Here is a 118,528-nt window from a genome sequence, read left to right as displayed (position 1 = left end):
ATGAAATACACTCCAAATAAATAGTGGGTCATACAGGACGTGCTTCGAAACCTAAGATATATTTCATTGACCCTTGGTCTAAAAGTATAAGTTATGTAATACGTGCGTCACAGACAGTGAGGTAGACTGTTTTGATTCAACGTTTAGCAAAGCGGACTCTGATGGAATGAGGGCGGATCTTATTTCATAACACTAAGTCCGGAGATGCCTTTAGGAAAGTGAAAGTATGGCTAGAAATAGAATAGACAATAGTGCTAGCAGTTTTAGAAACCTTAGTCATTTATGCTAGGTACTCAATAATATTATATTCATAGAAATTAATGTAGAAACAAATGTAGGTATCTAAAGTCTGAAACCATTTAATATTAGTTCAATAAACGACGGAGGCTTTTGCGGGACTGAAATGTTTTGATAGTTTCAGCTCTATGGAAATAGGTTTCATTTCTTGTTTCGTAATTTTGCTACAATACTAGAACAGTTGCATCAAATCGACCTCTTTTTTGGCATAAAGATTGGTGTTCATAAAAACACAGCCAAATCGAACGTTCAAATGGGTTTATCTACCTATTTAATCTTATTAAGAAACGGTCACATATATTATACTCTTTATGACTGTCAATTTTATATTTTATAGTTTGTAAGTCATTCATTGAAATCCATGAAATTGCATTTTCACATAACTACAAATGTAAAACCACTTTCGCCGCGGCGAGCATGCCTTAGCCACAATATGATCTCTTGATATTGTGTGCAGATTAGTTGTGTTTATGGGAGGGGACAGTGCTTTGTTACCTTTTGGTATACATACATTCGTACATGATACAACATGGGTAATGACGGTACCTGTGTCGAAATTTATTCATATTAGATAATGAGAATTTTGAATTGAACAACTTTGTTATTGTTCAAACGATCAAATCGACGCAGAATCGATTTTTCTGTTAATTTTATTTAATTATCGTTTTGTTTGAAAATCATCGAATTCCCTCGTTTCAAATAATTAACTTTAAATGCACTATTTTCATACTCATTTAAAGTATGTAAGTATAACATATGTAAAAGCATGATATAAAACTTTTAGATGTATTGACGGCCAATAAGTACTTATTTTAAGTGAAATTAATTTCAGTGTTCAAAATTCCTAAACATTATCAATATTAGTTAATTTCATTTCCGAATAACATGGGACTATTAACAACCGGACGAAGACACTACTAGAAAGCGTAAAATTACTTATACACGCAGCTGTCTATGAAAGAAGTGGATTACATCTTATTTATTCTTATCACAATTTTGTAATAATTGATTTTTATAGTGGTAAATATAAAGCCAAACGGTAAAACAACACAACGAAAAAATTATATAGAGGTTGCGATACGGCAATTCCAAAAAATGCCGGTCAAGGTAAAATCGCTAGTTCCTTGTTTCGTAACATATTGCTGTTACAGTAGGAATCTCCTGCGTGAATCATGAAATAAAATTTATAAACATTATGCAGGCTTAAAGCGGACGTATTACACAATATCTCTTAAGTGCATGTATGTGTATTAAGTATTGTGAGCTGCAAAAGGTCCTGTCGACGTAACAGCTGCGGCTGACTCATTGTTGAAAGTGAAAGTAGCACATGCTCGACCCTATTCGTTTGAACCTTACCATCTATTCAATTAAGTAATTTTTGCAAGTCCTTTGTCGGTATGATATTATGGGAAAACAGAAATGAAAATAGATATATTATATCCTACTTAGGAATTTGCCTACTCGTATAGGTATGATATATGAAACTTAACTTATGTCAATTCTTAAAAGAAATTTAAAAAATGCCGTTAGTAAATTTTCCGAGAATCTATATTGAGATTAAAGGTGCATTGAATTAAACACGAGCAGAGTTAAATTTGCATTTAGATAGCACAGCATTTCTCTACGAATGTAACACAATATTCAGCTTCTGGATTAATTACCTTATAGAATGCGAATTCTATATTTATCAGCGGCACTAAGATGTGTCTATGATAAGAAAATGCCGTAGGTACTCCTGCGCATTTCCCGTAGCGGAACTAGCTTACTTTCACTCTTGGAATAGGTTTTACGACAATTATTTACGCCTTAATGTGCCTTTTATAGAATGAGATGTATCCGGCTGATAGTCGGTGGATTAAGTGAAATTAACTAATAATACATCTTAATTGATCATTAAATAAATAGAAAAACAGATTATATTAAAAACTTTATTATTATTATGAAATATTTGTACCCAAAATTTGTTTTAAAAGTTCACATTAACCTTGCTTCACTGCTTGACTGTAACTGTAAGGTCGGATGGGGCTTGCTTTTCCTTGGCTATCGTAGAAGTTAACGAGTTGCTTGACAGTTCCTGGACCAGGAGTTGTTATAGGTTTGGCAGCAGGGCTGGGATTAACGGGCTTAGGTTTAATTTGGTTGGGAGGGGGACTAGGAGCGGGTGTAGTCGGTATAGGAGCTTGTTGAATACTAGGGGTCATTGGCTTTGCTGTTGTTGGGCTTGGGGCTGCGGGTTGTGGCGCTGGTACTACCGGTGAAGGGCTTTTCTGAGGAGACGGGGCACGGTTAATGTTAGGAGGTGGCGCACCTCCGGCTTCCATATTAATGAAGGCAATGTTCGCATTCTTGTCTATTGGCGCATACGTTTTACGACCTGAAAGATAAATAATGGGAATATTAACAGAAGTTAAGTCTCAGATTGTTAGTTAGGTTAAGTTATATTAGGTATATTTATTCGTAAATTACTCGATATTTCGATTCATTCTTTCTAACGCTTAATCATTATTTCCTTATCTCTGTGTAAATAAAGTTACATAATCAATTCGTTAAACATACGTAAGAATTGGTAATATTTTGAGAAGAAATCTTTTAAACAGTGAAATAATCAAAAGAGTACACTAATTTAAATATGGACGAATATAAAACAAAAGTTGACATGGGATGGGATTTTCTAAACATTCAACTAATTTGCTGACTTAGATTAAATCTACGTATTTAAGAAAGTTGAAATTCAACAGAATACTCACAGTGAACGTAACAAAAGGCTAGAAACAAAACAAACGCGCACAGCTTCATGTTTTCACACCGTGGCTCACACGTACGTCTTGGCTGTGTATAATATTATATGGACTAATATTTATGGAGTCACGATCAATGCTTTAGTCAAACGTGTGATGCGTATATGTCGGGGCCGCGTCAGCCTTCTCGAATCACTGGTCAGATGTAAGCAGCGGCCGCACGATTGACCTTTCACAGCCGCGACCTTATGATATCGTTATTCTTAGTAAACATTCAGATTAAGACTGTAGGTAGTTTTATATTAATTGTGCACTGTTGTTTTAATAACAAGTCAATTTTATCTAAACTTCTTCATTCTTGTCAATTCATACTGTTCATTTCAAGTCCTATTGCACTCGTATTTAGGTCTAATTTGCATAGAAAATTATTACTATCATTGGATATTAATAATTAGGTTTTTAATACTTTTTCCGCACCTCTACCCATTTCCTACGTAATCAAATTATTTATTAGACATACAAAATTTAATACATATATGTAGATACTTATTTACTCAATGCTTATTCATTACATACCTACTTATATACATATCGTAAAAGAAATAGAAAAATAATCCATCACAAGATGAAACTTCAGCATTCATGTGAGATACTATACTAACGCATATAATTGCCATTTTTAGAATGGTTGTTTTTCCACAATAATTATCGCTTACCAACGACGTATACAAAACATTCCAAGCAAATTGATCATAATGACATGCGTTTAGTTTATAAATCTTGGTTAGTATAAGTTAAAACGAGATAAGCAGATAATCTTCTACATCCTCATATGCAAATAAATGGTAATAAAGCGATGTGTATCAAATAACGACTACTGACATTATGCAGGAGTTTACGCGAGATGTGGCGCAGAGTGTGAAATGATAGTCTCCTTAATTATTGATTAAAAGAAAGAAATATATAAAACATTTATTGCCACATAATAACAAAAATAGAATAATTTACATGGCACTCAGCCATGCAGTTGGGCACCTGAAAATCATATTTTATGCTCACAGTAAAAATGACATGTTAATTGTTAAGGTATGACAGATAGAGGTTTTAATCTTAGGTACATTCAGCTTTAAAATTTCAATCAATCAATTACAACAAATTAACATCCGCTCTACCTACATATTATAGAAATACTACGTGTAGGTAACTAAGTACCTACATACATAAAAATTAAACTGTACGAATTTAGTAGCTATCTAAAACAATTGTTTATAACTAATCATTGGGCATTGTCAAGTACGGTTATTTTGTACAGTTCTTTAACAGCATCGGCAATCGGAGATGGTCGAGATGATGCATAATACATAAAGCAAAATACGATTTTCCCCCATCACGCAAGAGTTGCATTGCAGGTGCGCGCTCGCCTGCGACCGTCCGCGGCTCATGATGTCTCTCCGTAACTGACTTTCTTTTACACTCACATGGCTGATTTTCGAAAAATTCACTCTTATTATTTAATTACCTACTTTCTACATAATATTTAATTCGGATGCGACTAAGATTTGTAGGTTTATATGGCATTTTAATTATATATCAGTGGCTTTATATTTTCTACTATATATGTAAACTTATGTGTATGAGGGAACGTTATTGTGAAAACGGTTTGATTGAAAAATTCAAAACATCTTTTACGTAACTAGTATGTATTATTAATTATATTCACAACTTCCAATTATTAGGAAGCAACATACTTATAATAATTCAAGGCGAAGGTCGATTTTGTTTACCGGACTACAAACTAGCAATTCACATTACCAATTCCCCGCAGCTAGCGCGCTAAAACTGGAAATCCGCAGGTTGAATCTCAATAACATGTCATATCTCCATCGTCCATATACACAGTTGGAGGTGACGTCAGCCAAAGGTCGTGCAGTATCGCCTCCTAGCCGCGGCCACGGAGATCACTAGTACGCCACAATCCGGCTATACTCAACGTTGCGTATCAGTCCAAAATGAAGTTGACTATTATATTGTTCCTTTGTTTCGCTGCCTCTCAGGCGGATGATATAGCCTCGGCTGCGGGGCAGATATTCAACAGCATCCTGCCGAACTTAATCGGCAACTCGGTAACTGGACAACAGGGCAACACTGCCACAAACACGCTTCAACAAATCGGCACGGTAGTCGGAGGCGTAGTGGACTATGCTAAGAAAAAGAGTTATGAGGAAATGCTCAAGCAAGTGCAAGACTCGACAACAGACGAAGACCTGCTTCGCATCAGCGAGGAGATGTTCAATTCAGATATCAATAACGCATTCAATTATATTCAAGTCAATTTGCAAGGCAAAACCAGTCCTCTGTCCAAGACTGATGAGGCACAAACCAAGTAAGCATTATAAAAAATAGTTTCTTCTACCAATGTTTTAATGAACTTATATGCATGCAAAACTAATGTGACAATAATTATTGTTGATAATAATGATTTATTGTTATTTTATCCAATAAATAGGTTACCTACATATTATATGTTGAGTGACCTTGCCCAAATTAATTACCTACTACTTAATCGATTACTTCGTTTCTGAAAATTATGTGGGAAATGAATAGCTGTTTTTAGATACCTATATAGAACAACATACACAAGTTTGCTATTAAATTCTAAAAGGTGTAAATGGTATACCTACTTTTCGCCACTATTACCAGATTCATGTGCGATTTGCGTTCATTAATTTATGAAAATGTTTTTTTTTTGTTCGAAATTAAGCAATTAAAAATCAATTGTTTCTCAGTCTCTTGAGCGTGCCCGAGAATGTTTGGAATGGGCCGACGATAAGACCGTTCGCCGCTTTGTTTGATAATTATCACAAGAACGTGATTAGGCCAGAGTTCGTAACACCAAATGTAAGTAAATTATCATTTCAAAATAACTTAACGAAGACAATATCATATGCAATATTATCATTATAGTATGTTTGAATTTATTATTTACCTAATTGCGATTTCAATTTAGGTAACTAATGCAATTTGAAATTACCTACGTTAATTATTATTTTTTCTAAAGTTTAATTAATTGGTATATACCTAGACCAAATTGTTCATGTTTTTGTTTACAAAAAATGTATGTACAAAAAAACTGAAGTAAAACTGGAATTTAATTTATTACAGGAAGAGACGGAACAGGTCACTTACATCAACACTATTCTTGCGACTGGTCCAATTAGGACTTTGATGAATTTCCTCGTTAGCAAAGGTAGGTGCAACCTACCTAGTTACCTCTACTAAGCTGTAGTTTGCAAAAAAATCCGCGCTTGCATATTCAATTTTAATTCTAGTACTTTTGACCTCGGTATGAGGCGGTTTTCCTCATAATTTGAAACATTTTTCATTGATGCTTCGCTCCTATGGTCGTATTGTGATATTATACAGCATAGGTAGAGCTTTCAATAAGCAGTTCCCAAATGAAGCACATTCATCCATAAAATCAAATAATTTGGAAAATCCAAAAGTGCACGCCTCATAATTTTTTTTAATAAATACATATTTATTAATTATTATTTTTGTTTATTTAATAACAATTAAACCACATCGAATCAGACCCTGAAAAATGAAAGGGTTCTATTCCTGAGCATACTCAAGCGTAAGAGAAAAAAAAAGACTCGATTAGTAAAGTATTTCGGTCGCTATCGTGTTAACAAGAAAAAGGATCCGCACATACAGACACACGGACGTCCAAGACAGAACTTTTTTAAACTGTTTTTTAACTAGTTTAAATAACAAAAATGACATCAAAAATATCATGAACGTTAAAAATAGTGTTTTTTCTTAATATGTGTGTGTATGTAATAACTTACAAGTGCAATGTATGATACATAAAGACATTTTAAGTTTGAAAAATCAGATGTTTTGCGCGAAGTGACAGTAGTACCCACCTCAACGCTTCGCTTATGAGGCGTGCAATAGCTCTACATTCTAAGTATAGATTACAAATATACTTTCAGGTCTGAATCAAATGAACGAATACAATGAGCAGGTTGATATATTAAAGAAAATTTGGTTCACAAAGTACGCTCGTCACTGGACCGGCCTTTGCAAATGCAGCTGCGCTTTTGAAAACATCTTCATGGCTGAACTGAAGTCAAACGATGTTCTGGGTAAGTTCCTACATAAAACTATGAGATAGATATACATGAACTAAAGACCACGATTACAATAATGACCACAGTTATTAAGTTAGTAGTTAAGTACCAACTATAGTAACAGGAAAAAAATATCTACATTACCTAAGTAGTTACCTACTCGTAGAATAAATATGTTCATTTTTTTTGTCAGAATATTATTCTTGTTCCTAATAAATTATATACCTAGTACCTACCTATATCTATAGAAACCAATAGGTCCATACATATTTTATTTCAGTTTTATTATCGCTTGTGCACAATAGGTAACTACTCTATCATATTTTCTTAAAAAATAATTAATGTTTCAGGTCTCCACAGCTGGTTGTTCTTTGCTAAAAGAGAAATGGATCATAAAGCTAACTACTTGGGCTACATAGATAAACTCGACTTATCTGGAGTAAGTTTTATAATCCTAACGAAGTTCCTGCTTATCTTTATCCTCATACCTGTTTAATATTCAAAATGTTACTCTTAACTATGTCAAGCCATTAATTATATTGATACAATATACCTACATATTAATAAGTAAATACAACTTAGTAGAAATAATTCTTAATATCTGCTGCGCTACTCATTTTTTAATCTGAGTACCTATTGGTAACTACAGGTTCCTCTTTCAAGCTGAAAATATAAATCTATCCCGCGAGATTCCTATATTCAGTATGAAACAGCCTATGACGTTTCCCCATAAACTGTTTATAGATATTAACTCTGAAAGTACTATCATACGTATCATTGAGCATCTGAAGCTTTTTGTAAATCTTAAAAAGCCTTTGTCGTTGTAAACAAAACATTGATCAATTTTTCGTGGGTATTTTTTATGTAGGTAGGTAGGTAATTGGCATTCGTGTCAAGTCCTTAAATTATATTTATAAACATAAAACAGAAACATGACTCAAGTTTGATGACAACGATGAATCGTAATAATGTAATGATCTCATTGCAATGAGTTAAATAGGATCTCTACCTGACATGTACCTTTCAGAGTTATTTAGGTATAAAACGCAGACGTTATGGTACACACAAAACATAACTTTATCATGTAACTAGCTTACCGCCCGCGGCTTCGCCCGCGTTTGCAAAGGAAAACCCGCATAGTTCCCGTTCCCGTGGGATTTCCGGGATAAAAACTATCCTATGTGTTAATCCAAGTAACCCTCTATATGTGTGCTAAATTTCATTGTAATCGGTTCAGTAGTTTTTACGTGAAAGAGTAACAAACATCCATACATCCATACAAACTTTCGCCTTTATAATATACTAGCGACCCGCCCCGGCTTCGCACGGGTGCAATGCTGATACTAAATACACTACAGAAAAACTGTGAACGTTGTATATAAAATAGATTCGCACGGGTATAAAATAGATAGCCGGGCGGCCGGCCGGTACCGCCGCAAACGCTACGTCCCGCAATTTTTAAATCTGTAATATCTTCGAAAATATTCACTTAAATCATACGGTGTAAAGGGCCATATAGATCTATATTAAATGAACAATGTATTCAAGGTATTTAATTGGTTAAGGATTAATGCTGTATTGGTTAAAATCGCATCGAAAATCAGCCATTATTTGTCGTAAAAAGTAGATGACAAAAAAAAGTTATTGTGGGTTATCCATAAGAGATAGACATATACCATCGCGAACTTTTCTGTAGACCTTTTCAATGTGTATAATACTTAGTACATTATTTTGATAAAACTCGTAGGGTTCAGCCTGCTTTGCAATGTAAGCGGAAAAATTTTTTACGACGTCACATTAGAAACCTCAAAAATAACAGTACTTCTCCACTATTCAATGGATGTTATGATACATATAAACCTTCCTCATGAATCACTCTATCTATTAAAAAAAACCGCATCAAAATCCGTTGCGTAGTTTCAAAGATTTAGGCGCGGGACATATACAAGCGGCGCGGCGCGCATCGGGCGCACCGCGGGCGCGCCAGCCGGCGCGCCTCGGGCGCGCTGCCGGCGCGCCTCGGGCGCGCTGCCGGCGCGCATCGGGCGCGCTGTTGGCGTCCGAAAATGATATTTATATAGAGTGGTTAAATGCATTTTCTTCATGCATAATTTAGTAAAATTATGTTTTTTGTGCTAAAAGAGATTTGAAAGTAACGTTAATTTGAAAGTAACGATTTTGTTTTGATAATTCCTTGTAATTAAATAGCGAGGATAACCCCACGATTGAAAATATATCTTTGTTGGAAATGTTGGAATTTACTTGGAAAATTTTATAGTACTTTTAAAGTAATTTTAAAGTAGTACTGGTGTAATGATGGAAGAAAAGAAGGTTAAAATAACACAAAATTTATATTGTACTAGCGGTCCGCCCCGGCTTCGCCCGTGGTACATATTTCGCAATAAAAGGTAGCCTATGTTCTTTCTCAGGGTCTAAAGATTATCTGTGCCAAATTTCATCAAAATCGGTCCAGTACCTAGTTTATGCGTGAAAACCATACATACATACATACATACATACATACATACATACATACATACATACAAACCTTTCCTCTTTGTAATATTAGTATAGATAAAATATGGTTTTCAAACACAGGTTTACATTTAAACCATATAAATCTTATCATTAAAATCTCAGTTCAAAAGTATTTACAGTACTGATCATTCCACAATATTATTACAATTACAAATAAATAAAAAACACAATCAAAATCAGGATTATCTTTATTTCTGACATTGTAAATACATGGGAACTTTCATTATGCTCTTCTTCATTTTCACTTTCCCTACTGCCATCACCTGTGTAAATCATTTCATCGATTAATTCAATTCACCTTTAAAAACAAAACGAAGAAGGGTATGTAATAGCAGCTCTATATAATTCCACACAGAGAGAACACATTTTTGACTGACAGGCTACCGTCTCCTACCACCCGATTTGTTTTTGATTGTGTATGACCGTGAATTGACCTCTATTTGGATGCGATGGGGGAAGCGCGCCTGCGGTACGCCTGCGGTACGCCCGCGGCGCAACCGTGGCGTGCCGCCTCGTCGCCTTTCCAAAATTCTTTCATACAAAATGTATAAGAAGGACGTGGTGCAAAACAGATTCAAGAGGTGCGCTTATGGCACGCCCGCGCCCGCGCCGCTTGTGTTTGACCCGCGCCTTAAGCGTACAAAGGGACATAGGGACATAGGGACAGGGAAAGCGACTTTGTTTTATACTATGTAGTGATGTATAATGGGTTATATTATGTTTTGTTACAATATTAATCACATAACTAGTTCGTTCGAGGGCATTTTTATTACAATTGGCCAAACATTAACTATGTTGTTAATATTATTTTATTATATTCTTGTCACCAATTATATAGCAATTACGACGATTCGTCGAACATAAACACAATAAATGAAAGTAGAGTTTTTGTGTGCAAATATTTTGTTGATTAAAACCCGCAGTATTATTACAATTATGTGAAAGTTTGTGAGAATAAAAAACGCGAAAGTGAAAATTTTCATAGATAAATAATTAGTGTAAATATAAATGTATGTAGGTAAATGGTCGACGTAAATTTAATTAAGTATGAGATCTTTTTAAGTAAAAAATATCGTAGGAAAAAATAACATAACATTTCTGGTTGTGTTTACCAGTAAATGTATCTTGTGACCCGATGTAGGTAGTCAAAAATTACTAGGTATCCAGAAAGTAACTACAACTTAAAATAAAATGGCGGCCATTATTATTACTTAACTACTTGATAATAATCATCATCACTGTAACTCATTTTTTATTTTGCTTAATCACTTTACTTATTATTTAACTTTTCTTCTCTTATAGAAAGGCCTGATTCTCAAGCAACATTCAATTCTGAGTGAAACCAAGGATGCTCCAGAAATCACAATGTTCGTCGGCACATCACCAGAGCTAGAAACCGCCTTGTATACTCTGTGCTTTATGGCGCGCCCTGACAGGCCGTGCAAGTTGCGCTACAACAACGTACCATTTACCATTCAAACCAAAACCTTGAAATCTGATAATGTAATCCTCATTGACACTGCATACCCTATGTACTAATTTAAGTTTTTTAACATCTTAAAATAATAGATTATTTATCGATATAAAAATCAATTTTGAAACTTAAAATGGTTACCGTACAATGTTATAAAATGTACAATAAGATATATTTTTAATAAAATACTTAATAATACTCGGACTTTGTATCATTTACTTCTTATACCTGTTTCCTTAGTTTGCACAGCTAGTATTAGCAGAATGGTCAATTTACAATTACTATTCTCAAACAATATAGCCTCAATTCTAGCTATTTCTCATAGTTCATTGATCTCAAATAAAAGAAAATGCAGCTATAAATTCATTATGCTTTTTAGATTAAGTTATTTACCACCTAGTCCACATCATCTATCATAAGCGATATAAATAGCAGAAATTGGAGCTTGATCTACTACAACTTACGTATGCATATTCAACAGGGAAGTCTACAATCTCCATTAACTGCAGTTTAATTACTTTCTGTGAAAATCAAGCAATGTGGGTCTGTGGTAGAAAATCAGTGAAAAAACAACATGTTTATACGCAATGTTTTATTGTCTAATTAGATGGCACAATCATGTTATCTAAGGTCACAAACTACGATCTATTGCAGCGACTTGAGATTAACTAAAAACAGAGTAAAAAGCAACGCAGATTTAAATGTTTTACAAGCACAACTGGAGATAAAAAAATAAACAATAGTATAAACATTGACGTAGTTAAATAATTCAAAATTTTTAGGAAGTTCTTCTTAAGACTAAGAAAACGATGTAAATATGTATACCTACTGTAATGTACATGATTCTTCGTGACAATAGTTAACAAATATATTTGGAGTATAACCAATTGAGACTAAAAAACAATCCTAATCTATCAAAAACAATAAAAAATAAACAGCCTATAATATATTCTAAAACATAACTGGCAAGATCATTATTTAACACATTGTATATGAGCTATAAGATTTTAGACACTGGCATTAAAAATCTACACTTATATCGAATATCTTCGAAATAAATGCTTTGAACAAAATACAATAGACAATTATTTTATTCTAAGATAGGTACATATAATTTTAAATGAAATCATAATAATAATTTTAATCAAATATGAAAAAAAAAGGCGGGTTGCACTCCGGGAGTGCCGGCAGAAGTGAAAACTTGATTATTAACGTTGAGCATGTTTGATATCCATCCGTCTTAACGCTTTTTCGATCAGGTCACTGACGCGAGTTTAAGATTTTATACCCAACGCCGCTAAAGAAGTTTTCACTTTAATGTTTGTTAGTTTATGTTTTTTAAATGAGTGATTCTTATGTGATATGTTTGTTTAGATTTCATTATTTTTGATCGCTTAATTCTATTTGTTTTTGATATACAATAACTGACTAGAATTTCGGCAGATTAGTAATAAATTAATTAAAGATAAAACAAACAATGCCAAATCTCTATTTACATGTTTCCGATCTTGATATTTTTATACATAAAACGACTTAATAACGAGTTTAGGAAATGCATTGAATAGGAAGATAAGCGACAACATAGGAAAGTTCAATTAAATATAACACTTAAATAATATAAATTTAAGCTATTATCAAAATCTATGAGCAGATAATATGGCAGGGACTATACATGAATATAATTTAATATAGACAATCTTTTCGTTTTTTTTTTCTATATTTATTTAACAATCTCATAAACAAATTAACGTTTCATTAGGTGTACTTTAGGAGGCGGGCGGGTTTCAAGACAAAAAAAAATTAATAAAAAAAAATTGTATCTAAATAAAAATGATCAAAAACCGTATCCTTAGGTCTAATATCAAATCACATTGAAATATTTACCAAATTGATTACATTAGGTATATTAACATGATCTTTTATATAACAGTGGCTCTTTTATCACGATTTCGATATACTTATAATAAAATTTAACACTTTCAAAAAGCATTTAAAAATCAATAACATAAGTAGACATAAACAAAAACAATAGAGTATATTTAGATTCGTTGTTACACTTACTGGGGTTACACCCGTGGTAGCTGGTTAACTTAATTATTAATACAATATTCCCAGAAATACTGTGCGTGTCCATAATGCAAATCATACTGTTCGTTAATCTTATTTGTATCTTATTCTATACGAAATAAGAGCCATATTCGTGTGGCATGACGCCACGTCGCGGGTAGAACGTGTGTGTTAGGGAGTAGTTGAGTAGATTCCTTATATTCGAGGTGTAAATATCGGCAAAACGGAACAAACGCCTTGAGAAATATGTCGGGTTATGGTATGTACGGAATACACTGCCGAATTGCGGATTGAACACTGATTTTGTGGCGTTTCTGAAATTAAGTAGTAGAAAAATTGAATAATGTAATTTGAGTAATAGACACAAATCTTACTTTAAAATAAATTTTCTATGCAAAATGATAATCTAGTACATAATATAATATTATCTACAAATTACTGTGCTTTTTAATGTATAAACAAAGATTTCGAAAATTTTTGAACTCTTACACAAGTCGCTAGAGAAATTTTTATTTTAATACGTAGGAACACTAACGACATCTATACTTCGAATCAATGTAATGTAAACTTTGATGTGTACTGAAAAAACAAACTTATTAAATTTCCTTTTAAACATTTGAGAAACTCAATTTCACACTTTAAATCCTTATGAAACTTCCGTTTTTGTAAACAGATAGACAGTTATTTATGAAAGTCAATAAAATTATTTATAAATTACCTGAGAAAATCTCTCTCAGCCATCCATTTTTCGATAACTTCAACTGCTTCTGGATCTTTGTAATCTTGATGGTCTTCAATTAGCTGTGTTAACATTTGCAACCAATTGGCATTTTGCTTGAACGTTTCCGTGTTTAATGTGTTAATCTCGTGCTGGAATAAGAAATATTTACTCAGTAATTATGTCTGCCTTTATATAAAATGAAAAATAATAAATGGTATGCTTTTATTTTTCTACCTATCTATTTTATTATCACTGCCAATCAAATTACCTACTTCCAACTGAAACGTCATCATTTGAAACAATAACAACTAACGCACTCACGAATTATCCAGAGCAAAACTCTGCTTACGCGTGTATGCGAAGTGTAGGCGAAGTTTTCTAAAGAGCGATACACTAAACTTTGAACTTTGCTGCCACGAAATAAGGTGTTTTTTTCCGATGACTGTTTTATACAAAGCCACTCTGATACTTTTGACGGCTATTAATATACGATTGTGAGTGTAGTTTTTTATAGTAAATCAATCAAATTATTTTAAAAAATATGTACCGTTAATTCATTTATAATAGCTCCCGTCCTCCAACCATGTTCCAAAGTGACATCAGCCAAGTCGCTATAAGGATGGTCACCAAAATACAACACCTGGTGGCCACTCCATCCTGTCAGGTCTTGTAGCTGCTTTACTGTGCCCTGAAAAAAGACAAATATTTAGCAAATAGTTTGAATGCAAAAATGCATAATCGCACTTCTCGCCACAAATTAAAGTTCCACCCCCACCAACTGGATGCATGGCGGTCACAGTGCGCTTTTCTCGACACTTTCTACCGAGAACGACCATCTTGTGGAACGATTTACCATCCTCAGTGTTCCCAAACTGATTCGACGCAGAGACCTTTAAGAAAAGGGCATATTTATACCTCAAAGGCATCACATTCGCGGTGGCCCTAATGCCGGCTGTACACACTCGCCGAGACACACCGAGACAGGCCGAGAACGAGTATGTACATGGTGGCATTCGTCTTGTCTCGCTCTCTCGTGTCTCGCCTCGATTGTCTCGGTTACTGGTCGGTTTTTTGCGCCCGAGTCAAAGGGTCTCGTTGAGTCTCGCGAGGAAAACGAGAGCGAGCATGTACACACTTGTTCAGTTAGTTGCTCGCTGACGTTATTTATGAACGCACGTGTTTCACTATGTGGTCTAATGAACGAGAATTACAGTTTTTGGAGTGTTATCAAACAGAACCTTTTTTATGGAACTTATTTTTTATGGATTTATTTTAAATTGGCCAGAAGGTTCTGCCACCAACTCAGCCAATGGATTTTCCATTGTACTTCTGAAACAAAGAAGCGTTTCTATTGATTCCTTAAAAATACAATAAAATACATTAACTATTCAGGAAGTTTTTATATTTATTTCCCTGTTTCTACTGCGGTGCATGGTAATCATCCACCATCTTCTTTTTCTCCATGGTTTGAGAATTTTTTTTTATAGTAAATGTTTAAAAAATTATAATAGCTCACGGCACAAAGACAAATAGCAGCAGCTTTTTCTACGTCCATTCTCGTGTAAGTCTTCAGTTCAAATGTTAGAACGAGTGTGTACAGGCATGCTCTCGACGAGAGTCTTTTCGGCCGAGGCTCTCGACGAGAGGCTCTCGACGAGTGTGTACAGCCGCGGTAACATCGCGAATGCTTATGGGCGGCGGGCATCACTTTTCATCAGGTGACCCGCCAGCTCGTGTGCCTGCTTAGCGATAAAAAAATGTAGCCCACTCATAATATTGTAAATCAAATGGTTTGGTTGGTTGTTTATTACTTTTTAACATACTGAACCGATTTGACAAAAATTTGGCAAATAGATAGATAAAATACCTAGGTACTTTATTTAACCGCGCTTGTCTTGCAATTTTCTGATCGATTTCTATTATTTATTTTAATTTCCCTTTCTATAAAAGAATCTGTTTTGACAATAATTGATGAATTTATAAAAAAAGGTCGGTGGCGACATTTGAAAGTTTTACGCGTAAATATATTTTGACGATTCATTTTAATTTTTATTGATATAAAACTTGTCAGCTACATTTTATATAGTAAACCATAACAAATGAGAGTGCTTATTAAAGTAATTTTGCAAATTGAAAATGTATACAATAATATTATTTATCGTAAGAAATATTAAATACGTCCCTGAAGAAACAAATACTTATTACACAATATTATAAAACCACACCATGTTGGTTATCTTCCGATTCAGGTTTCTATATCGAATTACAATATGAAAATTACAAAGACGTAGGCAGTTATATAGTTCATGTTATATATTGCACGCCTCATAAGCGAAGCGTTGAGGTGGGTACTACTGTCACTTCGCGCAAAACATCTGATTTTTCAAACTTAAAATGTCTTTATGTATCATACATTGCACTTGTAAGATAATACATACACACACATATTAAGAAAAAACACTATTTTTAACGTTCATGATATTTTTGATGTCATTTTTGTTATTTAAACTAGTTAAAAAACAGTTTAAAAAAGTTCTGTCTTGGACGTCCGTGTGTCTGTATGTGCGGATCCTTTTTCTTGTTAACACGATAGCGACCGAAACACTTTACTAATCGAGTCTTTTTTTTTCTCTTACGCTTGAGTATGCTCAGGAATAGAACCCTTTCATTTTTCAGGGTCTGATTCGATGTGGTTTAATTGTTATTAAATAAACAAAAATAATAATTAATAAATATTTATTAAAAAAAAATTATGAGGCGTGCACTTTTGGATTTTCCAAATTATTTTATATTATGCTTTTGTTGTAACTGGCGAGTGGTGAGGTTTTTATATGTATTTTAGAAAATAATAAATAAATGCTAAATAAATAGCATTGTAATTCCGTCGTAAATTATAAAATTACAGTCAAATTATGGAAATATTCAATGTCCTGACGCTTGTAGTATATTAATTAGAATTTTGCGAGTTGACCTTATTCATAAGGTAGAACTGCTTAACAAGTATCTATCCCCCCGTACCAAGGTATCTTATAGCAGTTTTATTTCCAGTGTGGAACAATGACGACGCTATATAGGTCGTCTAGCGCCATCACTTTCCCATACTGGAAATAACACTGCAAAAAAACATAGTAACCTCCTCCTTACTCAGACCTTCGTTAAACTGTACCTATTTGACAATTTGTAATAATAATATAATAAAAGGAATAAGATCAGTTTAATACAAAAAGTGTACGATCACATTGTTTACTTTATGAAGCCATCTGAAAGCCTTGACCTTTTATTAAATTATGCATTACCTTTATTTACATTTTGCTAAAACTTGTGAATTGTTTTGTAAAATATCCTCTACATAAAATAAGATTTTAATATCAAAATGCATCAAAAAATAAAATACCTATGTATATTGTTTATGTGGCTTCTTATTATCTTGGCAATATCTATAGAATCAATCAATCTATAGAATATTTTTATTCAATAAAAGGAAATATGATTGTTATCATTACCTCATAATAAATGATTCCTTTTTCTAACGATGTAACCTTTTCCCAAATATGTGTGTTAGCGTTTTTATCGAAAACTCGTATCGGTCGTGAGACTTCGGTGAAGAATTTCGGCTTATTAGCATTAACTATCACTACATCGAAATATTCTCTCCAATCGTGACCCACGAGCATCTCCATTCCTGCATTTCTGAAAATATAAACAAAAATTGAAAAATTATTCATTGATTAACTTTTATCCATTTACATAATATCATTTATACATGAACACATATTTGTTACAATTGAAAAATAATGATTAAAGATAGGTATCATTATTTGAATGGAATTAAACGTTAAAAAAAATACATTGTAGATACAATGCATTTGTTTTTTTAATTAAAGATTTAATGATACCACAAAGCACAAACAAGGCAATCGACTATCATAATATCCATACTAATATTATAAATGCGAAAGTAACTCTGTCTGTCTGTCTGTTACTCAATCACGCCTAAACTACTGAACAAATTTGCATGAAATTTGGTATGGAGATATTTTGATACCCGAGAAAGGACCTAGGCTACCTTTTATTGCGAAATATGTACCACGGGCGAAGCCGGGGCGGACCCTAGTCATAATATAAAACATGCTTACGAATTTATTAACTACTATCGGTCCGCCCCGGCTTCGCCCGTGGTACATATTTCGCAATAAAAGGTATATGTTCCTAGGTATAGGCCTATGTTCTTTCTCAGGGTTTAAAGATTATCTGTGCCAAATTTCATCAATATCGGTCCAGTAGTTTATGCGTGAAAACCATACATACATACAAACCTTTCCTCTTTATAATATTAGTATAGAATTCTTTGTACACTGTGTCTAGCAAATAGTCTTATAATTGACAGAATATAAGACTATTTGTTTGGGCACTATATGACACAATAATAATTAAAATTAAAACATACACAAAGTGAAAAGGGCTGTTTGTAACAAGGAAAAGTTTCTTTCCACACTCTTGTAGAATTTGAAAATATTTCTTTAAGTCCGAGTTTGGCCTGATGTATTCTTCCACATTTTGGGCTACAATTTTGTGCATAATCGGGTGACAACTTTGTACTGAGTTCTGAAAAGTGAATATACAAAATTTAATTTATAAACACAAATAATAATCTTTATATTTTATGATATTTTCGTAATAGAATACGATTGTTTTAATTATTTTATAGCGATATGTGCAGATTTCGAGCTTAATCCAAGGGGCGAAACTGCTTTAGAAAAATTTACTATAAAACATAGATTATGAAAATATTTAAATATCAATATAATTAAAATCAAATAAATATTAAAATACTTATATGATTTTTTACCTTTACATCCAAAAAGAGAATTTCAGGATGGTAATCAATGTGGTTCTTATTGAAGTACTCAGCTACATTACAGAGTAATCCCATTTCAGGTACAGAGAATAAATCGGCTAAATGTACCATTTTCGCCCTATTCGCCTAAAAAATAATATTTATTAAAAAATGTTGTAATCATATTTTTTGTATGTCACATACAAAAAGGTTTGTAACAAATAACTGAAAAAACGCTGAACAATAAAAAAAAAATTTCGTTAACAAGAATTTGTAACATGGGCAGTACTTTGTTTATATGAATTTATATAGGTAAGTACATAGCTACGTTTTCTACAGCAAATATACCTAAGTACTAACACCTAGACAAAAAAGCTTGTTTATCAAACTAATTTCAGCGGGTATTGCACGCCTCATAAGCGAAGCGTTGAGGTGGGTACTACTGTCACTTCGCGCAAAACATCTGATTTTTCAAACTTAAAATGTCTTTATGTATCATACATTGCACTTGTAAGATAATACATACACACACATATTAAGAAAAAACACTCTTTTTAACGTTCATGATATTTTTGATGTCATTTTTGTTATTTAAACTAGTTAAAAAACAGTTTAAAAAAGTTCTGTCTTGGACGTCCGTGTGTCTGTATGTGCGGATCCTTTTTCTTGTTAACACGATAGCGACCGAAATACTTTACTAATCGAGTCTTTTTTTTTCTCTTACGCTTGAGTATGCTCAGGAATAGAACCCTTTCATTTTTCAGGGTCTGATTCGATGTGGTTTAATTGTTATTAAATAAACAAAAATAATAATTAATAAATATTTATTAAAAAAAAATTATGAGGCGTGCACTTTTGGATTTTCCAAATTATTTACTACTATAGGTCTACCAGAATCTGATGGCATATTTATATTTAATAAATAAAGGATTTTCATGTGGCAACTTTATTTGACAACCATCAAATTGGTTGTCAAATTATTTATCTTCTTTGTAATTGATGAATAATTATAAGGATTTTGTCTAAAAAATCTTCGAAAATGTCGAAAAAGCCGCTGCGATCACAAGCAAGAGGTGTTGTTTATAATGTGTATAGAAAAACAGGGTCAAACACATCACAATTTTCAATTTTGAATATTTTATTGGTAAATTGGACTTACCCGTTTTGATACGTTAAATTAAAAATATTATATGTAGGTAACTATAATATTGTTTGTTGTTTACAATATAATTTTATGAAAACTTATTACAAGAGTTTCCAATACGGCTATTCGTCAAGTCCAAGATGTCCAAGTCAATTTTATAATGTGTGTATCTGATAATACTTACGAAAATAAACATAGTTTTATTTTATTTTTATTTTATTTTATAAAAAAATTATAAGCAATATAGATTTGATCTGCATTATCATTACATCCATACTTTCAAACGGCATAACGATAATGAATATAGAAATATAGGTATGTGTAAATAATAATATGTATTACATAAATAAAAGTAATATGTATATTATATGTACATGTATGTACCTACATAATATTAAGTGGATATCTCATTATAAAGTAGAGTATTGTCCACTTATGTAATGTGACTAATGATATTGATAACAAAATAAAAAATAAGCAGTATCAAGATCGTTCAGTCCATTTTCCCTAGGGTTGCACACTCAAAATTTTGATTTCCCTAATTGCCATCAGATTCTGGTTTACCTATACTGTCATTGAATCTTATAATCTTAATATATATATAAATCTCGTGTCACAATGTTTGTCCTCAATAGACTCCTAAACCACTTAACCGATTATAATAAAATTCGCACACCATGTGCAGTTCGATCCAACTTGAGAGATAGGATAGTTTAAACATGAAGGTACCACGGGCGAAGCCGGGGCGGACCACTAGTCTTAATATATATAAATCTCGTGTCACAATGTTTGTCCTCAATGGACTCCTAAACCGCTTAACCGATTATAATAAAATTCGCACACCATGTGCAGTTCGATCCAACTTGAGAGATAAGATAGTTTAAATATGTAGGTACCACGGGCGAAGCCGGGGCGGACCGCTAGTACACTTATATATGCTTATCATCGTAAAATCATTACCATAAACTATGCAGATTATAAAACCATATTGAAATGTAGGTACCTAACATTTCAAGTCGTAAATATTTACTCAATACACAGATGGTATTATTTACCATCCTCATATATCATGATGTATGACATATCATGGACTATGATATAATTTGCAGAAGGGGAACACACAAATGAATGATTGCTTACAAGTGCACTCATTACAAACATCAATACATATACATATAGTAGAACATATATGTACAATCTTCAGTTAAAGTAACGAAATGATGAATTGGATTCAAGACTATTATTACATTTTTATATATGTATGCTCAAATAATATCAAATTACAGAGTTTATTTTGAGCGCCTTAGAAATTATCTCAATAAAAACATGCAGATAAGATAAGACTAATGGTATTACATGAAGTAAAATTGTGTAAACACTTTTTTTTAATCTCAATAATCAAATAATTAAGTATCTTTCATTTATTTCCATTATTTCAGACTAGCAATCTCTATATCTTTATTTGAGAAATGAATTAAGAATAGATTTAAAATGGTATGAAACCTTGAAAAAAATTGAGGTTTTTGGCATGAAAATAGAATAAAACATTATTTATTTCAAACAATGAGCAGATATTAATTTGCCGAATATAGCAACAGAATTTAATATATTTATAAACTAGCTGTGCTCCGCGGTTTTACCCGCAGTGCTCTGCTCCTGTCTTTCCAGGATCATCTCATTAGCGAGATGATATAATATAGCCTGCCTTCCTCGATAAAGGGGCTATCTAACACCAAAAGAATTTTTCAAATCGGACCAGTAGTTCTCGAAATAAGCGCGTTCAAACAAACAAACTCTTCAGCTTTATAATATTATAGTATAGATTTATTACCTTATGTGCTCTGGTATCTCCTTCAACATAAGCTATCGGTATGATTCTATTTCTATAAACTTGTAGGACTTCATCAGTTGAAACAGGTGTCAAACCTCTGTATACGGCGCCAAATTGAATTTGCAAAAATGAGTCTAGCTTCAAAAGCAATCCTTTTTCAATATCATAGTGCAATCCACGAACTGCAAAATTTGGCTTGTACTCTAATTTCGATATTCCTGCTGGGTACTGTCAAATAGTAAAATTATTTATTAAGATAATTAATTCCATTTATTTATATTAATTTAGAACAAAAGTTGGAATTTGATGTCTATGACAATAAAATTTAGATTCTAACAACTAATCTGCACTCAGAACTCACCTTTAGTTCCTTAGGAAGATAATGAAAAATACAATTTAGTTAGTTAGCACTCAATTATCATACAGATATAAGTGCATACACAGAATTAATTGAAAAGAATTATTGCCAGATTTAAATTTTCCAATCTTTGATAAACTTGTACCAGGTTAATATAGGATGGTTGATGTTTATTATGGACATACAATTTGTATACTTACTTTATATTTTTCCAGCAACATATCTCTTCCAAGATTGTAGAGCAAATGTTCCAGGGATGGTTTGTAATGTGCCAAGGTATAATCATAATCAAACCCATACACTTGTACCTCAGAGAGATCTAGCTCATTACATGCAAACACACCCTGTGGATTTACATCTTGAGGCAGCTTCTTGGCTATAAAACAAAATATATTTGAATACTATTGTTACAGTTCTCTATCTCAATTACTTATAAGTAAAATCTAAACAGATTTCTTAAAAATGTTATAAAACAATTTTATTTAAAAATATGTTAATTCATTTATGATCAGTAATAACACTGTCACATAGAATAAGATTACAACTTAGAAGTGATAATATCTAGTAGTTGGTTATTTTTATATGCTAACTAGCTGACTCGACAGATGTTGTCTTGTCTATGTGCAAATTGTCGAACCCGTGAAGTTTAAATTGCTATACAGTTTTCACATTTTCTTAAACTTTGGCGCAATTTCTCGAGTTTTTCTTTTATAAGATCCTTCTCCAGTCAATAACGAACACATCAAAATGAGAATTATCGAAATCGGTCCCGCCGAACACACATGATGCCGTGACCAAGGAAAATAGGATTTTATTTTTATAGAGATAAACAATTTGTCAATGGCTTAACTATTAAACTGCCCTCCTTTATTTTTACAATCTGGGTGAGATACTAATCAAAACCATTTAAGGTTGGAAAGACATTAGTTAGTTAGGCTGCCAGGTAGTTATAATATTAAAAGAGTAAAATAGACTTGAATAATTACCAATTAGCTTGTTTTACAATAGTCAACACCATAAAGTTGTAAATATAAATATTTCAAAGGTAAATTGATTGCATCCTGCAGCACTTTTAATGAAAAATAAATTTATATAAGTCAGAATAAAATATATTATAGTACTTACATTTACACTTCAATTTCGTACGACAATACGCCTCATTCAAAAGTTCTCTGGTTGAGAAGTTTTTGGCCGACACAAAAACATAACTGGCACCATCTTTATGTGATAAACTGCGTTTTAATTTAAGAAATCTACCAACACGTGTAAAATACATATTTATTAGGAGTAAAAATAACACAAAATTCTCAAAAAAAATTAAGTTGATATTTGTGCGCATAACATTATACTTATTAAGAAGTGCCCGTAAATATTTTTTTATGAATTCAAGACACTCAGTTGCATTTTAAAATTTAAACGTTAATGGTTGCATAATGAAAAAAATTCGTTATGATCTCTATTTTAACACTAATTTCACGTGCATACCACTTTGAATCTGTTATTTACTGGGTGGTGACCATAGAGTAACTTATATAGGATGGGTATAGAGTCTTCAGCTTTGTCTGGGGTAGAGCTCCATCTAGTGACTAACGATGGTACAACATTTTCCTATATGCATAGGTATTACTCGTATGTATACGTATATTTATACCTCCTTAGGTTAGGAACAGTATGGTTTGTTTCAGTTGAGTAGAAATAAATAAAACGACATTTAATAACTTAATGTAGTCATTTATTTAAATAAAATATAAATTAGGTACATGTCAAAATTACAATCTAAATTATAATAAAATTACAACTTTAATTAATAAATAGCTACAAAACAGAATTAAAAAATAGGTACCTATATTATGTTTTAACAAACATCAACAAATAATTAAGGGGAATTCTAACTACTGACTGTGGCGACAAATTCACATTTTTTGATGTTTCTAACGGCTTCAATTCTTATCCTTATCAATTCGAAATAGTTTCCCGGCAATCGGACATTTTTTTCTACGAATCCCATAACAATTTGCCTAAAATAAATTGCTGTGATATGTCCTTGAAAATGTGTTGGAAATACCAATGCATTAAGATTAGAATTGAATCCGTTAATGCCGAAAAACCTCTATAAATTTGAATTTGGCGCCGCATTGTTCAGCAATCACCTTATTTATGTAAATACCTAATTAGTTTCAATTACAATACAAATGAATAATATGAAATAATTGGCTAAGTGTGAGTCTGAAAGCCAATAGACTACAGGCCCATGTTGAAAAAATTATGGGTCATTTGACCCACCACCTGACCTATCTAGAATGATATAAGAGCATAAAATAATAAGATTCAGCACTATGACGTCACTCGTAAGCTGTCCACCTGAGTGCAGATGAGAATTCGAAAGTTCAGGTAGAGATTTTCTCCCCTTGTCTCCATGATTTTTGTACGGCGTTGCGGAATAATGGCTTAAAAGCAGTATAGAAATAGTATGACACAGATGCCGTACAAAAATGGTGGTCCACAAAGTCGGAATTTATTTTTATTTTTCGACAGTTCCCGGGGTAAATTTGGTCATTTGATTTTGTACGGCATCTGTGTCATACTATTTTTAAGTATACTACTTTTAATCAATTATTCCGCAACGCCGTACAAAAATCATGGAGACAAGGGGAGAAAATCTCTACCTGAACCTTCGAATTCTCATCTGCACTCAGGTGGACAGCTTACAAGTGACATCATAGTGCTGAATCTTATTATTTTATGCTCTTATATCGTTCTAGATAGGTCACCTGGTGGGTCAAATGACCCATAATTTTTTCAACACGGGCCTGTAGTCTACAAGAAACATAAGAGAATGTATAAAACCGAGCCGAACTTTATTTATTTATTTTCACATCTCCTTACTTTCCTTCTTTTACTAATGTAAAGTAAGGCTTGTTTTTGTACATTATCTAATGTATCTAGGTCTTTGCTGGCACCATTTAATAATTTATTTGTTGATTTACACCAATTGTGTGCGAAAAAATTACAAGTTAATTTAAAAATAAATTCCTTCAATTCTGTTTTGTGACTATCACATTGAATAAAATTCGTATCTATATTCACATACAAAATAGTTATCATATACATTTTTAAATTATCAATACTACTTTTATACCTTAGTATATGGTGCAGAGTATCTTGTATATCAGAGAAATACCTTGTCAATTCTTCGCTAGGGTAATGTAACAAATGTTTATTACTGTAATATTCTCTATGTTTAAGATATTTATTAGTGCCAGGATCCTTTGTGTATAAACATCCATTGCAAGTTTCACAATTTTTGAAAATGTGTTTTGATTTCCGTAAAAGATAGCCTGTTACATACTCGAGCTGAGCAATTATTCTCGGATTTTTCTTTTTAGTTTCGAAACAGCATATTATGTCTTCATTTATTACATCACTATAATCAACTTCGGAAACAGGACTCGTTCTAGAATGAGTTTTGAAAAATAATTCGTCAAAAGACTCAAACATCGTGCAAAAATCCTCTTCACAATTAGATCCACGAGAATAATTGCTGCTCATGTTGGTAACTAGCAAAGATGCAAAAGCAGCTTCGAAAGCAGCACATGAGGGCGAGTTGTTTCTGAACCCATGACTGCGAATACTTCCAAAAAAGTTTTCTAAAGGATCCTGGTTCAGATGTCTGCACCAAAAGGATTTAATTTTGTAGTCATAGAACAATTTGTCACGTAGAAGCTCCATATTTTCAATTGTTTTAACCCAATTGTTTATAGATGGTACAGTGCCAGAACTACCTTTCATCGTAACAAATTTCATTGATTTTAAAACTCTTTTAGCTTCTAACCAAATATCACTGTGTCTTGACTTCGGCGTGACGTTACGAAGCAAATCCTTTCCGGACCGATTTGTTGAATTTTTTTGACTTCCATTTAGCGAGTCGAATAAATCGTCCATGAATATAATGAAATCGGCAGTGTTTTTTGTTTCTTCGGGTAATAAGCCATTTTCTGAAATTTGTTTTGTTAATATTAGATAAGAGTATATGCAGATTATCAAAAATAGGGATCTACCAACAATTACATACTACTACAATAGTATCAAAAGCAATTGCAGCAGTGCTCGTTTAGAACCAAAATGTTAAAAATATTTAACTTTAAAAGGAAAAATGGTGTAGTCTGCTGCAATGTTTTTTATTTTTTATTTAACATACTTTACTAATAATTGAAGCCACTATTTATATTTACTTACCAGCTAAATAACCCATCGTTTTCCCAACAGTCTGGCTAAAAAGCTGCGAAGCATATTTAACTTTCATTTTAAGTATTTTATTTTTATCGCAATGATATTCTGTTAAGTTTTTTATTATTTTTAGCCCTTTATATGTGGGGTTATTTTCATATAACTGGGTGATGTGCTCCCATTTTACAATTTTTTCTTCACCCCCTATGGTAACTTTTAAATTTTTCGTTAATAAATTATTCCTTATTCCTTTCAAAAGATGTGGAACATCATAAAGCGGGATGATTTGTTTCCCATCAACCTCAAAAGTTGATGTTCTCAAGCTTACATTTTTTCTTAAATAATTTCTTCTTGTTTCTTCAATAAGATAATTTATGGCACTCATATTTGATGTGCCTTGATCACACACTGTGGCCAAAACAGTGAAGCCAATACTGTGCAGTTTTTTAATATTTTTTTTAATTTGTTTTGCCAAAATCACTTTCGGTGTACTGCCTGAGCAAAATGAATATGAGATAGGTTGCTTGTAGTTTTTCAGTACTCCTCGTATCATAAAAACTAAAACATGGTCAGCTATCTTTTGAGTGGCTTTCCCATTGTAGTTTACATACCCTGATATTTTATCTTTCTTTTGATTATATTCAAAATGTGGGGAAAGCGCCATCTCATCAAAGATTAACGTACATAGCTTGTCGTCCGTCTTCATTCTTTTTACTCTTTTTGATAGTTGTACAAAGATATTTTCATTTATGCCTGGTTTTAAATTTGCTCTTGACACCATTCTTGAAAGTGTTACTGGAGAAGGTAAAACAAATATTTTGCTAAGCCATCGATATGCTTTCGGTCCAACTTTATACATACTGAGTGCCATAATTTTCTCCTCTTTGGTGAATCTACGTCCCATTTTTGGTTTATTTATTTCACGAAATTGCATCACAGTGAAGATAGCAGCCAAGGTTTTGAATTTTTTTAATGTTGTTTGAAATGCAGAATTTGTGGAGAGTTTCTTGGCTTTCTTCAATCTTTGTTTGAAAGAGTCATTTTCGTTTTTCAATTTAAGTATCTCATTTTTCAGAGCTTTTTCATTTGTCGCCGTTTTCTTATTAAAGTCTGAAAGTAAAATATACATATATATAGTTAGAGCATCAGTTAGTAAAGCATAATGGGATATTTATTTATTTATTTATTTTACAAGGATAGCCAACAATTGTTAACACTAATTATAGACATACAAAGAAAATGCAATTTAACAAATCAAGTGCAACAAATTAATTATAGGCTAACACCACATGCCTTCAAAAACGGTTATGATTTAAGAACAAACAAAAAAAAAACTGATAGCTACACAAAATAACGTTTAACAATTATCAATAAAATATCTATTTAAAAAAAATAATGTCAGTCATATTAAAATAAAATCGGAATACAAAATTACAATTTTAAAATATTAAATTAAAATACATAAAAACCAACTTATAAATTCATTTTTTTTTTATATAAATAATATCTAGTTACATAAAAATGCAAATATTGCAAAATGCATGAAATGACTATCTCATATGAAGTGATCATTATACAAAATAATTTTAGAGAAAGTGATCATTATATGAAACAGTTTTAGATGAAGTGATCATTACACAAAACAATTTAAGGCAAAGTGATCATTGTATGAAACAATTTTAGATCAAGTGATCATTATATGAAACAATTTTAGACAAACCAATATGGACTTATTTAATTAATATTTAATTATTTATTGCAGGAAAATGTCTTATTCCCACAGGAAGATCCATAAGATCGCAATTGAAACTCTGGGGCAAAAAACTAGTGATTATTATAAAAAAGTATGCCCAGCTTTATAGCTGTGTGAGCACATCTCATTCCCACAAGACAACCCAATATAACTGCTATAACAACAGACAATAAACATAAAACACTTACTTCTTGCAGAACTTGTAGAAGGTCGCTTGGACTCTACTTTTTGCTGCATTGGTTTGACCTCAATATTTGTGGGAGGAAGAGTACTAATGTTAGCATCAGCTGCTGCTCCGCCACTGGATGTAGTTTGACATATTACAACATTAGCTTCAGTGGCTCTTCCACTGCTGGAAGCAGTTGGATTTGTTAAATCCGCAAGTGGCCGTCTTTTTAACACTGTAAAATAAAATTCAAAAGCATATAATACATAGTTGTTAGTATGCATAATTATGTTAAACCCATTCTTGGTTAAAATGCATATTCATCATCATCATCATCATTTCAGCCAGAAGATGTCTACTGCTGAACATAGGCCTCCCTCAAGGATTTTCACTATGACCAGTCCTGTGCCGCTTGCGATTACTAACGACCTAGCAACCTTCACCAGTTTATATGTCCACCTTGTGGGAGGCCGTCCAACACTACGTCCTCCGGCCCATAGCACTTTGTTTAAACTAGAATTTCCTAGTTAAAACTAGAATGCACTATATCATATTCATAAGTATATTTCATTAGACAAAACTAGTTCTTGCTGTGAACCTTAAGGTGACTACAGATGGCCGCTATAACGTTAAAATGCATAGTATAGCACAGTAGCATTGCAAAAATTTACATTGTGTATATTGCATAAGATACATTTTTTGTAACCTTCAAGGGCACACTTCCATATGGGCCTATGCTATAATGTAGAGTTTTACATCCCAGGTATAGCAGCAGTCTGTGGCTACCTTATTTAAATCAAAACTTAATACTAGTTTTGATTCGCCCAACATCAACAACCCATTACGTCCCCACTGCTGGGGCATGGGTCTCTTTCCGCAAGGTTCAGGCCATACTCCAGACACAGGGCCTAGTCCGGATTATGACCAACACAAATGAATTTTAGTTCTGCAAAATCGTGCAAATTGTGAAACAGAAAAAATAAATCAAGCGTACCTGATAAATGGAGCGTTGGTACAGCATTAGGACTTAGCATTTTGCTCCTAGTATGGAAGTCAGACTCAAAATGCAAGTGGCAAACGCGGCGGCGTTTGAAAATGATTGCATTTTCCAGGCTCAAAATATCACCCCCAATATTGTAAATCCATGTTCGAAAACGGTCAGGTTCTTTATCAGGATTAGGAAATTTATGAAGAATTTCCTGTCGTGAATCTGAAATAAGATTATGAGTTATGACAATCAAACCTCAAATCCAGCAAAGTTATAGGTACATCACGTCAATCGACGGGTAATTTAATTCTCAGCAACTCAAAACACAGTTCAGACCAAAATAACACGCTAGAAATCAAGATTTCGAGCCTTTACTCCCGGAGTCTCTCTGGGGCTTTACGAAAGGTGAGAGTTTGGAGGTCTCAAAAGCAAGGATTTTATAAACCTAGTCTTTCCCACAAGTACTTACCACAATGCGGTACACAGCACATCTTTTCCGAAGTCATTGTAGATAATCTTAGTCCATTCAACGTAGCCGGGGTCAATAGTAAACAAACACGATCGTCGGAGTCCAAGAACGGAGCGGGGTTATTCAAATAAAGCGTAGTCAACAGAATCCATAAAAAACAGCCAGGTCGTGAGTAAAATATATCGCATAGAGAAATTTCCATCAAACAAAACGAAAAACACCACAATATTAAATTGCAATGATTAACATTGAGTATTGACAGATTGTCAGGTCAGACATATTGAATTGCGTTCCTTTACCAGGAAAGTAATAAATTTTATGATATGATTTATTCATTTGTATAATAGTTGACACAAAAAAATATATACTGAGGATAGGACCAGCAAAATAAAATAAATTAATTTATCAAAAATATAATAAAGTATAGATAACAGTAAGACGGTGGGATTACTGTAATTCGTGAAATGGAGCGCGTCCCACTCCTATAGAATAGAGCCATCTATTGACTTACGATGAAACAAAACGGCCTCGACGATTTTTCATACAAACATAAAATGTATTGAGTGAAAAGACCCTGGTGGTGACTGGGTGTCATTGTCATATCATCACAGGGGGTGATCACTTCCCTGTAGGTGAGAACTCACGCACACAGAGACAATTTATGATAGTTGATCTAGTTTAAGTGTGGCCGCTATTTGTAAAATTGAGTGCATGGTAGATTTAAAAAATCACAAAAAATATTGTGACTGTTAAAATTTTCACTAATATGACTCAAATTTACAATAATAAAAACACACACACACACATTTATTTGTATAAAAACAATAAGTTACGTTTTTCCTTTTGTACAATAAAATATTTAGTAGAAATTTAAGATTATAAGTAGAATTTCCTAGTTCTTACTGGCAACATCGTTATTTTATCCGATGTGACATTTGTTTTGAATAAAAACAGTTGTGAGAAAGTTTTATCGGGTTTATAACTTTTAAGTTTTGCTAGGTTTCTCTCAATTTCTTCATCTTGCAATCCTCAAACAGCAGCAATACGTCGAGTCGAGCATCTGCGTCTCCTCCGTATTTGTTCTTTGGGTGATTCAAGGCTCATGTACCACCATACGGTATTGTGTTGTGAATTTGTGAGTGACTAGTTTTGTGCCAGTTTTACTGAGACACTTAGTGAGAAATAGACTCCTATAGTTTTTAAGTACCTAATCTGTGTGTTATTTACTTCGTTCACCATGTCTCATGTCTACCGGAGGTTAGTAAAAGTTCTTATTATTTTGTGAGTAAATATCATTAGGTCTGTCAATGAAGGCTCATGCGATGTAATTTTTCAGATGCTCCAAGTGTGGTGCTAATCAAGTATAAAACCCTGAGTTGAGGATGCACAGGTTCCCGACTCTTGGAAAAAATAAAGAAAACGTTTACCAGTAAGTTCATAAAACTACATAATGTTTTAATTTGGATAAAGATTATTTAAAATAATGCTTTATTAATTGACATTAGCAATTTTTTTTCAGATTGATGTCATGGGCAATGTTTTGTTACCCAGACAAAGACTGGTTTGACTTTCAAGCTCTAGCCGATTTGCAAAAATCATGTAAGGTTATTTGCAGTAAGCATTTTGCAGATTCTGCTTACACAACACCAGCAAAAATACGTCTTCATAAATCTGCCACTCCATCCATAGATGAAAATGAAGAAAATCTTCATTCACCAAGAGCTGGACCGTCTCATAGTAATATCTGTAATGATCTAAGGGTAAGAATTCCTTATTTGAAAACTTTGTTTACCATGTTTGATATAAATGATTACTCTCATTACTAATAAATGATTACAGAGAGCAGAACAATTAAAGTGGTAACTAAAATATTTGCATTTTGCTTCCACAGACCCAGTCCCATACGGTTATGTCAGTCACTGAGGAACCAACTGCTGAGATTAAAACTAAGTCAGTAACTTCAGGGTCTTTTGCGGTAAGTGGTATAATATGGAATAAACATAATATAAGTTCAAACATTATACAAACATTTTTTTTTATCATTATGAATAAAATTTTTGCGACTTAAAAGTTCAATTCTTAACCAAAAATATTGTTTTTTTGCTTCTGCAGGCCCGATCCCAAACAGTTACAGAGGAATTAAGTGCGGATACAAAAACTGAATCAGTACCCTCAGTATCATTTTTGGTAAGTAAAATAACCATTACTGAGTAACCTACCTTGCCTAATAATTATAAATAAATAAATAACCATATTGAATGTTTCAGAAAAAAGAATCTTCGCAGAACAAAGAGAAGCTGTCAGCTTCTGAGAATAAAGTTTACAACAAATGTAAATACTTGTTGAAGCAAGTTAACAAACTCAAAACTGCTTTAAAACAGAAGAAAGGGAGTGATGTTCTGCAAGTTCTGCATCATAATGAAAATGTCCAAAGACTCACTCAGACCACTTAAAAGAAAATTGTATAAAACTCATTAGAGAGGAAATAAATTTCAATTTTTTAAATGCATGCCCAGAACATAAGTTAGCCAATAAAAATATGATCGAGCAATCAGTGGCTATAATATTAATTCGACGATTTTGTTTATTAGAGAACAGAAAATTCTCCATTGAATCTGCCAAGAAAAAGCTGGCAAAAAAAATAAAAATATTGAAAAATTCTTAATCATTGTTTTATTTTATTGAAGCAGTCTGGCAAAGGTTCATTCATTTTGTTTCGAGCAAGATGGTGCAGTTTGGCCTAATTAATAACATTTTATTCTTCAAAACTTCGTAATTTAATGCACTTGATGTTGCTCGAAATAAAATTAATAAATGAATAAAACTTGAAAATATTGGAACCCTATGGCCCGTATAGCAGATTTTTAAATTTCCCGCCGAATGGTAGAATTTCTAAATTCCCGCCAAAAATTTACATTGCGACAGTAGCGCAGTCTGTCCCTACTTCGCAGGAACTAAAATTGACAGATAACGTAGGGGTACATTTTTTTGTTCGCAGTGGCGCTTCTTCTCTTTTTTAGAGTATAAGTATTCTTTGTACTCTGAATAACGATCATATGGAACTGCCATATGCATGTACTTTTCCTGCATACCTAAGTAAACAAATCGGGGAACAAACATGGCGGGCTAGGGACGTTCACTTGTTCGTCTAGTCGATAATATTGTATCGATTGATGATAGAGTTAAGAATGGGTAATTCAGGTAATAAGAATTTTGTCTTTTTGAATGATAAGTATGCAGTAGGTGCTTACCTAGTAAGAGGTACTTCTTTCAACAAAATAAAAAAAGATAACTACTTCTATCGGGCAATCGTTACTCGGTAATTCGTGATTCGGATTAACCATTTTGCAATTGTACCTACCTACTAGGGATAGCTGTAGTGTGTAATCAATACATTTTGATATTTTCGTTCTGCAGTTTTATATGAAACAGCTGATTTTTTTCGCGATTGACAGGGTTTTCTTTATATACCTATGTATCCACACTAATCCTATCCTATCATACTTCCTACTAATATTATAAATGCGAAAGTTTGTGAAGATGGATGTGTAAGTTTGTTACTCTTTCACGCAAATACTACTGAACCGATCACAATGAAATTTAGCACACATATTGAGGGTAACTTGAATTAACACATAAGATAGGTTTTATAATATTATAAATGCGAAAGTGTGTATGTATGTATATTCCGTTTTCACGCTAAAACGGATAAGCCAATTTTGATGAAATTTAACATCGGGTTTTATTTGACTATGGAGCCATCCATAGGGTACTTTATTTATTTATTTATAAGCTTTATTGCACACAAACAGAAAATACAAATTTTACTTAATAGGACATATTTAGTCAAAAGGCGGCTTTATTGCTCCAAGCAATTTCTTCCAAGCAACCCATTCGATCATAAGAGCATTCTTTACCCGCGACTTCGTTCGCATGTACGAAAATAAAAAAGAGCAGAGCCGCTGGCTAAAATACATGTGAGTGACTCAAGCAGATGTTCAAGCCTCAAGGGCAAGTATAGTTAAATAACAAACACAATTTTTTCATAAAATAATTTATTTAAGTTATAGTGGTTACTATATAATATGTTTAGGTACATGCGACAGTAGTCTCAGATGCGGCAAATGAGCTTGGCCATATACAGTGTGGAAATTTGTTGACGGACCACTTCATTTAAACATTTAATTTTCTTTTTCTGTTTCTCCACTTTTTCTTCTATTTTTTTTTAATTCTTCGAGTGCTGAAGCCTAAAACATTAAATAAATTTTAATTATTGATAACAGTTCTCATAATTATACACATGAATCTCAGCATGTATGACTAAGACTATGAAAAAGTTACGTATTGAAGTTCCCTTTTTTTAAACAAGAATTATTTCATATAGGTTTTCTATTCAAGAACTGCTCTTACCAATTCAAGATCCTTGGCATCTTGTGGATGTGGATAACAGCATGATGGTTGATCAGTAGTATTTCATATGTCAATTAAAGCAAATTGAGATGGATGGTCTGCCTGAAAGAGATAAAAATGTTACATTAGATATGGTCCCAAGTAATAATAAATAGATTGCTACAGAAACATGGACTCAATGTTTGGTAAATTGTAAAACTTTTAGTATTTTTTTTTTTATTAAAATAATTTATTGAACAAACATAGTGTATTATATACTTATGGAAAGTGTAGCTTTCCAACAACGAAAGAATTAAAAAAATTGGACCAGTAGTTTTGAGGTCTTTTTGTGCATACACAATCAAATCTTTCCTTTTTACAATATTAAGTATAGAAAAAGTTTGAGACCATGTAATAAAAGTTTCACTTTAAAAGATTTTAATAATGTAGGTAATATCTTAAAAACTAAAAAATAACTCAGTAGGTTTTAAGTACCAGTCATCACACCACTTGTCTCATGACACTCTAGGTCTCTAGAGCATATAAGTCAAAAAAGATATTGTGAAGCATATAGCAATTAGATTAATCGGTCAACAGTAAGGGGGTACAATTTCAATTACTACCTTGTACCTAAAAAAAACAAATACTGTTGGGATAGCATCATCTCTCAATCAAACAATGTTTAAAGTCTTATTAAATGCGCTCTCTTCAAAGTGCAATGAGCACACATTAATGTTTTTAGTTCCTGGCCGGATATTTTCTATGCCAATCTTTTCCAACCATGCCTTTCGCCGGGATTCGTTACTTGGTAAACTAAAACGAGAAAATATACAACAACATATAACTTCGCACGTAATTAATAAACAAATTAATAATTTATCGATAAGGTGTTTATGCGATGATGTTCGACACTAGCACTCATGTTTATGTTTTCGATGCAAATGAAATAAGGAGAATATTGCGGGTTTCTACAGCTCATAATAACTAAGATGATTAAATGTAAAATGATTAAAAGATTTCTATACACTTGATAATAAATACACTTTAATATAAGCAACAATTTAACAAAATGTTAGCCACTTACCCTTGAAAGGTTAGATTCGGCCTGTTTTTGCTTTGGCATAGGCCACAACCTACTATAGAACACTTCATGGTACCTATTATTAATTTCAATTATACTTATTACACTAGATTATGGTCGAAAAACACTGGAAAATCATAAAAATTTCACAATAGCTGGGTCCACACCGGCCGATCCAGTGATCCCGCGATCCGCGATCCAGGATCGCGGAGCATGGATCGTGGATCATGTTAGGCCGATCCACTTTAAAAACTTGCGATCCAAAATATGCGCTCCAAGTGATCCTAAGGCGATCCGTGATTCAGCCAGTCTAACTCTTGTACGATATGGAGTCACACGTACAACGGCGGCGTCTTGCCGTTGCAGCAGTAACTTTTATTATACTGAAATGTTTGCGCAAAAAATAAAAAAAAAGAAATCGACGGTTTTGGGTGAAACAATTTTATAAAAATCGATTGGCATCTGGGACTCAGCTGTACGCAGAGTTAGTTTCAGATGAAGTTGAACACAATTTTGCAAGAATGAATGCTAATCAATTTGAGATATTCGACTTTCTGAGATGTCCATGGTGAGGTGGATCGCGCGATCCAACACAACCGTCCACACCGCGCGCATCACGCAACTGAGGCACCTTTGAAGCGGGTACAAAAACCGCCCGCTAACGGATCGCACGAGGTAGGGATCGCGCGCGGCAAAACGCGTGCATGGATCGCGCGCGGCACGTCCACACCGCCCGCATCTTTGGATCGCGCGCCTGCCGCGCGCGATCGGATCGCGGTGGATCGGCCGGTGTGGACCCAGCTAATGACATCTTCTCACATGTAAACAAAACCGGATACTAAGATGGCGTCCGTGGCAGCAAAGGTACATCGATGCCAATGAAGAGGGCGCTAATAAAAAGAGTGTTGATGCTTTTTCTAAGGTAAAACCACTGTTGTGAGAAAGAGATGGGTATATCATTATTATTTCCGCGTCAAATTGAACAATTACGGCAGTTCCATAGGATTCTTTGTTCTGAGTCTTTGTATCATCATATGGCTCACTTGACAGATCACAGATTGTCTGCTGTCGTTTGACGTTTTTTTAAATTTTGGACATATTTGGACCACAGATCTGATAAGACAAATAACGATCAGTGTCAATCAAATGTCAATTATATAATAGATTATTAATTATATTATGAAAAAAACACAGAGAAAAAAATCTTAAAAAATAAAATAGAAATAAAAAGAAGGCACAGATAAAAAAAACATACCATCGTATCCTTGCTTTGCCTTGCTCCAATGAATATTAAAAATATCTTCAAGTTAAGGGGGGCCTACCACGACGTCTCAAAGTAGTACTAATTCCAGTTTCAGAAAAAGACTGAGCTACACAAGTCGTCCATCGCCATCACATGCCGCACTGAAGTTATTTTATAGTACTAACTGCTCTAGAACGTCACAACAACTCCCCTGACATAGTCAAATAATTACTGCTTCGTACTTTTTAATGTTTATGAATGGAAAAAAATTATCATGAGGCCTGATTCGAACCAACTCGACTTTCCTATTTCTATTGACTGGAAAATATCATAACAGACTATTCTCGTTTATCTTCCCCGTTCCCTTGATCCAGTCTTGATGCCGCGGCTCCTGCCGCATTGATATACTTAAAGTTTATTTCACTATTTTTTACCCTTACTATTCGACATCGAAAATTAAAACGTGGAAGAATGTGGAAAATATTATTTACTATAAATAAAAGAACACGCACAATATAATTTTTATTTAACAAATAATGACTCGGTTTAAATAAAAGTATTATTGAATTGATTCAAAAACGAATAAAAAATGCGCTTAAAAAATGAGTATATTTTTACACATAAGCAGAGTACATATAACTGATTTACTTGTTTAATTATAATTGAGGGAAAGCACTTCCTATATAGTTCTTGCTGCGATACCTAAATTTGTACGTAACAAAGATTATTTCGGTGTTTGCGAGCTTTAATTTACAATCGTCATCCACCCGTGCAACAAAACAAAGAGTGTATAGCGCCATTTCTAATTCTGGGGAAGTTCCAATGACCAATGATCCTACTGGTTTTATGATCCCTTGTTGATCGTAGTGTATTTTCATGATAGTGCCTTTCTGCGGATTAAAAAATTATTTTAATAAATAAAAACAAGACTGTAGTACAGTAGTTAGGTATGTAGAGCTTCATTATTTTATTTATGTACTTACGTCACCAAGACTAATATATTTCAGATATCCCAAATAATTAGCTCTATTTGCTGCTTCTTCTTTAGAGAAGTATATCCAATTGTGTAAACCTGAAAAAAGTTTATTCATTTCAATCCCATCTATTAGATGTATCGTACAAAACTTTGTGAGTTTATCTATAAAGAATTGAGTCGGTTGGTACGGTCGATGAGGTTTAAAATAGTTATAATTGCTAAATAAATTACCTAATATTTGATCATTTTTCAATTCTGATACAAATACGTGTTCAAATCCGGAACTACTGATCTTTCCCATTCCTCTCGAGTATAATCCAAACCACATTTGCTTCAGAAAATCTCTTTGTTGGCGAGGATCTTGGCTTACGTAGCCTATAATAAATACATCATCACATTAGAAGTATTCAAACGCATTATTCATTTTTCATACAACTCATATTATAATATGTTACCTTTTTCCTTTAAAAAGTTCATTAAGTAACGAATAACCGAAGTAGACATAATAGCGTCCATAAATGCATTTTCTTCATTTCTTTCCTGGAAAAAAAAACTTTTAACTTTAATTACTTGTAATATTTATTTACTATGGCTGAAATATGTATAGGTACGTAATACGTATCAACTCAAAAGCAAATAATAATTTCTCGACCGTATATTATTATAGGTACCTATTCTCTTAAGGGGAAGGCTTTACAGTGTTAGGTACTTTTCATTACGATTTACGATTATGAGGTACACCTAAGTTATTCTAATTGCAATAGTAAATAGTTGATTTTCTTTTTTAATTTTCAATTGTTAACGTAATTTACGAAATAGATTATAATAGAAAACATTTATTTGACAGATTGACCCTTGATTGACCACGTACATTTTGAACTATTGATATATTATAAGAACAAGTGTTAAAGTAGGTAGTTAAATCAGCGAAATAATTGAGAAATACTAACCTGAGCCGTAACATATTCATTCACTAAAGTATTCTTCTCGTAGTTATCTAAAAGCGGTACGAGTTTCTCTATTGTCGGTATATTCCATGCTTCAGGTGATATAGTGAGTAATCTGCAAACATCATCAATAAAGTTCAACATTAAAAATAGGTACGTTAGCAATGTCACCTTTGTTAACCCTAGAAAGATAATCATATTGAGTAGTACGGGAAAGATAGTCATGCGTCAAATTTACGCATGTTTTTTAGTTAGCTCTAAGTCGAGGTATATTATTATTTTTCTATAAATTGTAAGTTATTATATATTTACAGTTATATTAGAATACTTCATACTACAAATAATTTATTTATAATTATTTTTATATATATAAAAAAACGAAAACATTAAACGTCTGCTTTAAATCTAGAATTCTTGTAATACGTATTATATCTAATAAAAACATATTCTTTACCCCAATTATCAGACTTTTTTATATGTTATATGTATGTTGTACATATAGCTATATGAAAAATTAGTGAGAAACAACTTTAGCACATATCAAAGTATGCTCACGACATATAACTATGTTAGATTTTTTGCAGGACGCATTTGCCTTTCGTAATATTTCAGAAGGTTAAAAAGTATAGTATATACGTTTTTTTACTGAAGGCCTCCTCAGCAGTTTCTTACGATGTACCAGATACTTTGTTTGGCAACAAATTGGTGATATTATCACGCAAATATTATCTTCTCAAAGCTGGTGATTCTAAACGCCCACACATAAACAAAGACAGTTCCATGTTTCTATATTTTATGTTTTTTTGACTCAGATGTTTTTGTGCTTTGTTGTTAACATCGTGGCTATAAATTTAATATGCAATATGCAGGCAATTTGAATGATTCCATAAAATAAAGCCATTGGCCATCTCATTGTCTTCCTACTATAGGACATCAAGGAACACATTCGGTCTAATGCATCTACTGCGCCTTTTAATTGAATGTAATTGTTATGTATGTCGGGTTGTATGATAATAGAAAGTAATAATTCTCTCGTATGTACTTTATTAATGTAACAATTGTAAAATAGTAATTAACAGAAAGGATTGTATAGAATGCCGTGTAAAATGTAAATCAAAGATGTCTTCCCGAATAACAGTGTTGCCAGGTCTCGGAGCAATTAACAAGCCTGGAGAAGTAACAATTAATTGAACGTTTCTTATATAGTGGCTCTCTTTTATTCAATACCCTAATTAATGCGATAGAAAGAGACAACACACTGTTATCTGCTTGGCATTCAAATCCACATGTAGCCACTTTTTGTTCTAAAAAGGTAGTGCTTGCCTTTACTTTATCGAATACTAAAATATCGATAAATAAAAAAATTAAGTTATAAAATTGCTTGAAGATAATTTAAGATTCGTTTAATTTTGAATTATGGATAGGTAATTCCAAATTTTAAGATTCGTTTAATTTGGAATTATTCATTTACGATGCGTATTGACTGCCTTGCATTGTATGGTAGTGGTATTTATAAAAAAATATTATTATGTATTTCGGTTTAGGTTGTTTTTATGGTTTCGTAAAAAGGTACGTATTTTTTCCTGTTTTCATAGATTCATTCATAGAATTATACGGAACCCTTCGTGCGCGAATCTGACTTCCACCTAGTTGATCTTTTTACAAATCAATAGTCGTATCCTACTAATATTATAAAAGCAAAAATATATAAGAATGGACATATTTTGATACTCTTTCACGTAAAAACTACTGAATGAGTTTTTATGGAACTTTACAATTATATAGTTTAAACATCAGAATAACATATAAGCTACAATTTACCACAGGAAAATAACTCATTCCCACAGGAAAAAATTGGTACAAGTTTAAATTGCTTCAAATAAAACAAATAAACATTTATTTTTTTAACAACATTTTATTTCGATACTTAATTACCAAATTACAATATTTATTATTTAAAATAGATGCCACCTTAAACTTGTGGCACAGCATCTCTGCAAAGCACTTTACTTTTCTTCCCGTCTGATTCGAAATGATTTGAACAAGGCCGAGAATGTTTTGAAGGCTTCCAATTTTTCCTGTGCTATAGCTTTAACTCAAACATCTTTTAATTGTTCTCAAGCCAGAAACCTGCAAATAACAATAAAATCCATACTTAAATACCTTTTTTTTCTCCTAACCTAAAGCAGTCATTATCAATGAAGTACTTCGTTCCTACTCAAGTATCGATAATTGCACAACACTATGGAAGTTATATTTTGCATTTTTTCTAAAAACTAAGCTGATTATGATTTCATTTCAATGATTACGGTTAGATAAAACATAGATGATTAAGAAAATAAGGTAAATTAACTTATTTATCATACAATTAACAAAAAAATTGATCAAAACACTAACCTGTGAAATGACAAATTTCTATCTTCGTCCGATTTCACATTACTACGGCTTTTACAGCCGTAAGCAACACAAGCCATGTTATCTTTAGTCAATTGTCTTTTCATAAAATAACAAATTAAACTAAAACACTCGTTTTTCACTTCAAAAATAATAATTAAAATCACCATGCGTCCGTGACCAGACTGGTCACTGAAACAAATTGACATGGGCACATGTCATTTCAAACTGTCGAACTGACATATATCTGTCCTCTTTTTTCGCATGACGTTTTGCCATAAGCCAAAAAGGCCAAACTAGTGCTATATTGTTCAATTAATTGTTACTTCTCCAGGCTTGATAATTGCTCCGAGTGCCAGGTGGCTCTGTAAGTTGCACAGATTATAAATATCCAATCTATGTCGCCAACACTCTCCCTCGTTATAAATTTAAAGGTTCAATCTATTGGGAGGTTTTCTCATCCTAGTACTACGACGGATTTCAATTCTGGATGGTGTAGGTTCATGTGTATCTGGAATTGTTTCTGGTACAAGGGTTTCTGGTTGGTAATTTCCTGGACTTGCTACTGGCTGTGTAGATGATCTTCTTGGTGTATGTGTTATTACTGTAGGGCTAGGTTGTATGCATTCTTTTTCAGGTGAAGCTGGTGTGGGTGAACTCTCTTGCAGGTGAGTTGGTCGGTAAGTATCTGGTGTATTAATATTCTCACTCAAGCATGATGTCCTTATTATCTGATCAGTATGTCTGTGATGTATCTTTCCATCTACTTCCACCTCGTAATGTAATTTTCCTTTCCTCTCTAATATTCTTCCAAATTTCCATTTGTTACTATCATACATCCTTATTTGTACTCTATCTCCTGGTTTAAACTCTTTGTATATCTTTAATTCTTCATTGTTGCTATCTCTAACTTCTTGTTTTCTTTTCACTAAATCTATTCTTGTTCTATATATTCTTTTAAACATCATTTCTCCTGGACTCTGCCCTGTAGAACTATTAGGTGTTTTTCTATACATCATTAAAAATCTTTGTAACTTATCTTGTACACATCCTTCTTCGTTCATCATTGCTTTAAGTTTATTTTTAACCGTTTGTACATATCTTTCTGCTTGACCATTTGTAGATGGGTGAAAGGGTGCTGTAAACTTTGCTTGTATTCCATTTTCCTTTAAAAATCTTAACATTTCCTCTGATCTAAATTGTCTTCCATTATCAGATACTTGGGTAACTGGTAAGCCAAACGTAGTGTAGATTTTCTTTAAAATATTAATAGTAGCTGTAGCTGTGATAGAAGTAGTAGGTATCACCTCTAACCATTTTGTGTAGGCATCTACTACAATAAGAAAATATTGATTCATGAATGGTCCTGCGTAATCAATATGAATTCTACTCCATGGTTCTTTCGGATATTCCCAGATGTGTATAGGTACTTTAGTAGGGTTGTTTTTCATTAAACAGCATGTTTTACACTGCTTTACCATGTTCTCTATATCTATGTCTATATTCTTCCACCAGACATAGCTTCTGGCTAATGCCTTCATTTTCACAATACCGGTGTGAGCTGTATGTAGTTCTTTTAATATTTGAGGTTGTAACTTTTTAGGTATTACAATTCTTATGCCATAAAATATGCAATTGTTTTGTAGTGAATATTCGTATAGTCTTCCTGTATCTTCTCTTCCTGACTGTATATCTATGTATAATTTCTGTAACTCAGGGTCAGTGGCTGTAGCTTCTCTTATTTCCTTTAATGAAACTGGCATTTCTGCAATTTGATTTAGGTAGAACGCTTCATCGTCTGTCATTGTCTCATTCCTTTCAGTTGTATCTGTATATTGTATTCTTGAAAAATAGTCGGCATTCGCATGTTCTGTAGTCTTCCTTAATCGTATGTCATTTTCTATGTTTTTATTTAATGTAGCTCTGTAGTCGGCACATAGTCGTACCTTTCCATTATGTTTCATCACAGGAACAATTGGTGTACCCCACTGTGAGTATGTAACCTTTTCTAATATGCCTTCTTTTTCTAATCTGTCAATTTCTGCCTCTACTTGATTTTTCAATGCAAATGGTACTGGACGTGGCTTTAAATAAACTGGAACTGCATCTTCTTTCAATTTAAATGCGGCTTGATAATCTTTAATTTCACCTATTTCTTCTGTAAATAATTCTTTATATTCTTCTAATAATGTTTGTAATTTATTTTTGAATTCTTTTTCTGTTATGTCTTGTTCTTCCTTGTATATTGAATTTACTTCAAAATTTAAGTTCAATTTCCTAAGCCATTCTCTTCCAACTACAGTATCTACTTTGCGGTCAATTACAAAGATTCTTCCTTCAATAACTGTGTTCTTATACTGAATATTTAAATTACAAGTTCCTAATGGGTGTATTATTTCTCCTGTATATGTTCTTAGCTTTACTGATGTATCTTTAAGTTTCAAATTATTAAAATATTTTTCATAAAAATTTGTCGAGCATGTAGTAACTGCAGCGCCTGTATCCAGTTCTAAGGTATGTATTTTTCCATTTAATTGTAAGGTTATGTTAAATTTATCACTCTGTATGTTATTGTTAAATATCTTATGTATTTCATATATTTCATCTTCCTCGGTGAATTGATCTTGAACTAACTCAATTTGTTTTTGTTCTCTGAAACATACCGATTGTATGTGTCCCTTTTTCTTACATTTCTTGCAAAATAGTTTATGTTTCAAACGACATTGCCTTGCTGTATGGTTTTCCTTCCCACATCGAAAACATTTTATCTCTCTCTTCTTCTCGTTATATGAACTGTATGATTTATTTATATTTTTATCTTTGTATGTATTTATATTTTTAGGTTTATGTATGTTTGTATTATTTTTGAAATAATTTGATTTAGTTGAAATTTTGTTAATGTTTACTTGGCCAGAACACATTTCTTTTGTTTCAGCTTTAGATGTCTCAATCGCCATTGCAATTTTAATTAAATCATCAACCTTTGTAGATGAGCTTTCTTGTAATAATCTTTCTTTTATTTCTGAATTCCGGAGACCTCGTATGAATTGTACTCGCAGATGAGTTTCAAATGTGCTGTGTTGACAGCTTGCACATTGAAAGTTACATTTTCCCCCTAGTTCTTTTAAACCAGCAACATAATTTGCAATACTTTCACATTCGTATTGTTGTCTTAAACAAAATTTGTGCTGTTGGGCTACTTCACCAGGTTCAGGTGCAATATGGTTTTTCAATAATTGTATCAGTTCATAATATGATTTGGTTTTCGGAGAATCAGGTGCTGTAATATTTTGTAAAACTTGATAGTATTTAGGACCAATGCAGTTCAGAAAAATCTGTGATTTTGTTTTATCATTTGTAACTCCTTTTAGGTTAATGTAATTTTCTAACCTCTGTAAATACGATGCGAAACTTTCATTGTTTTCGTCGTATGGTTGTAATGTAATTCCACTCACCGATTTATCCGTATTTTGTAATTGTTGTTGTAATTGCGCTTGTTGTACTTGAATTCCTCGAATAGTTTCTAACATTTGCGATAATACTTGCCCCAATTGCTGTTCCATTTTGCGTATTTGTAATGTATTGTATATTATTATAAAGGAAAAAGGAGGTTGTGAAGCGGGTTATCATCACGGAATGTGGAACCCTTGGAACAAAGGAAAAGGTGTTAGGAGCACATGGGTCAATGTACGCACGATGTTCTTCACTCGATTATTTGTATTGAATTTCCACTTTCTCGTCGCCAATCTGTTATGTATGTCGGGTTGTATGATAATAGAAAGTAATAATTCTCTCGTATGTACTTTATTAATGTAACAATTGTAAAATAGTAATTAACAGAAAGGATTGTATAGAATGCCGTGTAAAATGTAAATCAAAGATGTCTTCCCGAATAACAGTGTTGCCAGGTGGCTCTGTAAGTTGCACAGATTATAAATATCCAATCTATGTCGCCAACAGTAATATATCATCTTTGCTTTGTACCTCATCAGGAAAAGCTTCATCTGTGTCACTTTGCTCGTCATCTTCAATTTCGTGGTCCTCCTACTTCACTATCGGTATCTTCACAGGGACCCTCGTCGCTTTGCATAAGAGCGGCCAGTATACAATATTCTTCCAATTTTCTATCCCCAATTGTTTTCTATATTTGCTTCAATATGTATAATAATAAATTTTTAACATAAGTCACAATATACAGTAATAATAAGCTGAAAAATACTCAAACTACCATAGAAGTCAAAGTCTTAAAGTCACGGTAAAGATAATCATGCGTAATTTTGACTCACGTAGTCGTTATATTTCAAAATCGGTTACATTTACTTTATTGATACGTATACCATAGGGTAGCTCTCAGTGACTTATGAAATGTCCTAAACGCACAGTTATGGATTCGCGACATTTAAAAAGATACAGCTATATTTCGAAAACGCAGGAGTCAATTTGACGCAGACTATCTTTCTAGGGTTAAAGAAATAAAAAACACGCAGAAGCTAGACTTGATATAACTTTTACTGGATTACTATAGGTATCCCAAAATACAAGCGCTCGTTATATTATGCATAGAGAATATAGAGTATTTACGTAGACCGACCGACCGATCGACCGAACGAGAAGTATTTTTATTTTTTAACGTTTGAGAATTAATGAAAATAGAAACAAGATATTTTTATTCTATTGCATTTACCTATATCAAACCCACAATGTCAAATTATTTTAGTGTAAACAGGCGTAGATCATTCTTTCGTTGTTCATAATGCGTTCGAAAAGATTCTATGCAGCAATGTTCTTACTGAACAACATACGAACACGAGTTTTAGTTTACACTAAAAGTACTCTTGCTCTAGCTCTACGTTCGTTTGATCCAATTGCACCGTTATATTATTTACATAATGGTCATTGGTATTTACCTGGTTATTAAATATAAATTCTAAGTAAGTAGAACTACAGAAAAACCGTTTACTAAAACAATGATAAACTTGATTTCGAATAATTTAGAAAGTACAGGCTAGTAATAAAGGGAAATGAAATAAGATTTTTTCCGTGAGAGATAATGCATGTAGCAAGTAATTTTTAGCTGTAAGCCGAACACGATATAAAAAGTATTGTATTAAAATGTATTATACATATTATCCGGTTGCACATCCTGTCCTCTACCCACTAAAGCTTTGATGAGGTCATCTACATATATGAAACTTTCGTTCGAACTAAGTTTAGATTTGATTTTTATTTATTTGAAATATCGTTGATTTTAATGATATAAGCAGCATGATAGATATATCTAATTAAATTTGAAATATTTAGAAGGAATTACTCTAGGAAACTTATAAAATTAAAAAAAGTCTAAGTGAGGTTAATACCATAATACTTACGGTAATGACGCCTTGTCTTGCTTTTCCTGGGACGTTGTTTTTTCTTGATAATTTATTGTTACATATTTGGCTGCATTGTTTACATCTTTTTTAAGCAGCTCTTCACTTACTACTTGCAGTTCAGCGTCACTTATAGTTGTAGATCCCTGCTTGTTGTTGTTGTTTAAAATAGCACTAGGTAATAACCCTGGTTTATTTGCGAGACTAGTTGGAGCTGTCGGTTTTAGTTTATTGTTGGTAGCGGCCGGTTGTGACATTGTATTTTTGGAACCAGATACTATTGAACTCCAGGATCCGGGTTTTGTGGGAGTATTCGTGTGAGAGCCTTGAGTTGGTTTTACCGTAGGAGCTTGAGTGGCAGATGGGTTCTTTAAAATTGAGCTATAGTTCGGCACTTTGGGCAAAGTAGTACCATCTTGCTTACCTTGACCATCATAGAAGTTAATCAAATCTTTTACTTTCCCAGGTTGCTCATTTTTGTTCTGCATAGGTTTTGGTGTTGTAAAACTTGGAGCCACATAGTCTCTTTTTGGAGGTGTTGAAATCTTTTGGGTTGTACCAATTGTCGTTTGTTTCGTTGATGGCGAGGACGTGGGTTTCAGTGTCGGATATTGGGGAGCAACGTAATCTCTTTTTGATGAAGGCTGTGGAGTTTGATTGGCTGTTTGGGGCTTATTATATCCCATCGATGTACTTGTAATCGGTTTTAAAGTTGGAAATTGCGAAGCTACATAGTCCCTTTTGTTATTTGATGGTGATGTTCTTTGTGCTGGCCTTGTAGAGCTGTGTGTAGACTGAGTAGGAGCTGGTGAAGGGGGTCTCAATGTTGGAAACTGAGCATTGCTATCCTTATTAAAAGGCGTTACAGGTCCACCTGCTTCATGTAATAGGAAGTCATTGATCGGATTGTATCTTTCTTTGTTCCAACCTGGAAAAAAGATTTTTATTGTAATGATAAAACACCAGCAAGAAAAATTCACTCTCAAAAATATAAAATCAATCATTCAATTTAATTATATACGCAGCCACCCTCTAAGAAGTAAGGGTTGAATCATATCTTGTGAACTAAAAGACAGAGCTAAATAGTTAAGTAGTTAATAAACAATACTAATGCATAATACCTATATAAACAATTTAAAATAACATAGATGATATTATTATTTAGAACAGTAGATGATGTATAAACTATTATTGGTCAGATTGTGCTTTGCCCTTGACTTATTAACATCTTTAATCGCACGCATACCAACAGTTCATATGTATGTATAATTTATGAATATTTTCTTACCATTATATTATGAATACTTAGTTATGAATGTAGATTGTCGATACATAACAGTAAAATTTAAAAGTAAATGAAAAACGTACCTACTGGAGATGCGGTAGTTCCTACATTTTTACTAAAATACTAGCAAACCGGGCGAACTCCGCGGTTTCGCCACCAGAGACACCTTTTCTTTGCTATAAACCTCACGGAGCCTTTCCAACGAATGCAAAACCGTGGAAATCGGTTGATGCGTTCTGGAGTTATAGCGTCAGGAAGGAAAACCCGACTTATTTTTATATAGTAGATGCTTTTAGATGTATATGTACATCATTGTTCTCACTTTAATGTCATCGAAATAACTAAATTAATTATATAATTTTAAGGAATTCCTACATATAATTTATAATTATGTTCGAAATACAAAATTAACGATTTTAAAAATTGCCGCGTCTAAAACTGTAAACTGTGGCAATTGGCATCTCATTATGACCTTCCATATACGAATTTTGTATGGATAAAATTAAATCACCTAGTTTATTATAATATGGGTAACTATGAGGATATTATTATTAATTATAAATAAATATTTTATAGGTACTTACATAAACTTAATTGCAATATAAAACACACAGTAAATGTAATGAGTTTCATTATACTTAATCTTTTTGTAGGTACTTATTTCTCTATTAATTATATTTGGAATTCATAGAAAATTTTATATTATGTTATATTATATCACAACTTTTCACTGAGTGAGAAAGTTTTGCTTGAACTAAAAACACAACTTCAATGATTACTCTCACTTTGTAAACTGGTCTTTAGAGTCGAAAATCGACGAGATACAAATTTAACAATGAACGAGACAAGCGCGCGAACACGACTCTCATGAGTCTTGGCCTTAAGATTAAGAAAAAAAATCTATAATGTTTACCTCGTCATGAATGAGTAACATTATAAAATTAATAACAATCATAATACAATATTGAATAAATCTAAGTGAATAATATACTGAAGAAAAGGGTTTTGAATATATTTTTTAAGATAAATAAAACATAAATTTAAAAATACAATTAAATAATATTTTAACAAGGAAATATTAACTAATTACTTTAGTCATACGTAAGTAAATGAATTATTGTTTATCTGGATATAATATATTATTAATCCATTTCATTTCTGATTTCAGTTTGGTCTATAGCATAAATTCAATAATTCCATTCAATTTATATAAAGTGTATTGCTAATTCAACTCAAGGTCTACTTTATGGATAATGTAGGTACCACGTAGGTACCTATATTAAGGTCTATTAGGGGTCTACCTTAATATAAATATAAATTATACGTAAGTACTGAAAAGCAAACTTTACTTTTAAAAATGTAATTTGTAAAATCCTGTAAAATTTTAAATAAACATCTACGACACAGAACACTAGTACTCCTAGCGGAGATCTACGATAACTGGCTGATCAAGTCCCTCTGATAGTGCTCTATCGTGATTCGTGAATGGCTTTTTTAAGAGAAATAAGTATTTAATTATTATTATTCTCATCATCATATAGTTATGTTTGAAATAAGCACTGAGCAATTTATAGGTTGATGTTATTGCTGCTTCGGTTAATTTTACGGTAGGTAATTGTAATTTATGTAATCACGAATTCGTCGTTAATTGATTTTACAGTTTATGTTTCAACGAGAAGCCTCTAATGTAGAATTTATTTCATTAAGAAGTTTACCTTTTTCTTTAAAACTGCATTAATTATTTATATTCTCGATAGCTGTTACTGATAGTTTGGTGGTGGTTTTGTGTGTTCAACGTTTTATTTTTTACTTTGGTTGGTTTAATGTTTTTGGAAGTCTCTTCTTGACAACTTAATAATTGAATGTTTATTTTACCTAACGAATTAATTAGAGAAAATAAATTGTTATGATTGATTGTGAATATTTAACTAAATACTTTTTTTGTGATATCTAATGTAGGTTATACATACTCTGTGCTAAAGGAGCTGTGATCATGTTGTGATCAGTTGTGATCTGTGGTTGTGATTGATATATTTTGACATTGACTTTTACGTAGTAGCTTTAATAGTCTGTCTGTGTCTGTGAATTGTGATTGAGAGGTGATTGACTTTATGAAAGTTCATGCGACATGCCGGTAAAATTGAAAATGTAAGAAATAACAAATTGAAATTTGAATCAAAATGAAAAACAAAATTAATTCCACAGAACTTTTCTTGTGTTTTTCTATTTGGATTTCTGCTAATATATTTTCATTGTACATGTTAGTTAAGTCGCAAACAGGTAAGTTATTAATTTAATGCAGTCAAAAGAACTTAGTTTTTAGTTAGTAAATATTAAAAGTGAAAATTTATATTTTTCAGAAATTTTAGAGTTGGACAGTAATTTAATTTACTCATTGAATGATTTACAACCAGGCTGGAACTTTTTAGCACGATTTAAAGATGTTTCTGATGTAGAATGGAGTAGTTGGAAATACTTTTTGCAAACATCCTGGTATTACCTTATTATAACCTTTTTTGTTTCGGAATTGGTTCGACAATATTGTCCACATTTACTCAAATCATGGTATATACTATCCAGTATTCTATTTGTTTGTACATATTTGGGATTCAAGCACATGATTATCATAATAATCCAACCAATAGTATATGCTACAGTTATCCTTCTTGGAGGAAAGAAAGCTAGCATTTGGGTGATCAGTATTATTTTACTGCTAAGTTATAATTCACTGAAGTACAAATTTTTCTTTTGGAGATTCTTAGACCATAGAGATTTGCAAGATGAAGAAGTGTACTTAATATTGTTTTGTATGGCGTGGATTGAGTTGCGGTGTATTAGTTATTCAATTGACTTTATGGATAACAAAGAGAAGACATCTATGACTACTAAAGATTTTATTGATATGTTATGTTATGTCCTATACTTGCCATTGCTGTATACAGGCCCAATTGTGATATATGAAGAATTTAATAGAAGCTTTCATGGACAAAATAAGAGGCTGCATACAAAGTTATCAAGATTTTTGCCAGATGCTGTAATCTTTCTACTGTATACAGTATTTTTAGACTTTTCATTTCATTATGTTTACTTTTATGCTATGCAGGCTGATATGGAGGTATGAATAACACAGATATTTTTAAAAATTGTATTAAAATCAAATTATTTTCTTCTAATATATATATTTTGTTTGCAGTTAATTAGAAAATTACCTACAATTGCCTTATGTGGGGGAGGTTTATGGATGGGTTTGGAGTTTCACATGAAGTATGTTATTTCATATGGGACTGCAGCATCATTTGCTAGACTGGATAATATAGAACCACCCCCTACACCTAGATGCATAGCGCGGATTCATGTGTACTCTCAAATGTGGAGACATTTTGATGTAGGCCTTTACAGATTTCTAGTCAAGTATGTATTTTTTCTACATTACTTACAATATATTGTCAGTAGAATTGTTAAAATAACTAAGAATTATCTCTTTGCAGGTATATTTATAGACCAAGCTTTGATATTTTGAAAAAATATCTTAATTTACCAAATATAATCTGCAAGTTGCTGGCATCACTTGAGACTTTTATATTTATTTTTATGTGGCACGGTATAGTTTGGCACATTTTCATGTGGACCATACTGAACTATACTGGTATCACATTGGAACATTTTGGAAAACTAATATCAAAACATGACAGATACATTTGGTTTAAGAGAGTGATATTGAGAACAGAGGCTATGGAGGCGAGGTTTATTGCCATTTTATGTACACCATTACTAGCGTTGTCGGCTATATCAAACTTTTATTTATTTGCTGGTAATGATGTGGGTAGTTTGTTTTTTGAGTGCTTTTCTCAGCCGTCCACTTTAAATAGTATAATATTGTGTGTGTCATTATATAGTTGTTGCCATGTCTCTATGGCTTTAGAAGATGTTCCATCTAGAATGTTTTTGGAGAAAGCAGTCGAGGAAGATGACAAAAAACGATGACTATACAGGGTTACTTGTAAAACACCGGCAACCTCGCAGGACAAGATAGCTAACATCATAAGTAACAACATTTGTTCTACGACTTTTGATAATTTGTTAGATTTTATTTTCATACAAAAATAAATATTCATTTAATTTTCCGTCTGAATATTATAAACTCTACGCCTCCCAAAAATTACGTAAACAAAAAGCGAACGAGAGGGGGAAGGGGGCGTCGCGTCGTCCATCCGATAATGAATAGAACATAGACTTACAAATGTAAGGAGAGTACAATAAAAGTTTAAAAAATCATTTAAAAATAATTTATTGCGTTATGCCAAAAGTCGTAGAACAAATGTTGTTACTTATGATGTTAGCTATCTTGTCCTGCGAGGTTGCTGGTGTTTTACAAGTAACCCTGTATACATAACTAAATTTTTGAATCTCTTTATACTGGTCAGCGTTGGATTGTGGCCTACTTATGTATGGGTGTTTTGGTTGTAGAATAAAATTAATTTTGTAATTTTATTGTTACTATACTCTCAAATTGTAGGATAATTTATGAAACAATGGTTATGATTATTTAAATATAGGCTTATGGAAAATTACTATGTGGTAATAATAATTACTATTTTATTTTGTTGTTGTATTGGTACAAAAAAATCACAATTTTGTAATTTCAAACACAATTTTATCTAGAGATTCTTTAAAATAAAACATTAGTGTATATTTTATACTTTAGTTTATTATAAAATCGTGTCATCACATTTTTATTGGTATTTACAATTTAAATAAAATAGCTAATTGAATATGTTTTCGAGTTTAATTATACTAACAACACTTAAGGAAATTTACCATACATCATTCTATTATCAAAAATACAATTTTCCTTATGTAATCACATAAAAGTAAGTCGAAATTAGATCAAATTTAAATAAAAATATGTATTGTTAAAAAATCAATTATATTGAAACTAATTGGTACGTATTAGACCCCTTGAGTAATAAATACGAATGAATGTGCATAGCTTCTATAAGATCGTTAGGATCTCCAACAACACCGGCTGCTTTATGAATCTGAATTAACTCTTGTCTTGTGAACACATCTTTATTCATTTGATGAGCTCTTCTTGTTAACGCGTCTAAGAATTTTTTGACCTGAAAATTAATATTAACTTAGAACTATTAGAGCAAGATTGAGCATAAAGAAAAATAAAATAAGAATTATTTTATGTGGTAGTTTTTAAAGGATGAAATCTGTACTAATATTATAAAGCTAAAGTTAGTTTGTGTGGTTGATCATAGGAACTACGGGACTGATTTGAAAAACTGTTAAAGGGTTGGATATTTATCAAGAAATACTATATAATATCATCACGCTAAGAACAATAAGAGCAGAACAATGCTGGTAAAACCGCGGGGCACAGATAGTTCTAATTAAGCCAACTAGCTTAATTAAAGCTTCTCTTTATTGAATGGCGCTATTCATTGACATGCTAAATGATTTTCAATATCAATTGTTTGAGATTTACTAATTTACTAGCGGTCCGCCCCGGCTTCGCCCGTGGTATCTACATGTTTAAAGTATCCTATCTCTCAAGTTGGATCGAACTGCACATGGTGTGCGAATTTTATTATAATCGGTTATGTGGTTTAGGAGTCTATTCAAGACAAACATTGTGACACGAGATTTATATATATTAAGATAATGGTTACCTTGTTCCTAGAGCTGACTCCAGACCCATTGATTGATCGTGATAACTCAATATTTCCATATTCATCACTGAATGTATCAACTAAACTATGTTTAAGTAAGCTTATAACATCATTTGCATCTTCATCTGTGGCTTCTTCTCTTAAATCAACACGCGCCCGCGCCTTAAAAATATATAAAAAAATATTTCAAAAGTGTAAGTGTTTGGAGGGTGTTTCGATGAGTTTCAAACAGAGTTTCAGAAGTGAAACTTCTTTGGCAAGATTTTTGAAGTGAAAACTTCTTTAGCGGCGTTGGGTATAAAATCTTAAACTCGCGTCAGGACACGTGGCCTGATCGAAAAAGCGTAAGACGGATGTTATTTGTTTTTAGCCTTTATATTCCATGCGTAAGACGGATACCATTCCAAAATATCAAACATGCTGAACGTTAATAATCAAGTTTTCACTTCTGCCGGCACTCCCGGAGTGCAACCCGTCTTTTTTTAATTTTATTTTTCACTTTAAAAATGACTTTTGTCTTTTGTATACCTGCGTGAGTCGAATACAAGCTTCCAATTGCCTCGTCGTGATTGGTGTTCCATCGCTCACTGTACTCTGATGATTATGACGTAGTTCCAAGTAAAAGTTCTGTAAAGCGTTCGCCGCTGCAGTACTAAGTTTCGGATGTACGTATCTTATTGCGTATGCAATGTACTTGCGAAGTAGTACCATTGGTAGAGTGTCGATTACTTCACCTGGCTTTAAGCGAAGCCTTTGACTGTAAAAATATTGTAAGAGATATATTTTGTTGAGTATGGTTGCTAGAAAAATTGCGTAAAAATATGGTTTCATTATTTAAGTATCTAAAATGCAATTTATTACGTAATTATAGTTTTATAATTTTTACCATCTGGTTGATTATTTTTTATTTTTAATATGCAACATACCTCAGAGACATATTATTGATATTGTTTTGAGTAGAACTTGTGTTGAAAGCATCAAAATTTGTAGTTGCTTTCTTCTTTCCTTTTGGTCCCGAATGTAGTGCTAAAACATGCTCTGACAACATGGCATCTGTTTTCTAAAAAATATAAATAATAACTAGCGGTCCGCCCCGGCTTCGCCCATGGTACATATGAAAAATAGATGTTGGCCGATTCTCAGACTTACCCGATATGCACAGAAAATTTCATGATAATCGGTCCACCCGTTTCGGAGGAGTATGCAGACTAACATTGTGACACGAGAATCTATACTAATATTATAAAGAGGAAAAGTTTGTAAGTATGTATGTATGTATGTATGTATGTATGGTTTTCACGCAAAAACTACTGGACCGATTTCAAAAATTCTTTCACCATTAGAAAGCTGCATCTTTACTGAGCAACATAGGCTATATTGCATTTTCAAAAAAATTAGAGATCCTTACCAAAAATGCAATAATGTAACCCAAGGTGTAAAAAAATCCTCAATAAAACTTCTGTCATCGCGTGCGCTGCGGAATCTATTGAAGATAGAACAAAAAAATGTTCTACGGTATTATAGAATGGATCAATATCTACAAGAAAGTCCGCGATACCATATGTCCATCTTCAGTAGTTATGTTACTACAACAACTTTTTTACGTTTTCAAAGTAAAATGAAGTGCCGACAGTAATCAAACCATGTAATCCATACACATATATTAATCCTTATCCCATTAAATGATGTTTTATTATAGACTGTTTCAATACCAGCAAAATACTTTTTAAATGAAAAGAATTGGATATTCCATTCAAAAATATAACGAATTTTTAAAAGTGTCAATCTACAGAAAATAGTAGGTATACTGTTCGAGCAGGCCGTAGTGCGGGGGTCACGGAGGAATTCTACCAATATGCGTCTTGACGGAAGACAGTGGGGTTTTGGTCGGTAGGAATCCGACATAACCCACGGCCCCTCCCCCGGAGGCCGTGGGTATCTATGAAAGATTTCCCCACTAAAACAAAAAAAAAAAGGCCGTAGTGCGGGACGGGGTAAAGGTGATTTTCATGTGATTAAAAATTAAACCTATAGTCCGACCTATAGTAGACTTTTCACTGTAACGATATCGCTATCTATGCGGGTGAAACCGCAGGGCATTGCTAGTTTCTATACTAATATTATAAAGAGGAAAAGTTTGTAAGTATGTATGTATGTATGTATGTATGTATGGTTTTCACGCAAAAACTACTGGACCGATTTCAAAAATTCTTTCACCATTAGAAAGCTGCATCTTTACTGAGCAACATAGGCTATATTGCATTTTCAAAAAAATTAGAGATCCTTACCAAAAATGCAATAATGTAACCCAAGGTGTAAAAAAATCCTCAATAAAACTTCTGTCATCGCGTGCGCTGCGGAATCTATTGAAGATAGAACAAAAAAATGTTCTACGGTATTATAGAATGGATCAATATCTACAAGAAAGTCCGCGATACCATATGTCCATCTTCAGTAGTTATGTTACTACAACAACTTTTTTACGTTTTCAAAGTAAAATGAAGTGCCGACAGTAATCAAACCATGTAATCCATACACATATATTAATCCTTATCCCATTAAATGATGTTTTATTATAGACTGTTTCAATACCAGCAAAATACTTTTTAAATGAAAAGAATTGGATATTCCATTCAAAAATATAACGAATTTTTAAAAGTGTCAATCTACAGAAAATAGTAGGTATACTGTTCGAGCAGGCCGTAGTGCGGGGGTCACGGAGGAATTCTACCAATATGCGTCTTGACGGAAGACAGTGGGGTTTTGGTCGGTAGGAATCCGACATAACCCACGGCCCCTCCCCCGGAGGCCGTGGGTATCTATGAAAGATTTCCCCACTAAAACAAAAAAAAAAAGGCCGTAGTGCGGGACGGGGTAAAGGTGATTTTCATGTGATTAAAAATTAAACCTATAGTCCGACCTATAGTAGACTTTTCACTGTAACGATATCGCTATCTATGCGGGTGAAACCGCAGGGCATTGCTAGTTTTATATATAAGATTAAAAGTGACACCAAAACGTAATAATTGATATTTAAAATATTTATTATTTAGTTAAAAGGCTTACCTCATCAGGTTGATCCAGAAGTATAAAAACCAAATCAAATCTGGATAGTAATGCAGAATTTAATTTTAAATTTTCTGATACTGTTTTAGCTCTGAAATTTAAATTTATTATAACATAGTTAAACAGATTACAGATATTAATTGAATGATTTAATTTTGTTGTCGCTATTTCAACAAATAAAAAATCGAGTATGGGCAAAATCATAAATTAGATGGGTGTCAATTTTTTTTATGGACGTGTCGCGAATCCGACTCACACTTGACCGATATTTTCAAACGAGAAGTTTTTAATTTATAAATGTATGTAGAAAGTTAATATCTCCTATCATAATTCTACATACAGTAGCCAGTGCCTTGGTATCTCACAAATTAATAAATACAGAGATGTTTTTATCTACTAATATAATAAAGAGGAAAGGTTTGTATGTATGTATGTATGTATGGTTTTCACGCATAAACCACTGGACCGATTTTGATGAAATTTGGCACAGATAATCTTTAGACCCTGAGAGAGAACATAGGCTACCTTTTATTGCGAAATATGTACCACGGGCGAAGCCGGGGCGGACCGCTAGTTATCAATATTTTTATTCATTTTATGAAAATAATACAGTTCGTACCACAGAACATATAAAAGAGGTTAGAAAGGCATTGTAGGCGGGGCAGGCGCGCCAAGGATATGAGCACTGCTCACATCATCATCATGCGTATGATTCGTTCCATTTTAAATCGCGTGATCGCGCGGCGCTATGATTGGCTAGATTTGAAATTGCAAATATGTGCGTAAGCGGACTTGCATGGACTTGGCCACACCCACAGGCGACACCGGTTCTTATAGGAACGGCGAATTATTGCCATTCTAACCTCTTTTATATGTTCTGTGATTCGTACCTATTATAACTGCCCGCAGCGGGGTTAGCAGCGGCCAGTACGGTAGCCCGTGCGGGCAGACTGCACACCACGCCCCCTTTAGCGACGGACACCCGACGTTGTTCCATCGCTTCTAGTAGACTGCTGTGGTGGCACGACATCTATGGACATTTAAATACATGCATTTAGTAAAATAATGTTTATTTGCTTAAACACGAAAAAAAAAAAACTTTACTCGGTTTCATTTTTTAAGATGTGTTTATTCAGGTTTTTTTTCTATAAATTCTTTTCTCAAAAAGTTAGCCAAACCATAAAGCTAACTGCGACTTACAAAGTTTATATATTATGTGATGATATTATGTCGACGCTTGTGATTGTAATTTGTAACCATGTTAAAAGAGAATTAAAATAATGTTACCTTTAATGTTGCTTTAACTCTTCATCATCCAGGGAAGCCAGTTAGAAACAAAAGATTTTATATTTATGATATCATGTAAATAGTACATAAAATAGTATAGATTGTCTAATCTAAAAATGAACGCCCCTCCACTGTGTTTACGCTCACATTCAAAGTACGTGTATAGACGCAATACACACAAATTGGTCTGCCTCATTGGTCGTTCAGTCCTCCAGTCCCGTCCATGCCCGAACGACAGGACCAGTTGGCCAACTAGTGCATAAATGACGCGATGCACGACAGAACGGACGTGTCATTCCGTACATAGCGCGCTCTCCCCGCCATACAATGCTAGGCACCTGAACTGATCGCCCGATTAGTTGACAAATCAGTGCGCGAGTGTCAAAGTTTGCAGTAGAATCGACGCGCGCACACATATAAAGTGGTTCAATAATTATTTGTCCTCACACATTGAAACAATTAAGTTTAGTGGAGGGGCGTTCATTTTTAGATTAGACAATCTCTACCTAACTTTTTATTTAAATATACAGAAGATTGTTTCTGGAATATTTTCAAGTTCTCTATACGAACCAGGTTTGTATTGAAATTGAAAAGTCGAAGAGAATATTTATAAACACCTTATCCAATTCATCAATACAGCACACGCCCTTATCAGCCAAGACCAAAGCCCCCGCCTCGAGGGCGAAGTCCCCACCGGCTTCTCGGCCGAGCGCTACGGTTAGACCGCCGCCTGATGCTGACGCACCACATACATACACACCTGATAAAAATAAAATATATAGTAAACTAGTGGTCCGCCCCGGATCCGCCCGTGGTACCTACATGTTTAAAGTATCCTATAACTCAAGTTGGATCGAACTGCACATGGTGTGCGAATTTTATTATAATCGGTTAAGTGGTTTAGGAGTCCATTGAGGACAAACGTTGTGACACGAGATTTATATATACATATTAAGACTAGCTAGTCGACCCGGCTTCGACCGGGTTAAAATCGGGCAAAGAAAAGTAGCCTTATTACTTCGGCATAAAGTAGTAGGTACCAAATGACATGGGCCAATTTTATAAATAATTAAAGAATCTAATAAAATATACTTTGAAGATCATATTATGTTAAGACATTGAAAACGATACTTTGTACGACATTAAAAAGGTGAAGTCAATGATAAAATAATGCGAACCATAAAAGTAAAGTATTAGTGTAGCAATAAATAAATCATAAAATTGTTAACAATTACTTTTTTACCACATTTTTTTTAACCATTACATAATTTAGTGACATTTAACAAATATCATCACTACATATAGTATAAACCGTCGCTTTTCGCCATCATGCTTAATTTTTAAAGTGAAACTTTTATTACATTGTCTCAAACTTTTTGGTCTGTGTAGCGCATGTCGCGTGTACTTAGATCATTAAGTAATGGATGGAGCACGCTGGCAAATGTTCTAACTAAACTTTCTGCTGATTTTGGTGCGGGGAGGGTAACTCACACTGATGAAACACAATGAAACACAATCACACATTCACAAAAATAATTTGTGTCACGAAAGTCGTAAAAATTTACGACCTTTTAAGCGACGAGTTTTTAAATTCAACTCTATCACTAAGTTCATAAAGATTAAATTTGTATTTCATTCCAAGATAGTCTCGTTATAGTGCGGTTCAATATCGCGTTCTAAATTCAACTTTATCACTTAGGCCATAAAGATTATATTTGTATTTCTTTACAAGATAGTCTCGTAAAGAATGCGGTTCATTATCGCGTTTTAAATTCAACTTTATCTGTCAGTTCATAAAGATTAAATTTGTATATTTTCTTTCCATGATAGTCTCGTGGGGCCGCATCAATGATCGAGTAAACATGACTCGATTATTTGTCTTGATCACAGACATAGATAGACTACGCAAGTACCGCGATCTGTATGAAAACCAAGCGTGTCATATTTTTTGTACTGACCTTGACGCGTTATGACGTCACGAGCGCTTTTTAGTGATGGTAATTTCATTTTACGCTAAATCGATTAGGACGCCACTCGCGCGGCGATTCTAGTATCGTCCTATCCCATCGAAGTAAATCGAAAGAAATCAGATCAAACTAGATCTATGTCTAAGAGGTAATTAAATAAATGAATCGTAATCGATTACTAAATCGATTCAAGACAGAAAAATGATAATTACCATAGACAGAGGAATGATAAAATAAATTAATAAACCTTTTAATATTCTAACAAGTAAACTAATGTGTTTTAGCTTTTTCTTACATATGCCCATTGAGTTACCGTGTACTACGTACTAGAGAGGCCATCGAAAGAAAGTAATGAAACTGTCAATCAATCAATCTTTATGTCCCGTTGCATCAATCCATTTTTCTTTTATGTTCGGGTTACTTGGAAAACTGAAAAAACAAACATAGTCTAAGCAGTAAGGAGTTTTGACAAAAAAAATCTATGCCTTTTTTTCTGAAAAATTGCTCCTTCAAATTATCATTTTTCTGTTCTATTATAAAATCGATTAGAATCGAGAACTGTTGCATCAAATGAACATCACTAACCACAAAATTGGACAGAAAAATGAGAACAGAAAAATGAGAAGACGCTATACATTGCTTGTTATCATACGACTCGATCTTTACCGTGCCAAGTAAAAGCCGCAATGTATTCCGAATCATTTCGTATGATTTGGTATCCGTGTTTGTCACGATCGTTTTCCACAGATATTCTTTATTTGATTTTAAAATAAATAGTGCATATTCTGATTAGAAAATTACTTACCGGTGGAAGGAAACATCTCTGCTAACTCGGCCACTCACAGCTGTGGAGTTTCTACAGTTTATAACGGCGTAATTCGGCATTTTACTTTATTCAGCTTCACGTCTTTCCTTGGCGAACTGCAAGCGCGGACTGAGTGTAGGCCAGCGTCAAGTAAGTTTCATAATCTTAGTTTGGACACGGGAAGTACATACACTCGCTTAGTCTATCTTGATACATGTCCGTGGTCTTGATCATATCGCTAAACGATACATCGACGATTATTAGAAATTGCATTTAAATAGATATTTACGTAAAAAAATAACAAAATACTTACAAATGAAAGGTTATTCAATCTTTTTAAATATTTGATGTGTTTGACTTGTTTCTGCAAGACTTGACAACACAAAACGGCATTTTTAGCGGAGCACTCGCAGACGTCCTTTCGATGTGTTACGAATACGCAGAGTGTTTGTAATCGATTACGCAAGTAGTTTTTATGAAAGCATAAGATTTTTCGACTCGAATAATCTTATACCTCGGCGAAAGGGGAAGCGCCTGTGAGTGTTATCCATTACTTAATGATCTAAGCGCGTGTATCGCGGCTGCCGAGTAGGTATACCTACTCGGCAGCCGACGGTCACGCGACATGCGCTACACAAAGCAGTGTTCGGAACCGTTCGAACAGTTTCACTTTTACCGTGGTTTCATAAAACCACACAACATTTTTTTTACACGCTTTATATTAGCTTCACCTGTATGTTTGTTTGTAACCTTCTTTGGGCGCGATTTTGACCCACTTTAAACGGCCAGATTTCGTTCAAACTTTGTAGATTTATTGAGGACCGATGACAATACACTAATTTGATAAATTTTTTTTAGTTCGGTTTTCTATAAAAAGCGTGTTTTTTAGTTTTTTTTTAACTATTATTATTTTATTTATATAATCTTTATTGCACACACAAAGTTTGACAAAAGCAGGCATTATAGGTAGCAATTGCTTAGATCTTTAAAACTACGCAACGGATTTTGATGCGGGGTGTTTAATAGTTATTCTCGAGGAATATTTCATTAGCATTTAGATAAAGCGGGCGAAACCGCGGGAGGAAGGCTAGTTTAAAATAATATTACCTCTAGGAGCTGCATGTGCGGCAGCTTGTAACAACTGAGACTTTCCCAATCCCGGATCTCCAACAACCAAAACATGAGGATTGCTTCTCGAGCCATTATCATTTTCAGTACCACCAAATAAACCGAGTATCAGACCAGCTTTGACAGGCTCGTGTCCAAATATTGTTGGACATAGAGAATGTACTAGCAGCCTGAATACATCTTCCGATGCATGGATTTCCTGAAATGTTCGTAAAATTATGCGATTCAATTAAATAAGACATTTTAAAAGAATATAAAAGAAATCAATGCTAAAGTAGAGAGGTGGGGCGTTGTCCCGGTTTTCCAAAAAGTCGTGGTTTCGAATCCCATCTAGGCCTCGAATTTTTCCATTCTTTAAAATTTCTCATATTTTAACTATAAAGCATTTGAATGCCATAAAACTAAAAAAAAAAAATCAATTAGAGAATTTCATTACAGATACTGTTTGTGAACGAAAATTCAATTTGCTCAATTCAAAATACCTGTATTGCATAATAATCCTTTAGAGTAAAACTTAATGTTGGATTGCTCAAATTCCGTTGACTGTGTATAGATACAGCTTCTACATAGAGTTGTAACAATCTTGCAGCTCTTTTGCCATCCTCACCACCTTTGCTTTCACCACGCACCTACTGACAATATAATATTTACAATATATACTAATAATATTGAAATATATATTTTAATTTCATTTATAAATAATTTGCGCTAGAATAAAAAATGAACCAATAATTTATATGATTCGAAATTTTCGTTGTTACAAAAATAAACCTTATGCAAAATACAAATGCTTTTTTATTGGGTTTACAATAAATTTCCGACTGCATAAATGATGATTATGCTTTTTTTTACCTGTACTATGCCTGTAACAGAAAGGACATCTCCAGGGCAGGCTGTACCAACCAGATCACCTTGAAGGTCTATTTCAACACTCCTAGGAATTGTACCTGATAAACTCTAAAAGGAAAAAAAAAACAATAAATTCATTTAATTAAAAATCAGTATAATTTTACTGTCTTGTATTATGTATTATATGTTTGACTGTTCCCACATATTGCAATGATAAATTTTTTCGTACATTATTGATTTCTTTATTGTACATTTCAACAAGTCACATGCATTGGAGCAGTTAACAGTTTTTAAAAATGAACATAGATCTTAAAACACAAAAAGCGATTCAAGTATAGTTATAAAATAAATATAAGTAATACCTGTGACTGTATTTCTTGTATCTTAGCAACTTGCCAATCAGTTGTATTTGTAAATGGTGATGACTGCAGAGGTTCAAACTTGTGACCACTTTTGCAATTGTGGCAAAAATTTGGTGCTGAGAATTATAAGAATGAACAAGTAATAACTCCTTAAATATGTATTAGAAAGTAAAAAGGTAAGTTTGGAAATATGAAAGTACCCTACATTTTTGTAATATTTTAATATGAATAGAACAAACTAGCTTACTAAATACTTCTGTTCTCACATTTAGGGCTATAGTGAAAAATTATCACCAGACTTTCTAGACATAATTAAGGCAATCAAAGCAAAGGACATCAAAATTGACCAAGGCTTTTACTCAGAGGTGTAAACATACAAACATATTTTACATTGTAAGCACATTCATATCATACTTGCACCATGACTTTAAAAATCTATATTTTCATAACAAAGCAAAGAATTTCAATGCAAAAATTCTTCAACCTGTCTGTCATTTATTACGTACCAGTACATTATTAGTATTTACCTGTAAACACACCCTGGGGTTGCATTACAGCTTGTATACTATGACAGCTACTACATTCAAAAGCCATAGATGTGCAAATCAGTCCAACACTACCCACCCTTATCACAGTTCCTTTTATTGTAACAAGTTTCCCTGGAATAAAGAAATTGAACGTTAAGAACTCAAATGCACACTCATGGTGATGATAATTTTAAATATTGTTAAACTTACCAAAATAGTTGACCTTTAAATTACTTATAGGTATTACTGGTTGGTGATTAAAAACTCTAACTTTAATGCTGGATTCACATTTAAGGCTCTGCAATAATAATAATTTTCATATTATTTTACTAGAAAGAAAGAATTGCAGTTCAAGAGGGCATTGGAATTATTTATTAACTATAATAAACGAACCTCATGTAAACAAAACTCTAACAAGCGTAATGTCATTTCTGGCTTTTCAAACAAATCTGTTTGAAATGAAGACCAATGGTTGTTAAAATCTTCATCATTTGTTAAACTCTGAATATCTAAAGGAACGCTTCTAGTTTGATCAATTTTTTCCAAATCAAATATTGTTCTATTTTTATCAATAAAGGTTTTAAAGCATTGTATACGAGGTAAAACTTCTGCACTTGGCTGTTCTGTAAATAAAAAATTGTTACTGTTTGTGTTATAGTGATAAAAATATTATAGTTAGCATCAATATGAAAAGTTTTTACATACCTTCAGTAGGGAAGTACAATTTCCATATATTTGTTCCTGAATTTATAGGCACTACAATAGGTAACCGGTTTGCTGGAGCTCTAACTGAACTAGAAGTATTAGATATAGGAATGGAAGATGTAGAATTATTAACACTGCTGGTGTCTGCGGAGTTTCGTGTATTATTCCTGTTTCGATTCCAATTATTTTTGTATCGCCCTCGCCAATTCCGCCTCATTTTTATAAAATTTCAGTCATGAAAATTGGAAAATTTTGATAGTAAATAAATGTTGTTTGAAGTTTTTGCGAATCTCTATTCAGTTTTCTTTTTCCCGCACAAAATTTCAGGGTTTTTTAATTTCTGTTGTAGGTATATCTGTCATCTGTCATGATGACGGCTATAAAGTTAAAAAATAGCCATAAATAAAATATAAGTAAGTATAAAAAATCAGCTGAATCTTACGATTAATAATTAATTCTGTGGATTAATTATTATTTAGCTTATTACAAAGCTATTAAATAAAATGAATGAGTTTTAAATTTAATTTTTTTTCAGTAGATTAATTATTGGCATTCCTACGTTTTGGATGCATCTTTAAAACTAAACATAGAACTTGATCGAACGATGAAGTGATAAAGAGTAGTTTAGAAATTATATTTTTTATAATATAATTATTTCGATCGAATTCGAAGATCATCTTAATAAGTACAATAATATATTATAATATTATTACAATAGACTTTCCGATTTTATTATCTATTAAAAAGTTACAATTTTGGAACGTAATTTAAAATTTAAAAATGGAATGTTTGTTTGGATTTTTGACGCGGATTTGTTTATTGCTTTCATAAACTGTTTGTTGTAAGACGTAGGAGGTGTATTATTTTTAGTTTAAAATATTGTCAGAAATACAAATAGTTATTTTAGTTATTACCTTATAGATTTATGTAGCATAAACCATGTCAGAAGAAGCTGGTGGGGCTCCACCGGAGGCACCTGCAGAAAATGCTGAAAACGCCGAAGCTGGTGAAGCAGCAGCTGTGGAAGGAGATACAGCAGACGTTGAGCATACTGCAGTGAAAATCGACGAAATCGCTAGAAGAATTTCAAGGAAGCAATCAATCTATCAAACTGCTCAGGAAGAGGCAGACGAGATACTTGATGTTGATAGAACAGCTTTGGAAGCAATTCTTGATGTCAGTGCACGTTTAAAAGACATTCAGAAGAAGAGCAAGATTTCTATGAGTACTTTGGCACTGGCTCATGAGTCCTACAAAGACAAACAAGTAAATAAAATACCTAAATGATATAAGTTCGTTTTATTTATAGTTCATTAAATTTGTGTATTTTTTAGGCTAAAGCCAAAGAAGCTCGCAATAATAGAGTTGGTGGATTGAAGACACAACATAGATTTTTATTGGAAAATGCTGCGTCTATTTTAAATAAATCTATTGAATACGTATTGGTAAAACATTTTATATATTCTATCTTGTCCAAATTATAATCATAAAAATGAATTTCATATTCTTTTCCATAACTAACTATTCCTTTTAAACTATTTTTTAATCCTGTTATAAAATGCCTACGATAAAATCGATACATCTTACGCAAAATTTTGAGTGCTGATTATTATATTTTATCAGCAGTCGTGTTATGTAATCCAAATCAGTTCAGTAGATTTTGCGGGAGTTTGGCCACTTACCAATTGATTTAAATCTATAGGACTTTTATTAACATAAAAAGTTTCTTTATTTGAATGCACTAGTCTCAGAAACTACTAGACCGATTAAAAAAGTATAACGTATAAGTATATTTGGATAAACTACTACTACTAAAAACTAAATCCTCTTTTCTTTTTCCGTTTGGGTAATAAATACGCTATTACGATGCCACATACCCACAAATCCGTTATGGATGGCTATTTCCACATCATTAGCCCGGTTTACACGCACACTCTTTACCGCGTGATTGAGTGCGCGGGATTGAACGCGGGAAAGCACGCGCGCTGAGGAAAGAGGAAAGATTGTGCGTGTAAACGATAATCGCGCGCGATTGATCGAACTAAAGCGTGGCGCGTTTGAGTGTGTGCGGAGTGGACGCGCAATCTCGTTCTCTCTGTCATCGTTTAAATGCTCGCTCTTTCCCGCGTGAAAGCCGAATCGCGCGTGAAAGAGCGTGCGTGTAAACCGGGCTATTATCATCGTAGTAATTTAGGTCCTGCAAAGAATCACAGAATGTAAAAAACCTCTAAAACTCCTACCTACAAAGAAGAAGTCCTCAAATTTTAATCTATACTAATATTATAAAGCTGAAGAGTTTGTTTGTTTGTTTGTTTGAACGCGCTAATCTCGGGAACTACTGGTCCGATTTGAAAAAAAATTCGGTGTTAGATAGCCCATTTATGGCTAGGCTATAGGTATAGTTATCATCATCTCGCTAAGACCAACAGGAGCGGAGTACTGCGGGTAAAACCGCGGAGCACAGCACAAGGAAATGTAATGTATTGAATTATTAATTAAAGGAAGGAGTATACGATGCGGATATTCACATCGATCTTTTGGATAGTGCAGTAGCTGAGGGCGGAAGAAACTGTATAGTTCTTTGTGATGCTTGGTTGCCGCCATTGAAAATGGGTAAAAAAAATTACAATCACAATTATTTCTTCTGTTTCCCCTTTGGCTTCTTTAACAATTTTCTTTTTAATAGAATCTGGCCGTTTTATACCAAATCAAAAAGGTAGAATGGAGAGGACTTACATATCTGATGCGGGTACTATAGGGACTGAAGGCATGTGCGTTGGCATGTATCGAATAAAAAATAAAGCTATTGATACTAAAAATGTAGCTGAGGTACGCATGTATTTTTCATCTGTTTGTTAAGGTTAAAAAATGAAATGTTATTTATTAAATTTGCTACAAGTAACTACGACTTTTAAAACGATGAACACGCGCGCAAAGGCAAGTATTTCTAAGCATTTGTGTTATTCTGGCACTTAAGCTACATCATTGCCAAGTATCAACAAAATCCGTTCAGTGGTTTTACAAACTTTCGTGTAATCTATAATATTAGTAGGAAATTAAAAATTATTTCATATTATTTGCAGGATTATTATTTAGTGTTCTTTGACATGAACCAAGAAACTGAGAATGTGGTATCGGGAATATTTAGAACGATAAAACGTGTTTATATACCAGCTCTTAATGTTTGTAAGGCGTGGGGAGATCTAAACCCACCTAATCCTAGAAGTTCAGACATAATAAAAACGTATATTTCGAAGATAATGCTTTTTAGTGATTATCTTGAAAGTAAGATGTTGTGTTTTTATTTATTGTATGATATTATCTTGTGGTCCGTCTCTATATCTCCTAATTTAATTTTTGATTTTATTGTCATAATTTTATTATAGTGCACATTAGGAGTTTGGAGGAAGAGGTTTGGAAGAAGAGCTTTCGTTAAATATTGAAGTCATAGAGTTCAATAGAAATCCGATTCTTTACAAGATTTCATGCTTTTAGCCAGATTTCTTCGATTGTAACAATTTCAGAAACCTAATTCATATTATATTTTTGATTCAGAAACAAAGATAGATTTGGACTGTTGCACAAAGTTCAAAATAAACTTATCGTTGTATGAAGAAGAATTAGCAGATGCAGAAAAAATGAAACTGGCCATCACTAAAACTCATGTTTTGGAAGAAATTTGTTCTTACGTAAAGCAATGGAACAAACAGATAACTATGGTAAAATAAACAATTATCGAAAGAGGTATCTTATTAGAATAATTTGGAGGCAATAAAATAAATATGAGATCCTACTAAGTTGTCGTACAGTACAGGTTTATTTTAAAAGTGGGTGTATCCTTATCGTATAAAAAATATTAAGATTCTTCAATGTCTTTTAGGATTTCATTTCTTTTTAATAAAGAAAAGTTATAAATAATTTATAGGTCCTAGTTCAAAGTCAACAATTACGTCGTGAGCCTTCGAACATCGGACCATTAGCTGAATTGGATCACTGGAGACGACAGTTGACTACTTTTACATCAATTATTGAGCATATTAAAAGTGATCCGTGTCAAATGTATATTCATACACTTATTAGAGCAAAGTCCAAACTTATAAAGGTAAACAAAAATATATTATATAACCTAGTATAACCTACTATAGTATCTGTGATATAATTACTGTAAGTTGAACGTCCTAAATACCTAAAATAATATTGCGTAAAAAGCTCTTGTTTACGCATCGCGTAGGTACTCTTTTAAAATGTTCTTACTACAAATCTAGCCTAATAAATCTTAAATCGTTTAGTTGAGTTACTAAATTTACGATGCATTGAAATATCGCTCTATATTTTAGAAATGGAGAGCGTTGGACAACCAAGTGACAGATTTTTACAACGAAGCGTATGATAATGTGAAATATCTATACGCTCTGGAAAAGTATTGTGAACCATTATACCGGTAATGAATAATAAAAAGTTACATTTTACTATTTTTTAATGTCAACCGCATTCCTAGAAAAGTACTTGTGAAAATACCCAGTTTGTATTGTGGGTTGTTTTAAGCTTAATTAGAGAGTGGGTGTTTTGATTGCCACTTAAAAGTGTCTGGATGTTTGAATGTTAACATTGTATAAAACTAGTGCGGGAAATATTTTGATATTACATACCTAATTACAGTTGTTTTATTTTATGAGATTATTGTTGAAGGTAGTTGGTACTCGACGTACTATAATAACAAAAAGAGGGTAGTTAGTATTGGGAGAAAACATTGTTTATTTGGAAATTTGAGAATTGTGGTTGCGAGTATTGTGTAAAAGTGAGTTTAGAAAGAGTAATAAAAAATTTTTGAAGCTATACAAAAGAAAAGTCGGTGGTCACATACGTTCCCTATGACTATTTTGCCATATTCACATGTATTCCAGATGTGATCCCCTAACAATGCAACAGTTTATACCCGGATTATTATACACTGTTCGTATGGTGTTCGCTACATCTCGATACTATAACACAACCAAGCAAATCTCCACTTTGTTGGTGAAAGTCACCAATCAGATATTAAACATGTGCATGGACTATCTGACAAACAATGGTAGAAAGACCATTTGGAACCAGGATAAACTTAACTTTATTAAGAAGTCGAAGGTTTGTAAGAGTTTAGTAAAATATGAAAGAGTAAGAGCGTATACGCACTATGCGGGTAGCCGCATTGCGGGTAGCCGTCCGGCTGACCGCAAGCACAATTATGTACGTAATATTCATTTCTATGCGCACTGTGCGGTCTGCGGTAGCCGCATCGCAGTGCGCATAGAAATGAATATTACGTACATAATTGTGCTTGCGGTCAGCCGGACGGCTACCCGCAATGTGGCTACCCGCATAGTGCGTATACGCTCTTAGTGGTAACGCCAATATAATTAAAATAGTAAATGTAGAAATTAAACGTTTATTGTTTGTGGTGTGTTCCTTCATCCTTCCCTACATACGAGCACAACCAATCATCGCGTGGTCACTAACCACGTGACACGTCCAATAAGACGTGAACGCGACGTGCTTGTCGCTGCAGTCAGTCGGGTTCGCTCCGTTCCTTCGCGAGGTTCGGGACTCGGCCACCGCCGGAGAGCTTCCACGAGGCTCTCTAGATCATCAGGCATTGTGCCCTTGTAACACCACCGGGGTATCCAGTGCCCCGGCCCCTTGGTCGCGCTCACCGCCGCGTGTGTGTTTGTGTGGAGTGTGGGACTGGACGCCGTTCTTGCCCGCCGCGAGCTGGAGGACCCTGACCGCGTGGCGGCGCGTGTGTTCTGGACGCTACTCCCTCCGACGAGGTACGTGCCGTGTGTATCCTGTCTATCCCTCTTTGCTAACACCACGTAGATCTGAATACAGTCCACTTTCATATCGAGAATATATTTACGTATATTTTTATATTGGCGCGACCATTGAGTGGTACCTTCGACCCGGATAGTAACCATTGAGTGGTCACTTCGAGCAAGATAATACCTGATGATTCCACCGCCCTTATTAGGATACTCATTGTGTAGGACCTAATAAGCGATTAGTAGTATCTTCAATGCGAAATACTATTTAATATACCGCATATAATAGAACGACAATGCGTCTTCTACTATTCATATAAAATATATTTTAAACCCGCCCTTATTAGGATACTCATTGTAGGCCCTAATAAGCGATTTAATAGTACATTCATTGTGAAATAACTATAATATACCGCATAGATCGACATTGCGTCATCTATTATATTTTGCTTAAAATATATTTTATTCCGCCCGTAACATTAAGTTACGCGTATATTATTATTAAAATAGTTAATTAAAACTATATTCATATCGTTTATCCGCAGTTATAACGCTAAAATCATTATAAATCGAACATATTTCATCATATTTATTTACCCGCTACCCGCGCTCGAAATTTATAACGTTATCTAGGTCATTCCGCGATCCGCTGTTATAATCCGACCATATTGAAAATTCATACTCGGTTCATATTACGCTTGCGTCGCTGACCTACTTTATTTAGTCGTATTACTTGTTATTGTAACTTGTATTGTAACATTCTCTGTTTGAATATATACTTTTGTTATTAAAAATGCCGCCTAAGAAAATGACTAAGTTACCTGATAGTGACGCTTCGGATGTTAATGATTCGGAAGATATAAATGATTCGCAGTTATCCATGTTATTAGCTAAACGCGAAGTTATATTCGAAATGGTGCAACAAATGTATGATTTGTCTTTAAACGTTCATAACAACGCCTCGCTTATGGAAAGTTTCCTTGACGAGTCCGCGCAGATAGAATCATTACGTGAAAGATTTGAAAAGTGTTTAGACGAATACAATACTCGCTTATTATTATTAACACCTACCGCGAAACCTGATTATAAAAGCCTCGTTGCATTCGAGTCTTTATATAGCAGAGTTATAAGAATTAAATCGCAATATTCGCAACCAAGTCCGTCACACGGAGATATTAATAATTTGCATAAAAATAGGCCTAAATTACCGCCTATCGAATTAGTACCATTTTCGGGTGATATTCGCTCATTTCCGCTGTTTCTTTCGAATTTTGAATCAGTTGTTCATAACAATCCCGGCCTTACAGATGCCGAGCGTTTATATTATTTACTAGGTAAATTAACGGGGAAGGCCACAACTGTTATAGCTGGTATAACCCCCTCCGCTGAAAATTATAATTTAATATTACAAACTTTAAAAAATAAATATGATGATAAACGTATGTTAGTTTCCGCGTATTTAAATCAAATGTTTGATTTTAAACCTTTGCATTGTGCGTCCGCAACAAACTTTGATTTATTTACTGATAACTTTATTAGCGCAGTGCGCGCCTTACAAAATATAAAGTTAGATAATATTACAGATTTAATGATTGTTCATATCGCGTTGAAGAAGTTAGACTCAGATACTGTTCGCGCTTTCGAGACTAAGTTTGGTAGTGAAATGCCTACTTTTGATAACTTAGTTCAATTTATTCAAACTCGTGCGAAGGTATTAGAACGCATTCATCCTTCCACAAATTCGGGAATAAATAAACCGCCTCGAAAGTATAATAATTATAACCGCAGTTCAAATAATATCTCGTCTGCTCCGCCTAAGTATCAGTCTTACGTAACAACCGCTGATTCCGCATATAGTTGTCTTTGTACAAATATTACGCATCAAAATTTATATAAATGTTCGAGTTTTCATAAAATGAGTCCGCAGGAACGTTTGAAATACGTAAAGGATAGAAACGCGTGTATAAATTGTCTCAGTATAAAACATCGAGTTTCTAGTTGTTCGTCGTATTCTGGCTGTCGCGTTTGTAAATTAAAACATCATACGATGTTACATTTGAAACGCGAATCGTCCATTCCCGCGCCTGCGTCTCACCCCCCGCCGCGCAGCACACCGCCGTTGCCTGCGCCGTCCGCGTCGGGCGAGTGCGTCCGCTCCGACATTGCGCTATGTACCGCTAGCTATACAGCTGATACTGATAACGCATTTCAATGCAACGCGCCCGCGAATAAACAATGTACTATTTTATTATCAACCGCTGAAGTCGTAGCTTATAATTGTAAAGGCGAACGGCTTGTTATTCGCGCGCTTTTAGATTCCGCTTCGCAAAGTCACTTCATTACAAATGAATGTTGTGAACGTTTAGGTATTAAACCGCAGAAAACCGAACGTACTATTATTAAGGGGTTCGGTGGTTCAGAAAAAATTATAAATAGTAATTCTATAAATATAAAATTTTATTCACGTCTTGACAACAACATATCTTTTAATATTTCACCGCTAGTTGTTGATCATGTTACGGATTTACTACCTACCGCTGTTATAGACACTTCTGTCTTATCGCATATTTCGCATTTACCGCTCGCAGATGAGAGTTTTGGTACGCCAAATAAAATCGATTTATTAATCGGTGCTTCTCTGTTCCCTCATCTGCTTCTCCCCGACGTAGTTCATGCATCTCGTGACTCGTCGGCGCCCGCTGCATTGCGCACGGTGTTAGGCTATGTAATAATGGGTTCAGTACCCACCATACCTAACATACATAAACCGCCCTTGACGTGTTGTCACGTTCAAGAGACCGCCGCTATTGACTCATTAGTCAGGCGTTTCTGGGAGCTCGAGGAGCTTCCTACCGCACCGCCCGTTCAACATCCCGATGATGTTGAATGTGAAGAATATTATAAATTAACTACAACCCGCGATCCCGTGAGTGGTAGATATATTGTTTCGCTTCCATTTAAGGATGATTTCTACACTCTCGGTGACTCATTTAATATTGCCCGCAAGCGTTTCATGTGCCTCGAAAGAAAGCTACAGGCTTCACCTAAATTAAGGTTGGCATATGATGACGTCATAAAAGATTATCTAACGAGAAATTATATTTCACCCGCGCCTCCGTATGATCCGCGTGACCCTACACCTATTTATATTATACCGCATCACGCTGTTCTGCGCGAGGATAAATCGTCGACTAAGCTGCGCATGGTTTTAGATGCTAGCATGCCAACTTCTGGAAGCCAGCGTTCATTGAATGACCTTCTGCATGTTGGGCCGAATTTACAAGGCAATTTGTTTACAATTATTTTAGGTTTTCGTCTCCACGCGATTGCCATGACCGCCGATTGCCGCCAACAGTTTCTGCAGATATTCGTACGTGAGTTTGATCGTCGTTTTCAATGTTTTTTATATCGTTTCAGCCCGCAGGATCCGCTGCTTCTTTATCAATTTAATCGAGTTTGCTTCGGCATCAAGTCTAGTCCTTATCATGCACTGCGCACGGTAAGACAGCTCGTAGAAGATGACGGCGCGAAATATCCGCTCGCGAGTGGCATTGCGTCTTCCTCGTTGTATATGGATGATATCGCCTTCTCTATTCCCACGGAATGTGAAGCAGTTTCCGCGTCGCAGCAGCTCATCGATTTGTTTAAGGGAGCTCAGTGGGATCTTATTAAATGGAATAGTAATAGCAAAAATGTGTTAGATAATCTTCCCGCTTCGCACAAACTTTTACCCTCCGCGGTGGAGTTTGATAAGACCGTGCAACATAAATTACTTGGTCTGCATTGGTCTACCGTTGATAATTGTTTCTATTTTAAAATTACCGCTCCCGCCGATGTGATGTGCACTAAGCACTCCATCTTGTCAATTACCGCCCGTCTGTGGGACATGATGGGCTTCGTTGCTCCCACAGTCGTGTATAACATCCCATCAGATAATTTCTACCATGTTTCTGGTATTGAAATTCCCGCTGTCATTCTTTCGCGTGGTATTACGCCACAAAATCTCGTACCGCACCCTCTGTGGTTCCACGGACCCCAGTGGGCTCGTTCGGACCCATCTGATTGGCCTCTTAGGAGTCTCGATGGTGAGTCTATTGCAGACATTCCCGAACGAAAATTATTAGTGCACACTGTGTGCCCGCCTATAAAGCATTGCGCTTTATACGATACCGCCCTTCGCGTCTCGTCGCGTCGTGTATTTTATATTTATAGGTTCCTTATATTATTAACCCGCCGCGGTGTTATGATGACCGTAGAGGAACCTAATTTCGCTGAGAATAAAATTATTCCCGCCCTGCAAAATAAATATTTTGCAGAGGAGTATTATAATATACTCTTTTATAAATTTTATTCACAGGCTTTCAACCGCTTGAAGCCTTTTATTCGCAACAGACTTATCCTTATCGGACGTCTAAGCGATTCCGCCCTGGAATATGCACATAAGCTTCCAGTGATATTACCGCGCAATGATCACATAATTATCATGATCATTGATTATTATCATATTAAATACTAGCTGTTGCCCGCGACTTCGTCCGCGATTACGTCGTTTTTCGTCATTCGTCGTTTAAAAAAAATACGTGACACTTTATTTTTGAATGTTCTTAATTGTCTCTTATAAAAATAAACTACATTAAAATTGAATACTCTGATAAGAAAATCTTAAAATCGGAGGACATCGAAAATCTGAGGAAAACATGAGTGAATTTGATTTAAATTCTACATTACTTAGTAATTCAAATAATAATCTAAATTAAATGTATATTAACAGTTTGAGCGCATCATTATATAATATGTACCTAAGTATTAAATTACGTTAGTTTACATAGTAATTTTACTAAAAACACGATGACTTTCGCGCTCGGTACAACAAACTAAGCATGTTTGTGGTACGTGGCCCGCGTCACTTGACCCCCTGCGAGTTCCCCTCCGTTACTATGCGAAAATACATTCGTCGCCCTACTGTAGGAAAAATTGTAATATTTTAAATTCGAGAAATATTGATTTCTTGTATTCGACTATTCGTTGTAGTCGAATATAAAATATATTTGAAGAAACTTAGGTTGGCCTTCAGGCAAAAAGGATCCTATCAAATGATAAACTTGACCTTGTATCTTAAAAGTAAGCATGAAAGGATCCTCTGATAATTGTTGAGCACCAAAGGATAATTTAAAACGCACTACTATAAGAGCGAATATTGTCTAAGAACTGTTTAGATTGCACATGTTCCTCTAAAAGTAGTGATTTCAAAGGTTCTGGTGTATCTTCAAACGAAAGCCGACTCCTTACTCCTCTTTAAAGCATTACAAAAAGAACATACTACGTTAATATCGCCTATACAGAAGATGATCTGTAATCAATTGTGAGGTTATAAGCAAACCCACTTTTATATTTGTCGGACCACACCACCGAATTTGTAGATTGATCTTCTATGTTTACCTCTTAAGTCATTAAGACTGTCGAAATCTGTCTACAGTAAGACGGGCCTCTCGCTATTCGTCCGTTTCAAGAGACCAAATAGTTTCAATTCTTAATCTTTCATTAAACAAACTTATTAATCGTACTTGTCTCAAATAATCTTGTCTCAAATAATGGTAATATTCGCGTCCCTACTCTAGTCATTGCTTATGCTCATGTTCATCTTCAAGAGATCGAATAATATTATGGTGCACCCTATCATTTGTCAATCGGTCTTCATATTGAGTAAAAGTTTCAGATTATCGAGATAAAATATGCCATTTGCGATCAGCTGTGAGACGTTATACCCTCTCAGTGAAGGTTTCGGTCTCACAGGATAGTACATGCCGTTCGCGGTCAGCTGTGAGCCGCAATTCTCGTTGTGAAGCGGTTTCAGGTTCTCGGCATAACAATATGTTGTTTTTGGTCAATAGTAAGCCTCTTACCTCTAACGATCCTTGAGAATTCTTATTTTCTTAGCTTTGCTCGAATTTCGATATAAAGAATTTTTAGGTGGCACTGATGCGAGTAAATAAAAATTAAGTTAAAACGGACTGAGAGTGTTATAATCATCAATCATCATCATCATCAATACATATAATAAAATTGTGGAAAAGCGATGTCTGTACAATGAAAATATGTAGAAAAAAATTAGCAGGTGTTATTATTAAATCGATCTTGAACCCAAAACTGTAGTTAAAAATTTTTTTGTCTGTTTGTCTGTATGTTTGTGCACGCTAATCTCAGAAACGGCTTATCCGATTTAGATGCGGATTTCACTAATGTATTGTGGTAATGTTCATTTAACAGTTAGTGTTTATTTCATGTCAATCGGTTCATAAATAAAAAAGTTATGACAATTTATAAGTAATCACGGCGAACATTTGCTAAGGCATTCTATTGTACACTGTACAGTGTATTTTATTTTATTACAGTGTATTTGTTTATAAAACGTAATTTATCTGTTAGACGCTACAGTTATTCCTTTACATGTCCAGATGATCATATCAAAATTCCCCAAGGGTTTGGGGGTAAGCTGAGGTAGTAGGGGGGGCGGGGTCAAATTAACATTATGGTTACTTCTAATAGGTAAATTTGCCACACAAAATGTCCTTTAAATTATGTCGTATTATACTTTTAACCCCCGACGCAAAAAGACGGGTGTTATGTGTTTGACTGCTATGTATTTCTGTGTGTGTGTGTGTGTGTGTCTGTCTATGGCACCGTAGCTGGCTAACATAGAGCAGGCTCCAAGGAGATGTTCGTTTGCAAAAATCGCGGACCTAAATCTGACTTCTGATATATATTGTATAGATCCCAGACATCCTATAGACAGATGTTGCCAACCAGTTTTGTGGTCCCCCTGCCCGCACCCCGGTAATTAAATATGGCATACAAAGAAAAAAATAAAAATTTCCAAAACATGCCGTGTGGGGTATCAAATGAAAGAGCTTATTGAGTAGATCAAGAATATATAGCATACTATATACATTTCTTACACTTTCTCTAAGATTTTTTAGAAAATTTACGAAAATGGTCCATTTTTGAGTTAACTTTAAACCACTATAGATTGAAAACTCATGAATATATTTTTTAAATTATTATTTTAAATAATTAACAATAGTCCATTGTTTATGATGCAATAGTTCGTAATATAATATAAGTGAGCTATGTGGTGGATTTGATGAAAATAACTATATCCTATATGAACTTGAAAATATACTCGCCATCTTTGAATGCTCCCCCCACTCCCCCATGCAACTATTTCACTGTACGAAATATTGAATCGTAAACAATGGACTATTGTTAATTATTTAAAATAATAATTTAAAAAATATATTCATGAGTTTTCAATCTATAGTGGTTTAAAGTTAACTCAAAAATGGACCATTTTCGTCAATTTTCTAAAAAAATCTTAGAGAAAGTGTAAGAAATGTATATAGTATGCTATATATTCGTGATCTACTCAATAAGCTCTTTCATTTGATACCCCACACGGCATGTTTTGGAAATTTTTATTTTTTTCTTTGTATGCCATATTTAATTACCGGGGTGCGGGCAGGGGGACCACAAAACTGGTTGGCAACATCTGTCTATAGGATGTCTGGGATCTATACAATATATATCAGAAGTCAGATTTAGGTCCGCGATTTTTGCAAACGAAACTCCACTGAGAGTCCGGTCTAACAGGTAAACCGAATTAGATGCGGCTTTTTTTTGTTAGGCAGCATATTTTCCGACGCTGGTTCTTAGATAAATTGTATCGAAATCGGTTCATCCACTTATTATACCTACATAGGGGTAAAAGTGGGAATGAAAAAAATGATATAATAATTTATTTTTAAAGATCGTTGGGAAGTTTATGAAATTATTTATTCCTTTTTCTACTACTTTCTTTCTACACTTTTCTTCGTCTAAACGATTAAGTTACGTCTCTCTCTCTTCAGCCTTTAGTTACGTGCGTGAGACAGGAAACATCTAATTTGGATTTGTTGCTGGATTTGATAAAAATTGAGTATCGATTAAGCTGATCAGTGGCTACACCATACATTATTAAAAACATCCATTTAAGAAAGGAAGGAAATAGAATTTGCTCCTCTCCCCCCCTGGTTCCTAAAAAATAATATGACATAATTTAAAAGAAATTTTACGTAGAATTAGTTAGGCATTTCTTTTTTGATTTTCGATATTATATACTAATCATAATTTTTAATTACAATATTATGTAGTAACTATTTGGTATAGGTTAGGCATTTCATTTCTTGATTTTCTTTAATAAGTTGGTACGTAAGTTTTTTAGCTCAGCTTAGTAAGAAATTTTAATAACAATTCTTTTAATTATTTATGGTAGTACGTATTTACTCAATAATTGTATGTTAAGTAGTAATTCAGCATGGGCGTAGCCACCGTGGGGCTGGGTGGGGCGCTTACCCTGGCTTTGATCTGGTAGGTACCAATTGTGAAGGGGAGTGGGCGTGGGCGTTGGCGTGGGCCTGGGAGTGGGCGTGGGAGTGGAAGCATGAAAATAAAATCAATTATTGTTGCCCCACCCTGAGCCCATGGTCATAGGTCCTATAGTCACTATTCCACGCGGACGAAGTCGCGGGCACAGCTAGTAGACAAATATAATCAGAAAGCTTTGAACTCCTAAGATCAACCATAAAAGATAGACATTAATTATGATGTCGGGAGATATTTTTTATATAATATGGAGAACATTTCTTTCATACTTGATTTCTGTGTAGCTTTAACCCTTAAGGTTGCACACGCGACGAAAGCTTAAAAATGGAGTTACTGCTCTGCTCACGAATATGAAAAATAATTGTACCAAGTTTCGTTTAAATCCGTCGAGTAGTTTTTGTTTCTATAACGGTTATACAGACAGACAGACGGACAAAAATTTTTGGCGTCAGTGTCGATCCCTAATCACCTCGTGATAGTTATTTAGAAAATATATTTCATGTACAGAATTGACCTCTACAGATTTAATATAAGTATTATACATATAATTAGATGCCAATTTCCATGTAACGTTAAATTCGACTATACAATAACTAACAGACAACGCAGGTTACTCTCGTTTCCGTAAGTTGAGGCGGCTACATATTCGGTCCTCATAACTTCACTTTTTGTGAACGAAACGACAGCGCAGTTTAATTCGATGCCAACACCATCAAAAAAAGGAAATATTTTTAATTGTGAAAAAATATTATGATTTACACTATTAATACTATTTTAACATTAACACAAAATATAAGACTGTGAGTGTGTAAAAATAAATCCAGCTAGTTTCACATCAAACTTATGTTTTTAATTAGGTATACGACATGAAAATATATTAATTACCAAGCAATAATCATACAGGTAAATACTGAACAAAAGTATTAACAGTCAAAGTATATTTTTACTTACAACATGTAAATGATGAAGGAATAATAATTATCAACGAACTAACCTTTTTGTATTATTGTTTATAAATATAAATTCATAAACAATAAATTTATAAAGAATAGAAAAAATTCGACCACTTAAGAATGCTGGTTCGAGTCCCGCCTCGTTATCGAATTTTTAAAACACGAAGATTTTTAAAAATGTAACCAATGAACACAATCAATATTAGATTAACTGTAATGGTGTCTAGTTTGACTTAAAATAATAAACATCTACCCTCACTTTTAAAAATGTAGTATATTCACAGTTCACACGAATTATAAGCGCACCTTATAGGGAAGGGAAGATATGGGTTAAAGAGTTAAATAAATAAATAACATAATTATATTTAAATTATTAATTTTTAACATTGTGTTCAGTAGTGTTAACATGTAAATTGATTTGATTTTTACGAAATCTCATAGATGGCGCTGTTTCAAATTTGTATACTAATAAATTCATTAAACTGATTCTCTGCCCAAATTACGTAAATGACATAGTTTTTATTGTGTAAAGCTAGATAATAGCATCGCTTACCCGAAACCAACATTTAAACACGAGTCTTTAGATTGTACGCTGTCGTAATACACGGAATACGTAAGAAAAAAAAAGGTTCACAGCTCCTCCCCCGGAGGTGATAGCATGATAATATGTTTAAAAAAGCCTCACCCGACCTGTTAGTAATATTCATGCAAAATTTGAAGTCAATCTATGCAGTACTTTTCGAGATTAGCCTGGACAAACATACAGACAAACAGACAAACAGACAAACAGACAAACAGACAAAAATTCTAAAAACTATGTTTTTGGCTTCTATATCGATTATAGATCATGGATTATGTATTCTTTTAAAAAAATATTCAATGTACAGTTTTGACTTTCCTACGATTTTATTATATGTATAGATATGAATATTATAACGCATTTGTTTCTTGTTATTTTAAATACCGCGCTTTTACTAGCATTACCCGCGCCGCAAGTCAAATCTGATCACGTCAGTTTACTTGATAGGCATGCGCTACTGGACAAGTTAGTTCAGTCGTTTTGGGAACGTTGGAGATTGGAATACTTACACGGTCTGCAGGTTAGGCAGAAATGGAATATGCCTTCCACACCTATTACTCCTGGAACGGTCGTGGTTGTAATAAATGATAATGTACCGCCCCTAACCTGGCCTTTAGCCGTCGTAGAGAAAGAACATCCTTCAAAGGACGACGTCGCGCGCGTTTGTACAGTTAGGACCGCCAAGGGAACTTACCTTCGCCCGGTCGTTCGTTTATGTCCGCTTCCAAGACAATAGTTATACCGCATTAGTATATTACCGCAGTTAGTTAAGTTTAATTTTAAGTTTTGCACCGCTTTCGTTTATAATTTCTTAGTTATAATACCGCTGTGACTTTAGGATTTTTTTTTATACCCCGCTCGCTTTACGCGATCCTAGAGTCATAGAATTTGTTAGTTGTAATACCGCCGTGACTTTAGGAATTTTTTTTATACCCCGCTCGCATTACGCGATCCTAGAGTCATAGAATTTGTTAGTTATATTTCCGCCGTGACTTTTAGGATTTTTTATTATCCCGCTCGCATTTTGCGCTCCTAGAGCCATAGAACTTGTTATTTATATTACCGCCGTGGCTCTTAGGACTTTCATTAACCCGCGCGCATTATGCGATCCTAGAGTCATAGTTTTTCGCTGTATCTTATGATTGGTTTTAAATGGTGACCCATTTAGGGCGGGTGGATATGGTAACGCCAATATAATTAAAATAGTAAATGTAGAAATTAAACGTTTATTGTTTGTGGTGTGTTCCTTCATCCTTCCCTACATACGAGCACAACCAATCATCGCGTGGTCACTAACCACGTGACACGTCCAATAAGACGTGAACGCGACGTGCTTGTCGCTGCAGTCAGTCGGGTTCGCTCCGTTCCTTCGCGAGGTTCGGGACTCGGCCACCGCCGGAGAGCTTCCACGAGGCTCTCTAGATCATCAGGCATTGTGCCCTTGTAACACCACCGGGGTATCCAGTGCCCCGGCCCCTTGGTCGCGCTCACCGCCGCGTGTGTGTTTGTGTGGAGTGTGGGACTGGACGCCGTTCTTGCCCGCCGCGAGCTGGAGGACCCTGACCGCGTGGCGGCGCGTGTGTTCTGGACGCTACTCCCTCCGACGAGGTACGTGCCGTGTGTATCCTGTCTATCCCTCTTTGCTAACACCACGTAGATCTGAATACAGTCCACTTTCATATCGAGAATATATTTACGTATATTTTTATATTGGCGCGACCACTTAGTAAAGAGTGTTATTTCATACTTCTTCTCTTTTTATCAACCGATTTCAAAGAATGCAGAAGTTGCTCAATATGCTGGGATATTTTTTTGGGTTTGTTACCTAACTTACGACTGTGTTGAAAGTTTTTTGATTATTTTTTATGTAAAGGCTATCTCGTATGCGGCCATATTTTTAAATTTTGTCCAGTTGTGACCATTTCAAGGCGGTTTAATAATAATTTATTGTCTATTTCTTCAATGAACTTATCTGCATATACCTATTATTTTATAATTTTTAAATTTGCAGTTATGCTTGAATCTATATAGCTTTTACCGTGAATGCTATAGCGATACTCAGGAGGAAATGAGAGAAGCTGCTGACGAGAGACCGTTTGATTGTTCGGAAATGTATATTTTTGGCAAATTTGAAACTTTTAGAAGGCGGTTACTCAAGGTAAACATGAAAAGACTTAATTAACTTAAACGCTCAGTTTCTGAAACCTTTATTGTACCGAAAGATTTATGTTTTTAATATGCCTTAGAGCGTATACGCACTATGCGGGTAGCCGCATTGCGGGTAGCCGTCCGGCTGACCGCAAGCACAATTATGTACGTAATATTCATTTCTATGCGCACTGCGATGCGGCTACCGCAGACCGCACAGTGCGCATAGAAATGAATATTACGTACATAATTGTGCTTGCGGTCAGCCGGACGGCTACCCGCAATGCGGCTACCCACATAGTGCGTATACGCTCTTATCTGATTATCACAGACCTATTCTTAAAATTTTACCAAAAATAATAATGCTAAGTGAGGTAATATGGATGTTTGAAAATTTTCAGATAATAGACCTATTTCAAACGTACATTACTTATTATGTTTTGAACAAGACTACATTGGAAGGTATAGAAGAATATGCTGCAAATTTTAATAAGCTTTTTAAGGCAATCTCTTCTAAAACTTACGACGCATTAGATCATAGGTAAGCTCAAATGCAATAAAAATATATCAATAAATTATTAATCAAGATAAAAATAAATAGTTATTGAGTTATTAATGTATAAATTAAATTGCAGACGACCCGATTTTGATAAAGACTACAAAATTTATAAAGATGGAGTAGCCACTCAAGAGATATTACTTGAAAATTTTATGATTGCTGTAAGTTTCATTTAATATTTAGTATTATTTAAAATTAAACAACGATTATTTTTAAACGATTATTAATTCTTACAGAGTGTAAATAAATGTCCAACTACAGAAATCGCATTGCACCTTTTAGCAAGATTCGAGACGTTGAAACTAGATTGTCTGTATTTGGAAGATCAGTATTATGATTTAATTAGTACTTATACTGCAGAAATCGAGGCTATACGTGATCGGTATATAGAAATAATAATTATTTAATAGTTTTTCTCCAGTATAATTTTTCGTAAAAGTAGTCAGGACTACTTTTACGATATTTATCGTGAATGTAATGAAACAATTTTGTATATCTATGAAGAGTTGAATCTATGTTTTCTTACCTAAAAATAATGAATTTATAATTTAAAGAAATAAAAATATTTATTTTAAAGATATATCGAGACGACTCGTTTTTTGTATCAAACAAGAGCCATTCATATAAATGATGGTGTACTAACAATTTTCTCATAAAAGTATTTTTCTACAAGTTAAAATAATACATTTTAAAGATACAACGAAGAGCGCGAAAATCCCGAATTACCGAGGAACATGCCGCCCGTGGCCGGTAGGGTTATGTGGATTCGCTTTTACGATAAGAACATTAAAGGGCCCATGAAAGAGTTTATGAAACATCATGAAGTTATAACTCATATGGTGTGTGTCTATTTTATTTTAATAGTAATAAAAAGGGGATATACGCAATAATACGCAGGAATACGGAGTAATATATTATAGTTAGCATTTTACCATAGCCTCGAAATTGTATTTGCCATGAAGTTAAAGTTGTATTGAAGACAAATGATGAAAGTTTAACAAATCTTAAAGTTGAAGCGGAGTTTTACTGTACAAACTTTGAAACTGAAACACATAAATTTACCAGGGATTTATTTAATTCCAACATTCCAGAACACTCAAAGATGTATTAAACTGTATAATGTGATGTCAATTGTTTTTACGGAGTTCGAATTCATATATCACAGTGCTTGGGCTGAAAATGTGGGTCAGGTAAGTTAAAAACATAAATATGGTAATTCGATGTCTATATCTACATATTACTAGCTAGCTGTGCCGTTTGGTTTAACCTGCGGGCAAAATCAAGTACTTTTATTAGGTCATGTATTAGCCTGACGTATTTAAACCTGCAAAAATCCATCCAAATTTTTTTTTGTGAAATTGTGATAAACATTAATACATTCATTCTCACAAGCTTTCGCATTTATTATATTAGAAGGATCGGATATTACTGAATTTAAAACTTTTGGATTATTATTTTAGGTTCGTCTAGGTCTAATAGCACCTTTGCTAATTAGGCATCCTGTTACCAATCGGTATATTGTCAACTTCAGTGTGTACATCCCTGAGTGTATACGAGAAGTGGAATATATGTGGCAATTGGGTTTGAGTAAGTTATTAAATTAATTAAAATACTGGTGGTGCAATGGGGAGAGATTAATTGCCCTAGAGTGTAGGTTGGACTACCCTAATAGTAGAAGAATATTTTGTTATGATGAACATTGTTTTTCCTAGTTGATGATGAATTGATGTAAATTCATTGATCTCAATTTATAAAGTTTTCATTGCATTAAATTAAATAATATGTTTGAAATAATTCTTAGAATATCGTTTATTTAAGGTGTTCCTGATGCAGCTCAAATTGTAGCATATTGTAAAGAGAAAATATTCAGTAATTTTGAAAGGATAAAATCTCTGGTGGACAGAAATGATCAAATAAGACGGTATACTTTAAAATATTTTATACCTACACGAATAAATACTTTTTTATCAGTACACATGTCTTTTCAAATATTATTTTTGTAAATTTTAGGAGTATGCCAAAATTGTATTTGCCGTTACTCCGAGCGCAGCTTGTAAAACTAGAAAAGGCATTTCAACCAGGATTCTCTACAATCACTTGGACGGCGCTTGAAATACCCGCTTATTGTGATAAAATAGAGGAAGTATTAGATGAAGTCGATCTTTTTGTTAAAGAGGTATTGCTTCTTATCCAATCCTTGTTTTTCCTGGTAATATTCTAAGATTAAAAGAAGTAATTATTTTTTTTACTGGGCCACAAATATGCTAAAAATTGAGAACCTATTATTTTTTGGCAACATAAAAAAAGCTATAAATCTTCACTCGTTTCTGTCATCACTACATAGTATAAAACAAAGTCGCTTTCCCTGTCCCTATGTCCCTATGTCCCTATGTCCCTTTGTACGCTTAAATCTTTGAAACTACGCAACGGATTTTGATGCGGTTTTTTTAATAGATAGAGTGATTCAAGAGGAAGGTTTATATGTATAATAACATCCATTAAATAGTGGAGAAATACTGTTATTTTTGAGGTTTCTAATGTGATGTCGTAAAAAATTACATTTTTTCCGCTTAAATTGCAAACGCAGGCTGAACCCTACGAGTTTTATCAAAATAATGTACTAAGTATTATACACATTGAAAAGGTCTACAGAAAAGTCCGCGATGGTATATGTCTATCTCTTATGGATAACCCACAATAACTTTTTTTTGTCATTTACTTTTTACGACAAATAATGGCTAATTTTCGATGCGATTTTAACCAATACAGCATTAATCCTTAACCAATTAAATACCTTCAATACATTGTTCATTTAATATAGATCTATATGGCCCTTTACACCGTATGATTTAAGTGAATATTTTCGAAGATATTACAGATTTAAAAATTGCGGGACGTAGCGTTTGCAGCGCTACAGGCCGGCCGCCCGGCTATCTATTTTATACCCGTGCGAAGCCGGAGCGGGCGACGCTGTTTTTATATACAACGTTCACAGTTTTTCTGTAGTGTATTTAGTATCAGCATTGCACCCGTGCGAAGCCGGGGCGGGTCGCTAGTTTAATATAATTTATTTATAGGTTGTAGATATGAAGGAAGCACGTATTGATGCAATTCTATTATCTATCACTAAAACATTGTTGGTATATCTGCCGGAACAAGCGGTGGACCCAACAGTGTTCTATGACGAAAACTTAGTGAGACGGGATGAGATTGGTAATTATTTGTCTGGTATATTTGTATTTTAATGTTACATTACAGTCCATGTATTTAACCTATGTATTAAATCCTGTTGTTCTGTATGTCTATGTTATATTTGTATGAAATTTCGAGTTGACAATATACAATAATACAGCCAAAACCCATATTTTCCAATTGAAGGTTTTCTGGCAAAAATCCTGCGAAAATTCTTTAATTCATATGATTACTACCATTATTAATACAAAGTGTAATACTCTATAGGTATTATTATTTTTTATTTCTCATACGTTTTCAGCAAGCGATTTACAACAAAAATCTTGGAACGCGGAACTTGCAGTAATTGAGCTCATAAATAAATTCCTGGATAGTGTACCATCAAAACAAATTCAAGACTTGAAGAATAATTGGTTTGTTTTAATAATATTTTTTAAGCTTTTTTAGCTTAAGGAGTGTTTATTTTCTTATGTCTATTAATATGTCTATTTTTTTAGGTTGGATACTGAAAAAGCTCTTAAGCAAGTAACATCGGCTACACGTGTTTTCCCTGAAGATGCAGGTATAACAAAATCAATACAATTATTATTCATTTTAGATATTAGAGTTACTGCTCTGCATTTTAATAAACCATTATCTATACTTTAAGTTATCGATGCCACTGTACACCTATATTGTTAAAAATATTTCGTTTTTGTTGTAGCTTTCTTGGAAATTGAGAATCCAGATCGTTATGAACCAATGCATGCAATCAATGAGTGCAACGAGCTGTTCGCTTATTTTGCCACTAAGTGTGTAGAAGCTCTCATAAAATGTACCAGACAAAGTTTAGATTTATTAAGAAAAAGGGCTTCTGTTTCAAGGTAAGTGACATGAGACAGATCACGATTTTTATCGAATAATAGTATGTTTAATAATAATTATTTTGAATTGCAGCTTCTTAACAATGACGACAGACCCTGAAGAGCAAAAGAAATTGAAGCCATTAATGTTATCACTGATGTTTCTTCAAATTCCAAGGGTTTTGATAAAACCTACTTTGGAAGAAATACAGTCTGCATTTTCTCAGGTATAAAAACCGAATTCTAACAAACCGTAACTTGCCAATTATTAATACTTAACAAAGAATAAGGTTTTCGTATCTTTAAGTATTTTTATAATTGATTCGGTTTTCCGCAGGTGGTCTTAAATTGCATAATGGATATTCATCGCAATGTCTTTATGTGGGGTCAGCAAGAACAAATCAAGAAAGAGAAAATGGCAGCCATGTCTAGTCTCTCCACCACTAGGAGTATTAGTAAGGCTTTTTCCCTCTGCCACAAGTTTAAGGGTTCATTTAAACTTGAAATATCATTCACTCTTTAAGTATTTAGACTTTTCTCTTAACGAATATATTTTCACTCGTTGGCGAGGCTATATTTTAGGATAAAACAAAGACATTACTTTATCTATACTACTATTATAAAGCTGTTGTTTGTTTGAACGCGCTAATCTCAGGAACTACTAGTCCGATTTGAAAAATTATTTCGGTGTTAGATAACCCATTCATCGTGGAAGGCTATATATCATCACGCTAAGACCAACAGGAGCGGAGCCACGCGGGTGAAACCGCGGAGAGCAGCTAGTTTTTAAATATTATTAAGGTATATTAATTATGGCGATGGCGATAATAAAACCTAATTTATTTAAACAGGTTCAAGATCAGGATCAACAATGACTGGGATAAGGAATTACTTCCGAATGGTGTCTGAACACAAAGACACTGTTCGAGCAGTTATGGCTTTACAAGGAATGATGTATATGTACAAACCAGATATTGAAAAACTTCTTGTAGTACGTAATCGTAACGTAAAATTAATGTATGATGATCATTTAATATCGAAATTTTAACTGCATATGTTTGTTTTAGATCTATGGAAAGTTTTCCCATTTATGGGCAGAAGACAGAGTACAGCAAGTTCAAGCTTTTGTAGATTCAAATCCTTTAAATGTTATCATTCGAGATATGTTGAAGAAATACGAAGCACAGACGGAGGAAGTGCTTAATTTACCAGATCGGCATATTGTTGGATCTATACAAATTAACTTAGGTAAATATTATAATATACTTCTCAATTATTGTAATTGATTTTTTCTTGTATTCTGAATTTGTTACTAAAATAATTCAGTATGACCGGAAAAAAAATCAATAATCCTGAAGGAAATATTGGTTAAGTATCTAATTTTGGTATTTTTTGCGTTAATATTTATGTACTTAACAGTAAAAAAATTGGTTGTTTGTAAAGTAGGTTTACGATCGAGATGTTTACGTGATAACATCTTATTGGTGGCAGCGCTCGAGATGAGACGGGAGATCGGTCCGTCTCTCTCTCGTTATACCTGCGATCGCGCTCGTGAGGTTTTGGTGTGACACAAGTTTCTGAACATGTCACCCGACTAAAACGATTTTAAAAACGTTATCACGTTAAAAAATATACATTCTAATTTCCAGAAAATCTTAAGTTGGCATTGCACGTTGAATCAGTTGAATGGAAGAGGATTCTAGGTAAACTTTTAAGTCACGCTTACAAAGAGCGAGTGGATAAACTGATGAACTTTATAAAGGACAAAATGAAAGTAATGAGCAAGAAAATTAAAGATTTGGATGATGTACGAGTCGCTATGCTCTGTCTTGAATCTATTCGGGAGGAATTTATTGGGTACTTTATCCATAATCCATACTTAATATTATAAATGCGAAAGTAACTCGGTCTGTCTGTCTGTTACTCAATCACGCCTAAACTACTGAACCAATTTGCATGAAATTTGGTATGGAGATATTTTGTACCCGAGAAAGGACATAGGCTACCTTTTATTGCGAAATAATAATATGTACCACGCGCGAAGCCGGGGCGGACCTCTAGTGCTACTATAAATGCATGCAGTGCCTGTTTATTTGTCTGTTCGTATTTTTACAGTGTTATTAATTGTGTAGTATACATATACTACGTATAACATACGTAGTATATAGCCATTACCCGATTCTCACACAAAGTCGCGGTTTTTACTTTTTACCCGACTACGGCAAAGCAAAAGGAGGGTTATGATTTTGACAGGCTATGTATGTATGTATGTATGTATGTATGTATATATGTATGTATGTATGTTCATCTGTTCCCTCGTAACTTCTAAACTACTTATCAGAATTCGACAAATGACATATCATTAGAAGCGTCTTAATTGTCCGCTGGTTATAGGCTATATGGGGTTTCACAAAATCTAATGTGGCGCCCTCTAGCGGACAAAACATACAGCGTAAAAAAATAAAGTTAAGATAAATATGCCGTGTTTGGTATCATTTGAAAGCTTTTTACTTGCACATTTTGAATATATATATATATTACTAGCATTTGCTTGTGACTTTACCTGTATTCATGGGCTGATTGCATATAATTCACATCTTTTCGTTCATAGCTTCTTTATTAGTTCATCAATTTAACTTTTGTTTTATACTTTTTCAGCGTCGTTTTTTGTCGTAGTTGGGTTTTAGTTGTTTTACTTTTTATCTTGTAAGGTAGTATTTTCGGAGATTAACATATTGTTTTAAAAAGTATAATCGTTTTATAGTATGGATATGGAGTTAGATCTCATTGAAGAGAGCTATGCGACGTTTAGTCATTTCAATATTGATATTCCAAAAGACGATATCGATATGGTATATGGATTGAGATATGCTTTCCAAAATATGTTACTTACTGTAAGTGCCACTATTTTAGTTGTTTCACGAGCAAATTTTTTTTTCACGTTATTCTATTATAGCTTTGCTTAGTTTAATTGAAAGTGAAATATCCAAACTAAGAATATGAAGACATGGATGTTTTCCTACATTAGATATTTCACAAAACTCTATCTACAATTGAAAAAAAAGTTAATAGCGAAATAGTAAAATTCATTCCAACATACCATTTATGACAAAGAATATATAAATATTCTTATTTCCCAAGTCCCAACAAGTTCAACAACGTATAGTGGACATGCAAGGACCACTACAGAAGGAGCTCACGGAAGGTGTAGCAACATTCAATTCGGATGTATTGAAATTCGACGCTGATTATGATGCTTTTGGACCAATGACTCCTGGTCTATCTGCTAAGGAAGCTAGTGACAGGTATATTATTTGTATGAACATAGGAACTAAGAATTGTATTTTTAAATAATACACCTTGATCAAATGTAACAATCACGTTTTTAAATAAGTACTAATTGAATTTTATTTCATGAAGATATAGAAAGATCAAGCAAGCTAAGTAGACTTTGAATTGGAATAGCTTTCAATTGGACGTAATATTATATGAAATGGAATATAAAATACGAAATTTTGCTAAAAGTTGTACTGCTAGTGACACAAACTATGAATATGGTAATTTTAATTTTTAATTTTTCAGAGTAATTATGTTCCAATCGAGATTTGATGAACTCTGGAGACGATTCGAAATGTATTCCAATGGTGAAAAACTATTTGGAATGGAAGTAAAGGATTATCCTATACTACACCAGAAGAAGAAGGAGTTCAATTTGTTGAGCAAATTGTACGTTGTGTCATTATATTTTTCATTCTACCAACTTTTCTATTGAATTTCTATTTTGACGTATTTTATACCAGATTTTATTATTTATACTATTTACATCCATTTAATTTTCATGTTTATTTCGTAAATAGGTATAGTTTATACCTTGCGGTTATGAATTCCATCGACGGATATTTCGAAACACCATGGGTTGAAATTGATATTGAACAAATTGTTTCCCAATTGGCAGACTTCGATCTAAGGTAATTATCGAACAATTATATTTTTATTCTGCCCTTAGATTTTTATATAAAAATGAGATATATCATATTTTAAACGTAGGTGTCGCAAACTACCGAGAGGTATGAAAGATTGGCCAGCTTTTATAGAACTGAAGAACAAAATCGACGACTTCAATCAAACGTGTCCTTTGTTGGAGCTTATGGCAGACAAATCTATGAAAGATCGACATTGGAGACGATTGGAGATATTGATGAGTTAGTACTTATTTCCTTAAAGACATAATTATTTCCTTAGCTACGATATAACATTAAAAAAATATTTAATTGTATTGTCTTACTAAACTATATTTTACTTCATATGTTTTTTGTAGACTGTGTGTTGGATGTGGAGTCAGAAACGTTCACTTTAGCCAATGTTATGGAAGCTCCTTTGTTACAAAACAAGGAGGACGTTGAGGTTCATAATTGTTACTTATTCTTGTATTTGGATGAGTAGTATATCTAAATTTAATCTGGATTTTAATTCTCTAGGATATTTGTATCAGTGCAGTAAAAGAAAAAGATATAGAGGCTAAACTCAAACAAATAATAGCTGATTGGGCAGTTGTCGATCTTACATTCGCACCATTTAAGAATAGAGGAGAGTTACTGATCAAAGCTCAGGATACTCTTGATATTATAACGATGCTTGAAGATTCTTTGATGGTTTTGAATTCTTTGGCGTCTAATAGGTAAATTTTGATTGCGCCAGCTATTATCGTTCTATGACGAAAATATTATTTTAAAATCTATCTAAATACTGAATTTTATTCTATCAGGTACAACGCTCCCTTCAAAAAAGATATATTACTCTGGATAAATAAATTGGTCAGTACCACGGAGATTTTGGAAAAGTGGTTGCAAGTACAAAACTTGTGGATGTATCTAGAAGCCGTCTTCGTTGGCGGTGATATTGCTAAACAGTTGCCTGCTGAAGCTAAGAGATTTGCGGTTATTTAATTTTCATTTATAATTTAACAATTAATTGACAGTCCAATAATAAGGTTCAAGGAGAAAATGAATTTTATATATAATTTTACCATGTAGAGTCACTGCAACTAGGATAAAATGTTTCCAGTTTCCTTATTAAATTAGTAAATATCATGTTTCAAATACTTTTCAGACAATTGATAAAACGTACGTAAAGATTATGTATCGTGCTCGTGACATAGTGAACTGTGTAGAGACATGTGTATCTGATGATACGCTTAAGCAACTATTGCCACATTTGTATGAACAATTGGAGGCTTGCCAGAAATCGCTGACTGGATACTTGGAAACTAAGCGGTTGATCTTCCCGAGATTCTTCTTTGTGTCTGATCCAGTACTATTGGAAATTCTTGGTCAGGCTTCCGATCCACATTCTATTCAGGTATTGCCAAATATGTTAGCTTTGTTCAAAGTTTTTTGCTACCCTTGGTTCTAGCTTGGTTCTTTGTTAATGTATAAAATTTAATTCATGTTATTGATATTAAATGGAATTGTCTTTCTTTGTCTTTACTGTTTTATGTTTTTAGCCTCATCTACTAAGTATTTTCGATGCCATATACATGGTAGACTTCGACGATAAAGACAGAATTGTCGGTATGAACTCTGACAATGGTGAAACTATTCCATTGGATCGCCCAGTCACGTGTATTGGAGGCGTCGAGGTATATTCTAATTAACAAATAATTTATAAATATTTCAATAAAATATTTAAAATGAAATATAATAATTATAATTGTGATAATAATGTTTGATTCCTTTAAGATATGGCTAAATACCCTACTTGATACAATGAAGGATACTGTAAGGAATTTCATAGCGAATATTGCACAAACTATGGCTGGAGATCCTGAGTTTGAATTCCTCTCTGGATTTTGGCACTTCCCTGGCCAGGTACAATCATCAAATTGTCAATTTTGGCAAATACAGCACTATTGTTTTCTTATTGCCTATAATTACAAGAAAATTTGTCATAAGTTTTTGCCTTTACTTGTAATTTAATAAAACAAACTGAATAGAGAGAGATACTTTGTAGGCCGGTCTACTGGGCATGCAAATATTGTGGACAAGCGATGCTGAATATGCTCTTAAAAAGGCAAGAGTCGATCGATTCATAATGAGATTAACTAACCAGAAGAATTTAGATTTGCTCAACGGTTTGATTGATCAAACTGTAACGGACTTAGTGCCTTTAGACAGAACAAGAGTGGAAACTATGATTACTATTCATGTCCATCAAAGGTACTTATTTTATAGAAATAGAAATACTTAGAAATAGAAATAGAAATAGAAAGTGTTTTATTTGCAACCAATTACAAAAATATAAATCTTAATAATCTAAGTAACACAGAACAGGAAAAAAAATATACATATATAGCAATGGTGGCAAAAAGGACTCCCCGTCAGCAAAGCAGCAACCATTAATTAAAATGTATTGCTGCACTGATTTTCAGAGGAGACCACGTGACTGTACAGATGCAATGATTCAGTACTAAATGATACATATAATTATGACAGTGTGTTTATGTAGGATAGGTAGAGACAATATAATATAATATGTGCACCTTAATTTTATTTTGCGACCAGTGGGAGAGTGTTAGATATTATATAAATAGATACTATATAATTTGATAATATAAATAGATAACATATTATAATTAAATACACGATAAAATACGTTGAAATGATCAATGGCTCAAATATGTGGCGACAGGCCGAACTCCTATCGGCAATTGCTTCTGATGCTGGAGTAACAAAAACCTCAGACGTTTTTTAAAACATGGCGCTGATTTTCTATTAATTCAACTGTTCCCTAATTCAAAACCAGCTCTTATAATATTATTATCTTATTTTGCAGAGATATCTTTGACGATTTAGTCAAAATGAGAATTAAGAGCCCTGTTGATTTTGAATGGCAGAAACAGGCCCGATTCTACTATTTCGATGAAAGCGATGATTGTATTGTTTCTATAACTGATGTTGACTTTTTGTATCAGGTAATATTTCGTGTTCCAATTAAAACTCATAAAAAGGATTAACTGAAATTTTAATAAAATTCAGCATGACAGCTAGAGTTATAGAGCTCTATTAAGTGGTCATATTTGTATTTCTAAACAGTTTATTTTTTGAATCCTCATGATTCCTTTAATTGTACTTGTAGAAAGGAGTAGGAAAAGTGGAAGTAGTTATATATCATAATAATTTTGAACGAACATTACGCATCTTAATCTTGACAAAAAATTTACAGAACGAATACCTCGGTATAACCGAGCGTCTGGTAATCACACCATTAACAGATCGTTGCTATATAACGCTATCACAAGCGATCGGTATGAGCATGGGCGGTGCTCCCGCTGGGCCTGCGGGTACCGGCAAAACTGAGACCACTAAAGATATGGCCAGGACTTTGGGAAAACTGGTCATTGTGTTCAATTGTTCTGATCAGATGGACTTTAGAGGTGAGATGGTCTGTAGACTTTAGGGGATGTAGCTTATTAAAGCTTATTAAATTATTGATTAAAAATATCCAACAATTCTGAAATTTCGTTAAATATTTGGTAAATGGTGTTTAAATTGAGATAAAACTAATTTTCCAAAATTTTCGTAGGCTTGGGTCGTATTTACAAAGGCTTGGCTCAATCGGGCACGTGGGGATGTTTCGATGAGTTCAACAGAATTGAACTTCCCGTGTTATCTGTAGCAGCGCAACAAATTTACATTTGCCTAACAGCGAGAAGAGAAAAGAAGGAATTCTTCATTTTCAGGTCTGTGTTTTTAGATTTTTTATCGCTCAATCCACATAATAAAAAAAAGGTTTTCAAAATTTCACAATATATTATTCTTCAAAATTTTATTTAATGATTTTTTTAGCGATGGCGATGTTGTAAGCTTAAATCCAGAATTCGCATTTATCATTACTATGAACCCTGGTTATGCTGGAAGACAAGAATTACCGGAGAATCTGAAAATTCAATTTAGATCAGTTGCCATGATGGTACCTGATAGACAGATAATTATTAGGGTAAAATTGGCCAGTTGTGGTTTCAAAGAAAACATTTTGCTGGGTAAGGACAAAATAAATGCACCCAATAAAAGTCACTTTTTTGTATATTGGGTCATGATGTTACAAACATGGTTTCATTGTTTCCAGCACGTAAATTCTTCACTCTGTACAAACTTTGCGAAGAACAATTGTCAAAACAAGTGCATTACGATTTTGGACTTCGTAATATCTTGTCTGTGCTAAGAACAATGGGTTCTCAAAAACGTGCGAATCCTGAGAGCACGGAAGAAAACATCATGATGAGAGTATTAAAGTAATTATGTGTTATATATCTCCAGAATATACTTCTGCATGTTCTTTAAAATAAAACAAATATAAATACAAACATAAATAGAAAACATAAATAGAACAAATATAAATAGAAGTTTATTAAGTTCACTAACTATTTTAGGGAAATGAATGTATCTAAACTGGTTGATGAAGATGAACCATTATTCGTGTCCCTAATTGAAGATCTGTTCCCTGGAATTAAGTTGAGTCAGACGGTGCATAAGTAAGTAAATTTTATTTTATCTTATACTAGCATTCCGCCTGCGGCTTCGCCCGCGTTTTCAAAAAAAAACCCGCATAGTTCCCGTTCCCGTGGGATTTCCGGGATAAAACCTAGCCTATGTCACTCAGAAATGATGTAGCTTTCCAACAGTGAAAGAATTTTTCAAATCTGCCAAGTAGTTTCGGAGCCTATTCAATTCATACAAACAAACAAACAAAAAATCAAACCTTTCCTCTTTATAATATTTGTATAGATTTTGTCACGTAATGTTTCCGTGTGTATGAATAGTTACATTTCTGATTTAATAAGGTAGAATTTATAAAATTCGTGGAAAAGAAATAACGATGCAGAGTGGTTTGTCATAAACGTATAATCTTTGATGGGATAATACTTGTTTTATTTTAATCATCAGAGAAATGCAACGTGCCATAGCATTAGTGACAGAGCGAACAGGGTTGGTAAATCATCCCGATTGGAACTTGAAGATCATTCAACTGTACGAGACATCTTTAGTACGTCACGGTTTGATGACTATGGGCCCGACTGGTTCGGGTAAAACGACGTGCATACATACACTGATGGCGTCGCTCACTGAAGTCGGTAAACCGCATAAGGAAATGAGGATGAATCCGAAGGTAAGAGTAGTTTAACGGAGAAAAGTAATGAAATTAAACCAAAAAATAAAAGTTATGTTATGCAACTTATTTCAAGGATTTGTTTTCAAATTTTATTCATACTAGTGAATCATATTAAAAAGTAATTTGCTTTAACTATAGGCTATCACTGCACCTCAAATGTTTGGTCGGTTAGATGTAGCGACCAATGACTGGACTGATGGAATATTTTCCACTCTGTGGCGACGTGCTTTGAAAGTTAAGAAGTCGGATACCACCTGGATTGTATTAGGTTAGCAAATCTATCTCTCTGTCTATACATCTAAATCTTCAGTCTATGAAGAGGTAAGATATATTGGAAAAATAAAGATATATACTTAGTTAGATTTTTTGTTATTTTCGAAAATTTATTTTGTAGTTCTAGAATGGTCCTGTTAGTTAAAGTGATCATTATTTGAACCATTTTCTTTGAGCAGATGGTCCAGTAGATGCCGTATGGATAGAAAATCTGAACTCCGTGCTCGATGACAATAAAACATTAACATTGGCTAATGGAGATCGTATTACAATGGCTCAGAACAGTAAACTAGTGTTTGAACCAGATAATGTGGATAACGCTTCTCCGGCTACCGTCAGTCGTATGGGGATGGTGTTCTTGTCATCTTCTGTACTTAAATGGCAACCTATACTTGAGGTATAGTAAGAAATAACTATATTTACTATTCATTAAGCATAAATTGATATTCCTGGTTACATATTATAAAAAAAATATATTAAATAGGTTACTAGCATCGTAATTGTTATTTTTTAAAGGGTTGGCTGAAAAAGCGATCCCCGAAAGAAAGCGATTGTTTCCGAACAGCGTTCAATAAAGTGTATGATGAGGTACATCTCTATGTTCAACAAAAGTTGCCTGCTAAGATGAAATTACTTGAAGCTATTTATATCAGGTATAACGACTTGAATATTTAGCGATAAAATATAGAAAACGAATTTTTTACGATAATAATGAATACCAACGTAATATTTCAGACAATGCATTGATGTTTTAATTGGTCTCTTACAAATTGAGATCCCTGGTGGAAGTAAGTTTATCCTATAAATCCATACTAATATTATAAATGCGAAAGTAACTCTGTCTGTCTGTCTGTTACTCAATCACGCCTTAACTACTGAACCAATTTGCATGAAATTTGGTATAGAGATATTTTGATACCCGAGAAAGGACATAGGATAAGTTTTATCCCGGAAATCCCACGGGAACGGGAACTATGCGGGTTTTTCTTTGACTGCGCGGGCGATGCCGCGGGTGGAAAGCTAGTCATTTATATCTATGTATTTCAACAAATGTCATATTCCTAAATGACCATTAAAATTACTTTATGGCAACTTATTTTATTCAAAATATTTATAGAATTGCACACTGATCGTCATCTTGAGCGTCTCTTTATTTTTGCCATGATGTGGTCTTTGGGTGCGGTTCTTGAGTTAGATGCACGTACTCGAATGGCAGAATTTATGACAAAATTGCCCGGAAGAATGGACTGGCCTGGCGCTAAATCTAAAGAATGGGTTATGCCTTTCGAATATATGGTCAATGAAGTTGGTGTATGGCAACATTGGTAAGAATTTTTTTATCTTGAACAATTCTGTAAAAAATGGCAGTAATTTATCGTTCTTTTTTTTCCTAGGGCTGAAAGTGTCGAGGATTACATTTATCCGTCAGATAGTGTACCAGAATATGCGTCCATCTTAGTACCTAATGTTGATAATGTCTGTATCTCGTTCTTGATCGAAACAATAGCGAAACAGAATAAGGCTGTGTTATTGATAGGGGAACAGGGTACTGCTAAAACGGTTATGCTTAAAAGTTATATGGCAAAATACGATAATGAAGTCAAACTGTTCAAGATGATCAACTTTTCTTCTGCTACGACACCGAATATGTTCCAGGTAAATTACAATTTTATCTTATAAAGCCCTTCAGGTCTTTGCATCCTTTAGATTTAATTTGAATTCATTTGCAAAATCTTGTTATTTTTTATTTAATACTAGCGACCCGCCCCGGCTTCGCACGGGTGCAATGCTGATACTAAATACACTACAGAAAAACTGTGAACGTTGTATATAGAAACATAGCGGCCCGCTCCGGCTTCGCACGGGTATAAAATAGATAGCCGGGCGGCCGGCCGGTACCGCCGCAAACGCTACGTCCCGCAATTTTTAAATCTGTAATATCTTCAAAAATATTCACTTAAATCATACGGTGTAAAGGGCCATATAGATCTATATTAAATGAACAATGTATTCAAGGTATTTAATTGGTTAAGGATTAATGCTGTATTGGTTAAAATCGCATCGAAAATTAGCCATTATTTGTCGTAAAAAGTAAATGACAAAAAAAAGTTATTGTGGGTTATCCATAAGAGATAGATATATACCATCGCGGACTTTTCTGTAGACCTTTTCAATGTGTATAATACTTAGTACATTATTTTGATAAAACTCGTAGGGTTCAGCCTGCGTTTGCAATGTAAGCGAAAAAAATGTAATTTTTTACGACATCACATTAAAAACCTCTAAAATAATAGTATTTCTCCACTATTTAATGGATGTTATTATACATATAAACCTTCCTCTTGAATCACTCTATCTATTAAAAAAAACCGCATCAAAATCCGTTGCGTAGTTTCAAAGATTTAAGCGTACAAAGGGACATAGGGACATAGGGACAGGGAAAGCGACTTTGTTTTATACTATGTAGTGATTCGTTATTAACGAAAATATTTGTTATAGCGAATTATAGAGTCTTATGTAGAGAAGAGGGTTGGTATGACATATGGCCCTCCCGGTGGCAGAGCTATGACTGTATTTGTTGATGATATCAACATGCCCGTAGTTAATGAATGGGGTGATCAGGTACAGAAAAACTATATAATTTGTATGTAATATTATTTTTAATATACATTTTTGAATTTATTTTAATATCTTGATATTGTATTTGTTAATAAACTTTTCGCATGCTGTTTAGGTTACCAATGAAATAGTGCGACAGATGATGGAATGTGGAGGTTTTTACTCCCTCGATAAACCTGGTGACTTCTTTATCATAGCGGACATACAAATGTTTGGCGCTATGATTCATCCTGGTATGTTTCAATAAATTAAAAAAAGAAATACATTATTAATATATTATTTATTCCGAGTGCCTAACTCATATTTAATTCAATATCTGAATAGGTGGCGGTCGTAATGATATTCCACCTCGATTGAAGAGGCAATTTAATATTTTTAATTGCACTCTGCCTAGCGACGTCTCGATGGATAAAATCTTTGGTAATTATTCTCTTTTGTGAGTTGCCAGGTTTATGGAAATAGTTAATCCATACTAATATTATAAATGCGAAAGTAACTCTGTCTGACTGTCTGTTACTCAATCACGCCTAAACTACTGAACCAATTTGCATGAAATTTGGTATGGAGATATTTTGATACCCGAGAAAGGACATAGGCTACCTTTTATTGCGAAATATGTACTACGGGCGAAGCCGGGGCGGACCTCTAGTAAGATATAATTTTCTAATATTTCTGCCATGTCTGCCTGTTTTTTTTTTCTGTTTTCACGCATTCTTAGCATCTTATAGAATACGGAAAATTAAAATTATTATTAGCCCCGGTAGAGTTACATAATGTCTATTACAAACATAATGTCGTTTTAGATAATGTTGAAAAACTCTACATCCGTCTACTTTGTTCCTTATTATTTCAGAAACAATAAGCGCAGGGTATTTTTGTAAAACTAGATTCGATAAGAAAATTGTCGACTTCATGCCCAGACTAGTGCGAGTTACTCGTATTATATGGCAACAGACAAAGGTAATGTGAATGCTTTTACTTCAGTAAAAAAGGGCATACGAGTATGTGAAGTTTTAACCAATGCTTCAGTAACTTTTACATTGCAAAATGAACATTTTATTATTTAAATCAAAACTTTTATTGCTCTTTCATTTCATATATTTCAAAGTAGAAATCAGTATATAGTACTATTTTATATACTTTGAATTTTTTTATCACTTTAATTTTTTACAGATAAAAATGTTGCCAACACCAGCCAAGTTCCATTATGTTTTCAATCTCCGAGATTTGTCTCGCATTTGGGAAGGCATTCTCTTCATAAAGAGAGAAGAACTGCCGTCTATAAAGACAGCTCTGAAGTTATGGTTTCATGAATGCTTGCGAGTTATTTCTGATAGGTACATTTACATGAACTTAAAATGCTATGATAAGGTTTTTATTAGATGTCATATCTTTAATTTATCAAAATAGATGATAAATAACAATAGAATGATTTCATAAAAATGTGTAACAAAGAGTAAGTTGAAACTACTCTACTCATAATATTTTGGTTTCTCTAGGTTCACAACATTCGACGATAAGGATTGGTTTGTAGCAACGTTTTGGAAAATCGCTGGCCAAGAATTGGCAGATGTTGTTAATGAATTCCCAGAGGGAGAGACGTTCTTTGTTAATTTCCTTCGAGAGCCAGTAGACCCTACTGGAGATGAGGAGGAGGACTTTAGTACTGAAGCGCCTAAAATATATGAAGAACTTCCATCGTTAGTCCAAATGATATGAAATAAATATTTTACGGAAAGACAAACAAAAAAAAGCTGTTTATAAATAAAAAACCAAATGATCATTTTGCAATTATTTCAGATGGGAATTCGTGTTGTTTAAATTAGGGCAATTCCAAGAGCAATTTAATGACCAAATCCGTGGTGCTCATCTGGATTTGGTATTTTTCCACGATGCTATGGTGCATTTATTTATTATTTCTAGGATTATTAATACTCCTAGGTAATTATTATTTTGTTCATTATCATTTTTAGTATATTCTGAAATAACGGAACTTTAAATTTGGACTTTGCGACATCTATCATGACAAATGATCGATCTTAGCTGAGGCGATGTCTAAGGAAGTTCGCCCAGTCTTCCAGACAAAATTTTTTAATTAAGTTTGTTTAAGACACATTAACAAAACAATCATCACAATATTTTTCTTTACAGAGGAAATGCTTTGCTCGTCGGTGTGGGTGGATCTGGTAAACAAAGTTTAACTAAATTGGCTTCGTACATTGCAAACTTTTCCTTCTATCAAATTACTTTGACTAGGTTGGTTTCCTTTCATTTCAAGTTCTTAATTAAATAATACTTTTTTAATCAGTCCTCATATTAAGATTAATTAACTTTTCAGATCCTACAACGTTAATAATTTCATGGAGGATATTAAAATACTATACCGCATAGCTGGCTTACAGGGGCATGGAATAACATTTATTTTTACGGATAATGATATAAAAGATGAACAATTTTTAGAGTTTCTTAATAATATTTTGAGTTCAGGAGAAATTGCTAACCTCTTTGCTAAAGATGAAATGGGTAAGTACTTAATTAAATTTATAATATTTTTTTAACAAATCAAATTTATAGTATTATTAATAGATGTTTATGTGTTACATAGATGAAATATTAAACGAGTTAACTCCCATAATGAAGAAAGTTGCGCCAAAACGAATTCCAGTACCAGATGTGCTCTATGAATTCTTTATAATGCGTTCACGATCAAATTTGCATGTTGTGTTATGCTTTTCACCGGTAAGATTTACAAAATATCAATATATCGTTTACGTTCATTTAAAAAGGTGGTATAATAAATATTTATTGAAAGGTCGGTGAGAAATTCCGAAGTAGAGCACTCAAATTTCCGGGTCTCATATCTGGATCGACAATGGATTGGTTCCAAAAGTGGCCGAGAAGCGCACTGATTGAAGTCGCACATCATTTCTTGTCAGAATTTCCAGTATGTACCCAGTTATTTCAAGTAGATTTCATCACGTTTTTGAAAATCAAGTAAAACAGTTTAGCTTTGTTTTATTAGTTCATACTAAGGCCTAGGACGACAAAAAACATTTTAGGACGTAAGATGCATAAGTTGCGAGCTGATATTATAACATTTGCATTTCATCTTCATATATCGTAAATATATACTCATATTTTTTCCTAGATTGTCTGCTCTCCGGAAACGAAGCAACAGCTGATAGAAATAATGGGAATGGTACAAGATGACGTAGCCGACACTTGCAGCATGTATTATGATAGATTTAGACGGCAGACGCATGTTACACCTAAATCATACTTATCGTTCTTAGAAGGATACAAAGTGCTTTATAAGGAAAAACATCTTAACATCGCTGAAATGGCTAGACGGTTTGTAATCAAAATAAATGGAATAAATTTCATGTTTCAGTGACATAATTTTGCTGTACACATTGGCGTTAATTGTTGTTTTTGTGCTTATTTTAGAATGACTACTGGCTTAGACAAATTAGTTGAAGCTGCAGCAAGTGTAGATGAACTTAAAAAAGAGTTGGAGATCAAAGATCAGGAAATTAAAGAAGCAACTGCTGCGGCTGAAGAGGTAATGAGGAACCCATGTTCTTAAAATGCACGTGTTGTCAATATAAGAATTTTCAGACAAATATCGAGATTCGAAGTGTATTCAGTATTTGATGGTTATTCCATGTTAAAGTTAGTCCTCTTTTTGTATCGATTGGTTAACAGTTTCTTTTAGGACAGCCACTTTATGAATTGAAAAAGATACAAACCCTGGAAAATAAATTTACTTTTTACACATATTACAAAATTAGCCTAATAAAACTGATTTAGGTATTAGCAGCAGTCGCAGAATCTCAAGCGGCAGCAGAAGTTGTAAAAGCAGAAGTGTTAGCTGTAAAGGATCGAGCTGTAAAACTGGTCAGCGTTATCGCAGCTGAGACTGCGGTGGCTGAAGAGAAGTTAGCGGCTGCTAAACCAGCGCTTGATGCTGCGGAGGCTGCTTTGTTGGTAAGTTCCGATGATGCAATGATTAGAAAAAAAGAGATAACATAATTATTTTTGATGTGTTTTGCTTATCTTATCTAATAGTTATGTAAACGTTACTTAACAAATAATTTAAGGAAATTTACGCCGAAAAGTTTGAAAAATAGACTGTCAGGATATTATCAGCAAGCAGTGAAAAGATTTTTGCGTAGTATTAAAAGTTGTTTAGTTTTATTTTTTAAATTAGTTACAATAAATAATTTAACGAAAAATCCAACGTCGTTACGGAATGTGTCCTTTTCATGTGAATAGAAAAAATTTAATTATTAAAATATTTTTTATCCTGTAATCATTTAATCTTTTCGTCCAAATTATAGACCATTAACGCCGCTGATATAGCGACGGTGAGGAAGTTGGGAAAACCGCCTTATCTAATTACACTCATTATGGACGCTGTAATTATTTTGTTCAGAAAAAGAATTGATCCCATAAAACCTGATCCGGAAAAAGAATTTTTAATGGCCTCTTGGGCAGAATCTTTGAAGGTAAACTTATAAGAATATATAACTTTTTTATTATAGTAGACTGTGGAACATAAACTAAAAAAGCTAATTTTAGGTAATGGCGGATTCGAGATTTTTAAATAACTTGAAATTTTACCCGAAAGATGAAATTAATGCCGAAATGGTTGACTTACTGCAGCCATATTTTAACTTCAGGTAAGAAATTAATAAATTCTCAGTAAAGAATTAATCGCTGAACCAAATCTTAGTGTTAACTAAAAAATCGACTGCCTATATGAAGTCTCAAACATTTTGCAAAAACAAAATAATTAATTTAATTAAAAATTAATAAATTTATAATGAATTCATTAGCCAGTACACATTTGAAGCAGCCAAAATAGCTTGCGGCAATGTTGCCGGTCTGATTTCATGGACCATTGCGATGGCTCAATTTTATGCAGTGAATAAAGATGTTTTACCCTTGAAGGCAAATTTAGCCATTATGCAGGGGAAATATCAAGCCGCGAAAAAGGAGCTAGAGGCTGCTGAAGCGCAATTAGAAGCAAAAGAGGTTTGTGATTATGCTATTAAAGTACTACTGATTAAAGTCAGTAATAATATTACTACTCCTATGGGTACTTTCAATGAATTTCATTTTGTTTATAAATTAAGAGCGTTAAGTTAGATATGAACGGTACCTAAAAGTGTGCTAAAATATACATTACCAGCTGTGCCCCGCAGTTTTACTCGCATTGCTCTGCTCCTACTTTTCTTAGCTTGACAATAAGCCTTCGATAAGTGGACTATCTAACTGTGAAGTAATTTTTGTAGTTGAACTCGTGATTTCTGAGATTAGCGCGTTAAAGCACGCAAACAAACAAACAAACTCTTCAGCTTTATAATGATTATAATTTTATGAGTAACACATTTTCAGCGTGAACTAAGGGACGTGCAACAGCGATTTGACGAAGCGATGACGTTGAAACAAGCGGTGTTAGACGACGCAGCTAAATGCCAACAGAAGATGGACGCCGCGACTGCTCTTATAAATGGCTTGAGTGGAGAAAGGGTGCGGTGGACTGAACAGTCTGCGCTTTTTAAGTCTGAAATTGAACGATTGGTCGGTGATATTGTTCTTCTTACAGGGTGAGTTGGGATTATATTATTAGTGTTTACTTTTTTTTTTCAACCCACTTCTAGAAAGGAGGAGGTTCTCAATTCGACTGCATTTCTTTTTCGTATTTGTTGTCTCAGAACTTTTGACTGTGTGAACATATTTTGATGTTGCTTTTTTATTGAAAACTGGTACAAGCAGTACATTTAAATTTGGTCTAGAACCTCGTCTACCTTAGAAAGTGGCTGAGTTTTAATTTTTAATTAATTAAAAAATAATTATTACCTATCATGTGTTAAGTTTAGAAAGTATAGTGGCATGGTTAATATATAACTTTATATTTTAAGCTCGTGTTTACCTCTCATTACCTCGCTATGGGCTGTTTGCATACAATTTTCCATCACTTTAATTTTATTTTATTCAAGTCTTGTTTAGATTGTATAGTTGCGTGTTGATTATAGGTACTTGACTTACTTTTAGCAAATGTGCACTTGACACTATACATTTCCATTCCTTTTTATCCTTTTAATCAAGTCTAGTATATAATGACAAAAAGTGACCTACATCCTTTCTTAGGTTCACCCAATTCAGTTATAAAAATGTAGGTAGTCAAATCTGTTAATAGACATGAAATTTTATGTTTTTCCTAAGCATTTTCGCTAATCAGACAAAGGTCTTCCGCAATTCGAACATAAGGAAAGTCATTTTCTTCCGAGGGATGTGGGAACCAATTTATATTTACAGCCGATGCCATAGAGTTTATTTATAGAAGAGCATACACAGCCGTGTATCAATATGTACGATGAAGACAGTCTGATCGCTTTGATGAGCGCTTGTTATGCAAATTGTGATCATGCATGCGGATACATGCTTATGGTTCAGCTCAAATTGGATAGACCATTGTGTATAGGATAGTTCCGTTAAAGAGCAACATAATGTATGATAATTATTATACAGTATAGGTACAGAGTACTGATTCAGAAGCTGTTGAAAATAAGTAAATTGGATGCAAAAAAAACTTGGTTTTAAATAAGATGAAGAGTGATTGATTGATCACATTTTTGTTCTGCTCGTTGAAAACTGGCGATGATGATTAAATGGACAATTTATAAGACAATGTTTTCAAATGATCTTTAGCGTGACTTTTATTATTTTGTAATTTTCTTTTGTAAGGTTCTTATCATACTCGGGACCGTTTAATCAAGAGTTCCGTTCGCTGTTAATAAGCAATTGGCTGACCGAATTGCTTCGAAGAAAGATACCCGTATCAATGAATTTGAATATAACTGAACAACTCACGGATACAGCTACGGTAATACTTTGAATATCTGCTCAATGTTGTATTTATAGGAGTACTAATTCAATCGCATTCTACGTATCTTGTAGTAAGCATATCAGGGGCGTAGCTACCGCCGTATCTGCCGTATCAATTATACGGGGCCCCCACGCCAAGGGGGCCCCCAACGTGCGCTTTTGTGAGAAATCTTTACCCTTCCTAAGGGCCCCCAAACAAATTTTTATACGGGGCCCCGCCAAGGCACGCTACGCTTCTGAAGCATATATTAACTTATTTTGCTCTACAGATTAAAACAATATAAATGTTTAAAAGTATAATTTAGTAAGCATTAAAATTAAGTCTTATAATATACCTAGATTGGTGATTGGAATTTATGTGGTCTGCCAACCGATGAGCTGTCCATTCAAAATGGTATCATTGTAACGAAAGCGGCTCGATTCCCGCTGTTAATAGACCCACAAACCCAAGGAAAGATCTGGATAAAGAATATGGAGAAATATAACGATTTGATTGTTACTACTTTAAATCATAAGTATTTCAGGTAAAGTAGGCAGTAAAAATATTTTATAAATAAATATGTCGGCACAGCTTACATCTTTACTAGCTGAGCGAAGCTTTTAGAATGATCATTTTACCAATCGTTTGTTTTTTTTGTAAAAAAATACTCATATACTAAATGTAATTTTCTTACACAATCTTTTTATGCTTTTAATGTATTCCAGAAATCATATTGAAGATTGCGTGTCTTTAGCTAGACCACTACTTATCGAGGATGTTGCGGAGGAACTTGATCCTGCGTTAGATAATATTTTGGAGAGGAACTATATAAAAATTGGTTCTTCGTATAAAGTAAATATTTCGTCTTTGTATAATTACTATGAAATGAAAGCATGAAAGTGCTGTATCCATTGGAAATTAAAATAACAAAACCTTTATATAGGTGAAATTGGGAGACAAAGAAATAGATGTTATGGCAGGGCATAAGATTTACATAACGACAAAGCTGCCGAATCCTGCTTATACGCCAGAAATATCGGCGCGAACTTCCATCATAGATTTTACCGTCACAATGCAAGGTAATTACATGAAAATGATTAAAACATATTAAAAGCTCAGATATTTTTCCAAAAAATGTTTTTCTGTCACCGAAATTCCATATTTGGATTGAACCAAAAAAATCCTGAAAAGTAATATTTTGACATAATATTTTATTATTTTATCAGGTCTGGAAGATCAGCTATTAGGTCGTGTAATTTTAACTGAGAAAGCTGAAATGGAAGCTGAACGTACACAATTGATAATGGACGTAACAGCCAATAGGCGAAAAATGCAAGAACTCGAGGCGAATTTGCTTCACAAATTAACCACTATACAGGGATCTCTAGTGGAAGATGTGTCGCTAATTCAAGTGCTAAATATTACTAAAGCTACAGCTACGGAGGTACGGTTGCTTATTACACAACTTTTTTGGTCCAAAATCATTAGAGATTAAGGATATTTCAAATTGATTGGATGGATTAAATCATAGAGGGTGAATTTATTCACACAAATTATCACGAATTTAGACTTTAAAAACTTTTAACATTTATATTTGCAATTCAACATATTAATTTATTGCAAATTCCATGTCAATTCCAAATTCTAGGTGCGTGAAAAACTAGACGTTGCAAAGGAAACAGAATTAAAGATAAACGCGGCTCGCGAGGAATTTCGTCCCGTAGCGACCCGAGGCTCTGTCCTCTATTTCCTAATTTGCAACATGTCGCTTGTTTGTAACATGTATCAGACCTCGCTGGCTCAGTTCTTGGAGAGATTCGATATATCCATGGAGAGATCGCCGCAAAGTCCCATCACGTTTAAGAGGATCGCCTTTATTATTGATTATTTGGTGAGTGTTATTCGGGTGAATTGCTTTACTGGTGGTCTATGTCATAACAGTAGGACGGGTAAAGGTATTTATGGAGTAATCGGAATATGTTAATAACGTGATAATGATGCACAACTTTGACGATTATTATTATCAATTAAAAAAAAAACACCTCAATAATTAGAAGTTTGAGATTGACCCTTCTACATCATTGTGATAAAGAAGAGCCCATATTTGTTACTCATGACTTCATATAAGTGTCATCTTTAGTATTGTAAAGCTAGTCAAACTATCGTACAATTTAAATGAAGTCGATTAAGACAAAATACTCACACTAATAAATGTTATATTTATTTCTAGACATATGACGTATGGAAGTATATAAGCAGAGGTTTCTACGAGAAGCATAAATATCTATTTACATTGCTTTTAACTTTAAAAATTGATTTACAAAAGGAGTACATAACTTACGATGAGTTCCAAACATTTATCAAAGGTATCTCATCTCATTAATGAATTTAATATTAACAATTGATTTGATGTCGTATTTGCATCAAGTTTCCTTAAGGAAAATATAATAAATTAAATGAATTTCAAAGGTGGTGCTGCATTAGATTTGAATGCTTGTCCTCCGAAACCTTTCAAGTGGGTGACGGACATGTCTTGGTTAAACTTGGTACAGTTGTCGAATCTCAGGCAGTTCACAAATATTTTGAATCAAGTGTGTAATAATGAGAAGGGTTGGAAGAACTGGTAATTGAGATTCTTGCTCGTCCTTTGCGAATATTCTTATGTTTTTTGTTTTGATACTATATTATTAATTGTATCCGGGTGAATTTCAACAAATGCCATTTTTCTTATCATATCGGTGAACTTTTTCATTTATATATATTTTTTATTTTTTTCATGTTTAATGTAATATTTAGGATACTAAATACTCCCTTATTGGTAACCATCAACGTATCTTTTAAGACTATGGAGAAAATTCAGTTTGAATTCTGGTTTCCACCGATGTGACAATCCGGCACCGATTATCTTTTCTGTACACCGATATGATAAATTTATTCACCGATGTGATATACATATACAGCGATATGATAATCTATCCACCTTTGAACATCAAAAAAGAAATAGTAGGCTTATACATTTTTGAAGGAGTGACTAAGAACTGAATACCTGAACTAAGGGTATTATTTTCTTAGAATAAAAAATAATGTTTTTTTTAATTATCATTGTGTTTATTTAAAAGAAGTATAAAAAACAAAAATTTCTTGTACGTTATTGTACAATACACATTTATTAATGTGGCGATCAAGCTAATTGTTTTGCCATGTGTAGGTACACTTAAAACATTGTGGCGTTCTAGGTTCAACAATACTAAGAATAGAAACTTTATATAAGAAAACTTTATATACCTAATTAATCAGCCTTTTAAGTTTAACCTTAATCATAACAACACTACAATAATCACAGCTTTAATTATCACTTAATTTAATATTTTTAAAATCTTTGTTCTCAGTGCGTAAGTATCATAGATTACATAGAGATCGCTTATATCTTACATCTAGCAAATAATCTTTACCCTTAAAAAAAAAACTTAAATTAAATCTGTCAGTATAATTTGGTTATTATGTTAATCAGCCTTTAAGTTCAACATAAATCACTACAGAACTTGAACCGTCTTCGTACTCCACTTTTATTAAATTGCACCATAATTAGACTTTTAAGTCATAGAAGACTATGTAGTATACCTATAGTTAATCACAGCACTTAATTACGTACTTTTATAATTATTATCTGTTACAACAATTAAACCTCTTTTTTTCAATTAAAACTAAAAACAATAAAAATAAAAATTTTAAAAACAAATCAGCCCAGATCAAAATAAGTCATCATCAGTGTCACTGCAACCAAATATATAATTAAATCTCTGTTTGATGTCAGGAGTTGGTTTACGTGGCTCATTTTTTTCTTTTTTAAAGTTAATTTTAGATTTTATTCTAAATATTTCCTCATCGGTGTCACTGTCTTCCACGGTAGGACTTGAAAATCTATTAGATGCTTTTACCGTATCCTCTTTATTTACGAATTGAGTTGATTCCTCTAAACCAACTAAAATGTTCGTGTCAATTTTCTCTAAAAATGAACAGGCAGGAGTACTTTGATCAAGATCTACATAGTTCAATAGCAAATTTTCAGACATTTTTGTCGAAGAGGATGATCTGGGTGCCGCATTTTCCGAGATTTTTAATGTATTTGATGGTGTAAAATACTTTGAATGTGATGGCTGTGGGAACAAAATTAATTTGTCAGTTAACTTTACTGGTCGCATTTTAGTGATATCTATTTTGGATTTAGTTCTGGATTTTTTATTACTCGAAGTAGAAAGTTGAGGTTTAGACTTAATTTCGTGTTCGGTTGACAAATTGTGGAAGTCTAGATGTTTGCCATGTGGACATTTAACAACATATTTCATACATTCATCTTCTATACAAGAAAGTCGACGTAAAACTATACGATTTTTAGCTTCTTTAGTCCAAATGACTTGTTTGACTTGCAATGTTCCACGAAATGTGTTCAAATTTGTAGGGAGAAGCCAGTCCTTTTCTTCAACTTCATATTCTTCTACAGTACTAATTTTCACGCCTTGGACAGCAGATTTTAAATAGTTTACAAAAGAGTCTATATTATTCATATCACCATCGTGTGCAACAAATCGATCCGCCGTTCGCTTCAGTAGCCCACCTACTCCATCTGGCGCACCTTTTCCATGACCACATTCACTATAGTTCCATATTATGTTAGTCAGAGAAGAGCAGTAAATACTGAGTTGGGACATAATATAAAAAATTTTCTTATTCCGATACTGGCCTGATGGAGAATCAGAAATAATAATAAGATTCTGAACAATTGGAGCTTCCTGTTTAATTTCTTCTAATATTGGAACAAGGTGAGCCCAAACGGCGGCAGCATCATGGCGCAGTGAAGAACTAATAGTGCAGAAACATTGAGTTGTTATATTCTCTTCCTTATTTTTATAGTAAATTACAGCAGTGTGTAATGTGAATTGTTGACGACTGCCACCAAAGTGCATAGATTGTATTTCGGACCCGTACTTGGAGCTATAGTTCTCACTAAAGTCAATGTGAACGACACAATCCTTTTCAGTCATGTTTTGTTTGTAGTGCTTAAAAGCTTGACTTTGATTTCGTATATTACTACAATGTGTTAAGAACGGTTTCAGATTGTTTTCAAATATTTTGATTAGTTGTAATGGTTTAACGGTTATTTTTACTTTTTCTACATTAACGGCTATTTTATCGACTCCATTTTTTTTGTAATTCTTTTTTATCTTCTTCCAATTCCAATAAATAACATCTTTGGAGTTATCAAATTCTTGATAATTTAAATGACGATTCTTACAGACAGGACATGTTCTTTGCAGGCATTCTACCTTAAAAATATCACAGCAAATACTACTTAGAATTTCAGTCGTGGTGTTTTCTTTTATGATACGATTTCTTTTTAAAGATGATATAACAAGATCCATGTTCTCATGTTTCTCACATAGGCATGTATTTCTCAAGTTTAATTTTGGCTGCGTGACCCAAAACGGCCTCATTCTTGTAAAAGTGACGTAACTGATTGGAGGGTAGCCCGAAGTCAAATACTTTTTGTGTAAATTTTTGTTTTTTTACTCCATTTTGTGTGACAGTATCCTTTTTACCTGGGCAAAGATTTGAATTTTCATCATCCTCAAAAAACTGAACAACAATCTTACGGATACGTTTTTGCAGGTCTATATTTTTTGGCTTCGTTGGGATTCGTCTCACTTCTAAATTACTCTGTTTTAATTTCTTAAATTCTTGATGTAGTCTCATGTATCTCTTTTTGTACATTAGTTTCTCTTTATTAGCCTTTGCCAATTGTTTTCTTAAATCGTGTATTTGCTGAGTTTTAACGTTTTGATATTTACGAAATTTCATTTTAATGTCTTGTTTGAATTTAACAGTATTAAAGGATGTGTCTAAGTTAGGACTATTTGGGCGTAATGTTGATTCTTCTGAATTTATAGAACTAATACTTGGCGTTCGTAAAGGAGATGCTATTGATAAATCTAGGGGACTGCTTGTACGTAAATAGTGGGAACTACTCGCTACTATGGCATCAATACGCAAATTAGGACTATTACATCGAACATTCTGTCGCAATAGCCGTGGGCTATGAGGTCCTATTAGTTCTTGAGAAATACCGGGCTCATTATCTTGATTTTTCGGTAGCGATTCTGCGTCATTGGTCTCTGAAACACTTGTTGGGTTGTTGCGGGCACCATTTGCCTTATTTTTTTTCCGCTGATAATATGCACGGGCACTGATTCGGTTTTTCTTTTGTGCATTGCGACGTGCATGTGCAGTCATTTGGCTTCGGGTTAGGATAAGTCCAGCTGCCTTTCTTTTAGCTAAGCGTTCTCTGTCTTTTCTTAAATGCTGCTCGTTTAACACAGGATCACTTTTGATTTTAGCTTTTCTTATTCTTTCCATCAACCTCTTTCTCTCTTTTTTCTCCTCCTCGTTTAGTTTTGATTTCAGCATTCTTAAACAAAATTAATCTTAAACAAAATTACTCGAACGAATTGTGTGCGGCACGAGCTGCACACAAGTTAATATTTATGAAAGTTAAAAAATATAATATGTGTATATGTATGTATATAATGTATGGTTGTAGGTATGCTCCATTGTTTTTTTGTTTACTTTAATGAAATGACACTATGTCTACCAATATGATAAAATTACACCGAGGTGATAATATGATCTACCGATGTGATAAAACAATCCACCGATGTGACAAAACTATGCGTCGATCATGAATCAAAACACCGATATGATATTTAAGACACCGATTGATTTTTCTTATCACATCGGTGTAAATTATCACATCGGTGGTAAAAAAGACCACCGATTACAGCGATATGAGAACAGCGACGTGAGAAATTATCGACTTTTTTGAAAATTATGAAAAATGTATAATATTTAGGCTAAATTCAAGTACCTATAATGATGCTAATTTACTTACTATGTCTGTTAGAACCAAACAATCGTAATAAAACTTCACATTACACTAGAAAAATGCAACCACCGATAATATAAAATAATTGCTTGGAAGTAACTGAAATGTCGTACTTACGTAATTGGCGGGAATATGCAGCGATTTGACACACGTCCGTCCTGACTGCGCACTAGCACACACTAACGAGGGAAATAAAATTGGGGTGGGGACACTGTCGGACTCATCGATGCAAAGTTAGGTTTAAATTACTTTTGTGCAGCGATATGACAAAATTTTGCGAGACAAGTACATTTATGCCTCTCAGTAATAAATATTATGAATTACGTAATAAAATATGCTACATATTAATAATAAAACTAATATTCTATGAAATAGAATAAGTTCTATTCTTAAGTTACTTATTTTTATAACGATATAAGCGTTTTTGCTTGTAAAAAAAGTAGAGGGACAGCACCGATGTGACAAAAATAGAGGTTTATGTATTTATTTCTACCTTTGTAAATAGACTTAGACAAATAATATTTTATGCCACAACCCAATAAATACCTAATGAATACAAAAAAAAATAGTACAGAACAATATTCCTTTTTTCAAATACTAATTTCAATGAAGACAAAAAAAAAAGTCGTTTGGGAAATTCACCCATCCCTTAGAATTATTTATATCGTATAAAAATAATGCGTAACTATTAGGAAACTAGCTATCAGTTATTCTGTGCAATCATATTTCTAGTATTACGCAATTTGTTGAATTCTTTTTCATACATAAGAATTAGTAATTGCCATAATTCAAAAGTTAAAAAAATAGACGTTTGACACTCGGGGACTGCCGTGGTAAAGCTATTGCTTAGCATGCCTTCAAGCCACACCTCCGTGTCCGTCGAAGTGGGGAGCGTGAGGTTTTTTCACGGAATTTCTCGATCCGGTCCCCGCGCTCAAGGCCCGCGATAGAAGCTATGCAATAGCTTAAAAAAAGAACTTAATACAAATGAATTTATTGAAGGTTCGATAAGGAAGCTCCTGAAGATGAACCATTGCCTGATGGCTTACACACGCTAGACGTGTTCAGAAAATTACTGGTCGTGCGAGCTTGGTGTCCGGATCGAACGCTGGCGCAGAGTTTGTGAGTCCTATCTTTTATATTTGAATAATTTGGACTTTTCCCTTATTATTTCATGCAAATGCACCAATCATGTTATGTAAATATTAATTAAAAAAATGTATACAATATTAATTAAAAAAATGTATATAATATATATGAAGTGTAATGCAGAATAAAGTCAGTTCATGATGTAAAGTTATATAAGCAGTAATTTAACATTTTATATTACGTTGTCATTTAACTTTTACAGGAAATACGTAATTAGCTCTATGGGCGCAAGGTTTTCGGAAGCCGTAATAGTGAACTACGAAGTGAGTTTTTCTTTATTTTTAATTTTTGTTGTATTTATACCAAAAACGTACTAAGCCACACAAATGTTTACAGAATATGGTCTTAGAATCTCGTCCATTAGTTCCGTTGATTGGTTTCTTAGCGATGGGATCGGATCCTACGCCTTCTATTGAAACAACTGCGAAGAGATTGGAGTGTCTGTGCTCGTCTATATCTATGGGACAGGGACAAGAAGTTCATGCTAGGAAACTTATTGACAGAGGTCTTAAAGAGGTATACACAAATAATTTTACGTGTTGAGCATGTTATTTAGCTTTTTAGTTTAAAACTTTTAGGTCTAAGTGATCAACTCTTCTCGTGACCAACTCGTGTCACGCGAGTTCAAGAAATTTTATAGGGGAGATATCTCTTGAACGAATCCCTGTTAAAGTTTTGAATTAATTATTCAATTCTTTCTCTTTTTTTTTTAAACATTTTGAAATGACATCCGATACAAGATATTATAGTATGGACTTTTTACTTTTTGGCATTATGACTTCTTAATTTTAATGATAAAATTGTTTTCATGTAAAAGGGCTTATGGGTGTTGCTGCAAAATTGCCATTTAGGGTTGGAATACATGGTGGAAATCATGGAACAGTTTGCAGAACTTGAAAAGGAGCCTGAAAAAGTACATGAGACCTTCAGGTAAAGTTCATATCCATTTTCATTCCAAATCAAACTAAATGAATCGAATAAAGCTCTTGATATTGAAAATTATATTCCAGATTGTGGATTACAACAGAGCCTCATGATAAATTCCCAATTACTCTATTACAAATGGCGATTAAATATACATGTGAACCACCTTCAGGTAAACATTTTTGAATCTGTTAGTTTGTGATTTATTTATTTTATTTTTCTTCCTTATATTTTCCCACATCGAGCAAAGAAGATCGGCTAGAAATTATATGTGTAAATTTCTTAAAAAATAACACTTTGATATTAGACGCTTTAATTTTGTAGGTATCAAAGCTGGATTAATGCGAACATATGACTCGATGAGTCAAGATTTCCTGGACTATAGCGACAGTCCGTTCTACTTACCTTTGATTTATACCATATCGTTCTTACATACCGTGGTGCAAGAGAGACGGAAGTTTGGTCCTTTAGGATGGAATATTCCTTATGAATTTAATTCTGCTGATTGGCTAGCGTCGTGCATGTTTGTGCAGAACCATTTAGATATTCTAGAACCTGGTCAGAATGTCAGTTGGACGACAGTCAGGTATGTTTTTTTGTTTTCATTATAGGGAATTCCCTAGTAGGGTATGGGTTAGATGCATTAAAAGAGAGTTTCACAGATTGATTTTATTGCCCTTATGAACTCAGGTCCTCTTAATTCTACGCTCGCCCGTTTACTACTGTACCAAGGAGGCTTTCACTATCTTTAAATTCTGTATTTTCTTCTTATATCCAATATAAGTGGCTCTATTTCGTAATTGTTTGTATTTCTACAAGTTTGTATTTGGGGATGAATCTACAACTATAATTTATTGCAGATACATGATTTCTGCGGTGCAATACGGCGGCCGAGTAACAGACGATTACGATAACCGTCTGTTAAGCACGTTCACTAGGGTTTGGTTCACAGACCAATTGTTTGAAGAGGATTTCCAGTTCTACAAGAACTATGGAATTTTGAAATTCAAGAACATTCCGGAATATTTGGAAGAGATTGACAAGATGAAGACGGTCGATCCGCCGCAAGCTTATGGATTACATACTAATGCAGATATCACGTAATTTATTCATTATTTTGAAATTTAATATAATTTTTGTTTAAACCATTACTCAATACACATTTTTCAAACGGTAGCTCAAAGTGAATGGAAAGGAAATGTCATACAATTTTTTCGATATTACAACATTGATGATGTAATATCGCAAAACGATACGATATTGTTATAATAATTCTAACAGGTATCAACGCAATAAGACACAGGAATTGCTGGACACAATTCTATCAATTCAGCCAAAAGAATCCAGCTCAGGCGGCGGAGAAACCAGAGAAGCGTCTGTTTACAGGCAGAGTAAGGAGATGCTTGAAAAGGTCCCACCGAACTTTGATCCACATGAGGTTAAGGAAAGGTAAGATTCTATATGGTAAGGTAAGAATGCGAGCTTTGAAATGTTACAGAGAGTTTCGATTGATTGGAATCTTGTATTTCGAAAGGTGGTATATACCGTATAACAAATTAAAATATTATCTAGAGCTTTGTACAAAAAGAACTGAGTATTTATTACTGTTTATTAAAGGAGTAAAAAGTGCATTTTTCTTTAGATTGAGATATTATGGTATGTTGAACTCGATGGTGATATTTTTGCGCCAAGAGATTGACCGCATGCAAAAGGTGATCACATTAGTAAGGACTACGTTGAAAGACCTGCTTCTTGCAATCGACGGAACTATTATTATGAATGAAGTAAGTATAAAAAATAATGTTATCATAATTTGTAGGAAAGCTTCATTTTTCCAGTGGAATAACATTGACGAAAAAGTTGGTGATTAGTTATAGCTGACAATATAAATTTTATAAAAATTTTCTCGACGTTTATTGAGTTCTCTAAAGTGCTCTCAGAGCCAATCTATGTCAAATAAAGATTCATTCGATTAGTATTTACATGTATTTATCAAGTTTTTTTTTTAAATTTGAGCTTTTCCGGTTATAAGTTGATCGTAGGATGCAAAAATCTATATGTGTCGTGAAGTGAATACTATGCATTGTTTTAATATTTTTTGTGTAATCTTCAAGTATTTAATAGAATTACATTAAGTTAATTTCCTCCAGAATCTACGCGATTCCTTGGATAATATTTACGACGCGAAGGTCCCTAACATATGGCTGAAAAGTTCTTGGTCGTCTTCAACGTTGGGTTTCTGGTTTACGGAATTTCTGGAAAGAAATATTCAATTCTCCACTTGGTGCTTTCAAGCAAGACCCTTCTCGTTTTGGATGACAGGATTTTTCAATCCCCAAGGTTATAGAACCGAAATTGTACATGTCTTAGCATTTTTGTATTAGTTGTACATCATAGTTTGGTACTCACAGTTAAATATGCAAAATACTTCGATTCGACAGAACTGAATTACAAGAGTACCAAGATAAAAGTATTTTCTTCAAACCCTGTGTGTTATAATTTTGCCATAAATTATCTATTAGTAACCGTTTATTTTTTTAAAGGATTCTTGACGGCTATGCGTCAAGAAGTAACGCGAGCGCATAAAGGCTGGGCTTTGGATATGGTTGCATTGCATAATGACGTAACAAAGTCTCTCTATGAAGAAATAAAAGCCCCACCACCGGTTAGCAGTAATTAAATTATAAATACTTATACTTTTTAGCGCATTTATAAATTTATTCTTCATATTTTATTGCAAATGATTTCATCTCAATCTGATATTTGATGAGGAGTACAAACATTTTCTTATAGTATAATTTGATAAAATATTTTTATCAGGCGCTTAAAAATAGGATTTATATAAGGTTAAGTTATGACTGCTATCATAAACATGTTTTTTAATTAAATAAAATGCTACTGCCTAGAAACTATCAATCTTGTGTCCTCACAGATAACTGGGTATGTTGGATAATTAATTAAAAGGCGATTTTATCTGCTGCTGAAATATTTACACCTTACTTAAATCTGTATCTGTAATCTAATGTAATCTTTCAATACAATTATATACCATAACCACCTAAACTATTATTGGGTATAACAGGAAGGGGTGTATGTACACGGTCTTTTCCTTGACGGTGCTGGTTGGGACAGACGCAATTTGCGACTTTGCGAGTCGACGTTAAAAGTGTTGTACACTGCGCTGCCGGTTGTACACATTTATGCGATTAACTCCACTGCGCCTAAAGATCCTAAGCTCTATCAGGTAAGAAAATATCATACTTAAAGGTGTCTAAGATTATAATAATTATGCTTTTGGAAAAATTCCAAACCCAAAACGTTAAGTGTGTTGCTTATCAAAACTGTGTCGGCCCTTGTTTTTAACGTATTTGTATCGTTTTCTTTCCCCTTGATATTAATATTCTAATTTACTTGTGTTGATTTTCTTAAATTAATCTATTTTTTAATTTGAATTTTCTTAATTAAAAATTCTACATTTTCTCACTAAATTTACTATGATAATGTATATTTAAAAAATCTGGAATTTTTCTTTCCCATTTTGCACAGGAGGCTTATTATCCTAGTATTTTAAGATGACTCTGATTAATATAACTTACTTCTTACAGTGTCCAGTATATAAGAAACCCAGAAGAACAGATTTGACATTCATAACTCCCCTATGGCTGACGACGATTAAAAATCCGGACCATTGGATTCTACGAGGCGTTGCTATTTTGTGTGATATTAAATAGCTTTCTTTTCGTTATCATCAGGATGATATGAGAATACTTTTGAAAGTGCTTTTATCGTGTTTATTAATTATTACATGTATTCTTCTTTTTTATATTAATTTGTTAGTTAGTTTAGTAGAGTTTAAAATAAATGAACGAGACAAATATTTTAAAACGATATTTATTTTCATTAAAGATACGGAAGCATCCAGAGGTATTGCAATAAATTATTTACAATTCCATTAATTAAACTTTAACAATACTGCATTGCATCCTTTACAATATAATATTATATACAGAATCACACAACAGGGATACCACGATGTTTGAAAGTAGTATTGATTCCAGTGTGGAAACAAGACAGAGCTATCTAGGTTGTGTAGCGCCATCACTTTCCCACACTGGCAATAATACTGCTTTAAGATATTCATAGTAACCAGGAGTTGGTTTTGTTCAGCGTCTGTTGAGATTAATGAATGGCTTTTTACAAAACTATCTGTAACTTTCGAGTACCTAGTAAGAGACTTGGAATTAATTGACGATAACAATTCAATGGACGGAGCTGCTTCGCTGAATTTGTTTCGT

The 118,528-nt window shown here is 33.6% G+C and overlaps 9 protein-coding genes, 1 long non-coding RNA gene and 1 pseudogene across 12 annotated transcripts; 5 read left to right on the top strand and 6 right to left on the bottom strand.

Annotated features, from left to right (window-relative positions):
• Positions 1 to 2,267: 2,267 nt before the first annotated feature.
• LOC149487854 (uncharacterized) lies at positions 2,268 to 3,244 on the bottom strand. Its single transcript, XM_089696592.1, has 2 exons — positions 3,045 to 3,244; positions 2,268 to 2,671 (listed from the first exon to the last, which is right to left on the bottom strand). The coding sequence occupies exons 1-2, from the start codon at positions 3,091 to 3,093 to the stop codon at positions 2,277 to 2,279; spliced, it is 444 nt and encodes a 147-aa protein (XP_089552718.1). The 5' UTR covers positions 3,094 to 3,244; the 3' UTR covers positions 2,268 to 2,276.
• Positions 3,245 to 4,984: 1,740 nt separating this feature from the next.
• LOC149487853 (endoribonuclease Arlr-like) lies at positions 4,985 to 11,378 on the top strand. Its single transcript, XM_089696589.1, has 6 exons — positions 4,985 to 5,418; positions 5,822 to 5,933; positions 6,198 to 6,282; positions 7,031 to 7,183; positions 7,519 to 7,607; positions 11,009 to 11,378. Exons 1-6 carry the CDS (start codon positions 5,045 to 5,047, stop codon positions 11,243 to 11,245), a joined length of 1,050 nt encoding a protein of 349 aa, XP_089552715.1. The 5' UTR covers positions 4,985 to 5,044; the 3' UTR covers positions 11,246 to 11,378.
• A 1,108-nt stretch (positions 11,379 to 12,486) lies between these two features.
• On the bottom strand, positions 12,487 to 23,644 carry Nt5c (5' nucleotidase C). The gene is made up of 9 exons (XM_089696545.1): positions 23,264 to 23,644; positions 22,339 to 22,514; positions 21,781 to 22,008; positions 18,818 to 18,952; positions 18,416 to 18,573; positions 17,472 to 17,658; positions 14,516 to 14,656; positions 13,966 to 14,117; positions 12,487 to 13,561 (listed from the first exon to the last, which is right to left on the bottom strand). The coding sequence occupies exons 1-9, from the start codon at positions 23,475 to 23,477 to the stop codon at positions 13,357 to 13,359; spliced, it is 1,596 nt and encodes a 531-aa protein (XP_089552671.1). The 5' UTR covers positions 23,478 to 23,644; the 3' UTR covers positions 12,487 to 13,356.
• A 6,713-nt stretch (positions 23,645 to 30,357) lies between these two features.
• LOC149487851 (uncharacterized) lies at positions 30,358 to 32,406 on the top strand. The gene is made up of 6 exons (XM_089696544.1): positions 30,358 to 30,998; positions 31,078 to 31,170; positions 31,261 to 31,501; positions 31,633 to 31,716; positions 31,854 to 31,928; positions 32,009 to 32,406. Exons 2-6 carry the CDS (start codon positions 31,124 to 31,126, stop codon positions 32,192 to 32,194), a joined length of 633 nt encoding a protein of 210 aa, XP_089552670.1. The 5' UTR covers positions 30,358 to 30,998; positions 31,078 to 31,123; the 3' UTR covers positions 32,195 to 32,406.
• A 110-nt stretch (positions 32,407 to 32,516) lies between these two features.
• LOC149487850 (uncharacterized) lies at positions 32,517 to 35,359 on the bottom strand. 2 transcript variants are annotated; one of them, XR_016315758.1, is made up of 4 exons: positions 35,215 to 35,359; positions 34,754 to 34,943; positions 34,152 to 34,253; positions 32,517 to 33,988 (listed from the first exon to the last, which is right to left on the bottom strand). It is a non-coding gene; the product is annotated as an uncharacterized LOC149487850 (long non-coding RNA). The 2 variants fall into 2 exon arrangements; XR_016315759.1 differs by having other exon boundaries at positions 34,761 to 34,943.
• A 1,604-nt stretch (positions 35,360 to 36,963) lies between these two features.
• LOC149487849 (uridylate-specific endoribonuclease D-like) lies at positions 36,964 to 49,421 on the bottom strand. Of its 2 annotated transcripts, none has more exons than XM_089696543.1 (7): positions 49,396 to 49,421; positions 46,141 to 47,068; positions 38,381 to 38,492; positions 37,886 to 37,970; positions 37,662 to 37,805; positions 37,438 to 37,526; positions 36,964 to 37,344 (listed from the first exon to the last, which is right to left on the bottom strand). In XM_089696543.1, the coding sequence occupies exons 1-7, from the start codon at positions 49,418 to 49,420 to the stop codon at positions 37,111 to 37,113; spliced, it is 1,617 nt and encodes a 538-aa protein (XP_089552669.1). In that variant the 5' UTR covers position 49,421; the 3' UTR covers positions 36,964 to 37,110. The 2 variants fall into 2 exon arrangements, with proteins under 2 accessions (XP_089552669.1, XP_089552668.1); XM_089696542.1 differs by lacking the exon at positions 49,396 to 49,421 and adding an exon at positions 48,010 to 48,295.
• Positions 49,422 to 49,530: 109 nt separating this feature from the next.
• On the top strand, positions 49,531 to 51,409 carry rasp (protein-cysteine N-palmitoyltransferase Rasp). The gene is made up of 4 exons (XM_089696585.1): positions 49,531 to 49,705; positions 49,786 to 50,540; positions 50,619 to 50,836; positions 50,914 to 51,409. Exons 1-4 carry the CDS (start codon positions 49,606 to 49,608, stop codon positions 51,407 to 51,409), a joined length of 1,569 nt encoding a protein of 522 aa, XP_089552711.1. The 5' UTR covers positions 49,531 to 49,605.
• A 717-nt stretch (positions 51,410 to 52,126) lies between these two features.
• LOC149487847 (DNA helicase MCM8-like) lies at positions 52,127 to 64,140 on the bottom strand. Its single transcript, XM_089696540.1, has 15 exons — positions 63,800 to 64,140; positions 63,488 to 63,717; positions 63,305 to 63,392; positions 63,095 to 63,226; positions 62,568 to 62,683; positions 62,209 to 62,313; positions 61,839 to 61,985; positions 61,336 to 61,555; positions 58,074 to 58,216; positions 57,060 to 57,199; positions 56,170 to 56,260; positions 54,030 to 54,163; positions 53,632 to 53,860; positions 53,104 to 53,265; positions 52,127 to 52,545 (listed from the first exon to the last, which is right to left on the bottom strand). Exons 1-15 carry the CDS (start codon positions 64,014 to 64,016, stop codon positions 52,351 to 52,353), a joined length of 2,349 nt encoding a protein of 782 aa, XP_089552666.1. The 5' UTR covers positions 64,017 to 64,140; the 3' UTR covers positions 52,127 to 52,350.
• Positions 62,634 to 118,268, top strand: kl-3 (dynein heavy chain 8, axonemal kl-3). Its single transcript, XM_089696538.1, has 92 exons — positions 62,634 to 62,743; positions 64,721 to 65,065; positions 65,134 to 65,244; positions 66,301 to 66,412; positions 66,486 to 66,628; positions 66,883 to 67,084; positions 67,355 to 67,518; positions 67,725 to 67,901; positions 68,137 to 68,240; positions 68,704 to 68,923; positions 81,560 to 81,706; positions 82,098 to 82,237; positions 82,332 to 82,416; positions 82,492 to 82,637; positions 82,950 to 83,094; positions 83,347 to 83,445; positions 83,716 to 83,842; positions 84,074 to 84,176; positions 84,266 to 84,431; positions 85,333 to 85,468; positions 85,749 to 85,860; positions 85,945 to 86,009; positions 86,151 to 86,310; positions 86,384 to 86,516; positions 86,627 to 86,744; positions 87,141 to 87,280; positions 87,357 to 87,537; positions 87,939 to 88,146; positions 89,054 to 89,183; positions 89,431 to 89,594; positions 89,872 to 90,015; positions 90,147 to 90,257; positions 90,337 to 90,491; positions 90,608 to 90,693; positions 90,768 to 90,967; positions 91,055 to 91,226; positions 91,399 to 91,647; positions 91,793 to 91,927; positions 92,028 to 92,156; positions 92,299 to 92,504; positions 93,121 to 93,259; positions 93,511 to 93,721; positions 93,871 to 94,027; positions 94,134 to 94,327; positions 94,414 to 94,579; positions 94,718 to 94,819; positions 95,232 to 95,454; positions 95,596 to 95,725; positions 95,910 to 96,127; positions 96,247 to 96,383; positions 96,466 to 96,518; positions 96,848 to 97,055; positions 97,125 to 97,386; positions 98,230 to 98,352; positions 98,465 to 98,582; positions 98,674 to 98,769; positions 99,203 to 99,309; positions 99,523 to 99,686; positions 99,849 to 100,049; positions 100,150 to 100,290; positions 100,501 to 100,605; positions 100,688 to 100,872; positions 100,955 to 101,088; positions 101,162 to 101,293; positions 101,498 to 101,700; positions 101,797 to 101,911; positions 102,160 to 102,336; positions 102,690 to 102,857; positions 102,931 to 103,031; positions 103,188 to 103,386; positions 103,750 to 103,961; positions 105,103 to 105,241; positions 105,583 to 105,767; positions 105,949 to 106,075; positions 106,167 to 106,302; positions 106,450 to 106,667; positions 106,872 to 107,114; positions 107,454 to 107,589; positions 107,693 to 107,846; positions 113,163 to 113,282; positions 113,512 to 113,572; positions 113,646 to 113,825; positions 114,127 to 114,239; positions 114,320 to 114,405; positions 114,558 to 114,819; positions 115,094 to 115,333; positions 115,515 to 115,682; positions 115,876 to 116,017; positions 116,384 to 116,573; positions 116,777 to 116,898; positions 117,316 to 117,477; positions 117,839 to 118,268. Exons 2-92 carry the CDS (start codon positions 64,739 to 64,741, stop codon positions 117,962 to 117,964), a joined length of 14,043 nt encoding a protein of 4,680 aa, XP_089552664.1. The 5' UTR covers positions 62,634 to 62,743; positions 64,721 to 64,738; the 3' UTR covers positions 117,965 to 118,268.
• On the top strand, positions 69,186 to 81,264 carry LOC149487846 (uncharacterized). The gene is made up of 2 exons (XM_089696541.1): positions 69,186 to 74,111; positions 79,890 to 81,264. The coding sequence occupies exons 1-2, from the start codon at positions 70,391 to 70,393 to the stop codon at positions 80,282 to 80,284; spliced, it is 4,116 nt and encodes a 1,371-aa protein (XP_089552667.1). The 5' UTR covers positions 69,186 to 70,390; the 3' UTR covers positions 80,285 to 81,264.
• Positions 107,931 to 112,778, bottom strand: LOC149487845 (uncharacterized; annotated as a pseudogene).
• Positions 118,269 to 118,528: the final 260 nt, after the last annotated feature.

The sequence above is a fragment of the Colias philodice genome, chromosome 6 (genome assembly GCF_061535455.1).
Source record: "Colias philodice isolate Cphi_HAF_F1 chromosome 6, ilColPhil1 Martin Lab GWU primary, whole genome shotgun sequence".
Classification (NCBI taxonomy): domain Eukaryota; kingdom Metazoa; phylum Arthropoda; class Insecta; order Lepidoptera; family Pieridae; genus Colias; species Colias philodice.
The sequence above is the reverse complement of the archived record's forward strand: the minus strand, read 5'-3'. Positions and strand labels throughout refer to the sequence as shown.

What these genes read in the sequence shown, in the direction of transcription:
- kl-3 (XM_089696538.1), top strand. Translation starts at nt 64,739, where the DNA reads ATGTCAGAAGAAGCTGGTGGGGCTCCACCGGAGGCACCTGCAGAAAAT. An exon ending in AATGGCAACCTATACTTGAG is followed by an intron (nt 96,128 to 96,246) that starts GTATAGTAAGAA and finishes TATTTTTTAAAG; the next exon opens with GGTTGGCTGAAAAAGCGATC. An exon ending in AAAGTACATGAGACCTTCAG is followed by an intron (nt 114,240 to 114,319) that starts GTAAAGTTCATA and finishes ATTATATTCCAG; the next exon opens with ATTGTGGATTACAACAGAGC.
- LOC149487853 (XM_089696589.1), top strand. Translation starts at nt 5,045, where the DNA reads ATGAAGTTGACTATTATATTGTTCCTTTGTTTCGCTGCCTCTCAGGCG. An exon ending in CAGAGTTCGTAACACCAAAT is followed by an intron (nt 5,934 to 6,197) that starts GTAAGTAAATTA and finishes AATTTATTACAG; the next exon opens with GAAGAGACGGAACAGGTCAC. An exon ending in GAATTTCCTCGTTAGCAAAG is followed by an intron (nt 6,283 to 7,030) that starts GTAGGTGCAACC and finishes ATATACTTTCAG; the next exon opens with GTCTGAATCAAATGAACGAA.
- LOC149487849 (XM_089696542.1), bottom strand. Translation starts at nt 48,058, where the DNA reads ATGAAACTCATTACATTTACTGTGTGTTTTATATTGCAATTAAGTTTA. An exon ending in CAAGACAAGGCGTCATTACC is followed by an intron (nt 38,493 to 46,140) that starts GTAAGTATTATG and finishes TGATGTTTGCAG; the next exon opens with ATTACTCACTATATCACCTG. An exon ending in GAACTTTTTAAAGGAAAAAG is followed by an intron (nt 37,806 to 37,885) that starts GTAACATATTAT and finishes TATTTATTATAG; the next exon opens with GCTACGTAAGCCAAGATCCT.
- LOC149487851 (XM_089696544.1), top strand. Translation starts at nt 31,124, where the DNA reads ATGCACAGGTTCCCGACTCTTGGAAAAAATAAAGAAAACGTTTACCA. An exon ending in ATATCTGTAATGATCTAAGG is followed by an intron (nt 31,502 to 31,632) that starts GTAAGAATTCCT and finishes TTGCTTCCACAG; the next exon opens with ACCCAGTCCCATACGGTTAT. An exon ending in TACCCTCAGTATCATTTTTG is followed by an intron (nt 31,929 to 32,008) that starts GTAAGTAAAATA and finishes TGAATGTTTCAG; the next exon opens with AAAAAAGAATCTTCGCAGAA.
- Nt5c (XM_089696545.1), bottom strand. Translation starts at nt 23,477, where the DNA reads ATGCGCACAAATATCAACTTAATTTTTTTTGAGAATTTTGTGTTATTT. An exon ending in AAGGAATCATTTATTATGAG is followed by an intron (nt 14,657 to 17,471) that starts GTAATGATAACA and finishes GTCTTTTTTCAG; the next exon opens with GGCACAGTAAAGCAGCTACA. An exon ending in CTATTATAAATGAATTAACG is followed by an intron (nt 14,118 to 14,515) that starts GTACATATTTTT and finishes TTCTTATTCCAG; the next exon opens with CACGAGATTAACACATTAAA.
- LOC149487847 (XM_089696540.1), bottom strand. Translation starts at nt 64,016, where the DNA reads ATGAGGCGGAATTGGCGAGGGCGATACAAAAATAATTGGAATCGAAAC. An exon ending in ACCCCAGGGTGTGTTTACAG is followed by an intron (nt 62,684 to 63,094) that starts GTAAATACTAAT and finishes TATAATTCTCAG; the next exon opens with CACCAAATTTTTGCCACAAT. An exon ending in GTATTGATGAATTGGATAAG is followed by an intron (nt 57,200 to 58,073) that starts GTGTTTATAAAT and finishes AAATGTCCATAG; the next exon opens with ATGTCGTGCCACCACAGCAG.
- LOC149487846 (XM_089696541.1), top strand. Translation starts at nt 70,391, where the DNA reads ATGCCGCCTAAGAAAATGACTAAGTTACCTGATAGTGACGCTTCGGAT. An exon ending in TTATTATCATATTAAATACT is followed by an intron (nt 74,112 to 79,889) that starts AGCTGTTGCCCG and finishes TTATATGTATAG; the next exon opens with ATATGAATATTATAACGCAT.
- rasp (XM_089696585.1), top strand. Translation starts at nt 49,606, where the DNA reads ATGAAAAACAAAATTAATTCCACAGAACTTTTCTTGTGTTTTTCTATT. An exon ending in GTTAGTTAAGTCGCAAACAG is followed by an intron (nt 49,706 to 49,785) that starts GTAAGTTATTAA and finishes TATATTTTTCAG; the next exon opens with AAATTTTAGAGTTGGACAGT. An exon ending in CTATGCAGGCTGATATGGAG is followed by an intron (nt 50,541 to 50,618) that starts GTATGAATAACA and finishes TTTTGTTTGCAG; the next exon opens with TTAATTAGAAAATTACCTAC.
- LOC149487854 (XM_089696592.1), bottom strand. Translation starts at nt 3,093, where the DNA reads ATGAAGCTGTGCGCGTTTGTTTTGTTTCTAGCCTTTTGTTACGTTCAC. An exon ending in AGCCTTTTGTTACGTTCACT is followed by an intron (nt 2,672 to 3,044) that starts GTGAGTATTCTG and finishes TTTATCTTTCAG; the next exon opens with GTCGTAAAACGTATGCGCCA.